Source organism: Sarcophilus harrisii, chromosome 3 (assembly GCF_902635505.1).
Source record: "Sarcophilus harrisii chromosome 3, mSarHar1.11, whole genome shotgun sequence".
Lineage (NCBI taxonomy): Eukaryota > Metazoa > Chordata > Mammalia > Dasyuromorphia > Dasyuridae > Sarcophilus > Sarcophilus harrisii.
Window position 1 is genome coordinate 361,440,218 of NC_045428.1, and position 121,896 is coordinate 361,562,113.

At 36.2% G+C, this 121,896-nt stretch overlaps 2 protein-coding genes across 10 annotated transcripts in view; both read left to right on the forward strand.

The window, feature by feature from the left end:
* Nucleotides 1-26,669, forward strand: part of GRIK4 (glutamate ionotropic receptor kainate type subunit 4) — a 670,650-nt gene extending 643,981 nt beyond the window's left edge. For 2 of the 3 annotated variants that reach the window (XM_031960162.1, XM_031960161.1), the window contains exons 19-21: nucleotides 9,027-9,155; nucleotides 23,894-24,012; nucleotides 25,852-26,669. In XM_031960162.1, the coding sequence (XP_031816022.1) occupies nucleotides 9,027-9,155; nucleotides 23,894-24,012; nucleotides 25,852-26,208 (605 nt within the window). In that variant the 3' untranslated portion in view covers nucleotides 26,209-26,669. Of the gene's footprint in view, nucleotides 1-1,150; nucleotides 1,437-9,026; nucleotides 9,156-23,893; nucleotides 24,013-25,851 lie in introns of those variants that run through there. The other variant, XM_031960163.1, reaches the window with a different exon arrangement.
* Nucleotides 26,670-65,848: 39,179 nt separating this feature from the next.
* Nucleotides 65,849-121,612, forward strand: TBCEL (tubulin folding cofactor E like). 7 transcript variants are annotated; one of them, XM_031960167.1, is made up of 10 exons: nucleotides 65,849-65,921; nucleotides 69,503-69,552; nucleotides 88,231-88,323; nucleotides 88,546-88,695; nucleotides 94,222-94,361; nucleotides 99,667-99,848; nucleotides 101,062-101,318; nucleotides 105,322-105,448; nucleotides 106,921-107,037; nucleotides 117,814-121,612. In XM_031960167.1, exons 4-10 carry the CDS (start codon nucleotides 88,563-88,565, stop codon nucleotides 118,130-118,132), a joined length of 1,275 nt encoding a protein of 424 aa, XP_031816027.1. In that variant the 5' UTR covers nucleotides 65,849-65,921; nucleotides 69,503-69,552; nucleotides 88,231-88,323; nucleotides 88,546-88,562; the 3' UTR covers nucleotides 118,133-121,612. The 7 variants fall into 7 exon arrangements, with proteins under 7 accessions (XP_031816027.1, XP_031816026.1, XP_031816029.1 ...); XM_031960164.1 differs by lacking the exon at nucleotides 69,503-69,552 and adding an exon at nucleotides 87,242-87,297 and having other exon boundaries at nucleotides 65,872-65,921; XM_031960166.1 differs by lacking the exon at nucleotides 69,503-69,552.
* Nucleotides 121,613-121,896: the final 284 nt, after the last annotated feature.

Below are 121,896 nucleotides of genomic sequence, written 5' to 3' on the forward strand. Positions count from 1 at the left end.
TGATGAGATCACAAAGAAAATATTGAAAGAGAAAAAGATAGTTTCAACACAGTTCTGGGTTAGAACTACACAGGGCATCAAAGGGTCGGGATTGGGCAGGGGCCTGGATTTGATGTGGATGACTCAGGGGGCTGGGTAGCTGCTGTGGTCTGTACCCTGGCCATTTCCCTCTTATCCCTGGATGTGTGTGCTCTGCTAGTTTCCTTATCCCATAGGAGAGGGAGCAAAGGAGGGAGAATAGAATGTGTATCCCTTGGGCTGTGAGTGTGCCTCTGAAACTGTAATAAGCTGTGCTAGGGTCTGAATCCAGATCATACCTTTGGAGAAGTTATTAATAGTAACCTATATATTGGATTCAGCTTGGAGCTTTCTATATGATTCTACCAACTGAGACCACTATTCTTTCCCTAGGATGTATGGGGTATGATAAAGTCATAGATGAATATTCCACTCCCTGTTATTAAGAAGCTAATTATGGACTTGATACATTCTCTCTTTATATTCTCCTCCTGCTGTTTGCCTTTTGGCCAATTCTCTGCTTATTACCACCTCCACTAACTGTGGTTATGAGGAGAACAAAGAGGTAAAACCTCAAAAGAATTAATTTTGCCATTTGTTAATATCCCTGATGAAAGATTTAGTAGACAGAGAGAAGGACACTTATAAGTAAGATAGTTTTCAAATTATCTGTGGATTTCATTAATCCTTGTTCTCCCTTGCAACTCATGTAATTGAGAATGGGCTGTACAGTTCCAATCGACTGAAATGGCATGGGTTCAGCCAATTTGGCCAGGGTGAGCTCTAACATTTATCCATGGGGATTGGGGCAGAACTGAGCCGGTAGGTGGTAGGAATGACTGTGTGGAAGTGTCATCAAGATGTGGAGGCCCGGATTTCTGTGCTGCTGCCAAATACTAAGCTTGGAGCTTAGAAAGATAATGGAGGTATGGGGTAAGGTCTATGTTGGGGGAACTTGAGCCAAGGAAAGTCTATATAAGCCAGAGAAGAAATTACATGGAAGCCAAGACTGCTCATTGAAGCTGGAAAGTTGAACAGGTAGAGGAGAAGTAATAGGAAGAAGAGACATAAGTGTGGTAGATGAACTGGGATGGAGTTGTAGAAACAAAGAGGATGTTGTGGTTATTCTCAGGTAAGATCAGAAGGTGAGCCTTCCCTCTCTGCCCTGGACAATGGCATCAATCAGAAAAAACTTCTTCATGATCCTAGAATTTCCTCCAAATTGGCCTGGAATGATAAAGCAACATCATCACAATGAAGGGGAGATTCTAATAGGGACAGAGTTAATATGACCTTCCCAGAGAACTCAAGACTCCAGCTCTCATATTGATCTCCAAGAGTGGTGTGATGACCGCGTATTTTAAAATCAGCCGGAGTCAGGAATTCAGGTTAGGGGAAAATCGTCAGTCTTTATTCTTAGCAGAGATGAGAAAGGTTGGAGGTAGAAGGGAATCAGCAATAGCAATGTGTGCAGCTGAGTCAAGAAGCTAGCCAGACCAGAAGCCGTGAGACCAGCAGCCACCAGAACAGAACCCAGCCAGCAGTCTCACTTCCTGCCCCTGTGCCTCCACCCACCAAAATCATCATTTCTTATACAACACATCAGGACTTGCACAGAGAGTGGACTGGGCCATCCTTTCTCCAAGCATATATATTAATAGAGTATGGTCCAATTATTATTTAGCCTTACGTGCTTGGGACCTCAGTGCATCAACTCAAGCCTTAGCCCATTACAGAGTGGGATCAAAGAACCAATAATGAAACACTATCCATTAATTCCAATACTAATATACAAACTCTCAGCTCTGAGATGGTAATGCTTTCTGACTTCCTGAATATCATCCAGCTATGTTCCTTCTGTGATGCTCACCTTCTAAGTTTGACCCAACTTGTTAGTCTTACCCACAGAGGTAAACAGGGAAATAAACTTAGGCCCTTACTAGGTGTGCTAATTAAGAGCAGCAGAGAACAAGCAAGAATAAAGATGTGAATGCTAGAAACAAGGATTTGGCACAGTTGTGCCTTAACTTTATTAATGTTACACACCTTATAATAATATATATAATTAGTAGTTAGCCATAATTATGTGTACCTGACCAGAGCTCAAAAAACTTTAGACCTCTCTGAATATTTATCATTTCAGGCATGTTTCTAATTTTGTCAAATTAGGCAACTTCTTCAAAGATTAAAGGGAACAAGAAAATGAACAAACACAATAATAAAATAGGATGTACCTGTCAATGTTTGTGGCACATTAGTTCTCTGAACTGTATATTCTAGTCAGTTCATTTGTACCTATATTTCAATTTCATTGAACTATGTTTAAAAAGATAGATCATATGAAAACATTTTATTGGCTGCCATATTATTTTAATATGACTGACTGAACCACAAATTTAATTTGAAATGCATACTTTATGACATATTCAGTTAAATTTAACTGAATCCTGCAAAAAGTGCTATCAAACCAACTGGCAAAAATCTTGATTTTTTTTTTATAACTAACCAAATAGGGAAGATATGCATGATCATTCAACTCGTTTTGATATAGTTGACTTAGGATGCAATGACCTTCCTTCAGATCTCATCTCAGGGTCTTAGTAGTTCTCTGACCATGGGTAAACTCTTGGAGATTGGGTCTTCTTACATTTGTACTTTCAGGGCTTCTTCCAAAGGAGTGGTTAACACTTCCATTACATAAAAGTATAATATCTGTAAAATAGTGATGAAAATATTTGTATTATCTATCCATGTCATGGAGTTTTTGTGAGGAAAATGCTTTCCAATCCTTTAAAATCCTAAGTAAATAAGATTTGTTGTCATTCATTCAAATCAATAAGCATTGGTTAAGTAGCTCCTATGTACAAGCTGCCTTATAATGCACTGGGAATACAAACCAAATGAAATGGTCTTATCCTCAGAGAGCTTCCATTCTACTGGGGGGATGCAACATATGCACAAATAAATAAACACATGACATTTTAAGAAGGGAGAGAACACTCATATCTGAAGGAGTTGAACAAAAGCTTCACAGAGCTGGTGGCAGCAATCATCACATAATATTTGCTAGACAACTATTCATTCAGTCCTTGACCTTCATTCTTTCACTACATATGTAATGTACCATTGGTTCTTTATAAAGTCAATTAAATGTCCTTACACTCTGAAAATTTACATACCTTATATATTGACATAGTTGAGCTTATGGCAGAACATCATTATCAATATCTCCATGAGTTCCCACTCCAAGGCATCTGACCATGGCAAGAAAAATGAACAGATTAATTGTACTTTCTACCTTTAGATAACTTCTTTGTTCCAGGGCTAGGGACTTTGTCCCATGATGGTGAATTGAACTTCCCAGGGTTTCATTTGACCTTATTTTTCTGATGAAACCTCAATACCAGAACCAAATGTAATTGACATACTCTATTAAAAATCAAATTGTGCTAAACAACAGTTTTATTAGCTAGTTATCAAGAGAGGGAGAAAACAAGTTGGAATATGTGGGAGGTAGGCTCAAGCTGAACTCAATTGAACACTGTGAAGGTTGGGGGATGATGCTGAGTGAGTGAGTTCTTGATGCTGACAGATATGAGAAAATTTCTTTTATCATGCTCCAGGTTCTGCTCTCATCAGTCCATTGCTAGTTCATATAAGTAACTAGAAGAAAAGGAAGGAAGGAAGGAAGAGAGGGAGGGACAGAGGGAGGGAGGGAGGGAGGGGAGAGAGGGAAGGAAAGGAAGAAAAGGAAGGATAGGAAAGAAGAGATAGAGCAAACAACTGCTAAGTAGTGTGAAAGAATTTTCTTATTTCTGAATGAACGGCATGAAGTCTGACCATCAACTATTTAGAACAAAAGTCAAAATTAACACCAAATTAGAAGAAAAGATAAAGATGAGAAGAAAAATTGTAATCTCTATAATCTGTTCAAGTAAGCAATTAACAGCAAATGTGGAGTGGGGATAGGAGGGGAGAGAGGAAGAGAGAGAGACAGACAGACAGAGAGACAGACAGACAGACAGAGACAGACAGAGACAAGAGAGAGAGACAGAGAGAGACAGAGAGAGAGAGAGAGAGAGGCAGAGAGAGAGAGAGAGAGAGAGAGAGAGAGAGAGAGAGAGAGAGATATTCTGATTATTGTCATTTCCTACAAAAGTTTAACAGAGATAAGCAGTCACCACAATACAACACAGAAGCCCAGAGAATCCCAAACTACTTTAGTCAGCAATCTCTTTTTCAGGAAGAATAATATGACAGCCTAAACAACTGTTTGGAATGTAAACTGATTATAAAATATTATCGAGGAAAATGATAGAAGATTACTAATAGTGTTATTTCACAAAAAAGTCAAGAGCAGTAAAGGAGAAAAGTAATCTGTTGAAAGTTTGGCATGAAAACCAGCTAAGATCATTCCAAGAGCATTTGTAGATTACCTGTAAAGAGAGTAAGAGAGAGATGAAAAATGAACCACATCTGCCAGCATTTTTATATAATACTATGCTCATAATCAGTGAAAGCAGAGATGTCTAATGCACTATATAAAGAAATGGCCCTAACAAAAATGAAGACAGGAAGAGCAATAGAGCCAGAACCATTATAGATAGAAGAAAGTCTGGCAAGGATACATTTTTAAAGCACTAAGAGATTGATACTTAAGATTCAATTCAATCAAGTTTCCTGCTTGTTTGTTTTTACTAAATGCCTCCTTTACTAAAGGAAAGGAAAAGAGGGAAGAAAGGAGGGAGGGAGGAAAGGAAGGAAGGAAGGAAGGAAGGAAGGAAGGAAGGAAGGAAGGAAGGAAGGAAGGAAGGAAGGAAGGAAGGAAGGAATTTACAATCTACTGAGAGAAAGAAATAGGTACACAGATAAATAAAAGTATTTGGAATTGTTGAGTAGACAGAACTGGAGAAATCGGAAAAGGCTTTGAGTAGGAATTACTCAATTACTCAAAAGTGAGGAAGGAGAATATTCCAAATATGGTGTATAAAGATACAGAGGTAAGAGATCATATATAGTGGGAAATGAGTACTTCATTTTGGTTGGGATATAGATTTTATAATTTGAGGCAGCTAGGTGGAGTCAGACCTAGAATAAAGAAGATCTGAATTTAAATCCAGCCTCAGACTTACCCTGGACAAGTCCTTTAATTCTGTTTGCCTCAGTTTCTTTATCTATAAAATGAGCTGGTGAAGAAAATGGCAAAGCATTCCAGTATCTTTGCCAAGAGTCACAAAGAGTTGGTCACAGCTGAAATTACTGAACAATAAGATTTTGTGAATAATAATATAAAATCAGTATAAAAAATTACATTAGATACATACTGTGAATGTCTTTAAATGCCAAACCGAGGAGTCTGTATTTTATCTTAGAAGTAATAGGGAGCCACTGAAGCTTCTTTAGCAGAGTTGCTACCCTGCTATATATAAGATCAGAGCACTGTTTTATGAGCATCAGTATGACATTTGAGATTTATCTGAAAGCAGAGAAGATGCTAGATAACGAGGAAAAGCAAGCGCTGTTTTTACAACCCAAAAAGAGATCCAGAAGACATCAATAATTACCAATCTCCACACTTACTTTCTCATCTCTATAAAAAAATTTTATGAGGAGTTACACATGTATCAAGGACATCCTTGGTGAAAATATAAGACAGGCTTTCACAAATTATTTCTATAGCAGACCACATATTCACGGACACAATTAACTGCTGTACTTATTATTTGTTGATTAGAGCAAAACATAGCCTTAAAGTTTCCCTTCCAACAAAGTGTCTCTCATGCGAATGTTAAATTTGCATAAGGTTCCTTAATAGACACCCACACAAATAACTTTGTTCTGTGGTTCTCTGAATTCCAATAGAAAGCAATGGAGAAAACCAAGAGCCATGAACTCACCAGTAGTGGTCCTCCTCTGGAAGAAATCCTGCAGAGACCAAATAGAAAGAGGACCCTATAAATAGCAAAGTCCTATTCTTACTCTAACATGGGGGTGATATTTTGCTGATTTCATCAAACCTCAAAATATTACAAGGTCTCTTCAATAAGATCTATGACTTTAAAAGAGATAAACTTAATGGTTCATACAATAGGGGTGGAGTAAGAGGGGAATCGGTGAGCTAAGTGCCTTTTATCCAGATTATGATATGAATTGATATATTTTTTAAATTTCCAATAGGGAGAGCATTTCTGAAGTGTTCTATGGGAGGATAAGCTAAATGTTGAGACTGCTTTCTAAGTTATTTTAGTACATCCTTCAGTGCTCTTACTCCCCACCCTCACCATCCAGTCCCCATGTTGAGTTGTTTTTCAATTGGCCAATTCTTTGTGACCCCATTTGGAGTTTCTTTGACAAAGATACTAGAGTGGTTCTCCATTTCTTTCTATAGCTCATTTTTAAAATGAGGAACTAAGGAAAATAAGGTCAAATGACTTGTCCAGGATCACACAGCCAGTCTGAGAGCAGACTTGAATTCAGAAAGATGAATGTTCCTGACTCAGACCAATATTTTATCCATTGCATCACCTAACTGACTCATTTCATTTTTTTAAAATTTCCATTTAGTTTGTCCATAGGAGCGTATACCTTGGACAGGTATTACTGATGGTTTCATAATTGTATAGGAAGAAAAGAAAGACTGGATTGCATTTCGAAAATTGTCAGGTCATAAATCATTGCTTAAAAAAACCCCACCACTATTTCAGAAATTGGGCAGGGGGAACAAGAGGGAGGCCTGTATTTTTCATCTGCACAGAAAACTCCTGGTATGGATATTTCCTTTATCAAATAACTCTACCACCTACTCACTTAATCTCCCTGTGCCCATTTTTCCTCATCTGTATATCAAGGAGGGCTAACTAGATGGCTCTAAGGCTATATTATTATGATCTGTAATATATGATTAAAGAGTTGCCTAAAAACAGGGAAGTGTTAAATCACATGCTTAGAATGTGTCAGACTCAGTACTTGAATTCAAATCCATACCTTCCTAATTCCCAAGGCCAGCCCTTTATCCATCCGGGCATATTGCCTCACCAGTGAGGCATGGCTATGAGTCACACAGTGGTGTCCAAAGAATCAAATGAGAATAGAACAAGACATGGTGAATGGGCCTATGTAAAGAAGCTGTAACCGTTGGGAAATACTCACAAAAAGTATGAGTTTAAAAGGTAGTAAGATGATCAAGTAGTAAGTATCAAGGAAAGAGAAAAAGTGAACAGCCTAAAAGCCTTCCCTGGTATGTAGATGTTAAAAGATCTGAATACGACCTCCGACTCATAGGGTAGTTTCTCTTTAAAGGATTTCAAAGGATGGAGACATGAACTCTTAGTTGAATTGTAATCTATACCACTGGAAAAAGAGATGACAAATTGATACAAGAAGAAGAAGAGGAAGAGGAAGAAAAGGAGGGAGAAGAAGAGAAGGAGAAAGAGGAGAAGGGAAAAAAAGACAGGAGAAGAGATGGAGGAAGAAGAAAAGGAAGAAGAAGGAGGAGAAAAGGAAGAAGAGAAGAAGAGGAAGAGGAAGAAAGAAGGAAGGAAGGAGGGAAGGAAGAGTAAGAAGAGAAAGAGAAAGAAGGAGAAGGAGAAAAGGAAGAAGAACAAAAGAAAGAAGAACAAAAACAACTATGGTCACTGTGACTCAGCTCCTTCCACCTCTCAGACTTATTATTGACTACTTCAGCTAAGACACTACAAACTGCTTCAAATATTTCATAGACTGTAAGATAAAAGACTTATTCCATATAGTGTCATTTAGCAGAATTATGAATGATAACTGAAAAACACAGGGCGATAGATTTTAGCTTGATTTAAGAAAGAAGCTGGAGAAGCCATCCAGAAATAGATAAGCTACTTTGTGAAACAATTGTCTAGCTGCTACCAGAAGAACTGAGAGGTTAGATGAATACCCATTAAAGGTATTTTAAAAGAGATCCTACATTCTGCAGCCCAAATAGATTCTAAAGCCTCTTTCAGCTTTAAGATTCAATAATTTTATTTGAAAAGAGAATTTGGAAAGCAAAACAACAGACTAGAAATGTGAGGTTATTACAGTGGTCCAGGGAAGAGGTAATGAGAATCTGTACTAACTTAGTGGCAGTGTGAGTAAAGAATAGGGAACAAATGTTAGAGATACAAAGGTAGAAATAAGATTTTTAGCACTTGATTAGGCATGTAGAGGAAAGGAAAGTGAAGAACCAAAAATGACTCCAAAATTGGAAACCTGAGTGACTGGAAAAATAGGGGTGCCTTCCACAGTAAAAGGAAAGCTTGAAAAGAATGGTGAGCTTGAAGGGAAAATAATTCAGTGAGAAGTAAGTTTTTGGTGGAATGAGTTTTGGTGGATGAGGGTAGGTGGTATTGTATTGGAAACAAATCTCTTAGTTGGTTATTGTAGGGAGAAAGGGATCTAATCTATCTTCTTACTCTCTGATGGATAGGTTACACATCCACCCTCAAGAGGCCTGGACCCCTATTTTGGAACACAGGGAAATAATCTGATCTAAAATCTATGAATAATAAACAGAATTAAGATAAATAAAATGAATTACTCTAGCTTTACAATAGAATTATAAAATACTTTGCAAATATGAAGTATTCTGTGGATTTATGGTAAAATGAAGAGTAAATGAACTATAAGAACACAATTCCTGTCATTCCAAGAAGATTAAGACAGATTTCTTGGAGTGAAAGGATAAAAGAATTATAGATTTAGAGCTGGAAGTTACCCTAGAGGCCATCAACCCTGTCCCTATTTTACAGATAAGGAAAGTGAGGCTGAGAAAAGATTAAACAACTTGTCCAGATGCTTTCTGCCTCTGAGGAGTGTGCCAATGAACTGCCTCTGGGACAAAGGAGGGAACTTGGATTTTGAGACACTATTATTCCTGATATTTTTTCTCATCACTCATCCTCAATCTCAAAGAAGAGTTCTGAAAGGGAAAGAGAAAAGAGTTAAATCATAATGAACACTCACACTTTGTGTCCTCCTATTCCTATGTTTTGTAGGGTCTATATTCCGTGACGAGTTTGACCTAGCCATTCTTCAACTTCAAGAGAACAACCGCCTGGAAATTTTGAAGAGAAAATGGTGGGAAGGGGGGAAGTGCCCCAAAGAGGAAGATCACAGAGCCAAAGGTAAGGATGTTTAGGACTCCTCTTAAGGAACTGTTTGATTTTTGTCTTTATATTCTTAGCATGTTGCCTGGCACATAGTGGACCCACAGCAAATTGTTTAGTTAGCTGATTTTCTTCTTTTTTGTTGTAGTCCTAATGGGGGTGCCCAGAGATCAGTATCTCTGATATGAGGGTTTGCCAAGCCCCGTTCGAGCTTGCTCATCCATCTTTGGCTTTCACCTGTCAACCAACTCTCATCTGGGCGGCCATACCTTGGTGAAATTGCCCTGGCAGTTGGGCTAAACCAGATTGAGGGTAATTGAGGGCCTCAAAACTAGTGGTGAGTTAGGGGATGTCTATCCCAAGCTTGTGAAGAAGGCCTCTGTGGGGTGCTTAGAAGTTGGTTAAACGCCAAAGACAACAAGATCATCCACTGAATCTTGGGCCACCACCAGCCTTCTTAACTTTTGTCCTGTCACTGGACTATGACAACTCTGGAAGAGAGAATAAGACTGATGACTCTCCAAATCTACCTCACACCCAGTTTACACTCAGAGAAGACATCACTCCATGATGTCATTGGTCCTCTTTGAATTAAAGGAGTTTCTGATGCTACTTGTTTTTTCACATTACAATTCCAGATTATGACACTTGGAATAAACTGGGAAATGAAACATTTTCCTTCCTTAAACTAAAGAGGGAGACTCACATTTTGATCAAGTTCCAACTAAAGAGTCTACCTGAGGGCAAGAACAATAATAGCAATCCATATTTCTATAACTCTTTAAAATTTGCAAAGCTCTTTCTTCACAATAGTAATATATTGCTACCTCCATTTTACAGATGCAGGTATTATTTTGTTGTTGCTCAGTCTGACCCTTTATGACCGCAGTTAAGGTTTTCTTGACAAATATAGTAAATTGGTATGCCATTCCTTTCTCTAGATTATTTTACAAATGAGGAAACTGAGGTAAGCAGGGTTAAGTGATTTACCAGGGATCACAGTACTAAGAAGTGTCTAAGGCTGTATTTGAACTAGGTCTTCCTGACTTCAAGCTCAATGCTCTATCCACTGAGCCACTAGCTGCCTCCCAGAAATATTATTACTCCCATTTTATAGATGAGGAAGCCAAACACTCACAATGATCACAGAAGTAAGTGAGAGCTTGGAGGTAAGGTTCTTTCCACTATACCCCAGTCCTCCTCAAAAAAAGAAAAGGCTGCCCCCAAAATAGCAGATATCAGAATGAATTTTAACAGATTCTCTGTAGTAGTTGTGATGGACAGTACCAAAATGTTCCAGTCCACAACAGATCTTTTTTAAACCATGACATTCCCTCACTCTAGGAGTACACATTAGTAGTAACATAATTGCTATAACTGTTCTTTGAATCATGGTCAACACAATTTGCTACTCACCAAGTCACACTGAGAAAAAAGACAAGTTACAGGTGTGTGCTGCTGTCAGTTCCTATAAACTTGTGAAAACTGGTTGTTAAATGTTAAGAGTGAACATTTATACCTCAGAAATTGACAGGTGCCATGAATCAGGGTTTGACTTTTCATTTTGTTAATTGTCCAGACTTAAGAAAGTAATGAAGTAAATGTTAGTGATCCAAAGTAATCTTAAAATTTGTCATGCATTTCAATAAATATTAAATATTTACCAGCACATCCTGATAAGTGATCACTATTTCTAAGTTTTTGAATATAGTTGAACAATAACTCAATGGAATTAGAACACAGCTTCTGTCAAAGAACCTACCATGCACTTAGGGAGAATGACATATATAATAAAAATTGAGTATAATATGTATGAAAGGGAAATCTAAAGTGGTAGAAGAAATTGAAGGAAGTCACCAATCAATATCTAAGTGGGGGTGATCAGAGAAGACTTCGTAGAAGAGGTAGTAGTAGGGGATGGAAGGGAAGGATTTTGACAAGTAGAAATAAGGGAAAAGTCTTTTCTACATATGACAGAGAGTAGAAGCAATGATACAGATAGATACAATAATGCAGCAAAATGACAGCAAAGGTGTGATGAGTGGTCCACCTTGACTCAAAGGAGAGTATTATTGCATAAGAAAATTATTATTTAGAAAGGTAGGTAGTTGTTCACCTGTAGGTGGGAGGCTGTGGAGAGCAGCCCTGGGTACTTTTATGGAAAATTCAGTGGGGATATGAAGAGACACTCTCTGCCCACCCCCGACTATAGCAGAAGACAATATATGCCGACTCTTTTCCTGAGAGAACACAAGAATGTCAATAGCATCCTTCACATTATCACTTTAACACTTTGGAGAGTCAATCTCAGAAGTAGGCCAGAAATCTTAGAGTCAGTGGTGATTTTGTCAGCTTTCCCTGGGAGAATTATTCTCAGTTATTTATTCTGACTCAGAAACAGAGAGTAAAGTAACACAAACTCCAATCCTGCTTGGGTTGCTGGTATGTGCACATTTAATAAATCTTAAGCCTTTATCATTCTTTCACTAGTCAGGATAGTACAGGTTTTCTTGGGAGTTTTCCCCATATTTTACACCACTTCCCCTCACTGTTTATTTAGGGTGCTCCCCTTATTTGGAAACAAATGACAAGATTTTAAATTTTTTCTGGGGGACCATTAATTCCCAAAGGACATTTATACTCAAAGTTAAGGATTTTTTTATTACTAATCTTTTGTGTATTTTTTTTTGGTTTTGTGTTGAAATTGTTTTGTCATTGGTGTCAGATCCTGTGATAGAATAAAAGAATTTTATTGCTTTTCACCATACCCCAGAGTGCTATACTGATAATGAGACAAATAAACAAGAAACCATAATATTTTATAACAGAATGAAAGGCAGCCAACACACATTTGGTCAATTGTATCACTTTACTCAGCCTGGGTTCCCAGACCCAACTTCTCTAAAACTTAATAGAGCTGCTTATAGAGCTTCCTGAAGTACTAAGAGTTTATGTGATTTTCCTAGGTTTACTCAGTCAATCAAGTTACAGGCAGGACTTGAACCCATATATTTCTAACTCCAGGCCCTCAAACCTTTCTACATAACTGTACTGCATCTCTCATACCCTTGTTACCTAACATTAACTCAACATCACATAAATCCGAAGCATTTTAGTGGAATTCTGGATCTATGTGATATAATGCACATATCCTTTTGAAAAAGGTAAATCCTCCACAACATAGCATTTACACTCTTTCTGTTATTTTTTTGCTTGCATTTTTGTTTTTCTTCTCAGGTTATTTTTACCTTCTTTCTAAATCTAATTTTTCTTGTATAGCAAGACAACTGTATAAATATGTGTGTGTGTATTTTATTTAACATATACTTTAACATATTTAAAATGTATGGTACTAACGGACTACCTGCCATCTACAGGAGGAAAGGAGGGGAAAAGTTGGAACAGAAATTTTTGCAAGGGTCAATGTTGAAAAATTACCCATGCATATGTTTTGTCAATAAAAAGCCATAATTTTTAAAAAAGAAAAAGGTAAATCCTAAACTAGAAAACTTTCCCCCATCTCCAAATACCAAAAAAAAAAAAAAGGTTTTCTGAAAAAAATCTGACAAGATCTTTTGAAACATTTTCTCAAGGGATACTAAAGAATTCCAGCCTGGCCATTTAATTTAACAAGCTTTTATTAAATGTATATGCCAGGTTCTGTGGAAAGTATTGAATAGGACTTCTTAAAAGGCAATGTAGCACAATGGAAAGAGCACTGAGCTAGGAACCAGGAGCCAAAAAACTGGGTTCTGGCCTGACTCTGCCACTAACTAGCTTTGTGATCCTGAGCAGATGAAAACCTTCTTGGACCTCAGGTTCATCTTCATAGATAAAATGAAGGATTGGACAGGGTGACCTTTGATGAGTAGTTCTAGCTCTAAGATTCTGGTCCTATGAACAAACCAAAAAAGGTGACTTTTCTGGTGGATGATTTTTCTTTTTGAAAATCATTTCATTCATAATTCTCTTTTGAAAACAAATGAATGAAATTATCTTGGATCATATGATGAAGTTGTTATTTTTATCATTCATGTCTATAAAGTAAAATGGAGCTTGTCAGACCCAAGGAAGATTAAACAGGGTTAACCTTCTTGGTGCAGAGCCATAAGTATTTACTGAGCAGCTGCTCTGTGCCCATTCTAGTGCTAGGTACTGCAGGGGAGAAAAGAGAAGCACAAGTTTGCCATCTGTTTTTATGGACAAGACCAACATATGTGAAGAATTTAGCAAATAATTCAAAACAACATGCAATTAAGTGTTGGATGGTAAGAATCTAGTGTAAGTGCTCTGGAAATTCAGAGAATGCACAGATCAGTGAGTATCAACAGAGATGAAATTTTGTCCTAGGGTGCCAAAATGTATAAGATGTCAAGAGCACAATCCTGGGGAATAGTTTCTCAGACTAGAAGCTGAATTCAAAATGAACCATTCCACCCCATCTTCCTTTCCTCAATTGTCAAAATTCTGAGCTATGAGACTTTGGGTCACTAGAGTTGACAAAGCTTTGTGAAGGAGAGGAGCTTGAGTAGGACTAACAATGAGTAATCTTGGGATAAGTAGAGTAGTAGAATATTCCATCTTGAGTGAGCAGTCTAGGCAAAAGTACCAAGAGAAATTAATGTGAGAAAAGAAGGTAAAGAAGAAGGAGCACAGGAGAGGACAGCATTGAATGGTTAACACTAAATGGTGTATTACATGAACTCACCCCACCAAAAATAAAAATTTCAAAAATGTGAATTGAAAGAAGTTCTAATTTAAGCAAGACTAGAATAACAAAAAATAAATTTTTTTTGTCTTTGAATTTTAGACCTACTGATATTTATGCTAATTCTATTCGGAGATAATAATGAGATTTGGAAATGGAGAAGGGAATGGAGAGAAAGAGAAGGCAATAAGCATTTAGATAGCATCTATAATGTTCTAGGGATAATTCTAAGATCTTTTTACAAATGTAATCTCTTCTGATCCTCACAACAACCCTAGAAGACTTTCAGTCTTCTGGCTTCCTTCAAATCCTAACACTCCATCTTTTATAGGAGATTCCCTTAATTCTAGAACCTTATCTCTATAGATTATTTTCGATTTATCTTGTTTATAACTTATTTATATATGATTTTTTGCATGTTGTCCCCCATTAGACTGTGAGCTCCTTGAAGACCAGGAATTTTTCTTTGCAGCCCAAACGCTAAATTAGCACAGTATCTAATACATGGTAGGTGATTAATAAATGTTTATTGAATAAGGACAAGTAAAGGACAATAGAATTTAGGGCTAGAATTTCTCCTCCAGTCACTCACATACAATGGATTTGGTAATGGTGGAAATAGAAAAGATGAGTCTGATAGACAAGAAGTTAAAGATTTAGAATCAACATAACTTAGCAACTGATTGGATGCATATGAGGGGACAGTTTGGAACCACAGTCATTGGAAGATTTGAGGGAGAAATAACAAAGTCAGAAGAAAGGTAGTCTTTGGAGGAAAGATAAGTTCAATTTTAAGTATATTGACTTTGAGACCTAGCAGCACTTTTAAGTGGACATGTCCTGAAGGTAATTTGGACTGATCTGGATCTAAATTAAGAAGTCAAAGTTGGAGTATGTAAAGTTGTGTAAGTCATCCATAAAAAGGAGACAGCTAAATACATAATGATGGGTAAAATCTCAGAGAAAGTGTAGATCTACAGCTGCAAATACAGTCACCATATTTATCTCTGTTAAGCAAAAGTGAGTAACACTCCCAGTAATAACCTGCCTGTTGTCATAATCACCTTAGCTTGCACCTAGAAATCTTCACTTTTAACACATTTGTTTTTGTACTCTAAAAAGTTTGTTGCAATATTGCAGGAGCTAATATAAGGACAGAGAAATCACAGAAAAGGAGGAAGAGGAAAAGCAATGATCCTTGGGACATAATTTTTGGAATAGATATTCTGGTATCCTGGCAGCAAAGTATTCTCAAAACAGCAGAAACAGCTGGGAAACCTTTTGTTCGGGGGCCATGTTTTGTCACAACAGGAAAGGGGCTGGATTATTTGTGAGAGACCTGAAATTTAGACACAGGCACTTAGCAGAAAACTGGGAGTCAATGAAAGTTTTTGAACAAGGGAAAAGCATATTAAAAAGCCATTTTTTAGGAAAATTAATCTGGCAGCAGTATGTAGGGCACATTAGAAGATGAAATGTTAGAAGCAAAGAAATCAGCATGTAAAGTCTCTGGGCAACAGTAATGGAGGAGGGAAGAAAAGGCTTCGTTTTACTTTTTGCTTTTGGAACTCATATTCACTGGCATATAGGAAGGGGCTGGCAGGTTATAAGGGAGAGTAAATAGCAGAAGCTCTCCTGTCTGCATCGCAAACATTTCAAGAGACATTTGGATTTTATCAACTAGCCATTATTAACTTGTTTCTATCAAGCCATCCTTTGGAACAAGAGAGCTGCATTAATAAGCCATAAAGCCTGAGAAGCGAGTGCAAAGCTGTCTGGGCAATGCTATGTAAAACATCATAAAAGCCAGGGCATTAGGCTGTCATCCCACTGCCCGAGGAGCCAGTGCCAGTTTTCATGCAATGGTTCCATCTTCACAATAGCTTAAGCCCATGCAAACATTACTCAGAGAGGTTAAAAGGCTCCTTGGCTGGGCAAACTCCATGTGACCTCTCCAAACCAAGAAAAGGTAGCCAGACTGGAACGGCTGCCATCTTCAGTCTCTCTGGCAAATGAGCTGCCCAGACTTAATTCAACCATTCATCCCTCCCATCCTTCCTTTCCCAGCCTGTCCATCGCAGCAGAATAGCCAGGCAAGCCAACCCTGGAAGGTCTCTGCCTGGAGAGTGAGGGAGGGCTAGCTTTGGGCTGTTTCTGTTTTATTTTGTTTTTTAATCTTTTAATGTCTCAGAATTAACTCATTAACTCTCACAGTAGTTGTCTCAGTTTGCCTTCCAGTGCTAGCTTTTGCTTGATCTTTATTTTTACAACTTAAATCTGTTGACTTTCACATTTCCTGATGCCGTAAGGGGAAACTGGAATAGGAAGGAAGGGATGGAAGGAGACCTCCTTCCTGCAGTCTCTGAAACCCACAGCCAGCACGAGCATATTACCATCATCCAGGATGTACCAGTCAATACATAATCCCTAATGCTATCTTCCTTCTTAGTTTCTATCCAATTAGAAGTGTTAGAAATTGTGAAGACGATGATACGGTCCCATTTTTAATCTAATCCAATTTCACACCCTCAATTCTGTACAGCTTACTTATGATGAGTTATTTATTATTTTTGTTTTAATTTAATACCTTTTATTTACATATATATACATGGGTAACTTTACAGCATTAACAATTGCCAAACCTCTTGTTCCAATTTTCTCTTACCCACCCCTCCTAAATGGCAGGATGACCAGTAGATCTTAAATGATATTAAAATATAACTTAGATACATAATAAGTATACATGACCAAAACATTATTTTGCTGTACAAAAAGAATCAGACTCTGAATTATTTGTACAGCTTAATCTAAAATAAACTGGAATGGAGGGGGGAATATATAAATAGAAGGGGGGGGCGGCCGGCCACAGGGAGCATGGGTCTGCTTGAAGATGCTTCCCTCCCTGCCTGCCCCCTTCCAAATGGTGTAGGAAGTGGCGAGGAACGTGCGAAGCGGCATTCTGAGGCTCCTAGGTGTTTGTTATTGCTCTGACATTTTCAAAGAAGCAAAGAACACTTTGCCACTTCAGACGGCTGCCTGGCACCTTCTTTCTGGGTGTCTGTCTTTTGGAGAGGAACGAGAGAAAGCTTTATCCAGCATTCTCTAACACTCCAGTGTCCCATGTCACTGGCTGGCTGAGCTGTCAGTCAACATTAGAACACTTAGGCCAACATGACAACTAATTACAATTGTTACTAACTGACTGGGCTAATGCTGATTGACAGGTCAGCCATTATATTCTCCTCCTCCCCCAATAATTATTTCTGGAACTGCATAAGTTTGGAATTCTTAAAAATAATCCTAAAATGGAGATTCTAGCTTGGTGGGAGGGGGGGAAAGAGTGAGACTTGCAAACCTTTTGGCCAAGCTTTGTTTAGATAAAAAGCAGTAGTCTTAGTGCTTTTCTGTAGTCCTCCTTTTCTTTCTCTCTTCCGGTAGCCCAGTGACCTTCTCCTTCAAAAACAGTCAAGAAATGAAATGACAAATCTTATAGAAGACTAGGAGATTACAAAAGAGAACAGGCTTCAGTCCAAGCTGTTGCTTTTTTTTCCTTGCCTTTTCCTTCAAAAACATTTGTCTTATTTTTTTCCTCAACTCCTATAAAAAGAAATGTCACCAGTCATTCAGTGGCAGATCCCAATATCTTCCTGATCCAAGAGGACTCCATTACAGAAGACTTCAGAACACAATCACTAGACAAAAAGGTTGTTGGTGAATTCCTAGGGGATTAAATTCCTTTATCTTGATAAACATAAGCATGGGATCAGCTTCAAAGGAGCATAAATATACCAGCAAGCTGTTAAATGCAGTCTCTTTTCAAGGAGAGGAAGGAGGTAGCACCTTTTCACTCACCAAGAATCCTTAGAAACCAAAACGTTGACTGTCTGAGGAAAGTTTCAATCATCCCTGTGAGATGTCTGGGGAAGAGAGTGTAATGTGTAAAGAGAGAAAAGAAATCCTAGAACTCTAACACACTCACTCACACACACACTCTCTCTCTCTCTCTCTCTCTCTCTCTCTCTCTCTCTCTCTCTCTCTTCCTTTGTGTGTGTCTGTCTTGTTTTTCTCTCTGTGTCTCTATGCCTCTGTATTTCTCTCTCTGTGTGTATGTCTATCAGCTTTCTGTCTCTCTTCTCTGTCCTTCTTTCTCTCCCTCTTTCTTTCCTCTGTCTCTCTGTGTCTGTCACTGTCTCTCTCTCTTTCTTTTTGTCTCTCCCTCCCCCCTCCCTTCTTCTCCTTTCCCTCCCCCCCCCTTTCTCTCCTCTTCTCTTTTTCTACCTCCCCAAGTCCAGACTACTTTCCCTGGATCTGCAATTTCACCATTCAGATACAGACCTGGAAACATGAATAGGGAATTTAAATAGTACCTTGTAGGGATGTTTGGAGAGGAAGCCTGTCTCCTAATAACATCTGATTTACTGCTGAGTGACAAAGAAACTCCAGAGACACTGCCAAGAACAAGACAGAGAACAGAGGAGAGTAGTAGCCTAGTAAGTTTAAAACAAAAGAGGTCAGCAATTTATAAAGACCGTGGCACAACTTTGAATCTAGAAGTTGGCTAAGATTAAGTCAATAAATCATTGATTCAAACACTTTGATAGAATGTTCCAAAGAAGAGGAAAAAAAGATTTTATAGGTGACTAGGCTGACTAATAGCTATAAATAAGCACCTCATCCATAATTGGCCTGGGTGGTAGTATTACTTCTAATCAATTCAATCAACAGGGAGCCTATATAAGTCAAAGGATCATGTCATTTCTCAAGGAGTAGACAATGCGGACACATGCTCCTGGTCTTGAATTTCATCACAGTCACTTCTCTCCATTCTTCTACCTAGAATCAGTATCAAAATCACAAAAATATAAGTCTAGATTGGCCCCTCATTTAAATCAGATCTTTCTCACTTGAGTGAGGAATATGAAAGAGCAGTGACCCCTAGGTGGGATTCAAAGGGAGCAACATGTAGTAATTTGCCCTCAGAGCCCTTCCTGAAGAGGCAGGACAGAATTCTAAAGCCCAGCTAAGCTGTATTCCTAGAACCACAGACTAGTAGGTGGGAGGCAACAAATCAGAAAATTGGTGAGCTTGGATTCAGAGGAATGAAAGCCTTTTGCAAATAATGGTGAGTTCCCATATTTCTTGGAGTTTTCAACAGCCCAACTTTGAACCCACAAGTCTGAAACTAGGCTGATATTCTGCAAATCTCGGCAAAGCTCAAATGTTTCTCTCTGTCTCTATCTCGCTATTATCTCTGTCTCTCTCTGTCTCTCTGTCCCTTTCTCTCTCTCTCTCTCTCTCTCTGTCCCTTTCTCTCTGTTTCTGTCTCTGTCTCTCTGTCCCTTTCTCTCTGTCTCTTTCTGTCTCTCTCTCTCTCTCTGTCTCTGTATGTCTCTCTCTGTCTCTCTGTCTCTCTGTCTCTCTCTCTCTCTCTCTCTCTCTCTCTGATCTCTCTCCTTATGGCTCAGTGTCATTCCTTGCCATGAGGAATTTGCAGCACATCACAAGAAGTGTTGAGTTTGAACACATGGGCAAGGACAAGTAATCCAACCCTGAGTTCAATACAATATAGGATACACCTAAGGAAACTCTGGCAGTATTTTCTGAAACACACTCTTTGACAATCACTGTCATATTTATGAATCAATCTATAAACAAGCTCTTATGAAGTGCTTACTATGTGCCACGCATATTTATGGCAGGTAATTTTAAATGCGGGGTGTGTATATGTGTGTGTCTTTTGTGCATTCCTTTGCCCATCTAATAGAGCCTGGTGCAGCTAAGTGGCACCTTGTATAAAATACTGGGGAGAGAATCAAGAAATGCTAAGTTTGAACACAGCCTCAGATATTTCCAAGCTGTGTGACTGAGCAAGTCATTTAACCTCTATCTACCTCAGTTACCACAACTATAAAATGGGAGTAATAATAGTACCTCCCTCAAAAGGTGACGAAAATCATATAAATAGGAAAAGTAAACAAAATAAAACAAAAAAAGATTATCTTAAGTATGATATTTGCAAACTACTTAACACAGTCCCTGGCACATAGTAGCTGCTTAATAACTTCTTAGAACAATGTTTTTAATTACATAAAATAAAATACAGACGATTGCAAAGGAAACCAATTATGTTGAAATATGGCGTATATAAACTATAACCACATTTCAATATAGTTGGTTTCCTTTGCAATCTTCTGTACTTTGTACAAATCAACATTTTTTAATTTTATAATATTTAGATGTAGATATACAGTCATTCCTCAACTTCCACAGGGGTAGCATTCCTAGAAGACTTTGCACAAGTCAAAAACATGAATATTGATACATTGAACCTATCATCAAAAATTATAATCTTTCATTAGAGATTGTTGAAAACACCCTTTCCTGCCTACAAATCAAGTTCATGGATTCTAGGCTAAGAACTTATATATGAGGATCAAGTACCTACTCTGAGTCAAATTCTGTTTTAGGTGCTAGAGAAACAAATATTTCATAAAAGAAAAACACATGAAGTAATCCCCTCTCAAAAGGAGTTAATATTTTCTAATGAGAGGAACAAGAAGACTTAAGGCAGCATAAACACAAAATGAATAAATACAGATATAAGCAAGTATTAAAATACAAAGTGGTTTGGAAGGGAGAGCACTAGCAATGGGGTATCAGGAAAGATTTCATTTAAAAAAAAATAAAACATTCTAACAGAGGGAAGAAACAACATGTACATACTCATAACAAAAGAAATACTGAGTAGATGTAAGGTAGCCTTAGCAAGAAAGGCTTTAGGATCTGGGGGGAGGGGCTGGGAAGAAAGGAGGTGACTAAAAACCATCTAGGACAGAAGGTAACATCTGAGCCGTCCAAAGGAAGCTAGGGCAGAACTAGAGAGTTCGTTTTAACTAAAGAATACTGATAATACTTTTCATGTATGCTAGTGAGCTTGAAAAGACTGGTGCATTATCAAAAAAAAAGTTTTGTAGGGTTTCCCCCCCTAACCTTTTATGTGAATATGAATACTGTCCTTGATTCCCTAGTGACTCCTTACAAAGCAGCTGTTGATTCCATCCCCACTGGCTTCTCTGCCTTCCAAGGTGTAATTCACTTTTGCCTAAGGACAGAGGTTACCTTTCTGACTCTGGTCCCATTGTGCCTCTGGAACTGAGAGAGTGCCTTATTATACTATGAAGTGAGCGCAGTATAAATGCAAAGAAATAATTATTAGAAAATTAGGAATGAAGGAGGAAAAGAACAGAGCCTAAACAAAAGAAAAATGTTTCCAAGGGGCTTGTGGGTCAATGGCTAGGTGGAAATTCAGATGTAATCAAAGGCAAATCTGTTTTAGAACTGACATCTATTTCTTGGCCTCCACTTACAAGAACAAAGAATAGCATTCATCAGCATTTGGGAGCTATTAATTTGTACTTGTGAACAATGGGTCTTTCCCAATCAGGAGAGGGAGGATTTCTTTCCAATTGAGCTAATGCTGAGCATCATTGCTGGTGTTCAACGGATCAGAGTACCAGCTTCCAATTTAAAAGCCCTCTCCACCCAGGGTGGCTCCTCTGGCTGAGAGCATAGAGAATATCCTCCTTAGTATCCTTTTGGTTTAGGCTTTTTGATACAGTGAAGTGTCATCAGGAGCTCACCTGTCTTTATCAGGAGGGTCCATTAATGACTGTGCTGTGGAGGGCATTTGATTCATCAGAATATGACAACAGCTCATAGTGTTAAATAGAAATGCTCCCTCTTCTAGAACTCACTTCCCACATCCCGCACCATATGTTTCAGAGTTTTTGCTCTGCCAGCAGTCTATTCTTGTTTTAGTTTTCCACTGAATCCCCACAGAGAGAAATTGCAGACTAGCCAGGGACTCTTAGATAGGATTGCTGTTGAACCTCAAGCATACTGAAATCAACACTTAGGATTACTCTCAGATGTGTGAAGTAGGGAAAGTCTATGGGACTCTTCAGTAATTTATGATTTCTAATTCATTTATATCTAAAACATCAGCTCCTCCAGGAAGCTTTCCAGGATTTAATGAATTAATTTTAACTTACTAAAATAAGCCACTAATACCCTCTTACTCAATACCATCCTCCCTGCTACCATAACTTTGTAAAGTTAATCCATACCCCATCCCAAGCTGGTCTGTCACTCAATATAGCTATTTCTTGCTACTGACTTGTCTCATGACCATGTTGTTATTGTTCATTTCAGTTATGTCTGATTCTTCGTGACTCTATTTGGGGTTTTCTTGGCAAATAAGCTGTAGTGGTTTGATATTTCTCCATTAGTTTGGAATATCCAAACCAGAGCTTTTTCCTATTAGCATAGATAGCTGAAAATTGACTTTATTCTCCATAGCTCAATACTTAGTCCCAATTGATGCTTCCATGATATGAACAGATGAACCCTCCCTACTCTGTACTTTATCTTCCCAAGCTCCAGAAAGCCCTTTTGTGCTGGACAGTCTCTGTTCTTCTCCATGGGAAGACACTTTCAAGCGAGTTGACCCCTCACTTTGTCCTCCAAGCTTTGCTGAAGTCTGGATCTAGATTTGCAGGGAGACTTCAGCAGTAGTCCTGTGCAAGCAAGTTGGTAGTTTGGATATGATATTAATGCCTCTGTAGGTCTATTTATAATAATAGCCATGGGAGACATATACAAGACATCTGTGAAGGGGTACAAACTCTGTTTCATGGCTTTAAAGCTCAGAGAGGTAGTTATCAAGTTTTTTCTTTGTACTTCCTCAACTTTCAGAACAACATTTTGTCACAAAAGCTTGTGTGGGCTTCATTTTCCTTAATTTCAATCAAATACATTATTTAATAGCAATTTGACAAAGCATTATTAATTCCAGCCACTAACCATGTGACCATGTATGTCTGAAATGACCATAATTTGGCCATAACCCTTTGTACACTGTTATGACCACAATCATGCTTATAATCTTTTGTTCTTAGCTATCATTATGACCATGACTCTTCGTAAGTTGTCTCATTGAAAACTTGTGTTCTAATTTTTGGCAGACCTATTGATCTTTATAATTCTTCCCAAGATTGGCCTCTATGCATGATCCCAAAACAGCTAAATGGGTCATCCCTCTAAATCAGTCAAGAAAGTTGTATGATCATACAAACAGCTAAGTGAATTTTTTCCATGTCCATCTAGACATTTTCCTGGGAAACACATGGATGTTGATGGATTGATGATGTCACTGGTTTGAATTCTCCATGTAGGGACGGTGATTATAATACCTTGCCCTTCTCCTTCAGTGACTGTTGGATTAAACCTTCATACCTCCAATGTATTACAAGCCTTCAAGTATAAATAGAGATTCAGATCAAAATGTAGATAATGGAAGGAATAGCTCATTTAAGCCAAGTACTTTAATGCATGCAAATGTTGGGAACAAGAAGTTTTGATGAGATGGACTAAATATACTCAGTGATTCAGCATCATAGACACAAAGACTCATACTTCACCTGAAGCACCATAGTCACAGGAAAACTCTGGCCACCCCTTCTCTACTCACCACTACTTCTTGCTAAGTCTTCACCAGGTTGCTTTGTCTTTGTCTTTCACCACTATTGGGACATATTGTAGTCAAGTAAATTCAACAAGCATTTATTAAATGCATACTGTGTAGCAGGCTGTGATCTTAACCCTAGATTTGATGTTGAAGGACTGGATTTTTGATCACACACTTCCATTTACTCTCTATGTAACAATGGCCAAGTCAATTAGCTTATTTCATTTGTAAAACAGAGCACTTGGACTACATGGCTTTTAAAGTTCCTCTCATTTCTAAATATAAGCCCTGTGGATTCTAGCTGACTGTTCAGCAGGCCAATCTGATGGTTCTGGTTTTTAACTATACTACTTCTATAAATATTAAAGTATTAACTTTGGAATAAGAGTATCATTGTGATATTGCATCTTTTGGAGAAGAGATAAGACTAAATATATTTCCATGATTTAAATTCTGAAGTTTAAATAGCAAGGAAGAGTCTTAAGTCTCTGTGATGGTATGTCTTCTTGCCCTTTCCTACAGGCCTGGGAATGGAGAATATTGGTGGAATCTTTGTGGTTCTTATCTGTGGCTTAATTGTGGCCATTTTTATGGCTATGTTGGAGTTTTTATGGACTCTCCGACACTCAGAAGCAACTGAGGTAAGGCACCTTGGAAATTACTATGTGTACAGTATTTATAGGTGGAATTCATTTCAACTGTCCATGAATCATTTAAGAAGAAACATGGTTATAATGGAAAGTGGGAGGGATTTGGAGTTCAGAGCACAATTCCCAGCCCTTACATTTAATAGTTTCGTGACCTTGGGCAATGCATTCAATTTCTCTGGGCCCCAGTTTTCTCATCTTAAAATCCAAATCAGTAATCAGGGACTATCTTGTGGGAGCTGACACCAGTTCCATCCTGCATCTCAGGAAGTCCTAGATGTTTGTGTATGATTCAGAAAGCTGATAAAAATCACTATCTGAAAGCAGGAAAACCTTTGAGTTTTGAGTATATCTTTGCTTTAAACTTGAAGAGATTTGGATAAATACCAATTCGTGTAGGAATAAGTACTAGAGGAAATTAGTTTTGACTCCATATGTATAATGAGTATTATGTTTCTTGCCTTTTCAATGGGTAGCAGGGAGAGAAGGAAGGAGAGAATTTGGAACTAAAAATAAAAATAAAATTTTAAAGGAATAAGTACTAGATGTCATTTGTCACCTATAGTTTTGAATCAGCAAAACTAAAAAAAACATTCTCATGCAAAACTGAAGAGAGGGGTAGGAAGCAACGAAAAGATTCCTGGATTTGGAGCCAAAAAGCATAGGTTCAAATTTTGGTTCTGCTATAATGTCAACCATGTGATTTTGGACAAGTCATTTAGCCTCAATTTTCTCCTTTGAAAAATGAGTGAGCTGAAGTTAGATGAGCTCTCCTGTCCCCGGCTGCCACCATCACCACCCCATATTTGGAATTTTACTCTTCCACACTACTTCTTGAAACTCTTACCTCTCTCTTCAAGGCTCACTTGTCCAAGAGTCCTTTTCTGATTCCCCCCTTGTTAGAAGCCACCCAGACTACTTTGTAATTATTCTGCATATAGGGTGCCCCAACGTCTTAATGCAGGCTTCAGCTATTGAAGCTACATTAATTTAACCCTGCACTAGGCTAAACGTTCATGCTCTTCATTAAGACTTTTTGGGATATATCCTGTGTTACTTGTTTGGGAGCGTATGCGCTTCCCCAGACATTGTGCCGAACTAAACATTCATTGATTAACTCTCTCATTTATCCATGGAGAATAAGAAACAAGAAGAAACGTTTTGCCTCTTTGTACCTGGTGACAATGTTTCTATTTCACTTTGAATTAATAAGTAACACCTTATGTGGGTGTAGCATATTTAGATTTTTAGTGCAGCTCCACATCTCTACCTTTTCCATAATTCTGTCAGCTAAGAAGGGAGAGGGCTGGCTCTGTGGTTTCTTTGGCATGGGGAACTCCCCAGAGGGAAATTCCCTCCACGGGCGCTGCAACTGCTAATTGGTAAAAGCTGCAGGAGACCAGAAAAGCTAAGAATTTGGGGGCGAGTTAGCAGCTGGGGAGCAGAGCGCCGACTTTTCCGAATTGCCCTACAGGGCACCCCAGCGGGAAGGGCGCGCGTTACTGTCTGCCTTCGGGAAGCGCCAGACTACCAGGGCACCTGGGGCTCCCGGCTCGCGGAAGGGAGGGCCTGCCGTGTTCCTCGGCTCCCTCGGCTTCTCAGTCACAGTCCCCAGAGAGGGTGGCTCGGGCCCGAGGGGTTCTTCTCGGGGGTGAGGCCCGACGCTGCCGGGCGGCGCTGGGGGGGCCGCCCGCGGGACGGGAAGCCGGGCACAGGCCCGGGGGCACTAGCGGGGGAGGACGCCTCCCCCCAGAGCCGGACAAAGAGCCTCTCCGGCGGGGAGGCCCCGCTCTCACCAGCGCCTTCGGCCGCTTTTCTCTCTGTGTGCTGTAGGTGTCAGTGTGCCAGGAGATGGTGACCGAGCTGCGCAGCATCATCCTGTGTCAGGACAGCTTCCACCCGCGCCGGAGGCGCGCCGCCCCGAGCCGCCCGCGGGCCCCGGTCCCCGAGGAGCGGCGGCCCAGGGGCACGGCCACGCTCAGCAACGGCAAGCTGTGCGGGGCGGGGGAGCCGGACCCCCTGGCCCAGAGACTGGCGCAGGAGGCCGCCCTGGTGGCCCGAGGGTGCACCCACATCCGGGTCTGCCCGGAGTGCCGGCGGTTCCAGGGCCTGAGAGCGCGGCCGTCGCCGGCCCGCAGCGAGGAGAGCCTGGAGTGGGAGAAGGCCACCAACAGCAGTGAGCCGGAGTAAAGCGGCCTCCGAGCGCTCGCCACCGCTGGGACAGGGAGGGGGCAGGGGCAGATCGGGGGCCGCCGCGCGGGGCCCAGTGTGGGGGCTTCTCGCCGTCAAAACCACCACGATTTCTGAAGGAGACGCAGAGATCCCAGGACCTGATACCCGGCCTGAGGCGGGGCCCACACACACACCTGGGTCCCTCAAAGGACTTTGCAACTGACAAGCAAAGGGGACGGACGCTCTCCCTCCCAGACTCAAAGGGCCTGACTTTTCTCCCAAGGGCCTTTTCTCCTTTAAGGCAAAAAGACGCTGTATGTCGCGGGCTGCGGAGGCCCGCCCGGACCCGTCCAGCTTAGAGGACAGAATTCTGGGGTGAATTGCCTGGCCTAGAAAAGGGCGATTGTACCCTGGGTCCGGTTCTCACAGAGAGAATTAAAACTCACCAGGGAAGTTTTTCTTTTCTGGAATTCGAGTTATTTTGTTTGGTTGAGTCTTTCTTTCAAATTCTAGTTCTGTTTATTTTTCTGGGTTTTGGTGGGAGAGGGTGGGGTTAGGGAAAGGAAGAGTCAATAACCTTTTTTTTCTTGTACTTTAGGGCCTGGAGTCTCCCAATGAATCAGACTTCAGTTGCTGCTCTTCTTCCTATGCAGTGATTGGGGGAATAGGAAATGGGTCCAGGGAAAGAAACAGGTGGAGATTCTCAAATCAAAGCCCATGCAAGGAGTTTCTGGGTTTTTTTTTTTTTTTTTTTTTTTTTTTTTTTAAGAAAACAAACAAAACACAGATGCCAAAAACTAATCGTCACATAAAGTCAACTCAGAGAGGCCTTGAAACGCCTGGAATTTCAGGGGTTATGTGTCTTTTCTTTTTCTTCTTCCTTTTTAATTTCATTTTTTTTTTTTTTTTTTTGGCTTTGGTTTAGTCATTTGTGAGTATAATGCTCCGAAGTGGGAGAAAGGTACACTGAAAAATAATCCTTGGAAGTATCCCTAGGATACTTCTCTTATGAAAGTGACCTTCTTCTGTGAGCAGAGGGGAATGGGCAGAACTTCCCCATCCCACAGTTTTCACTTTGAAAAGTTGGTAAGGGATGTTCTCTGAGGAGCAAGGTAGAAGTCATCTCAGTGGAACGGGGTGTACTTTTTGACAATTGCATCATTTTAACCAACTTGATAGCTACCTGTGGAACCAAGTTCACTGGGCCATCTTGGTTTGGAAACTTTCTTGCTACTAAACATGAAGATGTGTGTGTCTTTGTGTGTGTGTGTGTGTGTGTGTGTGTGTGTGTGTTAAATGGGCAGATCCGAAGCAGTAAATAGGGGAATTTGGGGGGCTCTAGAGAGAAGTGGAATCTCATTCACAAAGTTCTGGGAGCTGAGAATTCTAGAGGCCTAATTTCATCTCTGATAGAAAGAAGGCCCTCTTATTGTGGTTTTGGGCAAGATATATAACCTTCGCCAGCCACAAAATGGGGGATGTGGGGGTGAGGAAAATAAAGATTCCTTCCACCTTGTCAAGTGGATTAACTAGTTATTGCTGTACTTGAGAGGTGCTAAAATGCTAAGCTGATAGAAGAAAGCAATCCTTCCAATCAGCTGTTTAAACTTTGCTTGGCTTTTATGAGATTTTCATATAGAGAGTTTTCATTTTCTGATGGAAAACAAATTCTATGCAATTTCTGATTGTAAACTTAGAAAATTCAGAGGGGGAAAGAAATAGATTACCACCACCACCACCAACACTACTACCACCACCACTACCACCACCACCACCTTGAATCAAAGATATGTCTTGTCCTCAGATTGTTTGTCTTGAATGTACTAAAATAAAGACATCCTTGGAAGAAGACAAGTTTATTTTCATGCTTTGGCTGTTTTGGAAGATTCGTGCCCTATTTATGCTAGGGCAATCCCAGGGGCCTAGTGAACCCCCTTTGCATTTCTATAAAGGATGCCCATTTTGTCCTCAGCCAATCTGGCCCCTCTCCTCTACCTAAAGCCGCCTTTTTCTTTTCTTTCTTTTAATGTTCTTTCAACCATTGATGACAATAAACTGTGCAGGAAATAAACTGTGCAGGACACTTTATTATTTTATTGTTATCATTATTAATAATCTTGCCTCACATCTAGCAAAGAAAATTTGGCTTTTGAGGAAAGGGCACCTGATGGCAAACTAACTGCAGACCCCCTCAGTGCCATGCTAACTTGTGAACTAGGGCTCTGTCCCTCATTTGTGACAATGTGGTCAGGACTGTAAGATCACATCTGGGGTAGGGGGGGTTGTTTTTCTAAAAAAAACAAATACAAGCTTGTTTTTATGAGCTGGAAATATTGATGAAAAGAAAACTTTTTTTAAAAAAACAAATTAGAAAATAGGCGTTCCCATGAAGCATTTACACAATCTGTTTCTGCCCTGTGTGGAATAAAGATGAAACTAATAATACTGTGTGGTTCCCTATAGCTGCTGAGACCACCACAGTTCTTCACCCCAGTTGATCAGTGAAATCGCAACCAGCTGTTTTCTCCCTTGGTTTGTCTTAGCTTTTTATCTGTTCGTTGTCAAGCTTCCTTTTCCATAATTGTATTTTCTATCTGATTCTGTATATTAAGGAGTTTTTCCTTGTCTGTTTCTTTCTTTGATTGGAATATTTACAATAAAACAGAAATAAACCCTGAAATGTTAGTGGATGGATAGATGAAAACTGATTTGGTTTGGAAAGCATGGTGTGATGTGGCTAATCCAAACTCCCTGGAAACAAATAAACACATAAATAAGTCCTCTGTCTTCCCCTTGGACCAGCCCTGCCTCCCCCCCTTTTCTTTCTCAGCCTTTCTACCCCTTTCTGGCCCTTTGTTCAAATCCCAGAAATGTCTGGGTGGCTCCTTTCATTTGGTAGCCTCTAGAGTCTGAGCCAATCCCCCCAAATGGATACACATGTTAATGAAGTGCAGGATTCCGAGGGCTTTGTCTTCCTAAAGGCACTTTTCACAGAATAGTCATCTATTGATTCTCAGGGAAACTCTAGTCAGATATCACCCCAGATTCCACTGGGAGCTTGAAGATTACATCAATTAAAATATAATACTTTGCTTTATTTCTTTTAATTGCTTTGCAGGGCTCCGCCAGTCACAAGATCTCTGCTTCAGAACCCAGGTGGGGTGTAAGTTGAGCGCATAGATTGCTGAAAATCTTTTGGCTTTCTCTAATCCAATGCTCATAAGAGAATATTCATCCTGGGAACTTGCCAACCAGCCCTCTTATTGGTTAGGTGAGACTGAAATATCATGATAACTAAGCCACCTGGGGCTGCTATGTGAAAGTTTATTAGTTTTGGGTTCCAAGGAGTTTAATTTTCATTTGGAATCCAGGGGGGTATTTCCCTGCAGTATAGAAGTAAAATACTGGGAGGGGAAAAAAAAGGCTTGGGACCTTGCAAAAATGGCTGGTTAGTGGCTAGAATGAGCCCCAGAGAATCACTTGTGACTTTCTGGCCAATAGGGATGGATACAGCAAGGTAAAATAACCTGGAAATGATAAGAGAGATTTGATTCCCTGACTGGTTAATTCTCCTGGGATAATAACAAAGGGGTCTGTTTGAAAATTTCAGAGAAGGAACTCTTTCACAGTCCTTGCTTAAAGCAAGACCCTCCTAAGGGGCCTCAAATAGAAAAACTAAACCTGAACTGCTTTGGTTCCCTTGTGCCATGAATGATTTCTATGCTTTTATATGTAGGGTAGACTTTCTCACCATGCTGAAGAATCTACCTCCCCACCCCTTTCCCCAAAGGAGAGTGCCCACAAGGAAATTCAGGCACTGCCCAGCCATAGTAGACTACTCACATGCCTCACGGGTGGACTGCATGATTTTAAATCAGTATTCAGGACAGTCTTCCAATGGAAACAATTGACAATGAGTGTGGCTTCCAGCAAAGAAAGACAGAAATACACAAATATCCTTCAATTTCAAGAACCAAAGACATCAATAATTCCACTGAATTTTGAGGGCCAAACAGGTGATCCATCCATTACTGACCACATTATTTTTATCTTTTTTTCTTATCAAATTTTATTGATCTAGCAACTCTTGAGGCAGAACAATTAATAAAAAAGAGATATTTAATATTAACACTAAGATAGCTGAACTAGCACAAATGTCAAGAAAGTTGACTGGGAAGAGAGTTAAAAGGTAATCTACAAAAATGGTTCAGATGTTCATTCTTGAGTATTTCTAAGATGAGTCATATCAAAAATTAAGGAAGAAAGATGAACAAATTTTTAAAAATGCTGAAATCTCCATAGGACAAAAATTTATACTGTGTACATTTCTGATTATTTAATTCAAATTCCTATACTTATTGTAGTAGAACAGTATCTTGAGATCATACCATGTTGACAAGAATTCCAACCATGGAGAACAAAGCTCAGAATTCAAAATGGAGAGGAGTCATCCTTATATCACATAATCAACAAAAGAAATTTATTTCTTTTTCAAATTCCCTTGTACCCGTTCTTCCTACTTTCTCCCCTTTCTTTTTGATTTTGCTAAAAACGAGAAAATAACTCATTTCAATGCATGTGGAAGAAGTATATATTAAACACCTAGGTTTGTTCTAAGTGGTAGGTGAGACTTTTTGAAAAAGTAGAAAACAAAGTTGGCAACCCCCTACTTACACTCCAGAAATAATTAAGGAAGAGTGTAAGTGAATGCATAATAAAATGTTCAATTGTGTGGCCAAGGGTTTGAACTCTATGGGACCTGAGGAAAGGAGATCATTGTTAGCTGAAGTAGCCTGGAAAAGCCAAAAGGGGGAGACAGGAATAGGAGGTTTCTAGGACTTTAGTTTTATATTTCTGGGAAACAAGACTTGCTTCTTCTCTCTTTTGACTTAAAATCTGGCTAATTCATGCTGGTGAACTCTTCAGAGCTTCTAAGATAAAATAATTTTTTTCACTGCCTTTTTGGCATCCTTTCAAGAGGTTCTGATTTGTGTTAACTGCATATTCCAGACCACTGCCAATAGTGCTCAGAGATTGTCCATACACATCATCATTCATAATCTCCTTTAACTAAAATTAGGTGACTTTGTTGTCACAGACAGCAAAGAGAGCACCATAGCCTGGAAATGGCAATCAGTCTGAGTCTGAAATGGATCTGAATGGTTAGGGAACAGACAAAAGGAACCAGCATTTTGAACATGTCAGGATGTGAAAAAGGGCAAGAGGCACCGAACTGAATTTATGATACCAACGTGAAAAGTGAATTCAGAACAAAGCCTTCCTGTTTCTTATACCTGGATGGATCAGGAAATATTTTCCAGTATGAGGACAATAAACTCGTATAGTTACATGTGAAGTCAAAGAGTCCCTGATGAGAGAACTGCCATAAAGATTTCTTTTACATTCTGGGCAACTTCATAACAGAAGAAGGTCATAAAAGTTCTATTTCTATACAGCCCCATCCATGCATACACATACACACTCTCACACACCAGTATTTTACATTATTAGATGCTTGGCTAAATCTGGGGCCAAAAAAAAATATCACCTCTACTTTAATAGCAACTTTCCCAAAAGACCTTGAATGTCCTCAAAGTTCAAATGTGTGACACAATGTAAATAAAACTATTAACTGCCTACCACATGCCAGGTACCATGCTAGGCATATATATATGTGTGTATATGCATAGGAATCATTTCTACTAAGGGTTGTCGTTTGGCTTTTGTAATTTATTTTTTACTTTTTTGATGTTATTATTAGTATATGCACATATATATAATATATATGTTTGTGTGTATGTGTATGTAAAAAGAAGCAGCTTAGCTTAGTCTAGTGGATAAGGTGATAGACCTAGTGTAAGGAAAACCTGGATCCAGATTTTTCCTCTGATACTTCTTGTATGAATCTGGACAAATCATTTTAGTCTTCATGTACTTATCTAGAACCTATTAAGTCATAAATGATTTGTGATATGAATTAGAGGGAATTTCTATGCTAGGAGAATCTAACACTAAGAATATCATAGATCCACAAATACACTATAAACATATGTATGTATATGTATATATGTGTTTTATACATAGACATATTATGTGCATATCTGTGTATATATATTGATGTTCAGAGTCACCATTTTCTGTCTCTCTCTTCAGCCTTTCTTTGTGCTCCAGGATAAGGAGGCCAGATTTTGTCTTCCAGATTTCAGAAGCTTAGTTCTCACCAAAAAGACTTTGATATAATTTATTTTTAAGCCAAATGTATATATGTGAAAGGAAAGGTAGACATTTTTTTAATGCCAATCCCAATTGAATATTAAAGTGATTAAGCTGACTGCCTAAAATCTATCCTCTTTGACAACCTGCAAAAAATATTCTTCCAGTGTTAACAAGCACTAAACCAAATAGAAAGATGATTGCTTTGTAGGCCAAAGCCAATGAGGATGAGTTAGATGGGGTAGAATTTCAATTTTATTCAGTGTTGCTAATAGCTATTTAAAATTTAGACAGAAGATAATTTTTTGGAAGATCAGACAATGAGTCCTGAAATTAAAATAATTATGTGACTCTTTTACAAATAAAACACAGAATATACAAATGAGACTTTATTCTTCCAGCATTTACATCACTGTTTCAATTTTTGTTTCAAATAAGAGCTGATTAAACCAGACCATTGTTTCCTATGAAGCAAATGCTGAGCTATAACTAAGGTGGGGCCACAGAGTTTTGTTCCAAAACACAGAAATTTAGAGAGTATTTCAGTCCTTCAAAAGTATGAAACTCTCTCAGCTTAGCAATTATTTAGCAGAAAGAATTAAAGTAGAAAAATCACTACATAGACTCTCTCTCCAGATTGTACTCCAGATAAATGGCTCCTTCACTATTTATACTTGGTGTCACTTGCCCCAGGTGCAAAACTTACAAGTTACCCTTTGGGCAAATGCAATTGATTTCAAGTGTACTCAAAATAAAAATTCTTTGGGTATGATGGGAACATATTAACGCATCCCTGGTTTAGGATGGTTTTACATTAGCCACCTGATTTGCCAAGTAATGATCCATGTCAGTCAAAGTTGTAATATTGTTTATTTTACTAACCAGAAAGGAATAGGGGGAAATATATTTGAACTGATGAAATACTGAGTCTTATTCATAAGACTAAAAGTGTTGTTTTCTTTCCCAGGAGTGTAGAGATCTTTAATCTTAACCAAAAAGAAATAGACTTCTCAATCCCTATACCAGCTATGGATACATTGACCAGCTTTCTTTCCACACTGTTCTTAAAAGGCTTTCTCTGATCCAAAACAAAGTTATAAAATCTTTGTACTTGACATATGCCTCCAAATTAACATTCAGATAGAATTTTTTTCAGTGTAACCTTTGTTAATCTTTATTTCCAAGATCTGTACTTACAAGAGAGAGAAACACAGACAAAAACACAGAGACAATGACAAAGGAATAGACAGAGACAAAGAAAGAAAGGGAGAAAGAAAAAAGAAAATTATTATTCCTTAGTGATTTTTTTGCAGGGACAAATAATATTCATTTTTGTGTATTTAATAATACCTTTTTAATTATTAAAATTTTTTGGTTTCAATTAACAAAAATCCATTTTTTCTACCTATCCATAGAAAGAAAGGAAAGGAAGGAAGGAAGGAAGGAAGGAAGGAAGGAAGGAAGGAAGGAAGGAAGGAAGGAAGGAAGGAAGGAAGGAAGGAAGGAAAGAGAAGAAAATCCTTGTAACAAATCAACATAGTAAAAAAAAAATATTCCCTTGGCCATATCCAAAAACAAAACAAAACAAAACAAAACAACAAAAAAACCATTTTATTCTGTATCCTGCTTCCATCACCTCTTATCAACAGAAAGGTAACATGCTACTTTATCCCTGGTCCTCCCAGAGTCATGATAGGTCATTGCATTGATCAGAATTCTCAAGTCTTTCAAAGTTTCTTATCTTTACAATGCTGTTGTTATTGTGTAAATTGCTCTTCTGCTCATTTCACTCTACATCAGTTCATAGAAAACAATTGTTGCTTTTTCAGAAGCAAAATAGCTCTGTAGCTATAGCATTCAAAGTGATTGTTATAGAAGGCGGTCCTATGCCGAAAAGAGGAGAATATTGGTTTTTTCCTAAACTCTAGTTTTTTGTTTTGTTTTGTTTTTTGAAAGGTGTTTGGGCTTGGTGACCACTGATCCTGTTGTCAGTGTTCCCTCTCCAGGGGATTCTTTGGAGAGCTCTCAAGAGCGTAGGCCCATTTGATTTTCATCAACCATGAGTCCTGCTTTTGTTCCTTCTAAAAGCTCAATAAGAGAAAAGTCACTTTGGTCCAAGTACTCAGATTAAGCCAAAGATTCTTTTAGCAACCCTCCCTCTTGAATGCTTAGCAATCATCAGGGATGTTGAGCCTATATCCCTAGAGATGGAATTTCAGCAGATCCAAGTGTTCTATGATTAGATTCCTCTTAATAGCAAAGGGAGTTTACAATTCTAATACGATGCATCTCATTGACCCAGAGCAGTTCTTTATTTATTTGTAAGCCTTTGACTGATCTGGGATTTTTGTTCCAGAAAAAAAAAAAAGACATGTTCTGTGATCAGAGATACTAAAAATCAGAAGAAAGCCAAAATAAGTTCTTCATAGAGCCATATGAATACAACATAGAAATTTATGGCTGGCAGGGCTCTTATGGGAATATAGCCAAAGCTGTGGCAAGGGGAACACTTGCCTTGGGCACACCAAGTTGAGAGGTACAAAAATCATAAAAATTAGCTCCTACTACCAAATTTACTGGGCTGTTGGGACAGAAATGCATAATTTTATACTCTTTCCTCTGGTGCAAAATTAGTTAATTATATTGTTGCCTTGAGAAATCAATGGATTTCATCATACTTAATTCAAGAACAATAAGCATTTATTAAGATCCTATTATTTGTAAAGGGAAAACCAGGTGGCACCCTAAATAGAGCATGGCTCTGGAATCAGGAAAACTCATTTTGATGTGTTCAAACCTGGTCTCAGACACTTAATAGTTATGGGACCTTATTTGCCTCAATTTCTCTTCTGCAAAATAAGCTGGAGAAGAGAGAATGGAAGAACCACTCCAGTATCTTTGCCAAGCAAACCCCAAATGGGATCACAAAAGAGTTGGACACAACTGGAAAACAACTAAACAATAACAAAATTATATACAATATTCTCTTTAAGGAATCAAGGATACAAAGACAAAACTTTAAAAACTGCTCCTGCCTTTTAAACCTTTTATTTTACTGGGAGATACAACACGGATGCAAATAAATTTCAGAAGGGAGAGTCCTCACCATAGTGGGGCTTAGAAAAGGCTTCCCATAGGAAGTAGTACTTGAATTGAGGTTTGAAGGCAGCTGAGGTTCTAAGAAGAGACTTGAAAAACAGTAATTTATAATAAGTCTGAAGAGGTTAAACTGGATTTCATCTTCCGTCTTTGTACCTTTGCACATGTCTCAGATATTCTCCTTTCTGTTTGAACTGCACATTTCATCTCTTAGAATTCCAAACTCCCTCCAAAGCTTAGCTCAAATGCCACCTCTGAGACAAGACTTTTTTGGTTCCCTCTGCTCTGACCCCTAGTTTACTATCTGCTAGTTTACCTTCATAATTTTTCTGCACTAACCTTACATATTTTTGCATTTATTTAGATGTATTCTGCTGTTTCCTCCCTTAAACTACAAGTTTCTTGAAGGCAGGAATTATTTCATTTGTTTTTTTCTCTGTATTACCAGGATCCAACACATTGTAAGCACTTAATAAATTCTCATTGTTTACTTGGTTGAAGAATAGACTGAGGAGATCACAGATCCATTTGAGAATATTTAATATATTTGAAACTATTCAACATATGTTGAGACATATTAAGTGTATAAGTCAGTATGTAATTATTAGCTCAGCAAGTGGTTCTGGGATGGTTGGTTGAGTAAAATGATATATGATAGAGACACATGCCCAGGAAATATAGGCAGAGATTGGTAGATGTAGAAGAAATTAAGTTTTTTTCTTCTCCTTTTTTAACTAACCCCTTCCCTAGAGCAATAAGTTTTCTATCTCAAGCCATTCCCACTGTCCTAATTGGCACTAGAGTGACCTCTTTGTAAGCTCTCTCAGTTGCCTAGCAATATTTTTAGCAAGCTAAAGAAATCCAAGGTCTCTTCATCACAAGCAGCATCACTACTCATTGAAAAATGGGACTTGCTATTATTTCTTCTCTAAATTGGGAGTAAGAAAAGGATTCAAAGGTCTTTCTCCAATAATAAACCTGCCCAAAAAGGGCTTTGAAACTATGTGCATTGACATTTATTTCTTTTCAGTTGAAGTTTACTAACAAATGTTTGTTGCATCTGATTGAATTGAACTGTGGAAGTAGAGAAATGGTGGTCTCTCCTGCTTGGTTATCTAATTAGGCAACCCTGTGATAGCCATTACCCACAGAACTTGTGTGCAGGCATTTTAGGGAGAAGTAACTTAGAACAGGCTCTGGCAGACAGCTGGTGAGAATACACTAGGGACCTGGGGCCTTCTCAGCTAGCTACATTCAATTTATGATTCAGAATTAATCAATGCTAGTATAACTATGATATAGATATAAAAAAGACTGGATTTGAAGGATTTCAACATAATCATATTGGAGAATCACTCCAAATATAAAGCAATGCTTGATAGTAAGTACCTGGCATTTGGCAACAAAAAGCTAAGGCTAGGCAGTTTGTTTCAGAGAGTACCTACCCTGTAACAGCTCTTTTAATTCCAGATGAAATGAAAATTCCATTCTTAGCAGTTATTAAGGTTCCAGTTTTATTTCTCATTATTAAACCATGAATTTGGCCAAAACATGTAAATGGAGCAAAATGAAGAGATTTATAAGCAAATTAGAATCCCAGCACAAAACTGAAGCTTAATCTTCAAAGATTAAGAAAGACAAAATAACTATCCAATTGAAGACACAACTCCCCCAAGCCAGGAACAAGTGTGCTTAAAGATTTGACACTTGGGATCCCGGTTGCATTATCTTTTCATATTTTTCCCAAAGAAACTGCAATTTTCAGCAGAATTTCTAGATGATGAATTCATGTTTGAAGATATCCAAATGGTTCAAGAAACATTGAAATAAGACTTAAATGGGATTTTATACTCAATGTGGAGCTAAGAGAAGAATGTCAAATTGACAGCTCTGAGCAGGAGGACTTTCAAGTTTTCCCAGGAAGAAGAAGCATGAAAACATGAATCATTTCTATTTACCATGCCCAGAATGCAGGCCCCAGAGAAATGGCTGGCCAGGAGATAGAGAACTCGTGTTTTTGATCTTCACATTTCCACTATGACTTTTTATGCCTGAATACCTAAGGAGACTAGTGATGGTAAAGCTAATGGCATGGAGGAGGTAGGAGGAAGAGAGTGAGGTACAAGGTACAAGGAAGGTTTGGGTAAATGTTTAGCAAATAAAAAATACAATTAAATAAAACATGACATGAAGTGTTTTTTTATTTAATTTGCAATATTAAAATTTTTCTCCACCACTTTCTTAAGTCTAAACAATCAACAAAACAATAAATCAAACCCCTATTTGTAGCATTTGCTGATTTCTGAAGTGCAAATGTTCACATTGTATTTAACAATTGGGCTTTCAGAAGCCTATTGATCTGGTTCCAGGAACCCCTGGAGGTGCTTACTAACATCAAATCATAAGAGATACTCCCCACCTTACTCCCTGCCCTGAATCCTGTATCAGTAGACTACATCTATCTAGTAAAATAGTACAATTACACAAGCAAAATTAACTTGGAATTATGGAATATTAGAATTTCAAGGTATTTAAGAAATAATCTAATCAAATAGCCCAACCAAAGGAAGACTCCCACATTGAGAGTTTGGAAGGATTATAGATGCAGATGTGAAAGGCATCAGAGACCATGTAATCCAACTCTCTTATTCTACAGATGTGAAATCTGATACATGGGAAGATTGACCAATTTGATTTTCTCGCCCCAAAATAAGGGTTGGAGGTGGGTCCAGGTCCTCTGACTCCAGAATCAGTACTCTTTCCAGGGGATTAAATGGAACAATGAAGATGACCAGAATCTAAAAACTATGCCATAAAGAATCAGATGAAGGACTCCAAAAGGATTGAACAAAAGAAGACTCTAGAGGTATGTGATCATTTTCTTCAAATATTTGAGAGGACCTCAGGTGGACCCAAAGGAGAGAACAAAGACCAATGGACTTCTGAATCAATATAAAATCAATGTAAATCAATGTAAAAAGAAATTGAACAATAGAAGAAGTCCATATTGGAAACGGTTTTCTAATGAAGCAGTAAGTTCTCATCACTGGAGGTTTTCAATCCAAGGAATAATAATCACTTGTAAGAGACATTATAGAAAGATTTCATGATTCAGGTAGAGATTAGGCTAAGTGATCTTTAGGTTCCTTCCAATAATAGGAATCTTTCATTGTGATAGCATTGCCATATGGAAATCTAACCTTTGCCTGAACTCTTAGATCAATGATGCAGCCTGTTCAGTTATGACACCTTTAATTGTTAGAAGGTTTTTTCTTAGATGCAACCAAAACCTTCCTCTCTATTATATCCTAGCAACTCTGAGGTGAAAATTTCCATATACAGACTCCTCAGCCACAAACTACTAAGTACATTTTAATTTTAGACCAAAAAATATAGCAATAACTAGCATTTATATGGGCATTTTAAGGCTTGTAAAATGCTTTATAAATATTATCTCATCTTATCCTCACAGCAACCTTGGGAGATAAGTGCTATCTCAAATGCTTCCTCATTTTACCTACCATAAAACTGACTGAGTTTCTACTGGGCTCATATCTCAAAGCAATCTCAAGGAAGGGAAAGGGATCCACATGTGCAAAAATGTTTGTGGCAGCCCTGGTAGTGGCCAGAAAGTGCAGTGGATGCCCATCAATTGGAGAATGGCTGAATAAATTATGGTATATGAATGTTATGGAACATTATTGTTCTGGAAGAAATGATCAGGAGAATGATTTCAGAAAGGCCTGGAGAGACTTACATGAACTGATGCTAAGTGAAATGAGTAGAACCAGGGGATCAGTGTACATGGCAACAGCAAGATTACATAACGATCATTTCTGATGGATGTGTCCTTTCCAACCATGAGATGATTCAGACCAGTTCCAATGTGATCTTGTGACAAAAAGAGCCATCTACATCCAGAGAGAGGACTGTGAGAACTGAGTGTGGATCACCACATAGCATTTTCACTCTTTTTGATGTTGTTCACCTGAATTTTGGTTTCTTACTCATTTTCTTTTCTTGTTGGTCTGATTTTTCTTGTGCAACAAGATAAATGTGTAAATAGATTTACACATATTGGATTTAACATATATTTTAACACGTATTACATCTGTTAGATTGCCTGCCATCTAGGGGAAGGGTGGGGGGAAAGAAGGGGAAATCTGAAACAAAAGGCTATGCAAGGGTCATTGTTGAAAAATTATCTATACATATGTTTTGAATATAAAAAGCTTTAATAAAAAAAAAACCTGTGACTGAGAAGAGGTTCAATAACTTGCCTAGGGTCACACAGTTAGCTAGTAAATATCCAAGTTGGGAGCTGAGTTTATCTTCCTGACTCCAAGTCCAGCAGTTCTTTACATTCATTTTATGTTGGCCTGGTTTGATTTTATTGGAATTTGGACCTAAGCTCAATTGATGTAACTAGAGTAGCTTTAAGAAGGGTTAATTTCCCCAAAATATCTGCCCCACTTGCTTGATAACATTCCAGAAATGCTATCATGAGCATCACTTTCTTGTATTAATATTATTAAGGACAGCTAATACATTATCAGAGAACAATGGCTTCTAGGAAAGGCACAAGGACAGAATCTCATCATGTGGTACTCTTTCTGGCCAACGTGCTTCCTAAGTCTTCTCTGTCATACAAGATTTTTGTCCTTGCTGTTCCACAAATCATCCTCAGTGATCTTTCTCTCCTGCTTTTAATATAATATAGGCTGACTCATTGTAGCCTCTCATTTTCAATACATGATTGGTCTACCTTCATTATCCATTTCTTCATTGATTTTTATACCATATATCACATAAAAAGTATTATTGGTAACATAAGGTGGCCCACTTTCTCTCAACCATTCGACATCCATTCATTGACTCCTGGGTTACTGTTCTTTCCAGTTCTTTCTACTTCAAAGTGTCCATGATTGACAGGCATAGAGTAGTATCACTGGGAGAATATTGGTTTTAAAAGAAACAGTACATCAGCAAGCAATTTGGAATCATTTAAAGAATGGTGTAATTTCCCAAATGAGATCCATCCTGATCTCCTCCCACTTAATTCTGGGCCCAAATTATTACACATCTGCAGAGCCCATCCAAGATATATGTTTTGTGTGTTTGTTTTTGTCTGTACGGGTATGTAATAATTCAATCTACTGGTCATCGAGCTGAATATCATAGCATGATCTGCTTTTCATCTGTTTCCCTAATGTGGATAATAATAGCTAGCATTTAAATAGCTTTTTTTTTTTCAGACACAGAGTTCTTTCCATGCATCATCCTCTTTGATTCCTCATAACATCCTTCTTCAATAGTCGGGTATGCATTATTATTTCCCATTCTGAAAACTGAGTCTGAGAAGGGTAAATTCACTTGCCTGATATCACACTAGTTAGTAGCAGGCCCTAGGCTTAACCCTAAGCTTTCTAAGTTTATTTCAGTTCCATTAGTTCTTGCTGCCTCCCTGGAAGTTTTGCCCATATGGAATACTCTGTGTTACAAGCCCAAAGTAGTTTCTATGATGAAAGGTTCAAGAGCATCAAAAAGTAGATTAACTTTGGCAGCTTTGGAGAAAGTAGACCACCAAAAGGAAGAGGGAAATAATTTACTTAATATTTGGCCACTTTGGAGAAGGTAGACCACCAAAAGGAAAAGGGAAATAATTTGTTTAATATTTGGCCATTCACCCTTTAGTCACAACCTACATTGGAAAACTGCAGGCTACATCACTTGAATTTTCTCCTCTATCTGAGGGTAGTTGGACTTTGTAGGGAGAATCAAGTAGGGGATGAAAGAACAAACTATGACTCTTTTTTTTCTCCATACCCAGAGAAAGGAATAAGAAACAATCTCTTGAACTCATGTGGGTGAATACAGTTCAATTGCTACTTATTTGGCTATGTACTGTTAGGCAAGTCACTTTGGGTCTGGCTTTTTGTGATCATTGCCCTTTCTAAATTTTCAGTAGCCGTCCTTCTATTAAGCTGTTCTAGATATTTTGTAGGATTCAAAATCATGGTCACTATATATAGTTTGCAATTTTCTCATCTGTGAAATGTTAGACTTGATCATTTATTTTAATATCACATTAACTTTTTAAATACTAACTTAGGCTGAAGTTGTAGAGAAATGACATCCATAGAAATAATAACCACATTGTGCTTTGCCTTATTTGGACAGCTTCTTAGGATTCTATGACTTATGTTTTAAGGTGCCATATTTTAGAAAGGATATTGAAAATTTGTAGAATATTGAGAGGAAAGGTAAGGAGGATGGTGAGGGTTCTTGAAATCATGACCTATGTGCTTCTGTACTAGACCTGTTATTTATTATCAGAATTACTCAACCATTTTATCTTTCTATCCAGGAAATATATATTACATGTCAGTGACAATATTGTCTCTATATCTGTATTTATTGGTCTTCACTCAAATAACTCTCCACGATATTTTTATTCCTTCCCCAACCGCACATATTCTCCCATGAATATAGAGTATTAATATAAAATGCTACTCTACTTTTTATTTTTTCTATGTTATGTATTTTTAAGCCTATTTTATCTATGTTATATATTCTTGAATAATGTAAACCTTTCCAGAACTATATTCCAGTCACAGATCTCATCCCACCACATCTCAGTGATACCTAAGGTCCAATTTACTTCTTTGCATTAAGATCTCTAGTCTGTCTTGCATACATTTTTTGTGCATTTACAGTCATGAATTTTTTTTATCTGGGATCATGAATTTTATTACTAGATACTTTCTATGAAACTTATGTATATCTCTGTTGTTATCCTTTCTTATGTTGTAGCTCATCTCTGTGATATCTTCCTTGGAGAGTATACATAAGTTTCATTTTTCTTCCCCTTTTATTTTAAATTTAAATTCTTATTAGTTCTGTTTTGATCAATGATCCAAAAATCCAAATCCTGTATTCAAAGTCAGCTCAGATACATCCTAGGAGTGTGATCCTAAGCAAGTCTGCTTTGGCACATAGTAGGTCCTTAATAAATTCTTCTTCCTTCCCACCTCAAGTTTCTCCTGGAAACAAAAGCCTATGTTTTTAATACCAATATTCTGCCATTGTTACTGTATATCACACATGAAAGACAACTGTCTATGAAAACCAGAAAATTAATATAATGCAAAGAACAATGGAGAGTTGCAAAGTATATGTGAGTAGACTGTTAATATTATTGTAATACTCAATGAAGAACTTTGAAAAAGAACTGAAGTAAAAGATATCGTCAGGAAATGCATGATTAAAAGAGACAATGGACTGGCCACATGCAAAGGTGACAGATGACAGTTGAACATCTCTCATGTTCCATTTGGTATCTCAGAAATATCTAGAGAAAGCAAGAATAGCCTCCAGAAATTTGAATGGACTTCTATGGGAAACTAAGGACAGGGGCAAGAGTCACAGAGGAAAGGCTCAACTGGCATTCTTGGAGGAAATATTCCAGCTGATGACCACACAAATCTATTGAATATCCCTCTGATTCTCCCCCTTCTGACATTCAGGAGTGCTACCTAAAAAGATGTAAAATCAGCATTTACTGTATGTGTGACTGAATAAGTCTGGTAACTTCAATGGGGCTCAGTTTCCTCACCTATAAAATAAGGGAGCTGGACTAGATGATTTCCAAAATAATATGATTCTTTCTGTATTAGGAAGCATGGTAGATAAAGCTCTGGACCTGGAGTCAGCAAGATCTTAGTTTAAATCCTGTTTTAGACACTTGGCAGCTGGGAAAGTCACTTAATTGATTCAGTTAAGTTTTCTTATTTGTCAAAGGAAAGAAACAAGCATTTACTAAGTGCCTACTTTGTGCCAAGTACTATGCTAAAAGCTTTACAAATACTTCATTTGATCTTCACAACAACCTTGGGAGGTAGGTACTCTTATTATTCTCATTTTATAGTTAGAGAAATTGAAGAAAATATAATTGAAAATATTTTCCCAGGTCACACAACTGAGATTCTGTTTGAAATCTCAGGTCTTCCTTAACTGTAAGCACAGTGCTCTAGCCACTAAGCTTACCTAGGTGCTGCTTTAAAAAATAGAAATAATAACAGTTGTTACTCTTTAGATTTGTTGTATAGCTAAAGTGAGGTAATATTTATAAAATACTTTGCATACCTGAAGCCTCATATCAGTGCTACTTCTTATTATCCTTATGCGGTAGAACAGTAAGCTCATTACATTCCAGAAAAATCATCCTATTACAATCTTCAAGATAAATTTTTTTTAATATACTATAAAGCTGAATTATGGTTTTAAAGCTATCTTTAAAATGAAAGGTTAATTATATCTATAGCTTTTAATGGAGAAAAAAGGTTTTGTTTTTTGTTTTTTTTCCTATTCAATGAATGTATCACTATTTTCAAACTAGGTTTCCTTGTAAACAATTGCTAATGGCACCAGATAAAAGATGGCACAGTTTGTGTTCTTTTTGCATTTCCTCAAAGGGTTGCTGAAGGGGTTTGGTGAATAACAATATATGAAAAGTTAGTTGTCCAAATGTATGGACTTGATAGACACCAGTGTAACATTTTTATCTTACTGAAACAGATGCAAGCAGAGAAACCAAATGAAAAAAATTATTTTCAAAGTCCTTATCATGGATATATAAACACAGTAATAAGTTATTCAAAGGAATACTGATAAGTGGTTTTTAATGAGAATATATGAGTAAACATAAATCTGTCCTGGACTTTTAAGGCACTGAAAGATAGTCCTGTTGCTACCAAAGAAGGAAAAGAAAAAGGAATGTGGGTTTTGTTGTCTTCTTTGTTTTAAACTGTACCAGAGTATTAAATTGCCTGAAAAAAATATAGAGGGCTATTTTTATATGGATGCCAGTGTGACCCATTTGTTTTCATCTATGTAGATGCCATGCAAATTATTCTAGAATCTGAAAGAGGCTAGGAAAGAATTTAAACAAAATATTAAAATAATCTTTCTTCAGGCTAATGCTATTCACTGCTAGCAAATGCATCAGCCATATAAGGTTGGTCCTGCTGATGGAGAAAGAAGTTGACAATTTTTTAAAAATATGCTACCTGTTTTCAAACATTCCTCATTGATGAAGGATCCAGGGGCAAAATATAACTTTTTAATTTCGGATGACAATCAGCTGATCTATTATAACTATATTAGTTCACATTTATATAGCACTTTTTAATACATAGAGAGGCAGTATAATATAATGAATAGAGAGCTGGACTTCAATTCATCAGAAATTAGGTTCAAATTTTACCTCACTAGCTATTTTAATATTGTAGAAATTATTTAATGTCTGAGTTTGCCAATCTATAAAATATGTATATATATATGCATATACATATATAAATGTGTATATGTGTGTATGTGTATCTATAGTAGCTAACTTGCAGGATTGATGTAAAGATCAAATGAGATAATGTTTATAAAACATTCTGCATACTTTAAAGGGTTACATAAATGTACCTATCTCTGGACTTTGCCACCATGCTTTGGCACCTTCTCCCTCTGCCCTGGAGGCCCCCTTTTCCCATTAATAAGTTGTTATCAGTACCTCCAAGTTAAGAAAGGGTGCAAATGAACCATCCTTTATTGTTTGGACTTATACCAAAATACCACATGGAAGTATCTCTCCCTCCTCTCTTCTCTTCCCTTCCCCCCTTTAAATATAAGCTCCTTGAGGGAAGAAACTGTATTTCTTTTTGCTTTTGTATTTTCAGCACTTAACACAGTGCCTAAGGCACAGTAATAAGAGGTTTGCACTTGGCTGGACTTAATGTACATCATCCCATTTGAACGTCATAACAATAATGTAAAGTAGATAATACAAACGTTATCTAATAGAGATCAAATTGAAGCACATAGTGGCACGAATGACAATAGGCCCTAAAGGTGTCCTGTGAAGTATATGTGGACCTCAACTGAGCTCCTCAGGGCATTTTCTGTAACACAAAGAGCTCAGAACTGATGGACTTCCAACTGAGGTGATGAACCGATCCTCCAACCCATGGAGGAGTGCCAAAGAGGATTGACCACTGAATCAAGGAAACAATCCCTTCAGTAGGCCTTAAAAGTAGTGAATCCATTTTCTGGTGCTTTTTTCCCTTCTTGTCTGTTGAGTATGTGGAGACTTGAGAATCTCTCTCCCTTAATTTCCTTTAGAAATTTGTTTGGACAATGCAGAGTCAAGGTGAAGGTATAATTTCTGTTCAGCAGTCCTAGGATAAGTTTAATGTAAAAGCCCTTGGGTGAGTGTGATAATAATTATATACTACTTTTAAAAATTTTAAGTCTTCATAAACTGTACTTATGAGTCTTTTGTATTTTGTGAGGGATAGCAAATCCCAATTCAAAAAATACTGAGATATCTCAAAGTGAAGAATAGAAGTTTTATTAGGATCTCCCACAGACAGTCCCCTCAATGGAGTCCCAGAGGGAGGAGAGTCGGTCTCACAAAGGCTGTGTGATATAATTTAAGTGGTCAGTGAGAGAGAAAAAAATCACAGAAATTATTTGCCCACCCACTCCTGTTAATCCTCCTAAAATCATTGGCAAATTTGAATTTTATTCCTTTGTCTCTGGAATATAGGTGGGCTTTTGTGGCATGAGGGTCTTGGTTATGCAAGACTTGTTTCAAGAGAAAGAAAGAGTCTTCCTCTGCTTCTAAGGTTACTAATCAATTAAAATACTTTAGGGAGACTTGGTTTTACCTCAGGCTTTTCTCAATCAACAAATAGAGATTAGCCAGTTTATTGACCTCTCAAATATCTCCAGGCCATTAAATAGTTAGTCAGATTCTTCTCTAAACTGTTATCTCTTAAATGAAAGTCTTTGTTCTTCTTCCCAGAGCCTACTAATTAAACTCTTGGTTCTGAGTCTTATTATTTTGAGAAATCCTCAGTTTCCCTTTCACCCATAGTTAAAGTGTTATCAACAGTTACAATGCTTACTCAAACCAATATAGTTGACAATATTGTTCCAAGCTTAGCTGATCTAAGTACTTAAACTATTTTAAGTTCTTCATCATGATGTTTATACAAAGAATTTCATTTCCCAAACCCATCAATTTACTTCATACATTAAAATGTTAATAGCAAGTTCAGTCTATTTTAGTGATTTTATGAGAAACCACATAATCCCTCACAGACCCTTAGTGCTAATTTTGGATTATCAAATGATTACTCTGCGAAGTCCTCAGTTTCCCATTTCACTTAATTTTAAGTACTTCTTTTGTGTGAAAGAAATAAATAGCTGTTCTACAGCTGATTTAAATTGTACTGAGAATTGAGTATCTTTTTGACCTCCTTTAGGGAAAAACTTTACATGAGCCAGAACTAAGATTTAAAATGATTTCCTTTGGACCTTCAGAGCAAAGAAGTAAAGAGCTAGACACAACAAGATTTTTAATGATAATGATAATAACTTTTTATTTATATTTTCTTTATTTATTCTATATTTATATTGTATTTTAATGATAATAACTAGCATTCATATGGTACTTTAACCTTCATTAAAGCACTTACAAATATTATTTTATCTTCGCAACAATCCTGGAAGGTAGATGGTGTTATTATCCCCATTTTACAGATGAAGAAACTGAGGGGGAAGAAATTAAGTGACTTGCCAGGATCACACAGCTACCTTAGTAGTCTGAGGCCAGATTTTTGAATTTGGTTTTCTCCTAATGCTAGATTCAATGACCTTTTTATTGCATACCTAGCTGCCTCATTAAAAGCAGAAATTCCCTTATTCTTAACCCACTCTGTGAGTTGAGCCCAGAGCTAAAGCGTTTTAGTAGGAAAATGAACCCCTCTCCCCAAACACTTGACAAGAAGAGAGTGCCAGACAGTTATTACTCTCCTTATAAGAGTATGTTGTTCTTCCTGGTTCAGTGAGCAATTCTCTGATGTTCTGTCATGTCATGGAGTGAGGAGATATGTGCGAGGATTTCTTCAACATTCCAAAATACAAGTCCTTTAGTGTCACCGTAAGTGGCTACAAAAGCTTGATTCCATGAATGCTTCATAGCCTGGCTCCTGCAGGCCCATCCCTACCTATACTAAAGAGGCTCCAATCAACCCCTGCTACATAGTATTATTACCATTATACAGATGAGGAAATTAAAGCCTGAGAGGTATGTCACTAATCCAAGATGACACAGCTAGACAATGGTAATCCTGGTCTTCTGACTCCTATTTCTGGGTTTTTTTTATTCTTTTTATTGCAGCAGACTGACTTAATTTAATCCTTTAAAGATGTATTTTGTTGTTGTTGCATAAACAATATTACCAATGGATGCTAGTTGGGAATAGAATTTTTGTGGACTAGCCAAGCCTGAAATCTCTTTTTTCTTTTGCTCTAACACTTTCGTGAATACACATTTAAATGCTGCTCTTAAGAAGGCAATTAAATTGTTAACTCCCATCTAGACTCTAAATAATGTTGTTCAAAACACATCGTTTATAATATACTGTTGTGCCTCGGGAGCTAAAGCATTAAGGTGCTGCTTGAGACATGCTGAGGAAACTCTGGAAAATAACTTGCTAAAAGGAAAACAGTTCAGGAAAGCAATTTGATGTTCTATTTTCCTAGTGGGATGTTATCAGGTATGGGGGGAGGAAGGACTTCATTTATGTGTAAGCAAAAATCTAGTGCTGAAGCCAGAAAAAAGACAAGAGCAGCAGCAGCAAGAGACATTAAGCAATTTCACCAAACCATTCATTTATATGGTCAGAGTCAGAGGAGTTATCCTTTTGCAATCACTATCATCTTTATGCATGAAAAATTACTGATGCACTCATGGCTTTTTGTCTTCTCTGCCTTTCTGATGTTTCTGCTAAGAAAAGTAAGTTAAGCTTTGAAGAAGGGTCAAGTCAAAGGTATATTCAGTTCCAGCCAAACTGCTTGCATTACTCCATCAGCCCAATCAACTCTCTTTCCTTTTCGGGAAAGCTCTGAAGGCATCACAACTACTCCCTAAAGGTATTTTTCTCAAGAATACTGGTAATTGAGGATTCTGGGAAGATGGTGGAGTAGATCAGGACACTTTAGGCTCTCCAAATTTCCTCCACAAAAATAAAGATAGAACATTGCCTCAAAGTAGCGAAAATAAACACAAGTTAAAGCAATTGTCTTTCTAACCCAATCTGAGAAGACCCTAGGAAAGACAAGACCTCCAGGGGTGTAGGTTTGACCTGAGTGAAGAGCAAACACCTCCAGGCTGATTCTACAGAATCAACAAACAAGGGGCTGCTATGGGGAGAAGTAGCCTCAGCCTCAGCAATTTTTATCCCATAGACTGTGTGGGGCACTGATGGTTGAGTAGGAGAAGACTGAAAGCCAAATCAACTGAAATAAAGAATCAAAAACTTAAGGAAGAAAACAATTCCTTAAAAACTAGAATTGGGCAAGGGGAAGCTTATGATTTTCTAAGACATCAAGAAATTATAAAACAGAATCAAAAGAATAAAAAAAGAGAGAGAAATTGAAACATCTCATGAGAAAAACAACCAATCTGGAAAATGTAGCATGGAGAAATAATGTAAGAATAGTCAGACTACATGAAAATTATGATTAAAAAAGAATCTTGATATAACATTACAAGAAATTATCAAGAAAAATTGCTGTGAAGTTCCAGAAAAAGGCAAGATAAAAATAGAAAAATACACCAGTTACCATCTGAAAGAGATTCCAGGAAAACAATTTATAGAAATCTCATAACCAAGTTTCAAAGCTACCAGATTAAGGAGAAAATATTGGAAGCAATAAGAAAAACAAAAACAATTTAAATATCATGGAGCATGCTCCACCAAACAATTTAAATATCATAAGGATTACACAAGATCTAACAGTTACTCGTTTTGGTCATGTATACTTATTGTGTATCTAATTTATATTTTAATATATTTAACATCTACTGGTCATCCTGCCATCTAGGGGAGGGGGTGGGGGGGTAAGAGGTGAAAAATTGGAACAAGAGGTTTGGCAATTGTTAATGCTGTAAAGTTACCCATGCATATATCCTGTAAATAAAAGGCTATTAAAAAAAAAAAAAAAAAGATTTAAGGCAAAAAAAAAAAAAAAGATCTAACAGTTACTTAGGCTGAAGGACTATAGGTTTTGAAATATCATTCCATAGAGCAAAAGAACTAGAGTTATGACTAAGGATAATTTACCTAGCAAAGTTAAATATAATCCTGAATGGAAAAAAGAGGATATTTAACAAACTCAAAGACTTTCAAGTTTCAAGGTAAATATTAAAGACTAGTTAAAAGGGACTCAATAAGGTCAGATTGTTTACTTCATATAACAGTACTTTATGTCAACATTTTTTGGGTAGTTTGAAAGAAAGAAGTGAGATGAGCTAAGTATGATTCAAAAAACTTAAAACTGTTTAAGGAGAAATTAAAAGGAGCAATTATTTCATACAAATGATGAGCTGGTTGATTTAGAAAAACATGGAAAGACGGAAATATGAAGAAAGATGCTATCAACTTTCAAAGAAACAGGTGATAGGAAATAAGCATAGTACAGTCTTAAAATATGTTTATGACTGCATATCCTTACATATATGTATGTTTATAGCTATGTATATATATATATATATATATATATATATATACACACACACACACACACACACACACACACACACACATTTATATCAGTGCTTAATTGTAGCCTTCTTTAGAATGATAGGGGGAGAAAGAGTGGAAAACAAAGTAAAAAGTACACAGAAAAGAACAAAAGAAAACCAACAAGGAAGCAAAGAAAAGTTGCTCATCTGTGAAAACAATGTGTAATATTTATTATATAGGTTTTCTTGAAATGGACATTTCTTGTTTTATATTTAATTCTCTCTTTGGTCTACTGTGCACATGGCAACTTTTTTTTTTCCTTTCCTCATTTTGTATTTATGTTTAAAATAAAAACTTTTAGAAAAAAAATTAATGTTAGTATTAAATTCTGTTATCTCTGCAAGGGGCTTCCTTGTTTATACCTGCTATCAACCAACATCCTTTCTTGTTGGAATCAGTGAAGTATTATAGAAATGGATGTGAAGTCCTGGGGTGGAGGTGGATGGAAATGGTGGGGAAGGAAGAAAGAGCAGGAGATAAGTACACTGCAGGAAACTTTTTTTAAAAAATTGAGTTTCAAGGCAGCTAGTTGGTGTAGTAAATAGAGCACCAGCCCTGTAGTCAGGAACACCTGAGTTTAAATTTGGCCTTAGACAATTAACACTTCCTGGCTTTGTGATTCTGGGCAAGTCACTTAACCCCAATTGCCTCAGAAAAAAATTGTGAGAGTTTCTTTTTTAAAAAATATCTTATTTTTTCCTCAATTACATATAAAAATAATTTTAACATTAATTTTTTTATTTTGTGTTCCAAATTCTCTTCTTCCTTCTTTCCTTCCTTCCTTCCTTCCTTCCTTCCTTCCTTCCTTCCTTCCTACCTGCCTTTCCTTTCCCCTTCCTTGAGATGGTAAGCAATTTGTTGTCAGCTATATATAGGCAATCATGCAAAACATATTTCTATATTAGTCATGTTGTCAAAAAAGACAAATAAAAACTATAAAGAGAAAAATAGCATGCTTTGATCTGCATTCAGACTTTATCAATTCTTTCTTTGGAGGTAGATAGCATTTTTCATTATGAGTCCTTTGAAATTGTCTTAGATTATTGTATTTCTGAGAACAGCTAAGTCATTCATAGTTGAACATCTTAGAATATTACTGTTATTGTATACAATGTTTTTCTGGTTCTATTCATTTCACTTTGCATCAATCAGTTCATGTTGTCTTTTTGATTTACAGAACTCATAGTATTGCCGGATCAAAGGGCATGCACAGTTTTATAACCCTTTGGGCATAGAAAAAAATTTAAAGGACCTATTAGAGGAAGTCCTTATGAACCCAGACCTTCCCAAATATACTGAATGAATTTGTTTTGTTAAATAGTATAATTGACAAAATCAAGGAAAAAATCTGGCCCAGGGGGACTGACCTGTGAAGTGGCTGCTTAGTAATTTTGCATAGCAGACATTTATACAATAGTCACTATACAGGTAAGTACCCATGATGTCAAGTCACCCGTTTCCAGGAATGAGACCGTTTTCAGGAATGAGAGGGCCATTATTCCTTTTTCCCTCCTTTTTTCTTAGAATTAGTTAGGTGATAAGGTATGGTCCTAATCCATAAATCCCAAGATATCTTGTGAGATTTCAGCAATCAAAATTTACATTCTTTGGGGAAGAGCACTTATAGATAAAGACATGATACTGAATGTGGACAGAGAGAAAGGAAAGGAAAGAGGAGAGAAGGAAGGAAGAAAGAAAGAAATAAAGGAAGGAAAGAATATAAAGAAAGAAGGAAAGAAAGAGAAGTAAGGAAAGAAGGAAGGGAAAGAAGGAAGGGAAAGAGGAAGGAAGGAAGGAAGGAAGGAAGGAAGGAAGGAAGGAAGGAAGGAAGGAAGGAAGGAAGGAAGGAAGGAAGGAAGGAGGAAGGAAGGAAGGAAGGAAGGAAGGAAGGAAGGAAGGAAGGGAGGGAGGGAAGGAGGGAGGGTGGCAGGAAAGAAGGGTGGAGAAGGGAGGGAGGGTGGGATAGAGAGTGAGAGGGTGGAAGAGTGTGAGGGAAGGAGGGGGAGAGGAAGAAAAGGGGAGAAAGAGAAAGAGGAAAGGAGGGGGGAAAGGGATGGAAGGAGGAAAGGAAATTTATTTTAGAAGTTATACATTCAAATATACAAATTTATTCTTTTTAACAGATAAGAAGCACAATCACCCTTTTCCCTGTACTACCTCAGTCTCTAGGTAGAGAAAAGAGATTAGATTCATAGTTTAGTTCAATTCTCTTAGGGCACAATCCTAATTTCAAATCCAAAACCTCCCTTTAGGTTCAAATGCCATGTACCTATCTTCTTGGAGTTTCTATGCCAGACAGACTGACTATACCCCCCCAGTACCTGTAATCTTGGCTCCAAGGTCACCATGGCTCACACTCCTAGAACTGGGGGTGGGGAGAGGGATTACCTCTGGTACCTGAAAATGAGGACAAACAACGCAACCTGGAAACAAACATTCCCAGGTCCATTTCTTGGATTTGGGGATAAAAAAGAGGGAACAAGGGAGAGTCTTTCCCTTCTAACTTGTTTAGCTCATGATATCCATGCTGGGCTGGATTTAGCAAAGAATAATAGTACAAAATTGTAGAAAGAGAAAAGCCAGTTCTGTTGCATCATTTTTAAAGACAAAAACAGTAAAACAAGGAAGCTATCCTCACCCACATGGGAGGGATTATGGTAGCTTCTATGGTAAACAAAGAGAGCAAGATCAAAAGATATGGTAACTTATTACCATGTATATATATTTAGGTATATACACACACACACACACACACACACATATATATATATATATGCATTTGTATACAAACGTGTATTATATATATACACACAGACACAGATCTAGGTATAATATTTTATCTTTCCTCATTTTTTACCTCATTAAGGTATATTTTCACAAGAGGGATCATTGAATCAAAGGATATGAACAATTATGTTACTTTTTTCATGAAGGTAATTTACTTTTCCTATTCTTTCCTTATTCATTGCTTCACCAAATCCTTTTCTAATCCTTTCCTCATTTATGATTTGTAGAAATTTGTTTCATTTTAAAGCTCATATGTATATAACCCTTGAGTCCTTTGGGAATTAATTTTCCTAGCCCACAACAGTGATCATTTTAATCTGCTTCCCCTTCACTTTGACGACAAACAAAAGCTTAGCAAATAAAAGATGAATTGTTAACTTTTTTATCTTTCAAGGTACTTCACAGACTATCTCCAAACTTCTTTTCCAGGCTACCTTGTTATTGCTACCCCTCATGTAATCTATATATCTGGAACAGACTACCTCCTCTATACCCCTATCTTCCATACCCCATCTCTAATCTCTATCAGTTGGACTCTCCCTTCCTTCAATGCTCAACTCATAGGTCTTTTTCTGTGAAGGCTTCCTTGACTCTGTTCTCTCAGCTTAAGAGAAATATCTCACAGGATTTTCTTAAGAGCTATCTCTTCTTTCCATTTAGCTCTTCCTCCTTTAGAGCAGTTATCAATTGCTATTTTGTTGTCCTGTCACTATTTGTTGTTATAAGCTTCTTGAGAGCAGGGCCCACACCATAGCTATTTTTCTCTTCAGCCCAGTCAATTATCTTGAAGAGATGAGATGCCATTAAATGACTGCTTAATAACATCATTTATTCTTAGAACACCTTTCTCTAGAACTTTCTCAACATGCTTTGTTAACATTCTCTAAACCTAACCCATGTTCACAGCACTCTCCTGGAGAAGGGATAAGAATTACTAATACCACATAATAAAGCCAAGCATTTAGGCTTTATACAGCTTTATATAACCATTTTTTAAACTTCATTTCCCTCAAGTGGTTCTTATACTTAATCCATTCATTAGCTATGTCATATGCAAGGGAATACAGAACAGTTTACATTTGATTGTGTAAAGATATATTCTAGAACCTGGTTATACTCTCCAGTTCCTTGGAAACTCTTGCTATTTACCATTAACTAGTTTCACTGTTTTTTTTTCAAAAAGGCAACTTGTGCTGTCTGGTTGCAAACCTAAGATGAGCCTATTAACTGAAGAATGTGTTTATTAAGTGTGTCATAGTGGATAGAGGGCTTTGGGAGTCAAGAAGACCTGGATTTAAGTCTTCTCTGTGACATAAACAAGATATGCAACTGTAGGTTCATTTAAATTTTTTTGTTCCTCAGCCAATGCTCTAAAATTAGAGATTACAGATAAATTGCTATTATGGCTTGATATTGGGAGTTTCCAATACCAAGAACTTCCTACATTGAAAAAATTACAAACGTGGACCTTTCCTTCATTCTCAGTCAATAATGTTAAGAATGTTATAAAGGATCAAAATGTTAGTGCCAAAGATATTTGATATCTTCTTGTAGATTAAGAAACTTGAGGCTCTAGGAGGTGTTGAGCTGAAGGTTCTCAAGGTCATATCCCTAATTAGTAATAGTCAGAACTGGAGCTAGAATTGAGCTCTTAACTACTCTCAGTGTCCATTTATCTTTATGTAAAATGTTTCTTCATAAACTTAAAATCTAAATCATAAGATGAATCAGATTTGTTGCTTTTTTATGTATTTAAACAGTTTTTGGAAAACATGCATATGCCAAACTTAATGTTTTTTAATTGAGGCAAAATATGAAGTATTGCTCAAGAATATTCCTCCCACCCCAAACTGTCAATTTGGTGGAGTCATTAGAGGAATATTTTCACGTTGTCCACCTGCGACCAGTACTTAACAAGAAATAGTGGTAATAGGCAGACATGAGAAATAGTTTATAACAATGTCAAAAGAAAAGAATGCATGGTTGAAACTCTTTTAAGTTATCAATATCTTTTATTTTTACATTATCTACATTTCCTAATAAATTCTTTCCCTTCCCCCAAAGGACCATTAAAACAAAATTAAGAGGAAGGGAAATCATTTCATCAAAATTAACACATCAGGTCCAACATTACTTTCAGTGTTTCATGCTCAGAAATTTCCATCTCTGTTAATTAGGAAGGCATATTCTCTTCTTCGCAGACAAATTTAATCATAATTTTACAGTATTCATTTCGGTTATTTTCTCAATGTTATCTTTTCATTTATATTGTTATAATCACTGTGTATTTAGTTTTCCTGCTTCTGATTACTTGATAAGAATTCTATATTCTTTCTTTGCTTTTCTGTATTGATCATATTTACTATGTCTTATAGAACAGGAATATTATCTTGCATTAATATCCTAAATTAGTTTAAAACATTTTCCCCAATCAAGGGATATTTCATTTTTTTACCCAGTCCTCTACTTCAAGTGGAGCTGCTATAAATATTTTCATCTATATGGGACTTTTTTTTATAAATGACCTCCTTGGGATAAAAGAGAATGTATTTTTCCTCAGTTTACCCTTGTCAAAACATACAATATAAAAGTAAAACTACAACTCTTTAATAAGTTTCCTTATACAATAGTTATTTGTTTCTGTATTATATGGTAGCAATGAAGGGGGGTAGAGAGGTGCCATATGCATTCAGTTCTAAACTAATAATCAATATTTTAAAATATTTTTTATTTTTAAAATTTTATTTTACCTAAAAAAAAAAAAGAAAAATAGAAAAGGAATACAAAAGAGAACATTGCCATGTGCCCAACAGAACATCATATATAACAAATTACCAGTACCTCCACAGCTGTGGAGGCTCTTGGAGAATAAATCATATTCATGAATGTCCATCTTTTTTTTTACTTTGTTTTTCTTTTGTTCTCTGCTGTGTACCTTTTTTACATTTTTTTCTCCTTTTATTCTCTCCCAACACCAGGCAGGCTATAGTTAAGGATATAGTAAGTATAGTAAGAAGCGTATAGAATTATACATATGTAGACATATACATACACACATACATCCTGCCAAACCCCCCCACATACGCACACACATTTCCTATCTTTGCTCAGTCTGCTTTAATTCTGCTCCTAATTTGCTTTGCTATTGCTTAACTTTCCTCCATGCATACATCTATCTTTCCCATGTCTTCTCTCATCTTTTGCTTCTCCATCCACCCATCTCTCCCTTCTTTGTAGATTGTAGAGAGTGCTATACCCTTCAAGGTGTATATGTAGTATTTCCTATTTAACCCATTCCTGATATAAGTAGGTTTTCAGAACTACAAGCTTTTCTCCCCCATTTAATGCTTCTGTGTCTATTCTTCATCTTGCACCTCATTTGTATAACATAATTACTATTTTTACCATAACTCTGTCCCACTTTTTCTTTTTAGATCCTCTATTGTTGATGTCAATCTTAAACATGTAGTTTACATTTTTCCATGTAAAAAAATCATAAACAATTTATTCATGTTGAATTCCTTGAAACTGATCTTTGATATTGGCTTTTATTTAAATTTTCTACTAAGTTCAAATTTAATTGATATAAGGTCCTAAAAATCTTCAAGTTTGTTGAATGTCTATTTTTTCCTTATTCAGTATATTTTACTGGATATAATATTTTTTGGCCACAAGCTTACTTCTTTTGATTATTGATAGATATGATTCCAGGACCTGCAGTCTTTTATTCTGGGTTCTGCTAAGTCCTAATTGTAGCTCTTAACATATGTGAATTTTTTTTCTTGTTTCTTGAAAACATTTCTCTTTGATCTGGGGAGAAAATAAATATTTCTAACATTTGCTATTGTTAAAAAGTATAAACTTAATATCAACAAACTCAAATAATTCAGTTATACTAAGGATACAAAATGATTGTACTTAAAATATAACATTTTATTTGTGGCAAATAAAAATAAAGGTACAAATTAGCAAAGGAATAATATTGTCCTATTTGTGTCCTATTTCTAACCATCTTTTTCTCTGCTTTCCTATGTATTTTTCAAATTGTGATTGCTATTATTATTTATACAGCAATAGTTCACTTATATATTGTTCTTTTAGTTTTTTAATTCTGTATTATTGACATTCAGGGGAGCCACCTGACAGTGGCTGCTGAAGATCCAACCCAGACCTGCAGAATGGATCTCCTCATGTGAGAGGATGATACAAGGTGACTGAGAGGCAGTTGCTGTTCTCTGACTGAGAGGCCATTGCATTGTCTGACCTCTCTCCTCTTCCCTCTGCCTCCAATTTATTTCATTCCCAGTCTACAACACCTGTGTCAGCAAAGGCTGCCCTGCAACTTTTTCAGATGTTATGATCCACAGCTGTGGAGGCTCTTGGAGAATTGACCTGTCCCTTAATACTGTATCACTTCATGTGTCATCCCTTATTACTTTATATCTTTCACATTTGTCTGTTCTTACAGAACAGTAAAATTCATTGCATTCATATGTCACAATTCTTTTAGTCATTATTCAGTTTTTGGTCATGTAGGCTGTTTTCAATTTTTTACTACTGGAAATAATCACCGCATATCAAAGATAAAAGGAAATCCAAGAAGTCAGCAAGTTTAATTGGTACTGTACTGCAATAAATCCAACAAGTGATTATCCAACTTTTCTTGAAGACCCTCCAGTGATAGTGAACCCATTCATTATCTCAAAAGTCAGCCAATTCTACTTAGGCTCTCTTTAAAGTAGCTGGTATTTCTGACCCTATTTTACTTGTGTAGGTGGCTGATAGTCCTGTGAGTTTTTACAGGAGGATAAAGAGGTAGGCTAATATATAATGGAATTATAATAATGGAAAGTGAGACTGCTATCTTTTCTAGACATGGAAAGGACAGAGAAGACATACTATCCTGAGTATGTCCTAGAGCAGAAAGTGATACTTTGTTATATGTTATAGGTATATGTTATAGCATACACATTTGGCTTTTATTCTTTCTTTTTTGCTCCCTTTCAGATTCAACCTTTCTAATCACCATGTAGGTGTCTGTGAGCAAGTGGCAATAAGACTGCCTAGCTTCTATGAAGTAGACTAGAGGAATTGGGACTGTCACTGTGGTAATCATTACTTTGCCACTCCCTGAAACTCTTATTTACTGCTGACTGCGACTTCTGGAGACCAGACCGTCTGGTCCTAACCATAAATAGAAGGTTATGATCCTGTAGCAGAAAGAGTCAGGAATCTTGACATGAGAAAATTCCCAAATTCTAATTTCACTACCTCTAGTCCAGATGTGTGACCTGAGAAGACTGATTTCAATGTCGTTTTTCCAATTCCTCCATCACATTTTATGATGGGATCACACACATACACATACACACATGCAAGTGTGTGCGTGCTCTCTCTCTCTCTGTGTCTCTCTCTTTCTCTCTCTGTCTCTGTCTCTCTCTCTCTCTCTCTCACACACACACACACACACACACACACACACACATACACACACCTTTTTGTTTTACTCCTTTCCATAACCTGTGGGTATATGTGGTTTGGGAATATTTTCTTGACATCCCTGAAGATCAGGAAAGACAAGTAAAAGAAAGACTTATGAGATACTAGAAAGCAAAAGACCCCATTCAGAAGGGTATGATTCATGTTTTTTCCTTTTTCTCTATCAATCATAGCATGTTAAATATCAGGGGATAATAGTAAATAGAATCAGTCAGGTAAGAAATTGGGGGGATAATTCTGGCATCTGTGGGCTATGCATCCTCTGGTGACCAGGAGAGATTCTTAATCTTACATGCACACTTAACTAGAAAGACTGGAAATACCTTTGGCCTGGTGGCTTGAATAGAATGCCACCTGGTGGGCAACACAGATATTATAGTCCCTCAATGGATAACTAATACAGTGACTTGCTGCTTTCTCTATGCTTAGGGAAAGGAATATACAAGCTGATTTGGACTATGTACCACAATCATCACAGATATTACATTAGGGAGTTTCTCCTTAAATCAAGCCTTAACATACTTTTTGGCAATTCCTACCCTTTACTCTTATATACCCCTTGAGATTAAAATAACAAACTGAATTCCTGTTTCACATAATAGTTTTTTTAAATAGTTATGGCATCCTTCTTAAATATATCCAACAAATTCCAGAAGTTGCTTTTGTTTCTTCATTTTCAAAAACTACCAATGCAATGACATCATGGGATGATATCACAACTTGATAGTAAATTGAATTCAAGTGAGGCAGAATTGTACAAAATTGTCAGTCTCTCCCTCTTCTAGGGTCATGTAAGTCCAGTGGGAAGACAAAAGTTAAGGCGACTGGCAATGGCCTGGGATACAGTGGCATCTTCAATGTCTGACCAAGCTTTAAGTGTTCCACAGCATCTGCTCCCATCCCCTTTGTGGCTATTGGAAGAAATTATTCTCATCTGCTTATTGCAAGTAGATTCCCCCCTAACTCATCAATGAGTTTGAGGCCTATTGATTACTTTCAACCTGGTTTTGCTCATCTGTCAAGACAGTTTTACTAGGATATAGCCGCCACAGATGCTACAACTTCTTGGAGTCATAAGAGTTGGGTACCACCAGATGGACATTAAATGTGGATAAGCAGTCCTGAAAAGGGCTCTCAGCAGACCTCATAATAGAGGTGTTAGCTTTCCCTGAACATCCCATATGCCTCTAGCAATTATATGCTATAATTTACAGGTAATTATCATCAATCTTTGCAGACACTTTACAATTTACCACTGTTCTTTCTAAACTATGATATGGCCTGACCAGGACAGAGTACAAGAGCATCAGCATCAGCATCAGCATCACTCCTCTAATCATGGTCAGTAGGTATTTTTTAATTTCTTAATGAATTAAGGCTTTTATTAGTTTTCATGTGACATTCTGAGTTTGTGGTATGCTTTTACATAAAAACTTCTACGTATCCATGCTTCTCCATACTAATTCTTTGAACCCAATGTAAAACAATACATACATCCCCCCAAGTTTCAAGAGGCAACATGGTCTAGTATATAAAAAGCAAGCTTCAAATTGGAAAATCCGATTTCACATCTCACCTCTGATATATATGGGCATTTATGACTAGAAGGTAAATCACTTAAACAACTCTATAGATTCTAAATTGGAGAAAAAATGGCACCTGCATAAGCAAAGTGGTTTACTTTACTCAGGAGTTTTTTACACAAATGAAATCATAGTACAATCCCTCTACTCTATCCAAAGGTAGTTACAGATATGAAACAGTGAATGGAATGTTGGACTTATTGCTATGTTGGTTATCTTGATATGTTGGATTTTATTCAATTGCTTTTCCTATTTTTAAATTTTTTGTTATGAGTGTTGGCTCTCTTGGGGAGAAGGTATAGAGTAGGAAATGTAAGTGATATTTTAAAAAAAAGATATAAAAATCAAAACATAACCTTTACCAGATTCACCCCTACATTACATCTCCTTAAGCTCTTTTGGATGCCCATTCATCTCCTCCAACATATTAGCCTCCCTCTTAGGTTTGTGTCATGTTTAAATATATAACCATTCAATCTATGCCTTTATCCAAATTATCAACAAAATATTAAACAGAATAAGGTTAAGTACAGATCTATGGGATTCACCCATTGGAAATTTCCTTCCAAGATGACATAAAATTATTATTGACAACGTTTTTTAGTCTAGCCAGTTCTAAATCTATCTAATTAAACTAATATCTACCTATTAGGAAATTTGTTTTTTATGGATGGGTCTATTTTTCCTGATAGTAACTTCATTAAGGAATGGTCTTAGTAGTACGATCACTGGATCAAAGTGTATGATCAGATTTAACACATATCAGTCTCTTAATTTCAAAGGGCATTCACATCTATTATCTCATTTTAATCAATTAAAACTATGCAAGAGTAGATGTTCAATAACTTATTGAATGAGTGAACTGAACCTTCACAAACCACTATTTTGCAATTGAGAAGACTTAGGCAGACAGAAGTTAAGTGATTTGCCTAAGAGTACATAGGAAGTAAATAGTAGAAACCAGACAAATTTAGACTTGATATAAGGAAAACTTCTTGAAAATTAAATTTAAAATTCAATTGGTTCCTCCTCAATGGAAGTTTTCAAGTAAAGGCTTAATTGATCACTTGTTGGGTGTCATATAGAAGTGATGACCCGTATACAGGTGTAAACTGAACTAGATATCCCTTCTGACATTGAAATTACCTTAATTACTGATTCAATTCCTTTTACTCTATTACATGAAGCTAGTGATCTACCCTCCATAGAAAGCCTATATCTTGAATTGGATCTTATGATGGGGATAAAGTGAATAGAATAATCCAATTAGTCAATTAGTGCAGTTTGTCAAACAAGGCAGTTTTTGTTGTTGTTGTTGTTGTTGTTGTTGTTTTGTTTTGTTTTGTTTTGTTTTTAGTAATTTTCTGAATGCTTTAAACAGAATATAGAAGAGGCCTTGTCAAGTGGTGTACACAGCATGCATGCACAAAAGCACACCAAGCAAGAAAGAAACAATTCAAGACTGTTTGGGGCATTGCTTTTATAGAGTAAACCTAATTATTTTACTAGAGTAGAGAGACCAAATTATAATCTAGCAAATAAGATGAGAGTATGTAGTAAGAAGTCTTGAAATTTTAGTAGTTGAGTAATTTGAATTATTTATTATTAAAAAATACATTGGTAGTAGATTTATTTTTGGATTTAATTCTAAAAAGTTCAGAATCCTTTTTACTAATGATTTGAGAGAGAAAACACAAGAGATAATTTTGAGACTTTTAAAAATGTTTCATCTTTACCTTAATTACTTGAGACTATTCTATCTACCATGATTCTATTCCAGAAACATGGCCTACTACACGCTAAAGTATTAAATCGAAAACAAAAGACAGACATGCAAACTGAATGAGCATTTCATTGGAAAACACTAAAAATCATAAAATAAAATAAAATTCTATTTGTAATAACTGCAGTACATAACTATGAAATTGTTACACAAATTTAAAATTAAATATAAATGTAATTTTTCATTTCTATGCTAAAAAATGATAGAATATTAAGTACAGATATCCCTTCCACATTGCAACTTTCATCACTTTGGTTTCAATATATCATAAATATAATAAGATATTAAATGGAATTGTGGGGAGAGTTTTGAGGAAACTGCAGACAACACAGAAAAAGTTTAGAAGTTCAGAAATGCATACTATATGTGCATATGTAGTACTGTATGATAGAAATATATTTTATCTTTTAATAGCATAAATACACCCAAATTTCACAATAAGGTCTGTATCACTCCATAAAGAAAAAGAAAAATTTCAGACTTCTCTGATACAAAGGTTTGGCTAAAAAATTTTAGGTGAATTTTCCAGATTTTGGTGGGCATTGAGCCTCCATACCCTACCTCCCACGTGTTAAGAATAACTGTATATACAAAGTTCTAACCAGATAGAGTACATAGTCCCCTTTTATGTCATGTGGTATCAAAGTTATTTTGTGACATATTTAAAACAAAATAGCAGAACATTCAAAACCTTTCTTGACATTAAGCAAAGTGGATATTGTATCACATGCTAAAATGCTACTTAGAAGTCATAAGTTTATAGACAAGGGATCTATGATTCAAAATATAATCATTTCTTGTTCATTAAACAAAAATTTACTTAATGCCTACTTTGTTAGAAGGCAGCTTGCTGTTGTGCGAAGGCATAAGCATATTTGGATTAGAGTTTTAACTATTCTTTGCTAACTGAATAATACTGAGAAATAACAATTTTTGAGTCTCAGTTTACTCATCTGTAAAATGGAGATAACACTTGCATAATATTTCACAGTACTTTGGTGATACTCGAATAAAATAATGTTTATAAAGCATTATATAAGTGTGAGCAATATTCCTGTTTTCAGAGCATTATTCTAGCTGTTATGAAAGATAAATCTTACAGGTGCTTACAGAAGAGACAAAACACGTGTACAAACAACTTCAAAAGACAAGGTTTAAAGTAGTCAATCAGTGTTTGGAAACCCATCACTTCTGACTGAGTGCTCAGGAAAAGTTTCTTAAAAGGGATGGTATTGGGGTTCAACAACAAGATACACACATGCACAATTATGTGCTTAAATTCCATACAAATATATTACAGTCTTACTTATATTTTACTATCTGTTGACAAATGCCCTTCCTGGCTTAAACTTTCCCCTACTTCATCTTCAAAGTACATGTGTATATGACTTCTTAATGACTGGAGGAAAAGAAACAGTTTAATTGAGAACAATATTCACTAGTACAAAAACCTCATAACAAAGAATGGCCAGCCATTGGCCAAAATACAGCTATAATCAGCCTTGATATTATGACACCACTATATAATAATAGCTAATATTTCTTTGGCACTTAAATATTTATAAAGTATTTGACATAAATGGTCTTATTTTATTCTTCTAATAACCTAATAACCTCATGGGTATTATTTCTTTTTTTTTTTTATTTAATAGCCTTTTATTTACAGGATATATACATGGGTAACTTTACAGCATTAACAATTGCCAAATCTCTTGTTCCAATTTTTCACCTTTTACCCCTCCCCACACCCTCCCCTAGATGGCAGGATGACCAGTAGATATTAAATATATTAAAATATAAATTAGATACACAATAAGTATTGGGTATTATTTCTTAAAAGACATAGTCTCTAACTTATTCATAATCATCTAGAAAGTAAACACAAGAGCTGAGACTTAAACCTCAATCTCTACTAAATCCTGTCAATGTTACATTTATTAAGTAGAAATGGGGACAAAGAGACTTAGAGAATTTAGAATTTAGAAAGGAATTGAGAAATATTCTACTCTAAACTCTCATATACTGCAAAAATTCCTTCCCTAATGTTTTCTAGAAATCATTTGGCCTCTGCTTGAAATTGTTCACTAAACTAAACCTCAGTGCTTTTTGAAGAAGCCTCTTACATTGTTGGACATCTCTAATTGTTAGAAAGCTTTTTCCCCCTGAGGCAATTGGGGTTAAGTGACTGGCCCAGGGCCATACTGCTAGGAAGTGTTAAGTGTCTGAGATCTGATTTAAACTCAGACACTCCTGACTTCAGAGTGGTGTTTTATCCACTGTATCACCTAGCTACCCCTAGCATTTTTTTTTTTAATTAAACTGTCTCACTACCTCATACTGTCTTTTTTTTACTTCTCAGGAAAACTACATTTGCACCATTAGCCATCTATCTTGAGTGAGATCCCAATTAATGCTGACAACCTTGACATGATCTTGATCCTTATTCATCTTAATTCATCTCTTTCTTTTTGGTTACTGACTTTTTCTTTTTGGTAAGGAATTTAGAAATTATTTAGAAGGAATTGAAATCTGCTTTTTTGTGACTTCCACACAATGTGCATATTTCTGCCATCTGAGCAATTCAAAGTCAATCTTCTAATTCTAATACATATATGTATATTCCTGGACAAGTCTTTCTGGGCCTCAGTTTACTCATTTGTAAAATGAAAGGGTTGAACTTGAGTTAAAGAAGTACAATGATTAGAATGCTAAATCTAGAATAAGGAAGAGCTGAGATTATAATCTCCCTTGGACGCTCATTTAGCAATAGAATTCAGGACAATTTATTTAACCTTCATCTACTTGAGTTTCCTCACTTTTAAAACGTAGATAATAATAGAAACTTCTTCCCAGGATCGTTGTGAGAATAAAATAATATCTGAAATTAAAGCACAATATAATTGTTAGATATTAAGATCCCTTCCGGCGTCAAATCTATGATTTTGTGGCAGTCCTTCCATTTTTAAAGATAATCCTAATTATAACCTAATTGAGGGAGGGAGGCAAGGAGAGTAAATAAGACAGAAAAATAACCTAAATTCACTGACATATATTGACACATCCCAAAATATAAACCAGTGAGCGCATCACTAATTTAAAATAGAAAACTTAATAATTTGGGGGAATGTCGCACTATTTATGAACCATTACAGGATTCAGCAGGGGATTTTTTTTTTTATTTGTCAGAATCATTAGAGGTCATTTAATGCGATGCCTTCGATTCAATAAATATTTGTTAAAGGCCACGCACGGTGCTAAAGCACCGAGGATACAAAAAACAAAATGTAAAGGGGGAGCCAACACGTAAGTAAAAGGCAACAGCAAGAGAATATAAGAGGAAAAGCAACGGAATTAAGACGGGACGGGGGAAGGCATCCTGCACCAGGCGGAGTTTTTGGTCAGGACTTAGAAGGTCAGCAGCGCGGAGGCTCAGACTCGCGCAAAGATCGCAGCACACCTGGAAAAGGCAGCATTCAAACCCATCCTGGGCTCTGACCCCTGCATCGCGACTTTTGGTCCTTTCCAATTCTGCACGAACCTCATCTCCCCGGACTCCGCCCCCCCCCCCCCCCCCCCCCCACAGTAAGATAGGTCACGGTCCTGACCCCAGGACAGGATCAAGGTTCGGCTCGGAGGCAAAGGCGTGTAAAGCGTCCCCATCACCATGGCAACCGGAAGGCGATTTCATCCTTCCCCTCCACGTTTCTCTCCGTTCCTGTCTCTCTTTCCCTTTCTCTCCTCCACCTTCTTCTTCCCACCCCTTTCCTCACGCCCCCTTTCCTCACACCCCGCTCCCCGACCCCCTGACAGTCCTACTCTTCTCTCTTTCTCTTCCTCCGCCCCTCGCTCGCGCAGCGGACGTGACACGTGAGTTAGGGTCACGTGTTGTTGTCGGGCGGCGGAAGCTGCTTCCGGGTCAATGCAGGACACTGGGCTCCGGCGGCCCGAGTTGGGGACTAGGTGAAGCGGAGCCGCTGTGGGGCCCGGCAGGGACCGGGCAGGAGGCCGAGCCTTGGCCGGGAGGAGGGCGGAGGTGGGGGGGAGGAGGAGGAGGAGGAGGAGGAGGAGGAGCGGCAGGAGGAGGAGCGGCAGCAGGAGCTCCTCCGCCTCCCGGGCTAAGGGGTGAGTGGAGGCCGGCGGGCCTGCAGGCAGACCTGGGCCCGGGGCACCCCCCCTGTGGGCTGGGGGCGGGTGGGGGGAGGACCGTCGGGGAGAGAGGAAGCGCCTGCCCCGGGGGCTTGTGGGAGAGCGGGAATGGGGGGGCCTGCCCGAAGAGGAAACGTCGGGGTCTTGTGCCGGGACGGCTAGGATGGGGGACTGGAGGGAGGGAGGGGGAGGCGTCTGTGCCGGGGGCTTCTGCCCCCGCCCCCGGGACAGCTGAGAGTATTGGGAGGGGGCCACTTGTACTCTTATTGGGCTGGAGAGCCTCTCTCCGAAGACTCTTGGAATAAAAGGTCTTAAGGGTTATTACTTTGCTGTTTAAAAAAAAAAAAAAAAAAAAAAGTTGCTCTCGGGAATCGAAATAAACCATTTGGGGTCATTGTGAGCGCGCTTAGTGGCGAGGAGGACTTTGAGACTGTCTGTCTCTCAGGGAACCGTGCTCCCCTGCAAGCTCTCAGGGTTGCGCGGCTGGAGTCTGGAAGGGAGTGTCTCGTAGTAAACAGCGCTCAGTTGTGGGCAACTTGAATGGCTCCGGCTGAAGCGCAAGATTGGGAGCCCGAATCCCGCCTGCCAGATACGGTGGGAACCCGAGCAAGGCTCCTCACACCCTTTGGCCTCAGTTTCCTTATTTGTGAAAGAAGGGCCGGGCGCTTCACGGCTCTCTAACGTTAAACAGATGACCCTGTCTTCTCCAAGGAGCTGTCCTCGGGAACCATGTTGCGTGGGTTGTTTTTTATTCCTATAGGTAGATTTGTGTTGGAGGATGAGAATAAATAAGAACCTTAGGCTTTCAGGTACAGAAAAATGCCCCGGAATTAGGCCCCCAAGGAAACCGAGTGCCTTTTGTGCCGTTTTTAACTAAAAATCAAGACAGGGGTCCTCAAACTTTTTAAATAGGGGGTCAGTTCGCTGTCCCTCAGACTGTTTGAGGCCGGACTATAGTAAAACCAAACACTTTGTTTTGTGGGCCTTTAAATAAAGAAACTTCATCGCTCTGGGTGAGGGGGATAATTATCCTCAGGTGCCGCATCTGGCCCGCCGGCCGTAGTTTGAGGACCCCTGCAAGAGAGAAGTCTAGTTAATTCTGTACAACACTATTACAACTTAAAAACGAGATAAGTATGTTGTATTCTTAGCTAGATTTTAAAGCTCATATCCACTTTTCTGACTTAGCTGGTTGGCCACAATCTTCTTCCTCAAGAGTTAAATTGCATTTTGTTAGAAAGATAGTATGAAAATGAAAGAAAGAATCTTGAACTTGGTTCCAGGAGAGACCTAGGTTTGAATTCCATTCCACTATTTATCATTTGTGTGATTGTAGACAAGCAAATACTTTTGACTTCAGCTTCCTCATCTGTCAAATGAGGATGATAATACCCTGACTACCTACCTCACAGGGTTGTTGTGAGGCTCAAATGAAATAATATATGTAAAACACGTTGCGAATCTTCAAGGTCTATATATGTGTTATCTCTTGATATCATGTGATATTATATTCTGGTTGGTGTGTGATCTGCCCAATAGTATGGGTACTATCTCTGAACGTGATAGTACCCACATGAATGAAATCGTAGATCCACCGAATTTGGCTCCTTACTAGAGTGTAAGCTCCTTAAGGGCAGGGATCCTATTCTAGCTACCCTGGCACTGTACTTACATTTTAACCCCCAAGACCTGGCACAGTGCTGTAAACACAGAATAGGTATTTAATAAATGTTTGTTGTTGTTTTTAAATCAGTAATACCATACATTATATTTGATGTTTCTAAAGAATATACCTTGTAATGTGAGCGTGTAATATTTTAGTTGTTAACTTGGATCTTGTCTATTGTTGAAATTCTAGAGACTCGTGAAAAATCTGTGAATCAAATCTTTGGCATTTACTATTTTTGAAATTTTGAGAGACCTTGTTCCACATCATACATTTATCACTATTTCATAATTTAAACAAGGTTTTTGCAATGACCCATCCAATCTATCTGGATGATAGATTGATTTGTTTTTCTACTTTTTAGAACATCTCAAGAGAACTAGTCACCAAATTCATTCTTATTCCAGTAATTATCACATAGCATATTTATAATCTGGGGATTAGGGCAGTTGACATTAGGATATGTATTATTTGCTTGACTACTGAAATAGTAGCATTTTGAAGTCACTTAACGTACATTTTCTTTCTGAACATGGCATTACCTTGGTAATGCTGGTCCTTAGATGAAAGATAGTTTTCTCTAAGGTATTATTATAAAATAGAATCATAATAAAAAGTTAATGAGCATTGACAAGCAAAACAACTTCATTCATGTTGCAATGTTTAAAGAACTTTTAAAAGGAAATAATATAGCATATATGGGTTAATTAGCCCAGGAAATTGTACAGTCAAGTGACATTGCTAGATTTCAAAAGTGAAGTCTATTTATGGCTAATAATAATAGTGCTTGTTTGCGTCAAGCTGTAATCTCTTTGGGGTATTTGACTTAATAGTCAACAACAATTGGAAAAAATTTCACAAAACAAAATATTTTCATAATGTCAAAAGTTTGGCTTGCAATTATAGCTTTTTTTTTTTTTTTTTAAAGTTCTGTAGCATGCTTCATTATAGGTTCTTTGGAATTATGGTTAGCCAGTGCTATGTTCAAAGTTCTTAAAATCTTTTAAAGTTATTAGATTTGTGGAGGTTTTTTTAAACAGTATTACTGTATAAAATTATTCTCCCAGTTTTGCTCACTGCATTCTGCATCAATATCATATAAGTGTTCACAGGATTCTCTGAATTTGTCTCTTTCATTATTTCTTTTATCACAATTTAACATTCATATACAATAATTTGTCCACCTCTTCTCCAATTAATGAGTGCCTTCCCCTCTTAATTTCCACTTCTTTGTGGGGAAAAAAAGGTGCTATTATAAATATTTTTATATATACAGATCCTTTTTTCTTGTTCTTTGATCTCTTTATAAGCTTAATAGTGGTATCACTGGATCAAGTAGTATGCACATTTATTATTGACTGTTTGGATGTAGTTTTCATTTACTTTTCAGAATGACTGACCAATTCATAGCTCCATAACCTGCCTTTATAAACATTCAACCAAAAATTAACTCAATTGGTAATTGAAAATTATGTCAAATTTAAGTTCACTGATTATAGACTTAAACAGAAATTTAAAGTTCAGTTAGTCCTAACAGCTTTTTTTGACAGATAAGGAAACTGAGGCTCATAGAGGGAAATAACTTGTTCAAATTGGCTCAGTCATTGGCAAAATTGAGATTTAAACTCAGGTCTTTGATCCCAAATTGAGCACTGGTTCCATCTGGGTTTGCTATTTGGCTCTTATATGGTATGTTTTTATTATTCAGGCAGGTGAATATTTTAAATTTTAGACTTTAAAGTGACACTTTCCCAATCCCTCCCCTCCATCTAGTGAAGTTAAAATTCCTTAATGAGCAATTAATCATTAATTAAGCACCCAGTATATACAAGGCATACACAGCATCTAGCCAAAATGTTCTCATCCTCTGTCCTACTCTACCTCTACACAGGCTGTCTAGCCCCCTAGGGATGATTCCATCTGTGGCCGACTCAGTGATTGGTGAGTGCCTATCTGGATTTTCCATATATATTATAATGATAGCTAACATTTACATAGTGCCTACTATGTGCCAGGAATAATGCTAAAATTTTTACAGTTGTCTCATTTGATCCTTGAAGGAACTCTCAAAGATAGCTTCTGTTGTTATCCCCATTTTACAGATGGGGAAACTGAGGCAAACAGATTAAGAGATTTGTGCAGATACTAGTGAGTATCTGAGGCTGGATTTGAACTCAGGACTTCCTGACTCTAAGCCCACTACTCTTATCAACTGTACCACCTAACTGTTCTTATATCAGAGCATGAGAGGGCCCAGCCATGCTGCTCTCACTCTCCATTTCAGGTTCACATTCCAGTTTGCTCCACCTTCAGACTGACTGCTTGGTACCCTCTTGTTCCTCCAGCTCCATCTTCCTGTTTCTTTTAAGTTTTCTCTTTCTGTTGAAATGTTGCTGTTTTGTTTTCTTGTTTTTGTATCTCTTGTGCTTAACATAGTACCTGACATGCAGTAAGGGCTTAATAAATATTTTATCAGAGGATATAAAGATGAAAATGAAATAGGAGTTTATAGGGTGCAGCACTCCCAAAACAAAGCAGTTTCAAGGGGGAGTGAATACTGACATCTAGAAGGATCAGTAAAGGTCTTCTTTAAGAAATGACACCTGTTCTGTTCTTTGAGGAAATTGTAGAAAGTAATGGTGAAGAGGGAGTATGTTTTCCACATTGAGGGAATGCAAACCTATGTAAAAAAAAAAAAAAAGAGAGAGAGAGAGAGAATGTGTATTTTTAATGTTAAGTTTAAAGGGTAAAAATAGCTTTTTGTTTTTTAAAGTTTTTTTCTTACCTCTCCTAAAAATGTTTAAAAAAAAAAAACATTTTTCACATACTTTTTTAAAGAATTTCTGAACTGTGGTAAAACTCTGGTTTTTCAAAAATCTTCAGAAAATAAAATATTCAAATAATTTAAAATTTTGAGTAACTCACTTTTTAAAGTCATCTAAATGAGGAAAGCCTTCCTCAAATTATCTCACACACAATAGATAATTGTTTCATTTTAAGATTCTTTAAACTTGCCTAAATTTCCACTTGTCAGGTATATTAACTAGAGAAGGACTTCTTGTTGAGCTATGAATTGAATTACATGATTTTAAAGTTCCTGCCAACTATGAAATGCCATGATTCTGTTTTGGTCTGGTCTAGAATGTCTAAGCCAGCAGTTCCCTTCAGTAATTCAGATTGTCAATCACTGCAATTTCTGATCTTTGAGGTTATATAAAGAACTGAGAAGTTAAGTAACTTATTCAGGGTCACATAGACAATATTAGGAGGAGCTTGAATTTAAAACTTCCTGAAGTTGAGGACAGCTATTTATTCTATTCAGGTTTCTTTGCAAATAGAATAATTTAACTTTTTCTTGATAACTGAAGGTCTCTTGCTAAAATAATGGTTTTAAGTGTACCTTTTTTCTTCTATGTGGCTTGAGTTATTAATACCAAGAAATTTTGAGATGAGATTGCTGCTCCATATGGTTTCTCCTGCTGTCAGTTCTAATATAAAACAAGGATGTAAAGGGGGAAAGGGCATATCTTATAGATTTCTAGTACCATGATCATGTAAGTGTATTATGAATAACAAGGGTGCTTAACTAAGAATTCAAATATAGCAGAACCTAGATTGGTTAGAGTTGTATTTGATGAGATGCGTGGCATGTCATTTTTATTGGTGAATGTCAAATTCAACTTATACATTAACATAATATAAAAAGTTACTTTATAATGAACTTTTACTGAATATGATTTCCAATTTATTGACAAGCTTTTAGGACAACTTTGCCAAATAGCATAATATACACAAATGGTGAGAAAGGACCATTATTTTAAATGGAATTGCTTACATAGTGCTATTTTTGCCATGACTTTAAAAAAACAGTGCCTCTTTTCTATCCTGGCATGCCCCCCATTGGGAGACTGATTTTCATTCTTTTTCCTTTAGATGACTTTGTTCTTAGAAACTGACTAGAAGATATTAGCCTAATGCTTATTCAGAGTCTAATTGGCCAAATCATGCAGAAGAAAAAGCTTTAAATGGATTGATTTCCTGACTTCTTTGAGATGTTACATTGAAATTTTTCTTTGCTAAAACTATTGTAGGTCAAAAAAGGTTGATTGTTCCAGTGGAATAAAGTGATCCTGAGGGAAGTCATGTTGTATTTTTGAATATTAGCTTTCTGCCATTATACCAGTTTTCAAGTGATAGTGTTCACATATATGTTTGCTTAGCTTTCTGTAGATGTCAATCATGCCAGTATTTGTTAAGTGCCTAATATGTGCCTTCCATACACTGGGCTGCACTCTAGGGAAACAGACAAACTGAAATAGGCACTGCCCTAAAGAACTTAAATTCCATGAGGATACTGCACATATACATGTAAGTGTATATAAAAAAAAAAAAATACAAGGTGATATAGGAAGAGGTACTAGTAGCTAATGGAATCAGTGGATCATGTAAGAGGAAGTGTTGAATTGAGCTTTGAAGGAAATTAGGAATTCTCACATAGAGAAGAGGAAGATAGTCATAGAGGACAACCCGGATAAAGAAATTGGAATAGGAGATAGAATGTGTGAGAGGAACAAGCACTATATTGAAGAGTATGTGAAGGGGATCAATATCTAATAAAACTGGAAAGGTATGCTGAAGTTATTCATTACCCAGTCAGCATTTATTAAGCATGTACTATGTGCTATGCTGAAGATAAAAAGTATAGCAAAAGACAGTTTCTTGCCCTCAAGTATTTCATAACTTATAGTACACAGCATGCAGACACCTATATGCAAACAAGATATCTACATGATAAATTAGAGATAATCAACAGAAAGGTTACTAGCATGAAGGAGAATCAGGAAATACTTTTTGTCAAATATAGTATTTTAGCTGGAACTTGAATGGAGTCAGAGAAGCAAGGAGAAGGATTGAGGTGGGGAGGGAGGGGACAAACAACCAGTGAAAATGCCCACAGTTGAGAAATAGAGTATCTTATTCATGAAAATGCAATGAGACCAATGTCACATCATTACACATTACATAGAGGGGAGTAGATATAATAAGACTGGAAAGGTAGGAAGGAGCCAGGTTATGAAAGATTTTAAAAGGCAATTGGTCTATTTTATATTTGATCTTAGAGGTGACAAGGAGTTAAAGAAAGGAATGGAAAGGATATACCTGTGTTTTAGGAAGTTCTGTGTGGCAACTAAATGTAGGATAGACGAGTTGAGACAGGGAGGCAAAACAGAAGGCTCGTACAGTAGCCTAGGTATGAGATGATGAGGGTCTGAACCAGAGTGGTTGCAGTATCATAGGAGAGAAGGGACTCGTGGGAGAGATGTTACAAAGGCAGAAGTGATAGGCCTGGAAACTGAAAAATAGATGAGATGACATCCAGGTTGGAAGTCGAGTATCTCAGAATGGCGGTATCCTTGACAGTAAGTTAAGAAGTGGGGATGTTTTTTGGGGAAAGTAATGAATTCAGTTTTCAACACAGCTTAATATTTCCGTGGCACTTCTAGATCAAGATGTCGAGTAAGCACTTGGAGAAAGGAGGTTAGGAGAGATATTAGGACTGGATAGATAGATTTAAGAAATACCAGTGTAGAGATAATTGAATCCATGGGAGCTGATGAAATCACCAAGAAGAGAAGAGGACTCAGAGCAGAATTTTTTAAAAATTATTTTTATTATAGCTTTTTATTGATAGAACATATGCATGGGTAATTTTTCAACATTGACCCTTGCAATCACTTCTGTTCCAGCTTTTCCTTTCCTTCCCTCTCCTCTCTCCCCTAGATGGTAGACAGTCTCATACATGTTAAACATGTTAAAATATATACAATGTATGTCTATATATTTATACAGTTCTCTTGTTGCACAAGAAAAATTGGATTTAGAAAGGTAAAAATAACGTGGGAAGAAAAGCAAAAATGCAAGCAGTCCACACTCATTTCCCAGTGTTCTTTCACTGGGTATAGCTGGTTCTGTTCATCACTGATCAATTGGAACTGAATTGAATCCTCTCATTACCGAAGAGATCCACTTCCATCAGAATTGATCCTCATATAGTATTGTTGTTGAAGTGTATAATAATCTCCTGGTTCTGCTCATTTCACTTATCATCAGTTCATGTAAGTCTCTCTAAGCCTCAGAGCAGAATCTTGAGGAACACTCATGATTAGCTGGTAGACTTGAATGAAAATCCCACAAAGATGACTGAGGAGTGAGTCAGATAGATAGAAGAACCTTAATAGGATAGTGCCACAGAAACCTAAAGAGAAAAGAATATTCAGAAGAATGTAAAAGGCTACATACACAGGTCAAGAAGGATGATTATGAGATCTTGGAAGCTAAAAAGATCAGTTAAATGATGATATAAGACTCCTAGCTATAAAAAGTACAGAAGAGAGTAAGAGGAAAGGGAATTGATGGTCTGAAAAATGATGTTCACTTGTAAGATTAGAGGGTAATATGGAACAATAGGTAGCACAAATGGATGGATCAATTGAGGGGTTTTTGAGAATGAGGGAGACACGAGTGTGTTTGTTGGCAGTAGAGAACTTTGTTATCCAGTCTTTTCAGTTGTGTATGATTCTTAGTGATCCCATTTGTGGTTTCCTTGGCAAAGATACTGGATTTTCTTCACTTGATTTTAGAAGTGAAAAAACTGAGGCAAACTTAAGTAATTTTCCCAGAGACATAAGGCCAGATTTGAACACAGGAAGATGAGTAGTCAATGAGAGATGAAAAATAAAAAGAGTGAGAATGAAAATTGAAGACAACTGAATGGAATGAGATCACTTGGGCATATAGAAGCCCTCCTTAACTAGGAGGGCTCTCTTCCCAATGAGACAAGTGATGGAAGAAATCATGGCAGAAGGCATCTGGGCAATGTGAGATGAATTAAGAAGAAATTTGGAAAGCCCTCTAATTCAGGTAAAATGGGAAGCAAGACTCAGCTAAGAGGATAAGTGAAAGAGGAATTAAGGAAGGTTTAAGGAGGGATGAAAGGGTTTAGACAAGCAAGTATGATGAATAATAAAGGATTACCTTGCTGTAGTGAGAGCCCAATTGAGATTATTTAACAGATCTGTATTGAATCCAGTCAGGGTGATGTTATTTCAGCTTTTTCATTGTGTGGAATGAGAGTAGGAACAAAGGCAGCAGATAGTAGGAGTAAGCCAATAATGACATTTGGCAGCACAAGATTTGGGATAACCTCAGGAAGTAAAGGACTAGAGAAAACAAGACAATCTAGAATTGAATTGGTTTGGAGATGGGCAAGGGAGGAAAGAGCAGCCAGTGCTGGGATGATGGCCTTGGAAAGAACTAAGGGGTGAGAGACTACAGATCATAGTAAAAGAAAAGCAGTTTTCAAGGTTGTAAGACAGATAGGGAGTGATGAAATGATAGCAGATAGTGATCATATGAGGAAATTTCAAGTTTTATGAACATACAAGTACTTTTGTGAGTGATAGCCAGGTAAAAGTATGAACAACTCTGTGCAACTGAGGTAGGGTGGAATAAGTCATTGGAAAAAATGGGAGGTTAGGTTGTCTGAAGGACTATCAAAATGTATATTGAAGTCTTCTAGTATGAAGGCAGGGATTGAGGAAGAAACACTGAGCCAGGCAGTGAATTTAAGGGGGAAAAAATGGCCTGGAGCTTGATCAACAACAGGTCCCAAAATTTTGATTGAGTCAGAGATATGGATTGAGAGAACCTCAGAAGAGAAGTGACTGAATGATGATGTTAGAGCATGAGCTTGAAAGTGACTCTTAGGTAACAAAAAATATTTCAACTCCCCCACCCGATTAGAGAATGAGTTGAAAGTGCAATGCTGCACAGAATGACAAGGGAGGCTGTGTAATCAGGAAGGATCCAGGTCTCAGTGAGAGCCAGGAGATAGAAGGAGTGGGAAAGGAAAAAATTTAAGATGAAAACAAGTTTGTTATCTACAGAACAGGCATTCCAGAGAATGCAGTGGGTAGTGTGGGTACCATTGGAATAGGACATGAAGGGAATGAGAGTAAGAAGGATTTTATTGAAAGGGATTGGGAATAAAGAAACAATAATGGGGGATGGAAAATGAAGTATGAATAATGACTGTGAACATTCAAAATTCCAGGAATGAGGAGACTATAACCCAATGGGAGTTAATTTTTGGCAAATGAGTTTTGGTGGATTATCAGTAAGTTTAGGAATTTGGCCACTGAGTAAAGTTTCTAAGACTGTTTATGCCTGTCAGGGAGGGGACTAGTGGATGGAGTCAGTGATATAATATTTCTCTCCTTTCCCTTCTGATGAGCCAGGCATTGCTGGAAAGAGTTTAATGAAACTTCATTTCTATCCATCCAGGAAGGAGATAGGTGGAAGGAGCAGGATGGAATGTCGTCTTTCCCTGTCCTTTACTATAAGAAAGATGCCAGGCAAAGGAACAAGCTGGTGAAATTATGTCTCTTCCCTGCAAGCAAAAAAGAGGCCATCCTAAAAAATGAGCATCCATCAGAACAAAGTCTCCCTTTATTCTTTGTAAGCAGGAAGGGTTGGTCTCCTACAAGGAAGAAGATGATGTCAGATCATGATGGAGCTTGTTTCTGATTCTAGAAAATTCAGAGTTATTGGAATTTATTGAGCTGAAAAGTAATATTAGATGTGTGTTTTGACATATCACTTTGGCAGTTGAGTGAAGGATGATTTGGAAATAAAGAGACTTGGGGGGGGAGAGAGAACAAAAAGGACACTCATAGTCCAGGCAAAAAATGATAAAAGCCCAGAACTAAAATATTGGCTTTATGAGACGAGAGAAGGGACAGATATAAGAAGTTTTGCAAGAACAGAATTCATCAGGCTTGGCAAGATGAGACATGGGAAAAGTCAGAATGAGGAAAGATAGTAGTAGCTTGGACAAAAATAGGGAAATTTGGAGTGCTTTTTGGGTTGTTTGTTTGTTTTGTTCACAGTCATTCTTTAATTTCCAACTCTTTGTGACTCCATTTGGGATTTTCTTGGCAAAGATACTGGAGTGGTGTGCCATTTCCATCTCCAACTCATTTTATAGACTTGTCCAGGGTCACGCAGCTAGTAAGTGTCTGAGACCACGTTTGGAGGAATAAGTTTTGGCTGGAATAAAATTTAGAGGAAACAGTATTTTAGGGCAATGTTGAGTTTGAGATACATGTGTGTTATCTAGTTTGAAATGTTCATTAGACAATAGGTGATGCAGGACCCAGAAGACGGGAGAGAGAGATTAGGATCATTCATGAAATTTGATAATGAGGTTTGACAATTGACAATGAGGTCAATTGATCTACAAGCATATATATCGCTTGATTTACGTATCTCAGTTTTGTGGCCACTTCATTGACATGTTTGGTGTTGAACAGATTTGGTTCAGATTTTCTATTGTTAGGCATTTCTCAATGTGGATGGAGGGAAGAAGCAAGACTTTTTACCCTTTAGACTTGAATATATTATATTGAATATTTGGACTCACATATTACATTCATGGAGGTTGGGGGACCAAATGACAACTAAAACATTTTCCAGCTTTTATGAAATCACTTCCTCTTACAAAAAATATGTCTTCCACATACACACTTTTCATTTAGTTATCTATACAGTTTTCTTAGATCTTATTTTATGCAAATAAATTTTCATTTTTATTACAATGATAACAAACTCCTGAAACAACAAAAGCAATGTATAAAACAATGTAAATAATCACTGCTGCAATCATCAAATTCTCATTTTTACAGTTGAAATAACTGACGCCTGGAGAGGTTAAGTGACTTTTCCAGGTTAAGTGTTAAAATTAGAATTTGAAGCCAGGTTTTCTGACTTCCATCCAGCACTCTTTCCCTTGGGCTATGCTGCTTATTGGTTCATTGATAAAAAGAAAGGTAAGAAGAAAGATCTGATATAAACATTTATAGAGCATTTTTTGTAGTAACAAAGAACTCGAAACAGAAAAGGAGAATGCACAAAGTATAGAACCTGTATACATTGAAAATAGTACTTTACTCTAAAAAAAAAAAAAAACTAAATACAGAGAAATTTGGGAATAATCATATAAGCTGATGCAAAATAAAATGAGTAGAAGATAGTATAGACAATAATATAACTGGAAAGAACAGCAAAATATTAAAAATTCTGAGAAATTATTATGTCCAAACTGGACTGTAAAAAAAAAGTATGAGAATGAGGCTGTCTTTCTTCTTTGAAGAGGTAGAAGACAATGGGAGTGAAACTTTATAAATAATGTTAAACTTTTCCATGTTTGATTTACCAAGTTTTTTTGTTTTAAGAGTTGTGGCACTCTTTGAGAGGAGGGAGATACATTCCAAAATATAGGGGCTGTAAAGGCAAACTGTTAACAGAAATTTATATTAAAAAAAAAAAAACATTAGCAGTAACTTTGGAAAGAACAGTTTCAACTGTGCTATAAGGTTAGCAGGCACATGACTTACAGCGTAACAGTTAAGAAGTTAATGGAGGAAAAAGAAGGCAAAGAGTATAGTCTCTTTTCTCTAAATGAATAGCTGAGAAAGACTAAGATTTAACTTTAACAAATAAAAAGAGTTTAAACTGATAGGATTATAAAGCTCTAATACTTAGCTCTTCCATGAAGTCTTTCCTGACAACTATTACTGAAATAGTTTTCTTGCTCCTCAAATTTTTCTAGTGAATTTTGATTTAATCTTTCCTTTGCCCCTATTATGTTCTCATTTGTATATATTTTATTTCCTTCCAGGAAAGTCTTTTTGCCTTTTTTATCTGTTCATTTGTCTTGCACACAGTAAGTTCTTAGTAAACGTGTGTATAATCATAGTTTTTTCTATCTTACAAAATGTATGTGTTATACAAATTTGTCTGTCTTAGACATAATAGCTTTATTTGACAGATTCAAGATTTCCTCTTGAGTAAGTTGTGAAATGAGAAGCAATGTGGTCCAGTGACAGACAGCAGAATTGGAGTTCAGAAAATCTGGTCTTCTCCCAGTATCCAAGAAACTCTTCAACGCTTAAATTGCAGAGCAGGCGCTGATGGATTTGGATAATGGGAGTTTCCTCCATGAGAATTGCCTGCTACAACAACAAAGTCTCAGATTGGGTTTCGGGTTCTCCATTTGCTTCTCCCCATATAAGAAAAGTTACAGGAATTTCAGAACTTACCTCTGAATGTTTCGTTATTTTGACAGGTCATACATTCATCAGAGAGCTACATTTTGTCTGGTTTCTTAGTGACTTTTCACTTAGAACTTCCTGTGAGGGTGTTGTAGCTCCTTGACGCCTCGTTTGGTGACATTAACCTTGCCCACCTATTCTTTAACCCCCCCACATCATTGAATCTATTTCTTATTTCTTCTAGTATTGAGTTCAGGGAAGCATCCTTGTGGAGAATAGCAGAAACTTATCTTTAAGCCACTAAGATTTCTCCAAAATGCTTAGTAGGGTAATTCAACCCTTACTGGTAAAAAAGGAAGTTCCTGACAATTCTTTTTGAAAACTTCAGCTATATATTCTTCCTTAATGATTATCTTCATTGTCATGATAAGAATAGCAAGAGCAGGGGCTTAGAAGTCAAGAAACCTGGATTGTTTCTCTTCTTGGCTCCACATTAATGACCTTTGATATGTTATTCAGTCTCTCTGAGTCTCATTTCCCCCCCCCCCATGTAAAAATGAGGTGATTAGAGTCCTTATCCCTTCTAGCTCAAATGTTCCATAATATTAGGTATTGTATAGGGCTATAAAGAAGCATAAGAAGCTTTCATTATTCATAAAAACTTGCAATTTAGTTGTAAAATGCAAAACAAACAAACAAACAAACAAACATGGGGAGGGAAATATACTGTAAAGCAGCAAGAGAAGAGATGATTAATTGCCAAATGAGTGTTTTGAACAAATATAAGATAGCAAAGGAGAGAGAACAAGAGTATTGAAGATTGGAATAGTTGGGAAGCTTTGATGTACAGAAATGGATCTTGAATTAGAAAAGGAAGGAATTGTGGAATTTGAATTGCTGAGGAGAATATGGGTGAAAATCTTCCTAGAGAAAAAAATATAATGCTATAGATAACAATACCACACTAATTAGCAGAGATCTAAAGACTGGGGGAAAAAAATTGGACTGAAGCAATTGTAACCCATTGGAAGTTTCTATTTACATCACTTATATTTATAGATAATCAAAGATGTCATTATTCTGACATTGTTCAAGGTGGACAGGAGTGGTTTATGTTTTTAGGAGCAAAATACTTTTTAAAAATTAATCTTTATGACTACTGTAGTTTTAAAATTCTGGAAATGTTTCTTGATTAACAAGAGTAGTTTTTAAACTGCTGGAGAGTGCTGCTGTATGTAGAATGATGGCTAGTTGTTTGTCTTTAATGAGGCTTCACTTTAACATGGCAGATTCTGGAGCTAGTCCTGAACAGAGATAATAGAGGTAATCTGTTCTCCAGAGAGCTGTGTAATGACCTTAAACTTGTATATTCTCAGCCGAGAGAAAACATACCTGCAAAATGTTTTGATGAAGTCTAATACATCAGGTGGGGACTGGAGTGGGGACTTCCATTTTTGGGACCAGCCATTAAAAAGCCTTTTTCCCTTTACTTCAGAGATCAGTGCCTCTGTTTGGAAAAGTCATTGCTAATTACATTGGTTTGTCTGCAGTTTTTCCTTGTCATATTAATAACTAATATGTCAACAATATGACTGTAATTCACATACTGCTCACTAACAACTAGCTGGAGACCTCAAACATTTCTTTTTTAATAAAGGTAGCAGAACTCAATAAGGCTAGTGATATAGAAGCTATATTTAGTTTTAGCCTGCTGTTTGTACCACAGTCACCTCAGTTTATGCCCTATAAAATGGGGACAAGTGTTAGCTTGTCTCAGAGGTTATTGTGGGAAATAATAAGAAAAATAATTAATCCATATAGGGATACTTTGCTTGAGCTATTGGTTCCAACAGTAAATAATTACTTTCTGAACTTAAAACAGAATAATTTTAAATATTTGGAGCTTTCCTCAAAAGGATTTATAGGAAGTATAGGATAGATATATATTTATTTGTGAAGAAGACATTCTGTCCAACTGCAGAGTAGAAAGAAGCCCCATTGGAAACTTAGAGAAAAGGGCAGTACATGTTTCTCCCTTTGTTTCTGAGATACATGGAAAATAGTTTTGTTTTGTTACATGACTTATATGTGGAAGCATTCATTTGGTTTAGTCCATTAATTAATAAAGAATTATCAAGTGAATGGATATTTTGGGTAGAGAGCCAAGACATGTGGTTTGAGAAAGGAGTGTTTATAAAACAAATTGAAGTGATAGATTTCCACACATTTTTCAAATTATGCTTTGACTCAAACTAAAACTACATTTTCATTTTTATTATTATTATCTAGCCTTCCTTTGAAATTTTTTTAACAGGTTCAGAAGTCTTGGTATATGATACATTTGAGTTAGCAGATTAAAGTGTTGTCATATTTTGTAACAAAATGACAGGCGTGGAGTCAACCAAATTGCCTGATGATAGGATTTTTGATTTTAATATTTTATCTTGTTGAAATGAGATCATTTTGAAGTTGCCTTTTTCTCACTAAAATTTAGTTTTTGATTATAAATGTGTAGCTTAAAAATGGCAAATTATTTAACATCTTCCTTTAGGTTACAGTAAGAATGAAGAATCTGTTTTAATATAGAAAACTTTGTGAATAGGTTTTGTTATTGTTATTTAAGAAAAATGGTAATTGTAAAATTATAAGAAATTAGAATAATTTTTTCTTACTAAGAGGAATGAACAGAACATCTATATTTCCATTTTATTTAACAGCATTATTCTTTGTATTCTCGTTTGGAAAGTTGACATGCTACACAGCTAGACTTGTATGTAGTGTATTTTGTAGCTCAGGGGTCTTTCAAAGTGAAAGTACTTTAAATAGGATGGTATATATTAGAGTGTAATATCTTGCTGGCTGGTATGCGATGATATTTTATCAGCACTACTCAGGTTCATCAGTTGAAATGCTTTTAGTAAAAAGTTAGTATATTGGATAAAGTTCTTTAAGGCAGCTATAAGCTGTTTTTTATAATTGTTTTATTTCTTCTATTTATCTTTCTCCAAAGGTGTCAGCCTTTCCATGTATACTATCTGAACAACATTCATGAGATTCAGAACTGAATTAGATTAACTCAATACATGGAATAATAATTGCTATACTCTAGTCAATTATTGTTCTTTCCAGCCCAGTTTTCTAATTGGCTGGAAACAAGGGGATTCACAGAGTGTGTGTTGTAGTGAGCAAAGTAGTAGAACAAAAAATTGGGGTTCAATTCCTAGTTCCATCCACCAAATCATTTATTTCTCTTAGCCTCTGTTCCATCTCCTATGAAATCCACTTCACAGAGTGGGGGTAGTGATGATGGTGATGTAAGAGAAGCAATTTTTATGAAGAGCTTTGATTTGGTGGCTTCAGTATATTAATACTCAGGTATTAATACTTCATTCAGAAATTTAAGATAAATTCTTTCATAAAACTTACCTGTGTTTTTAACTTTTCTTAAGGGAGTTAAAATACCTTATAAACCCAGACTAAATTTATGTTGAGCATCTGGATAATACAGTTTTCAAAAATAAATGAATAAACCTTACATTGCTGACTTCAAAGTCTGAGAGACTTTCATTGGGAAGATGCTGTCTTTTCAAAAAATGGAAAAGATGTCTGAAGAATTAGGAAGTCCACGAGGTGAAATTAGGTAAACCAAAAAAAGAAAAATTTGGAGACATCTTAACTAAATACTTCTTAAGCCATTAAGAATAAAAGATTCTTTAAATTCTTAAAGGGAAATAAAAGATGTCTAGAGAACTAGTGGAATTACTTGCAAGTCATGATAGAAAATGAACTCTCAGAGAGTTGAAATAAATTAATTGCTTTATGAACATTTCTAGTCCCAGATTCTCTTTTGAAGGTGACAGTTTAAAGGTAAGAAATATAATAGTGGTGATGGCACAGGGTTCACTAAAATTAGATGAAGAAAAATTGGTTTATTGGAAAAGAATGACATCTGACTAATTACTTTGAAAGTATTTTAAGGAAATATTGTGGAGCTGTTATTCAAATGTTTTAATTTCTCATTAAAAATAGATAGCTAAAACATTTAACGATCTGCCAAGTACTAGAAATGCAAATATAAACTAATATGATGGTCTTTGTCCTTAAAGAGTTTATATTCTAATGATGGAGGAAAACAGAAGAACAGTAAGGGTATATTAGTTAGGAGATAGCTGAGAGATGCCATAGATGCCGGAATCTCACCAGGGGACCTAGGAGCATAGTCCAAGATTAGAGTGAGAGGAGAGATGAAAATGCTAGCTAAAGGCATACCTTTTACTTCCTAATTGTATCTATGTATTTTGGGATTGACTTGGTATAAATACTTATGCAGGCCATGGGCAAAAATTACTAGATAAATTTAATTGTCATATAGTAGAAAATGTTTTGATGTAAGAAAATGGGTTTGAATCCTGGCTTGCTATTTGAAAGTTCTGTGGTTTGAGCAATTTAGTTCATCTTGGAAATGCAAGGGATTCTTAATCTGGGTGTCATTAACTTCTTTTTGTTAATATGTCAGTAACTGTAACTAATGTAACTATTTCCTTTGTAATCATGTGTTTTATTTTATATATTTAAAAACATTCTAGTAAAATATATTCTGAGAAGGGGTCCCTAGGCTCCACCAGACTTTCAAAGGCATCCATGACACAAAGTAGACTTCTACTCTAGACCAAATGAATAATGATATGTCATTCAAACCAGACAATTTACAGGGATGACATTAAGCTGGCATCTTAGAAAACTTGAATAATAGGCAAAGGAATTTGAATTTTATTCAGTATACAATGAAAATCCATTGAAGAAATTAGGAATTTGAAGTTTGAATAGGGAAATAACATGGATATTTTGTGGCAAATTCTCAGTTTCTAGAGATTGCTGATAGCCCTTGTTATAATATTGGATTTTTGACAATTTTTTGACAATTTAGATGTTGTTTATGTTAAGGGCAATCTTTATCTTTTGGAAGTAGTGACAAGAATTTGTATTTGATGTATCATACTTTGAAATGTCACTGTTTCTTTATGAAGTCAAAATTAATCTTGCAAATGGTCAATAGATGATTTCTTGTGATCATTGTTGATCTTCATATTAGTTGGGGAATCATCCTTTAGCTATAGGGTATTAATTATAAGTGATTTGTCATTGGGGGATAATTTATTTGAAAATGTGCTGTTTTGACATTATTCCTTTAACTGGCCAGTTTCCATATTCTATACAGGCAAGTATTACATTATTTGTATTATGCACTGAGAAACTTGAGGCAAAAAGAGATTGTGATTTTCACAGGGATCGCTCAATGATTTAGTAATGGAACCAAAAAAGAGTACCCAGGATGCCTGGCTCCATCAACCACTAGTTCAGAACAGCCTCTTAACAGATGCATTAGCACTCTGCCAACATTAGATATTGTCCATTGTAATTTGACACCTCTTATTTCCAGAAAGTCATCAGGTTTTTTTTTTTAAATCCTTTTAAAAGGCCTCACTATAGAGTCTCTTACTATCCTATATTTGCTCATTTTTCAGTATGTTTTAGGTCTAAGCCTTTTCTTCCCACCCCATCCCAGCTTACGAAGGTAAGCTACTACAACTGATTTTGAATAGATCTATATTACTGATCCATTCTACAATCGTAATTCAATTTAAAACTCCTGTAATGTGTATGCCATCTGCATTCCTGGAAAGCAATTCCAGTTCAAAACACTGGAAAACGACCAATAACAGCATCTGGAATTGCTTTTCAAACGGGGGGAAAGTGAAATGGGACATGAGAACAAAAGATAGTTTGGTAAAGTTGTTAGATTCCTTGGTTCCCAGGTCTGTCAGGAGTTTCAAAGTGAATTTTAGATTTAATCTCTGGGTCTCAGGCTTTGTCTGTTTCCACAATGAAGGTAAGAACATTGCCTCCAAATTGTAAGATTTCGCTAGTATTTTTAGCATATTACTAGATTTTGAAACTTCCCAGACCAGAGAGGCAAACGTAAACAGGATATGAATTGTCAGAGGCTATTTCAGCAGTTTTTCATCTTTAACTCTTTTACAGTTGTCCACTTATGTAGGGGTCATGCCAGCTTTCCCCTTAAAAACAACAGCTCTGCTGAACTGTTCATTATGACTTAATGGGGGGTCACTATCAAGAGTCAAAAATAAAGCTAGAGAGATAAAATGTGATGCCATTTGACCTGACTACTCCTCCAAGCCTATATAAAATCATGTATGGAATAGAGGACAGGAGTTATGCAGAAAATATAAATTATCTTAGGCTAAAGCAAGACAAATTTTTGCTTTTTTTAAGAGTATAGTGAAAAAAAGTATAGTGAACAGATGATGGTCTTATCTTTTTCTATTCACTTAAGAAAAATCCATTAAATGTTATTCTCTATAATTAAGCTTTCATTGAAAATGAGATAGATTGTCAGTCAACATGGTACTAAGATTTAAAGAATCGTAAAATCAGGGAATCATAGAGGTAGAAGAGATTTAAAGATTATTTGGTTCAACACTTCATTTTAGCTTTTCCCCCAATGCTGGTTTAAAGTTTCATGTTTAATTTTTTTATTCTTCCTTTTGACACAACTTAATTGGGAAATTTCTAAAAGTCATTAAGTTATCCAAGAGAATAAATCAGATATCTTATGTATAGTGTACTATACCAAAGTTGTGAACAGATATTAAAAAAAAAAATAAGACTGTGTTGTCCCATGCTTCCATTTTGATTTAATGAAAGAAATAGCTGTCAAGTGAGAAAAAGGTTTTATGTAAAGTAAAACAAAATGTAGGTGAATATTATGATAAGGAAGTAAATCAATCAACTGTGTATTGTGGGCTTAAATTATTAGATAAGATTAATTGTAGAAATGTTTTGGAGTGAGAACATGGATTTGAATCCTGGCTTGCTGTTTGAAAGCTCTGTGGCTTTGAACAATTCAGTTCATCTAAAATCATTCATTTAAAAACACAGCCTTTTCAAGGAGTTTGCACCCAACAAGTAAACACATAAAGGAGGTGAGAGGGAGTCTTTGGAGTTTACTAATTGGGGGAGAGCTGTCATGGTCAAGCCTGTACTTTGGGTAGATTGGTTTGATAGCTGAGGAAGAGAGTAAGGCAGGGAAATCAACCAGCAGGCTATTGTAATCTAAGAATGGGATGATAAGGGGCTATAGCAGGATAGTGGCAGGGATAGAAGGAAGAAGGAGACATAGCAGCAAGGACAAAAATGATAGGAAGTAGAAAACAGCTTTGATGTTTCATTATAGCATAGAGATGATTCTGGATTATTGATGGCTATGCCAGTCTGTTCTTGAGGAAAAGCCTAACCAAATTGAGAGTGGTTCACCACCAGGTTGGTCCCAAGATGATGAATTTTTTTTCAATCATAACAACTATTAAAATCTATATATGCTAAGACAAAAAGATGTTGTGACTTGTATCCATGGAAGAAATACTGACAAAATGACAGATATTAAAGGAATTATTTTTCCTGGTTTGTTTTGAAAGCCATCGTACCACCCATGCTATGTTCGCATCTTTTTTGTTTTTTTGTTGTTTTTTTCCCCACACATGCTATCTTCATTTCCTTTTTGGTTTTTTTTTTCCCTCTTCTATGGTTCTTCCCTTTTGCTCTGATTTTTCTCTCCCAACATGATTCATAAAGCAATGTGCATTAAAATAAATAATTGTTTTAAAAAAAGAAAAAGGTATCAAAACCTGGCCCCTTTATCTTTCTAGTCTTTTTACTTCCATGTAATGTTTAATCAAGTGACAGGATACTGCATCTCTTGAACTTTGGGGTAATTTCACTGGCTATTTTCCCCATGCCTGGCTTTTCAGGGTTCTGTCAAGTTTTAATAACTTAATGACTTAATGTAACTTAAAGTGTGTTTAAGTGTTAGACACTTAATAAATGTTGGCTTCAGAATATATAAAGCAGGCTAATTTGAATGTACAATTCATTAAAAAAAAAAAAAAAAAAAAGAGAGAGAGAGAGAGAGAGAGAGAGAGAGAGAGAGAGAGAAAGAAGTGTTGAAGAAGCCTGGAAAGATAAGCTGGGAGTTGGGGTGAAGGGAGGAATAGAGTTGTTATATTAGGAAATAATTGGCATAAAAAGCAAATAAAAGACATTAGTAAAAACAGTTTTGTTTTTAAGATCGACAAAAGCCAGATAGTGACAGATTCACTTATCTTTTTCTAAGTCTTCGTTTTCTTTCCCTATAAAGTAAGGAGAATGAGGCCTGCAGTGGGGATGTTGTAATGATCAAATAAGACAAAGGTTTGTTCAAAGCCTTGTTAATAGTAGTATAAGTACTAGAAAAGTGACCTCTCACCTGATGAGTATATGAGTGAGAAGTTATTAGTTGCTTATGTTTTGGATTAAACAGTGATATTATCAACTGCTCTAGCCAAGGTTTATTAATCAGCCAGTGTCAAATGGCCTGTGCAACATTATCTGCTTTAACATACACATAAGTGCTGAGGGTTTGCTGTAGTTTTTGATGACTAGACTGTTTTGCAATTATTTAGGGAAGGCCTTACCTAAGCTTGAAATGGAAAGGAATAGACCACTATTCAGTTCCACAGTAAGTCTAATTTCCCTTTGAAGTGTGTGTGTGTGTGTGTGTGTGTGTGTGTGTGTGTGTGTGTGTATGTGTTTAATGAATATGTTTGTTTTTAAAGTATCATGATTCTTTAATTTTCTTTCTTTTTCTTTTTTTGTTAATTAACTAATAGACGATCTTATAAATGGATGGAGGAACGGATAGCAAAAGAAAACATCTTACACATTGTTCTTGTCTTTTCTAGAGAATAGCAATTGTCTAAATTCAGATTTCAAATTTGGTATTTCTTTTAATTTCCTCCTCTCATACTAGTTGAAATTGAAACCTCATAGGACTGATCATTTTTGCTTCCACACTTCCCACATACAGTGACCTGACTTTTTGAATTTTTTCTTCATAATGTCTATACATTATCTCCAAATTAATCTTCCTAGAAAACTGTTTTGGGTTTGTTTGTTTTTTTCATGTTACTTGACTGCTCGAGAACTTTAGGTAGTTTCTCATTACCTTAACACAACAAAAGTTAAACAGAATGTCCTGGCAATGAAGGCCCTCTATAATCTGTGTATTCTTTTGTCTGTCTGCCACAACCTCACTGCTTTAGCTATAGTCCATTCACCAAGTCCCAAACACATTTTGCACTATTCTGCCAACTCATACTTTTGCTTACATTGTTCCCACTACCTAAAATGCCTTCTTTGTTGTTGAAATCCTACTCATCCTTCAAGGTTTAGGTTAGGTATTATTTATTGCATGAAACTGTTCTCCCCAGCTGGAAATGATCTCTTTATTCTTTCGATTTTTATGGTACTTACTATCTATACTAATGAAACACACTAATTGCCTGATATGATAATATAATCAATTGTTTTTATTTGATATTGATATTTATTTGGGTATAAAGCTTCCTTCCTTCCCTAAAATCCAATTCTAATGTTTCATTATGGCATATAGATGATCCTGGATTATCAACGACTATGCTAATCTGTTTTCCTGAGGACCAGCCTAGCTAAATCCAGAGTGGTTCACCACCATCTTGGCTCCAAGGTGATGAATTTTTTTTTTTCAGCCACAACAACTATTAACGATTATAAATAACAAGAAGTACTAAAAAAATCACAGATCCTAAAAGAATTGTTTTTCCCACTAATTAATAAGTTCTAGAAGTGTTAAGACACGGTCATATACTTGTGTCCACCACAGTTCTAATATACTATAGGTATTCAATAAATAGTTGGTAAATTAATTGATTTTTTCTATTACTTATAGAATTCTAGGAAGAGAAGATGGACCAACCAAGTGGAAGAAGTTTCATGCAAGTATTATGTGAAAAGTATAGTCCTGAGAATTTCCCCTATCGCCGTGGTCCTGGGATGGGAGTTCATGTTCCAGCCACACCTCAGGGTTCTCCAATGAAAGGTAATTAGAAAATAGAACCAAATAGCTGCTTTATTTTACAAATGTTTTCCTCTGTGCTTAGTCCCTGAAAAGAATAATCTTTTGGAATTGCTAGTAAGTTTTCTCTTTAATGTATTTTCACTCCCTTTTGGATCTGACAATAATATTTTCAAACTGACTATGAAATAAAGTGACTGCAAGTGTTTGAGAGATTATTGTTATACAAAAATTACTCTTTGAGCCAAATTTTTCTCTTCACCCTGCCTTCTTCCTTTAAATCAACCCATAAATATTTACTAACTGTTTACTAGGCAGAACAGTAGTGGAGATAAGAAGTATAAAACACAGTCTGTGTCCACAAGAGTCCCTTTCTAGACAGGGAGAGAAAACCATACCTATATAAAATATTTAGAATGTAAGATCTCCTTGTAAGGTTTTTGCTTCATTCTTTATACTTGGCTCCCCAATTCCTAGTATAGTGTTTAACATGTAATAAGCATGTAATAATTACTTTTTGATTGATTAATAATTGACAACATAAGTATATGTTGATTGCCCAGTGAGTTGTGTTGACCCTGAATGCTATAGGAATTCAGAAGAAGGATGGATGATTGAGCTGCTCAGAAAAGGCTTCACACTGACTGAAGGTGGGAGAGAATTCAAAAGAGTAGAAAAAGAAAAGGAAAAGTATGATGTGTGAAGAATGTCATGAGCAAAGAATGATGTCAAGTGAGAACACACAAAACATTTATCCCTTTCAGTAAGTATCAATAATGGACAATTTATTGTCCAATATAGAAAATATTTCTACCTCCCTGTTAATGAAGAACAGTATTGCTAATATTTTAAGTTACCACTTCCAAATGTTTAGTGGGTGTTTGGCTATACATATTTGGAAATATGGTTAATCTGCATTTCAACCAACCTAGCATTAAATAGGAAAAAACATTAACAACTCCAAAAAAGGAATTTATACAAATTGCATGTTATCTCCTGAAGATTCCCTCTCATATGACAGAGAAAGGTAGAATCTTCAATAAGTGAATCAAGTGAATACATTCCAGTTTTGATATTTTCTTTCTTATCATTATGAATATTGAAGAGAAGCAGAACCACAATGACAGACTGGTGGTACTCACTTGAGTTCTCCCTCAAATGACTTCAAATACCTTTAAATAATGACTCTAAACAAATTCTAGATTAATAGAACCAACAAAAATATGGAGTCAAATGATTTTCTCGCCCAAGCAACTTAGAAGGTTGTCAGGAAAAGTCTAGGATATGAGTGGAACATAGTCTAGCTCAAGCACAGACCCAGCCCCACCAAAGCAGGGGCAGGCCTTGGGGTAACTAAATCAAAGGCAGTAGTAGCAGTTTTTCAACCTCTTATCCCAAAGATAACTTAGAAGGTCATCAGGAAGGGTATCTTATACCTAGGTGAGAGTGAAGCACAGCCCAATGCAGACCACAGCACCATAGCCCTGGCCAACCAGGAACAGGCTTTGGAAGCTACTGAATAGGCAGCAGTGGTTGCTTCCAGAACGTTTAAGCCCACAGGTAGTGACAAAATCAAACAACTGATCAAAAGTAGATTACTTTTCTAGCACTGAGGCAGGACTCTATTGCTTTACTCATATTCAAATCCAGGTCACAGTCCTGGGTGGCACTCCTGAGCAAGAAAGATCACTGTCACCAAAACTGGTGACCATAATGGAGCTGGCACTCACAGACCAGAGCACAGGTCAGGAAAATAGTAAATACTTCTCCTTAGATCATGCTACCTTGGAAGAACTGAAAATTTATAGGTTCCTAGAAGTGTCTCTGAAAACAGCTGCACAAAGTATCTTCTGAAGCTTGGGACAGTGAACCTCTATCCTGGTAATAGTACTAAAGTAAAAAATACTTTAACAGATGTAAAAGTCAAGTAATTTGGAAAAATGAGCAAACAACAGAAAAAATTTTGATCCCAGAAAGTTACTGTGGTGACAAGGAAGATTAAAACACACTCAAAAGACAATAATAACAAATTCAAAGCTCTTATATCCAAAGCCTCCCCCCCAAAATATGAATTGCTCTCAGGCCATGTAAGAGCTCAAAAAGGATTTTGAAAATCAGGTAAGAGGTGGTGGGGGTGGGGAGGATAGGGAGAGAAATGAGAGCAATGCAAGAAAATAATGAAAAAAGACTCAACAGCTTAGTAAAGGAGACAAAAAAATTACTGAAGAAAATAACACCTTAAAAGAAGACTGGGCCAAATGGTAAAGGCAGTACAAAAAGCTAATGAGAAGAATGCTTTAAAGAAGCAGAATTGGCTAAATAGAGAGGCACAAAATTCACTGAAGAAACATGACTTCATAAAAAGTAGAATTGGCCAAGTGGAAAAGGTATAAAAAGGAAAAAGGTATAAAAATTCCACTGAAGAAAATAATTCCTTAAAAATTAGAATTAAGCAAATAAAAGCTAGTGAGTTTATGAGAAATCAAGAAATAAAACCAAAAGAACCAAAAAAAGAAGACAGTGTGAAATATCTCATTGGAAAAATAACTGACCTAGAAAATAGTTCCAGGAAGATCATGTAAAAATTATCGGACTACCTGAAAGCCATGATCAGAAAAAGAACCCATCATCTTTCAAGAAATTATCAAGAAAAACTGTTCTGGTATCTTAGAATCAGAGGATAAAATAGACATGGAAAGAGAATCCATCAATCATCTAAAAGAGATCCCCAAATGAAAACTCCCTGGAATATTGTATAGCCAAATTCCAGAGCTCCCAGGTCAAGAAGAAAATATTGCAAACAGCTAGAAAGAAACAATTCAAGTATTGTGACACCATAGTCAGAATAACCCAAGATTTAATAGCTCCTACATTAAAGGAGGATCAGCTACCCTGAAAAACTGAATATAATCCCTTGGGGGAAAGGTGGATATTCATGAAACACAGGACTTTCAAGCATTTTAAAGATTTGATTGAAAAGCTGAATAGAAAATTTGACTTTCAAATACAAGATTTAAGAGAAACATGGGAAAAAAAAGATAAACAAGAAAGGAAAATCATAAGAGACTTAAGTTTTATCTGTTTACATTCCTATGTGAAAGGATGATATTTGTAACTCATAAGAACATTTTAATTATTATGGAAGTTAGAAGGAATACGTATAGACAGTGTGCCCAGTTGTTAGTTGAATATGAAGGGTAAATATCTAAAGAAAAAAAGTGAGAGAGGAAAAAAGGAAAGAGGAAAAGCAGAATGGCATAAATTATCTCACATTAAAGAGACAAGAGAAAGCTTTTACATTGGTGTAAGAAAAGGGTGGAAGGTGGCAGTAAGTGAATCTTACTCTCTTCAGAATTGGCTCAAAGAGAGAATAACATACACATTTAATTGGATATAGAAATCTAGCATACCCTGCAGAAAAGTAGGATGGAATGGGAATAAAGGGGGGAAGGTGTTGTTAAAGGGAAAGGGATAGTCAGAAACATATAATTTTGAGGAGGGATGGTATAAGGAGAGAGAATAGAATAAACATGGGGATGGGAATAGAATGAAGTTAGCAATTATACCTATGGAAAAAATTTAAAGCAAGTTTCTCTGATAAAGGCCTCATTTCTCAAACATAGAGAATTGAGTCAAATTTATAAAAACCTGAGTGATTTCCCAATAAATAATAGTCAAAAAAATCAATAGTTTTCAGATGAAGTATCAAAACTATATATAGCTATATGAAAAAAATGCTCTATTGATTCGAGAAATGCAAATTAAAACAATTCTGAGGTACTGCCTCATAACTATTAGGTTACTTAAAAAAACTAACAAGGAAAATTTCATGGTGGAGGGGAAGCGTGGAAAAAAAACATTAATGCACTTTTGGTAGAATTGTAAACCTATTCAACCATTCTGTAAAGAAATTTGGAACTATTCCCAAATGCCTATAAAACCAGGCATGCTCTTATGACCTAGCAACACTAAGTCTGTATTCCAAAAGAGATTAAGGGGGAAAAAACGGAAAAAGATCTATGTGTACCAAAATATTTAGAGCAGTTCTTTTCTGGTGGCAAAGAATTAAAAATTGAGGGTTTACCCATTAATTGGTTGAGCAAATTGTGCTATTTGATGTTCTAATGTAAATACAATGGAAAGAAATGATAAGCAGGATGCTTTCAGAAAAACTTAAGATTTACAGAAGCTGATGCAAAGTAAAATTGTGTGCAAAGTAATAGCAATATTGTAAGATAAACAACTATAAAACTTAGCTATTCTTAGCAATATAGTGATCCAAGACAATTCTGAAGGACTTACAAAAAACATCCATGCCCAGACAAAGAACTGGTGACGTCTGATAAATAGATTGAAACACACTTTAAAAAAAAAAAAAAAAAAAACAAGAAAAAACAACTTTACTTTTCTTAAGGTTGCTGTTTTCTTTTTTTATGGTATATATTTTCTTTTACACTATGACTATTATGGAAATGTTCTGTATGACTACTTTTATATAATCTGTCCCAAATTACTTGCTTTCTCAATGAAGGGGACATGAGGAAGGAGGAAGGGAGAAAATTTTGAATTTAAAATTTTTAAAAACAAATGTTAAAAATTGTTTTTACATGTAACTAGGGGGAAAAAATTTTGATTTTCAGGGAAGAAAGAAAATAAGAGTACTAAATTGGCAACTATGTATAACCTCAAATCTCTGTATCCCACGTCTCTGGAGTACAATGCTACATCATACCCACCCTCCAAAAATGAGAGGAGGAGTTGATTTAAAATGGGTAATGAATGACTGATGAACTTTGCAAATATGCAAAAAGATATGCAAGAGTATAAATGGGTCCATTTAACTCAGATTGTCTTCCATTTTTGATTAAGAGAAGAAAGATGATTTAATGGATGGATTAAAGATGTAGGCATAAAAAATGACATGGAAAAATCTCCAGTGGCAGGAATTGGAGAAGATAAAAAAAGATGGGAGGGGGGAAAAGAGAAAAGTTGGGGAAAATATATGACTCTTTGTAATTGTTTGACCCTGAGCCAAGATACTTAACCACTGTTTGCCTTTGTTTCTTTAGTTATAAAATGGAGATAATAAATACATACCTTGATTAAAGAGGATAATATTTGTAAAGCACTTAGCACATTATCTGGCACATAATGAGAGATTAAGAAATACTTATTCCTTCTTCAAACTTCCCTACCCCAATAAGGAGACTATGGTAATCTGGATATTAATTGGCATATATTTGACTATTAATATGAACTAATCATGAGTTTTTTCTTTATTCTAGTATATTTGAAATTTAGGGTTTTTCCAGAGCATAAAGATCAAATAGCTTCTTAGATTGCTTCTGATCTTATACTGGTAATTTCCTTTTGTTCCTAGATCATTCTCTTGGAAACACAACACTTTTTTTATCCTTTTACTTCTTGAGCTTTCCAATACTGTGTTAATTTTATACAGTTTGATTTTTATTTCTTGAGAGCTCAGGAATGGGCATATGTAAACAGAAGTTAGGTTGACCTCAAAGATATTTTTCTTTCCTTATGATTCAGATCGACTCAACCTCCCAAGCGTACTGGTGTTGAACAGTTGTGGAATAACCTGTGCAGGAGACGAAAATGAAATTGCTGCCTTCTGTGCCCATGTGTCTGAATTAGATCTTTCTGACAATAAACTTGAAGACTGGCATGAGGTAAAGTTAAATATCTGCGCATTGGTGAAATGCAACTTGAACCATATTATCATTCTTTACAGTAATGTTTGTGATATTTCTTTTGGTGGCTTCAAAAAAGGTAAACGTGTCTGCTTTATTGAATTCTTCTGAATTCTATTTTCACTTGAGGTTTGTATTTATTTCTTTGTATCTATTAGGAAAAATAACCACAACAACTCAGACATGTTGAAACTTCATCTATCTGACAGTGGTGATACTTGAATATTTGTTGTTATTACAACCGTTTTCTTTTAGTGCATAATACTGAGTTTGCTAAGAGGTTGATAAAACTCCAAAAGTTGAAGCAATTCTAAAACATTAAAATTTCCCAAACTTTATCAGTTTGTACATCCTACATTCTGTGTCCACTGTTTCTTCAGTATTTATTATTGTAAATTGACATAACATTTGATGAATGTTCAAACTATGGTTCTTAAAAAGAATTATTCAGTTTATTCATTCATTTATTTTACTCAAGAAGTTAATTCTAAATCTTTTAAAATTTTTCATTGTATTTTTGATGTAGTTTCGGATGATTGATAAAAGCTAACAATATCTTTTCAACATGGTTTTAAGTTCAAAATAAATCACACTTCTCCTTTTGAAATTATAACTTCTGTCCTCACTTGACAAAGGCCACCTTTTTTAATAAGAACTCCATGTGTATTCCATTTTAAGGTAGACATTTAGTAAGTTATTAAAAATCACTTTTTTTTTCCTATCACTGAGCTTTTAATTTGTCATGTGACCTTGAACAATTCACTTAATCCCTCTTTGTTTCAGTCTTCTTTTTTGAGAATCAAGGGTTGAATCACTCACTGTCTAGAGAGCTTGATGGATTACTAGATCTCAAGTGTACCTTGAAGATCATATAAGCTTAATCCCCTCTTTTATAAATGAAGAAATTGAGGCATAAAAAAGGTTATTCAGGGTCATTCACTTTTCAAGTCAGCCATAGTAGGATATTCAAGGAAGTCTGTTACACTCTGCCTTATTTTTTTCTTCCTTTCACTCTCATTTTTACTAATATGTTGCAGTTTTACTTAGGTTCATGATCTCTGGTGTTATACATGTCATTTTATTAAAATCCCTACTTTATTGTAGTTCCACCCTAAACTTTTTTTTTTAAGATCTGTGTTACCTAGTTTGCATGTAATCTCTGATCTGCTGCCAGTTTGAGTGAGCTAAGGAATATCCTCTACTTGAGAAGCATGTTTCATTTTTTTATCCATGTGAATAACATTGTCTGTCAAGCAAATTATGTGCCTAATTCTACATCTAACCAAGGGTCTTTTTTCCTTTAATATTCATCCATACTACGTAACTTCAACAGTGAGCTTAACTGGTTTTTTGTACCTCTATAGTCTTCCTAAAAACTCTACTAGACAATTGTGTTCCTATATAGCTTAAAATCCCACCTGCTACAAAAAGTCTTTCCCAATTCCATTTCATGCTAAGTGCTTTCCTTCTTAACTATTTTGTGTAGATTTTTTTACATAGTTTGTTGGTATGTTGTCTTCTCCATTACAGTGTGAGCTTCTTGAGACTACTTTTGCCTTTCTTCTGTCCCTAGCACTTAGCATATTGATTGGAACATTGTTGGTGCTTCATAAATGTTTATTGACTAACAGGCTAAGCTTTATCTGAGTAGACAAGTTCCATCAGCTTTCTCCTTTAGGTCAATTTAATTGTTGTATACACATTTTGTTGTTCTTAATATTTTTTAATTCAGCAAGAAATTCCTAAGAATTTTTTTCTTTTGTTTTGTTTTTGTAGGCTTTTTTTTTTTTTTTTTTTTTTTTGCCATGTACTGGTGAAAGCTGTTGATAGTTAATAGGAATAGCTCTAGTGATGAAGACATCTCATATGGAAAATAGAACAAACAATCTACTGAAAACGATTTTTTGCCTAGCTCTGTGAGGAATTATATGAAATAATTTGCCTTTTTCTTCTACTGAAGCAATGTGGTCTGCACTGAGATTTTCTGAAGTCCATATCAAAATTGAAATTGAAGTTTCACTTATTGTGAATTTATGCTAAACCTTCTCCAAAGTTTGGCTTGTATAAAGCCTTAGAGCAACAGAAAATCAGTATGATGCTTAAGTATAAGTCTATTTAATAATATATCCTATATTTGTCCCAATAGTGTTCCTAGTTAGCATCTATTCTTTCTGTTAGGCAGTTTTTAAATATATATTTGTTTAGTGTTTCCCTTAAAGTAGCAGTTTTCTAGTTTGTCCTGGCTTCTTTTTTTTTTTTTTTTACTTCATTTATCCTCCTTAATCTCCTGTTATCATTTGCCTACACTTCTGATCTATAGTACATATACTAGTTTAGGCTGATGTGGAAGGGGGAATACACAGAGCCACAAAATGATGACATGTGTTGACTAGAATTAATATAACCCCTTGTCAGGCTGTTGGTGACCACAAGTTTACAATTTCAAATCATTGCAGTTCAGATTTTGCAAAGAGCCAAAATCTGTATTTTAGAGATCTGTAGCCAAAGGTAATTCAGTAATACATTTATTTTAGAAAGTATTCAGTATGACAAATATATATCTTAAAATAATTTGCCATTTTAATATGCTAAGTAAATAGGGTCCTGACTTCCGGTTAATAAATCTGGGGTAGATTTTAATGATCATCTTTCAAATTTAGTGTTCCTAACTGGTGGCTACTGATTGTCTTGAGGGTCAAGAGAATATGACCGGGAAAAGAATTGTGAAATCTTATAATGGTGGAAAGATTTCTCTCTTTTCTGACACCTGCTCTCCAAAACAAGAACAGCTCAAAGGCTAGGCACTACAGTTTTAAAAAAATGTCTATTCTTTAGTCTTCAACTGGAGGTTGTGGCCAAATAGATTTTTGCTTGACCTTTCCCAAGGTATCTCCTTTTTTTCTTTTTAACAAAACTTTTTTATGAAAGAAATTAAACCAGGCTATTTAGGTAAGAGCAATTAACCACTCAGTCTGGATAGTGAATAGCTTAGGTATAAGTTACAGATATTATCTCACAAATGTTTCTTCCCACTTTTCTTAAAACTTCAGTTTCTCTTTTTATTGAAACATGAGTGGGGAGGGTCCCTTATTAAATCATATAATCATTGAGGCCTTGAAAGATGTCCTGGCCACCATATGTGACCATATCTAAGTCATGGTAGGTAGAAAAGAGTTCTATTTTCAAGACCCTAAAGGAGGAGGCCGTGTAAAGTGCTAGATACTTCTTCCAGTATCTGAGAAGGAGTTGTGTCGGAGAATGGGAAGAGGTCCAGTCTTGGTACTATAAGGTCCAGGCCAAGTTTTTTTCAGTTACTTAGTCTGTAATCTTTGGGATGCCATTTACCTTTCTCAAAACCTCAGTTTCCTCAACTCTGATATGCTGTGATTCTCTGCCAAGCTATCAAGAAATTCTTACACTTTCAAGCCCAAATTAATAAGTATTCTCAGGGGAAAATAGTATGTCCTGAAATTTGTTATTTATTGACAATTTAATCAGAAAGTCCTTTTTGCTTCAGCTTATGTTGACAGTTTTCCAAAATACATTAGTACATAATATATAGTAAATAAAATGTAGTATTTTCCAAAATACATTGTATTGGTAAATTCAGTTTAATATGATTTTGATTGTGTTACAGTATTTCAGCAAATCATTCCTTCATTCTTATTATACTTCATCAATATTGTCTGATGGAAGAATACAACCAAATTTGTCTGCTCTTGGGATACTACCTGAAATATGCCTTTTAGAAAGCAAACTTCCTATGCAATCAAACTTCTTTATCATTAGTATTTCTTATAAGAATAAAATATAGGAAAATATTGTTAGGAATTATTAATTTGGTTTTAATTTATTAACATTTTACCATAGGTAATAATTATCATGGTCATTTTTAATTCCATTTTTTCTGTTATCCACAGCACAGAGAGAGAATACAACTGGTCACCACTTTTCTTTGAAAATTCCTCAAATGCTTGAAGACCATTATTACTCATTTGGTTAGAACTTGGGGCTAATAGAACTAAAAGTGTAGGTTTGATTTGTCTATGGACCAATTAGCTTTGCTGATTTTCATAACTATATATAGCTTTTTCACAGATGCAACCTGCATCACAATAGGAACAGTGGAATACAGATTGACAATACAGTTCTGCACTCTTAGATAAAACAACTGAAATTCACACATTCATCATTGATGGCTTGTTGGTTGTGTCACACTGAAATCTTCTTAGTTTTCTCCAATTTCAATAATCCTAATTTATTTGTGCTTTCTTAATGGAAATTCCCTGCCTCAATCACTTAAACACCTTGTTGCACTCCTTTAAATTATCCACAGTGCTTAAGCCAAGGAGCCCATAACTGAATATTCATTTTACTTCAGGTCTTAGTGGGAAGTGGACATGACCTAATTTCTCTTATCTTCTGTTATGTGTGTGTGTATGTATGTTTGTACGTGTTGCATTATATGTATGGCACATGTATCCTTTCTATATGTATGTTTATATTTGTGTGGGTGTGTGGGTGTGTGTGGATGGGTGTCTACACAGGTACATACCATGATTCCTAGAACTCTCCATCACAATTAGGCAGTGCCAGTACTTCTCATGCTTTCCCTTTCCTAAGCATCTTGTTCTGCAGTTGTCTTTATTGAAATGATTCCTTAACACTTCTCTGGTTTGCTTTGACCATTTAAATCCTACCCCTCCACCACCATCTTCAAGTTGCTAGCTAATTGCTAAATTGGTGATCATGCTTTTTATGTCATTGTCCAGTTATAGATAAATTTTTTGAGTTAGTGTTAGGGGCAGTTTCGGATGCCTCCTTTTTTTAATCTCTCCAGAAGATTCTGAGTTATAAATATTTCCTGCCTTACCTGCCAGCCAGTTGTGATCTCACAAAGTGGTTGTCAAAAAGACCTTTAATAAACTTTTAAATTTACATTTTGTTTTTAACTATACAGAGAGAATTCTATAAATATGTTTTTTACACTCTATCAGCTTATCTAAATTATAGTGTTACTCGAATATTAAGCAGGACAATAAAAAAATTTTTCTAAAGGCCAAATAAATAATTCTCCTTGATGAGTTGTATTATTCTGTAATAGGAAGAGAATAGGATTTAACAAAACTATATTTATACTATTAGGGGTCAGAATGAAATAAGACTCAGTGGAGCAAATAGCCCTTGCTTGATAATACACTCCTAGAAGCTGATTTAAGTATTTATGCTCTTTTAAAGGTTTGATTACAGTCTAATATGCTTCTCCTTTTTTTTTTCTCCCTAGGTCAGTAAAATTGTGTCAAATGTTCCTCACTTGGAGTTTCTAAATCTGAGTTCCAACCCTCTGAATTTGTCAGTTTTAGAGAGAACATGTGCCGGGTCCTTTTCTGGGGTTAGAAAACTCGTCCTCAACAACAGCAAAGCTTCTTGGGAAACAGTCCATATGCTACTGCAGGAATTACCAGAGTAAGCCAAGAGCCTGTGGCATACAGGAGTGGGGAGAGGAGTGGAGAGGGGGGGGGGGGGGGGGGGGGGCACCTGTAGTTGTCTTTGTTAGTGTTTATATAGCTTGTTGCTCTCTTAGTTTCCACAGTTTATCATTCCTGCAGTTTGAGTGGAGAATGAACTTAAAATAATGAACTTCTGAGATTGGTTGGTAGCGTTAAGATGATCCAGCAGTACTTTTCTTGGAAATTTGGGCATTTGGCAGTAATGTGAGGACATCAGAGCTGTTATCATTTTGGATGGAATTTACAAATAGTTTTAAGAGGAGTATTTCTCACTACTGATCACCAAACCCTACTACATTTTCATTACAGGGTTGGAGTTGGAAGGGGAGGACCAAGAAGGGTCCTTTAATATGTGTTAAGGTTTATCTGGTGTGATGAAAATCTTTTTGCTGTTTCTAATAAAGGTGATACTTTCAGTTATTCAAAAATGAACATATTAATGCTGTTCATCAAAACTTGGCTAGTTAGTAAATTGTGCATGAAAAATGTGTGTGTGTAGCTATTCAGACTCAGTCTTTTAAAAATGTTTTTGAAACTAATGTTTTAATTGTTTAAATACATCAAAATTGTCACGTTCTAGTAATATCTCTTCTCCTTTCCCTTTCATTACCCAATTTTATTTCTTATTCTCTTTTAAATTGATTTAATTTTCTCTAACCTTTACTGTTTTATTCCTTACAATCTTTATCTTTGCTTTTGCTCATGCTTTCTAGATAAGTCTCCCTCCTTGCCCTTCTCCTTCTAATTTCTATCCATTTCTTCAAGGCACGCTCATGGCTCACCTTCCTGAATTTGCCTTCAATTGTTGCTACTTTCACTGATCTTTGTCTAAACTGTTACTGCACTAACAGTTTGCGTTACACAATTTGCTTTTGAATTTTATGTTGACTGGTATCATTTGCACATGTTTCATGGGTTTTTAGGTTTGTCTTTTCAGATAGATTATAAGAGCTTTATGGTTACAGGGGCCATATACATCTGTATATAATGTGATGTATATAACATTTTTTATTTTGTATAACTCAACAAGGTTTCTTGCTTGGAGTAGTCTCAATCAATATTTGATTTAAATAAGTAAATGCAAAAGTATGTGTCCTATCTTATTTATATGTGGTTTATTAGATTTTTTAAAATGTGAAATGAGAATATCTTTGCTTCTTTCTATGCAGGTTGGAGGAGCTCTTCCTGTGCCTTAATGACTATGAAACAGTGTCTTGTTCTTCTATTTGCTGTCAATCTCTTAAGCTACTCCATATCACAGATAATAACCTTCAGGACTGGACTGAAATTCGAAAATTAGGAGTTATGTTTCCTTCACTGGATACCCTTATACTGGCCAACAATCACCTGAATGCCATTGAGGAGCCCGATGATTCCTTGGCAAGGTTGTTTCCCAATCTGCGTTCCATTAGCCTTCATAAGTCAGGTGGGGACTAAAGCTATAAAATTCTTCCGTTCTCCATGCAAAATGAACTGAGCTTGTGCATAAATGAAAAAGAAAAGTATATGTCATACTTATCTTTCCTTTGGTATTAATTTTCAGCTGTGATGATTTCATTCCTTGAGGACAAACTAATATATTTATATTTAATACATTCTTTTCTTTTCCAGAAGAGCTTTGTTATTATGCAAACATTGAGAGATATAGCAATATATAGAGATTAATTTATATTTAAAGGGATAATGCTATAAAACCTCTCCACCAAAGTCCTTCTCAGTGCCTTCTTCTAATGCCTAATTGTGGCACCCATGGGACCCTAGATTCCAGAAAACTCTTAATAGATCCTATCAGTACGGAAAAAGTTGAATACATGTCATTGTCTATGAACAAATCTAAGTTTGTTCTCACCATCAATCAGGCAGTCATGATGTGATGAATTTTTCAGCTGCAATTACTTTTACTTTTAAAAGACTATCTGTGAACTTTCAGGGGACTAGTTAACTGCATCAATAGCAATAGCAGGACTGCCATTGATAAAATCACAGATCACTAAAAACTATGAAAGTAAAAAAACAAATGGTTGAACTAAATAAGACCAAGATTATTTATAATATAAGGAGATATTACCTAGAAAATCTCATTTGGGCATTAGCTTTAGAAACCTGCTGCTGATTTTCCTTTCCCCCTTTTATCCTATTTTTTTTTTCTAGTATACATTACTATATAATTAGCTTCTTCTTAATTCTGCTCTTCAAAGATTTTTTAGCATATTTATTGAAACAGTCTTCATCAAAGTTTACATTCATTCCTCACTGTGGTATGGAAGTGCCCATGGATTCTCAATGGTTAGACCAATGGAATGTAAGATCTCGAAAATCTTAAGCTTGAAAGGCATTATTTCTCTGTTTGAGAATAGCTTGTATGCTTTCCGCATAAAAAACAGCCAGTCTAACTGACCAGACATGCTTGACATCAGGTTGGTTAACAAGATGAAGATCATATTGGTCCTAGAAACTCACAAAAAAAGTTATTTACTAAGTCATAGAAAGAGTTGCAATCCACATTAATGGGGGAGTACCACAAAAAATGTAATTTTAGGTCTTTCGTGTAAGTAAACAACTACAAAACTAAAAATAACATTCACATAGAACTGAAAGTTATGGACTTGGTTTACATGACAGAGTTATTGGAGAGGGAAGTAAATTTAAAAAGAAAGTTTTCATACTTCAGATACACATTTTTGAACTATTTTTTCCTTTTAAAGAATAGATTTCTGTTGATACCTTAATTTTACATTGCCTAGATTTCCTCTTGTATTTGTCCTCATCTCCTTTTTCAGAGTTATTTCTTAAAATCAGTAATTTTTTTAAAAGAGAAAAAGAAAAGGCTGCTAGGAGCACAAAGGATGGAGCAACTATGTTCTGATCCAGAACTGATTCTGGAATCAAATGTTTCTTTTCTTTTTTCTTCCTTCCTTCCTTCCTCCCTCCTTCCCTCTCTTCCTCTCTTCCTTTCTTCCTTCCTTCCTTCCTCCCTCCTTCCCTGCCTTCCTTCCTTCCTCCCTCCCTCCCTGCCTGCCTGCATGCTTTCCTTCCTTCCTCTGAGGTAATTGGGGTTAAGTGACTTGCCCAGGATCACCAAACTAGGAAATGTTAAGTGTCTGAAGCCACATTTGAATTCAGGTCCTCCTGACTATAGGGTTGGTGTTCTATCCATTGCTGGAATCAAATATAGCATTCAATATTTGACATTTATTAGCTATATAACCCTGGGAAAGTCACTTAACCCTGATTGTCTCCCACCCCCACCCCTAAAAAAAAAAAAAAAACAAAGAGAGGAGAAAAAAATATAGCAGAGATGATCAGTACATCAAAAAAGTCTGACTATGTGCCAAATTATGGGCTTAATTTACATGTCTATAGAGATTTTTACACCTTTACTCCCCAACACATACTCTTGAATTAAGTAATACTGGCCTCCTGACCATCCCATGACCAAGATACTCCATTTCTTGGTTCCAGGAATTTTTTTTCTGGCTGTTTACTATACCTGGATTGTTCTCCGTCACTTTAACTACTGACCTCTTTGGCTTCCTTTAAGTCCTAGCTAAAGTCCCACCTTTTATAGGAACCTTTCCATAACCCTTTCTTCTTTTTTATGCATTTATTTATTTATTTAAAATTCTAAATACAAAATAGACAAAAAAAGACCAAAAAAGAAAAAAAAATATTATGTTCCCAGCAGAACATGAGAGAATTCAAAATATATAACAATAAATTTCCATTTCAAGAAAGTACATATAAAAATAGAATACATTATATTATTCAACAGAGAATAGAGCACTGGCTGCACAATCAGGAGTACCAGAATTCAAATCCAAATTCTAGCACTTGACACTTAATTAACTATGTGACCCTAGGAAAGTCACTTAACTCTAATTACCTCCCCCTAAAAAAACAATCCAAACAAAGCAAAAAAAGAGAAAAAGAAAGAGAAAAAATATAGCAGAAATGATCAGTACATCAAAAAAGCTTGCCTGTGTGTCAAATTATGGGCTTAATTTATTTGACTATAGAGGTTTTTGAGTTGAGACACAAATTAAATATATATATATATATATATACACATGTGTATGTGTATACACACACACATATACACACACACATACACACACACACACTCTTAAGGAAGCTTATTGCTTTCCAAATATGCATCCCTTGAGCTAATGTGTTTTCTTCCTCCTTCTAGATACAAAGGCTATCCTGGAGCCCAGGAGGACAGTTATGATTGAGTTTATTTATGGAACAAATAACTTCCTTCCTTTAACCTTGCTGAAGGTTGACAGAAACAGGAAGGGACTGAAGTCTTTGTCACGTGGACCCTTGACTATATCTGTTATTACAGGAATATTTTCCTGGCTTGAGCCAAATATTGACCAGAATGGTATATTTGCTCCTAACAAAAGGCGGGATTTCATCTTGGGACTGAAAAGTCTATTCTTAATTTGCTGCAGTGTGCTTAGGGATTTCAATTTATAACTGTCAGATCATATATTTTGAAAATATCAAATGTCTTCTATCTTAAAAGGTCAAGTTTTCATGGTGTTTATTGAAACTCTTTGATTTTTATTTTAATTTGTGCTTATCCTCTCCCCACAATAGCAGCAATAAAATTCTAGCATAGGTACTGTGATATCTGGTGAATAAAGACTCAGATAATCCAAATTATTATCTTTCCAATAAATGAGAAAAATAATCAGTTTTGGTTATATTGATCTCCCCATATTTCAGAATCCATCACCTAGAGCTAAGTGAAAAATTGACTATAATTTAACATTTTTCAAAAATCGTATCCTCTCTCTGACTCTTATGTGGAAAGAGTTCATGATGCTTGCTTCAGAGTATAGTGGAGAAATACATTTCCTGCAAACTGCCAGCAGCCATCTAAGCAATGTCAATGAAGAATCATTGGATGATTGAACCTTGTAAAATGAAATTGCCCTCCTTAACCCCTGACAGCTTGTGGGTCAAAGTGTAACTGCTATTAGGAGACCATAAGGAGGCTAATATTGTTACTTACTGCATTCTGTTTCCTCAGGATAGTTCTTATTTCTGCAAAACTTTTAAGATTTGCAAATTACTTTCCCCACAGAACCCCAGTGAAGAAAGTAATACATATATGATCATCCTCAATTAGAGCAGGAAACAGAAACTATGAATTGTGACGTGAATTGCCTCTGGTCATATGTTTGTGAGCTAGGATTCGAATTCGGGTCTCATGACCCCCAAGTCCAAGACTTTCCATTATACTATGCTGGCTTTTCATCCTTGATTAAAGAAATATCAGGCTCCATAGCTAATGCAGAAGCCTGTTTCTATTAAAAATCTTAATTATTTTAATTAATTTAATCCACTTTTTACCTTTTTAATCTTATAAATTCATTGTGTGCTCTTTTATTTTTACTTAAAGAAAGCTTTTCTCAAAGCAGGTCTGCATTCCTGGGAAGACATTGACAAACTAAATTCATTCCCGAAACTTGAAGAAGTAAGATTGCTAGGGATACCTCTTCTTCAGCCATATACCACTGAAGAGCGCAGAAAATTGGTGATAGCCAGGTGTGTTTTTGTTCATTCTTTTCTCCTATCATATGAATGTGACAGTGGGCTTTTCTTAGAGGTATAACTACTGTTTGGACAGAGAGTGATGGGAAGAAACTCACTGTGAACATATTGCAACAGTACCTCCATTCAGTAGCCACTGTGGGAAAAGGCTCCTCCCAGAGCATTAGGATTCTGAATGACAGGAGAAATAGTTGGGAAGCACTAAAATTGTCAGGCTGATAAGAGCCACAGAACCAAAAGAAATTATTGTCTTATGTAGTGGAAGAGGTGGAGGGAAGATATAGATAGTGCAGTGAATAGAGCCATTGAATCTAGAATCAAGGAGATTTGAACTCAAATTCAGCCTCAAACACTTGCTGGCTATGTGATCTTGGGCAAGTCATCTCACCTTTTTTTTTGGCCTCAGTTTTTCAAATATAAAATAGGTTTAAAAACAACATCTACCTCCCAGAGATGTTATGAGAATTAAATAAGATAATAATTGTAAAGTGTTTAGCGTATTGTCTAATACTTAGTACTATTATCATCATTGTCATAATTATTATTTTACCTGTTAATAATTGGGATATTTGGAATGCTATTTCATGGCATACAGAAAAGTGAATTTATTGAGAATTTTTTGTTTAAATCAACTATATTTTCCATGCCAGTATAGATGGTCATTGTAATACCTATAAATAGCATTTTTTAAAAATTACAAATTGATTTAGAGAAACTCACCATTCCCAGCTTCTTCCCAAGCTTCCTGCTCTTTGTCTCTGACAGGTCCTAAAATAAGTCATCAACATGTATGTTTCTTTTTTTCCCCTCCTCTTTTTGTAGTATGTTTCTTTAGCTGAAGGTGAGACTTTGGAATAGTCATGGAGAAAACTTTGGTTTTGATTTCCTTAATACTATATAAAACACATAGTTAGTGGTTTTGGAAGGCTTTATGTCCATGTATGCCCTAAAAGGAACAGCCTCTCTAATAGAGAATGGATCTGAAGTAAAATAACCCAGGAGCCACTTTGCTGGTTTAAAATAGATTAACATGCATATAATATCTTATTAAAGGAATTAAAGAAAAAATATTCTCTGAATATTTTCAAAGGAAGCATTCTCTGCAAGCTATTTGATTTCTTTTGCAAGCATTATTATTTTCTAATGTCTTAACAACTCTCTAATTGGTAAGTATTTATTCCTCTTTATAACCATTTCCACTGAAGTTAAAACATGACTACAAAGGGATTCCTGTAACTAGAAAGTCAGCTTCATAATGCCTGACTTTTGCTTCTCTCTCTCTATCACATTGTTTGCCATTTCTTTACATCTTCATATCATTGTCATTCTTATTAGGGTGACTTAGGATTTATTCTACTTTGTAAGTGTTAAGTCTCAGTCCTAAACCCAGTGCACCTTTCATTTGTCAGGCTGAATTAATACTTTTCAGTTTTTTAAAGGATCTTTATTTTGGCTTAAACTTACAGATTGCCATCAGTTTCCAAACTTAATGGCAGTGTTGTTACTGATGGAGAACGAGAGGACTCTGAGCGATTTTTCATTCGTTATTATGTGGATGTCCCCCAAGAGGAAGTACCATTCAGGTAAAAATTATTGAACAGTTAACCAAGACTGTTTAGAGAGCAATTTGATTAAACGATACTTGAGTTTTTTCAACAAGTTAATGATTTAGACAACTTGCCTTTTTAGAGTATGTAGCTTGTTCAAAAGCCCAGTTATTCTTTTGTTACTGGCTTTCTCTGCATTTGTTGGTGTTGTCTCAAGGTCAGAGTTGAGAAGATTCAAAATATTTTGAAGGCTACCCCCACATTAGACATAAAGGAGACACAAGAGAGACACAGAATACGGAGATATGAGAGAAAATATGTGAGCATAGAATTTGGCCTACTTTTTTTGGTGTAGGACAGTATACTTGTTCATATTTACTTTGTTTGAGAAGAAGCATGATAGAGAAAAAGATGGGCTTGAAGTCAGGAATCCTGAGTTTGCAACCCAATTTTGATTTAACTAGCTTTGTGACCCCTGATAAATCACAAGTCTTTTGTCCATAAAACAGGGATAATAATTCTTCCCTACCTACCTCATCAAACTGTTTAGAGGATAGTACCTTGGTAAGTCTTGAGTGGTCACATACACATATTTATATCTGGCCACTTCTGTGATTCTCATTCCCAGATTCATACCATTGATTCTTTTTGATCCTCTTCAATAGGCCATTTTTTCTGCACATACTCCACAAATTAATCTATCATTTCATATTGTAGACTCTTTAGAAATATTCTGGTTTTCATCAAAATGAGAGAGGTGTATAAAATGCGAAGAGAACTGAAGAAGGAATATTGCAGATGACTTAAGGGGGTGGAAAATAGGTCTCTGAGGAATTGTTAGAATTGTTATTTTTGAGCTTTCAAAGAAGGCCAAGGGGAAATGATTTATAACAATTTTGGTTTTGAAAGAGTTGATATCAAGAAATTTGGGGATTTCTTTGAAATTCTTCTGATGCTTGAGAACCAGCCCAATTTTAAACAGTGTATAGTTTAAAAATAAACCTTTAAAAAGTTTATTTTGTTTTCGTTTATGAAGCTTGATGTGCAAGAAGCATAACTTTTCAAGGAAATAATTATCATTGCATTTTTTGGTGGGAGATAGCAAGATTCTGATTTTGAATGTACTAGATGATACAGGTGTCATTCAACAAGCATTTATTAAGCATCTCTTATGTGTCTGGCATTGTACTAAGCTTTGGATATACAAAGAAAAATAAGAAATAGTGTCTGTCTTCATATTTTAATGAGAGACAACAAGCAAACGCTATTTACCAAGAAGATAAATTGAAGATAAAAAAAAGGGAAGATGCTAGAATAAAGGCAATCAGGAGTGGCTTCCTGTAGAAGGTAGGATTTTTACTGGAATTTGAAGGATGCCAGAATTGAAGAGAGTATTGGGATGGGGGTCGGATGGGTATAGCTAGATAAAATGCTCAGAACTGAGAGATAGTGTCTTGTTGGAGGAATGGACAGGAGGAAGCCAGTATACTGGATCACAGGATACATGAGGACTGGCTCTATGTTAGTGAGATGATAAAAGAAAAGAAAATCATTCTCTGTTCCCACAAAAATGGGCTAACAGCGTAATATCTGTTACACAATAGACCTTTCATTATGGAGTATTTTAGCAGTATTGAAGCTAGTATAGTTTAACTTCAGTGGTAGTCGAATTGGCCTCTTCATTTTGGCATTAAAAGGAGTGATGAATAAAAGAATAGAAAATAAATGGCCCTAAGATGTACTGGTTAAGTATTAGGAAGAGGGATATGTGATACCATGGTATCATTACTTTCCTTGCTATCCATGGGTCTCTTTTACCAACTCCTTACTTATTTCCTCTCTAAAACACCAACATTATCAAATAGGAGAATCATAGAATAAATATCAAAGTGACGAAATTGTGTCTCGGTAAGTAAATGTATATGAAAGAATGACATTTGATAATACCCTTGGATTTGCTGATTTTAAGGCAACATTGTGGAAAGTGTTAAATTTGGAGAGATTAACCTTTGTTAATGTTCTCTCTAAAAAAAGGAATATAAGATCCCTGACAGTTCTGAGTTTATAGTTCTACCATCTTTTTCACTTAGTCATAGAATATTTTTTTTCATTTGAAGGAGAAAAAGCTGAACTAATTTTTCTGTGAACTCTTATTTCTGTTAAAAAATGCTGTTTGTGTCTCCCCTTTATTGTTTGGTTCACTGAGCTATTCATCTCTTTTCATTCTTCTGACTTTGTGTAAAATAAAAAGTGGTTCTTCCTAATTAAGACAGATTTTTAAATTGTAAAAAATAACAATCAGTGATATTATATAGCACTTTAAAATTTGCATATGAGGTAGGTATTAAAGGTAGTTATTTCCATTTTACAAGTAAAGAAATAGGCTCAGAGAGGGTAACTTAAGCATCAGACACAGTTTGAAACTCAAGTTTTCTTGACTCTTTTAAGTCTGGTAGTTTATTCATTGTTATCTTGAGGACATGTGCATCATTTTGAATCGTTTGAATATCCTTTTATGATAGAATAATTTCTTTATGACCAAGATAGATTATTTTGTTTCATCTATTTTCAAGTATAGAGTTACTTAACAACATATGAATTTACATGTAATCCAGAGATTTTCATATGCCATTTTCCTGCCCCAGAAAGACATGCGGGTTCTGATTACCTGCAACTTTTGAATTCATATGATGAACAGAATGAAATATTAAATGGGCTGAGGAGGGGAAATGAACCAGCAGGGAGTTTCTATAACTTCTTATGGGTGGCTAGTTAATTTTTTTTCTATTCTTTACTGGTAGGGAAAGTTCAAAGTTCAGCCTTTATAACATACTAACTCTGACAATAATGAGCTTTATATTCATAGTTTTAGTATAACTAAGCAATCTCCCATCTGTTTTGTGTTGTGTGTATTTACTGGGTAAGGCAACAGAGAGGATGAGAAATCTCTACCCCCTGTTTCTTGGCCTTTCAACACAGTGGAATCCACCTTCCCAATCAATAAGCTCTTTATTTGAATGCATTCACCTGTGCAGTGTTTCTTAGAGATGAGTATAGCCATTAAAGTCTTTTTTTTCCAGTCCAGAGAATTGTTAATGTTGTTTCAGAATATGTTCAGCCTGTGCTGCAGGTGGCTGGAAAAATGTTCCCTTTGGTCATATTTCATGAAGTTCCTGACTATATTTTCATTAGGAGAACTTTCAGGAAATGTTCACTTTAGACTCTAGATAAGAGTTAGAGGATGATAGTCTTAACCCTGACAGAACTGACATTCATTTTGGAAACAAAATTTGAAGTCTGTCAACACAATCTGATGAATCATAGATTTGTGGTTTGTGAGCCAACACAAAGGACATCTTTCTGGTTTATAAAGACTTCACTTCCCTAGCATTTCATAGAAGATGTGCAAGGGGTTTGCTCTTGCAGGATTGTGACAAATCCCATATGTTAAATGCTATTGTGATTTCTTTCAGACTACTCAGGATCTACCTGTAGTACATGGTGTTAAATTATTTGAGAGATATTTGAAATATGGGAACTCGTTTAGTTTTTTTTATCATTTTCTAATCTTTTTCTTCTATTTTTTTAAACATCTAATCTTAAGTAAAATCTAGTGGGTGTCATAATAAGATCCACCATCTATCAGTATGTTTTTTCAATTAATTACAGTAAATTGTTTTGGAACACTTCTTAAGACTTAGATACTTGCTCCCTCCAGAGGTATAGATCACAATTCACCTACAACTCCTATTCCTATGCAACTCTTGTCCATGTCATCCCATAAAGTCTCTGCTGAGGTCATTTCCTCTAGATCTCTTTTTTGGATTGTATATCACTTATTCCTTATTCTCATTGCTTGACTAGTCTACTTGAGTAAGCTCTTTAAAAAGAGGAATCTTTGGTGATGTAGGTAGAGAAGGTAACCCAGTTTATAACTAAGATTCAGGATTCATTTGTAAGCTTTTGGTAAATTTAGGAATATAAGTGAGAGTAAAACTTAGTCTTCTAAATCAGTTTTACTGAAAGAGATGCAAGGAGTCAAGCAGACCTCGGTTCAATCCTGACTTCTAAGATAAACTGGCCATGAACCTGGGCAAATTCCTTTAAATCTCAGATTCCATGTAGTTTTCTAATACTAGAAGTTGTAAAGTAATTTTCCTAACTACATTGGTTTAAAGGACGGTACTAAATTAGTCAGAGATTCAGACTAAATCAGAACTTTTAAAATTTAGAAACTGAAGCATCACAGAATTTTAAGTAAAACAAGTTGCAAGGTTTTTCCTTTTGATAATAGAGAATAGAACTTTTGGTCTCTAAGAATATGCAATTTCTTTTGAGGAAAAATTATTCTGTCATGTGTATGTCTGTATCATTTACATGTTTATACTTTTGGTCTCCCCTCCTCAGTTGTCCATACCTCAGCTCATATTACATTGCCTGTGACAACTCATTTTTTGTTTTATTTTGTGTTTTTCATCTTTCCCTATTTTTGATGAACTAGATTGAATACTTAATGGGTTTGCATAGCTCTCTTCTTTCATGCAATTAAAATATGCTTTCCTTTAGGGAAATAATGTACCATATATTGTATGGTTTATGGGCTAATAGGTTTATTGATTTAAGGAGCCTTTAAAAAAATTCTCATTTTGCATCTCAGTAGGAAGAAAATATAACTAAAAAAGATATGACACGGTTGACTGATAGGCAGAGAAGAAGAGAAGGGTATTATCAATAAGGGATGTAAATGCCAGGATAAGGTTGCTTTGAAGCCTTTTCTTTGCTACTATACCCCCCCTTGACCCTTTGGTTTCTTTGTGTCTAAGAAATCTTTAGATCCTACTTTGAAAAATCCTTGTGCCTGGTGTCAAAGTAGGTCGTGGTTTCTTGAACATGTTAATTTTAATTGCTGGTGGTAAAATTGCAAAATAAGATGAATATTTCTTCTCATAAAATTAGTGGTTTTCTAGACTTGATTGTATTTCTCTATTATTGTGTATTATTGTGAGAATAGGGCAGTGACCTTTCTTTGGCCCTCCTTCCTGATAAAGGCTCATTTTGTCTAGGATGCTAGAGAAATCCTAGTGCACTCTGCCCTTACCTCCTCCTCCTTACAGACAGAGGGCTTGCTGTTGTACAGGAGCATTCCTCCATTTGACATGAGTCTCCTGGGCTTCTCCACATGGCTAGGCTCCGTCATTCCTGGACAGGGGCAGTAACACAGCACTGCTCACATTAAGCTATGAGAAACAAAAGGAGCATTCTCCCCATTATACAGTGGAGAGCTTCTGAAATGTTAGCTCTTCTCTGAAGCTTAGGGTCTTTGTCATTTCAATTACCTTGTGCTTTGTTTTGACTTCTTGCCACTTTCCCAGCCTAGCAAAAAATGTGCTACCTCCCCTCTCTTGATCTGAGATGTATACATATGTCTGTATGTGCTAGTGAGGAAATATCCAAGAGTACCAACCCTCCAGAATCATGATCTTGGGGTAGCTATCTTTTGTGTCTGAACTTTTTAACTTGAAAATTTTGAAAGGCATTGCATTACTGCTCATCTGACTGATAGCACATACTCTGCTCTTTTTAATAGAAAGGGGAGAAAGAGTCAGGTATTTAGTCCCACAAGGGATATTTTATGGCCTTTTATCTAAAGAGCTAAGTATTCTTAATAACAATCTTGAAAAAAAAAGTTTTTTTTTCTCTTTTACTCCTTAAAAAGTCTTTATTAGTCCATAAGATGTTGTTTCTAAGCTCTTTGTCCAACTTGGGGTGTCAGTGGAATTTGATGATTCTAACTGAAGAGACATTAATGCTGTAAGATATATTCTCAATTTTTCTTAAAAGTATGGCTTTCTCAGAATGATTATTACTTAAATTTATTACAGATCCTGAGCTGTAGGTTTGTGCTGATTTATATGGCTTGTGGATAGGGATTGTTTTATTCTTTGTTCTTTTTGTCCCCAGTGGCAAACATAGTGTCTGGCACATAGTAGGTGCATAATAAATACTTGGTGATTGATTGGCTAACTTGTTTTTGGATTGATTAACTGTTAGTCTTTAAAGAATTCTTTTGAGCCCATTAAATAGTGAATCTTTTTATATGTACCTATGATTTTCCTAGTATAGTGAACCCCCAATGTGGAAACTCCCTCCATTGATGCAGCTTACTAACTTATCTATAGCTTCTAATTATACAGAAGTGCCTCAAATCCTGAGAAAATTAGTGGCTTGCTTGTGGTCACACAGTCAATATATGTAAGAGGCAGAATTTGAACCCATGTCTTTGTGACTTTTAGTTTGGTCCTTTGTCTATTACACAATGCAGTCTACCAGGTAAAGAATGTTTTTATAAATTTTACCAGTTAAAGAATCTGGAATACCAAAAGACTATGGTTTGCTCAAGAGCAATGGGAGTCTTTGCCCAAATTAAAGAAAGAAATGAAATTCATACATCCTGATTCCTAGTCTATGAATTTATACTTGGATTTCAAGCCATGACTTCAGTCTCAGATTATCATCTTCCTTGCCACATCTTCCATAGCATACCTGTTTCTTTCAATGGAATCACCATGTTTCTAATTATCCTTTAATGAAATTTGAATCATGTTTAGCTTTTGTAGTCAATCACCAAATCCTGTTGATTTTTCTTTATCTTTTGTATTTGTCCCTTTTTTTCCACTTCACCACCTTATTCCTGACTCTTAATCCCTTTAGTCCTTGATTATTCAGCATCTTGTCTAATTTGGTGGTTTTAGTCCTACTTCTCTTCTCCTAAACCCTCCAGGTCTTCACCCCAAACACATACACATTAATCCATCTTACTGCTACTAGCTTAAGTTTTTCTTAATACATCATGTCACTTATATATCAAAAAGTCTAATGATTCCCTGTTTCCTACTCCTTCAACCTCTTAAGTATCTTTGCCTGCTTTTGGAGCCTACATAATCTGGACCCCTCTGCCTATCTAGCCTTTTTCTCCAACATATACCTCCTTTTGTGTTAAGACTGCCGACGTTATTATCCTGCACGAACTAAGTCCATTTCAGTCTTTTGCTTTTGCTCATAATGCCCTACTCTCTCTTTTCTCCCTCCACCTTTCCAAAATATATTCATCCTCTAAAAGCCAGCTTCAGTTTTTTTTCATGAAGCCTTCTTACTCTGCCTGTCTTTATGTCAATATTCAATTAATCTACTGATATATATTTACTAGCTAGCTGCAGTATGCAAGGTAAGCATATAAACTAAGCATTGATGTAGGGGATACCAAAAAAAAAAGTTATTAGAATTCCTGTCCTCAAAGAGGATTCATTCTAGTTGGGGAAATAAAGCTATAGTCATATGAATAAATAACAAACAAGATAAGGAAAAAAATAAGTATCACAAAATAAGTATGTTATATAGAGACAGTAAGTTTTATAGTACTTCAAAAGGAGATTTTACTTTTGGCTTGTGTTGTCAAGAAAGGTTTCTCAGAGCACATAGATACCAGGGTCTTTGTGCAGCTAGACTTTGGATAGGTTGAAATAAGACCAAAGACATTGCAGTCATGGAGAATTGTATGAATAGAAGTGGGAAAGACCAAAGGAAGTCATGATTACTTGCCTTAAAAAGTTAAAAGATGATTTAAAATTGGCATTGTTCTGTGCTTATGGTGTTTTAAGAAGATTACTCAAAGAATATAGTACTTTCCAAGTTATTTGGCTTAAAGATTATTGATAAGAAAGAGGCAGCTAAAGTACAAGGGGAAGGGCCTATACTGAGTTCTTTAGGTTTCTTTTGCCTTCTTGGTAAAAAATAAAGAATTGGACTGAATGATGGAAGAAGTGGGTAAAGCTTTGGTTCTAGAGGACCTGGATTCAAATCCACCTCTGACAGTGTTTCCAATTATGTGACCTTAGATAAATCACGACCCCTTCTCTTCCTACCCCTCCCCCCAGATATATAATGAGAGAATTAGTCTTAGATGGCTTCAGAACTCTCTTACATCTCTAGCCTGTGATTATGCTCTTTTAATACTTTTAATACTTTATGACTAAGTTGAAATTTCTATGTGTGTCTGCCTTTTGCTTTAATGTTTCATTCAAGACTCATCTTCAGATGAAGATTAGTAACGTTTTCAAGTACTGTGTCAAAGCTTCATTCATTCAGTTATCCACATGCTAAAAAGGCCTAAGCATGGCCATTGGCAGAGAAGTAGTCAGAGCCCTGTTACATATGATCCAGATCTCTCTGGACTCTTAAGTACTGTTAAAGTAGGAGGTAGCTTAGATTGCTTTGTGATTCTCTTCCAACCCTGAAATTCTGTGAGTATTGGGAGTATGGAGTTGACAGCCAAGGAAAGAAAGATTTCTATAATGCTAACTGCTGTTCCTAATAATCATGGGATAAGGAAGATAAGAGGACAGGAGTTCTTCTTTTCAGCGCTTCTTCACTTTTCATGTCTTTTCTAGATAAGCTCTACCTTCAAATGTGCCATACTCATTTTCCCATATTTCATTTCTGTTGAAAACATCTTGCAGAATCTAAATAAACTTTTTCCTCCACTCAACTGTCTTCAATTAATTTATTTATTAAATTTGAAAGAAGTCTAACAGTTAGTCTGTCCCTGGGGAGTGTTCTTCACAAGGCTGCATCTAGCTTTTGGTTTTCTTTTACCAGTCTCTGTGCCTTTTTGATCATGCTAACTTCAGAAGTATGGATAACTTTTGTTTCCCACTCAATAAAATCACTTACTGCTAGAGTACCACAGTGAAAAGGGGCAGAAAACCTGAATTAAATAATTCTACCTGCTATTTACCAAAAAGGCTATTTTTAATAGTTCTTTCTCAGCATTATCTTCTTAACTCCACTTGTGATGTCCTCGATTTCAGAGATTAGGCATTGGAAGTACAGACAGATTGACTGAATTGCCCATGGTTAAATGATAAACTTAATGAGAGTAATAAAATTAGAATTCAGATGATGAAACTCTAAATATTACTTTAGAGGACAGAATCACGTTACCCTTTCTGAGATTTTGGAATTATTGATAAGATATTTGATTTTGAAGATAAATGAGTTCTATTTGAATTAAGCTTTAATTGAAAAGAAAATGCCTGAATTAAAAAACGAAGAGATTAATTCTAAAATTTTCTGTTTCTCTGAATATCCTAGAAGATTTTGATTTCGTTTGTGTAAAGGTTTGTCCTGTTAGAGAATCCAGTATGTAAAATTTTTAATTTGCAGAATAAATAAAATGAGTAATTGTCACATGTTTTTCTATTTAAGTTTCTTATAACAGTTGTTCATGAAATGTTCATGTAACACTTTATTAATATATTGAAAAATTATTGCTTAAATGTTTCTCAGGTTTTTAAAGACGTGTTTTTAAGACTTTTTTGTTAAAAGCAGAAGATAAGTATAGTATTGGAGGGATGGGCACCCTTCAAACAAGTTGCATGTGCCAAATTGTTGGTGGAATATTCCAGTTCTAAATAGGCCCTTTCCTGCATGTAATCAATGGCACTGTGTATAACTTTCAATGGTTAGTTTACCTCATTTCATACATTAGAGTATCAGTTGACCTCTCTTTATCTCATAACCATAGACTGTATCCTTAATTCTAGCAGGTGTCTTTTTTTTTTTTTAATAGCCGTTTATTTACAGGTTATATGTATAGGTAACTTTACAGCATTAACAATTGCCAAACCTCTTGTTCCAATTTTCCCCTCCTCACCTCACCCCCTCCCCCAGATGGCAGGATGACCAGTAGATGTTACATATATTAAAATATAAATTAGATACCCAATAAGTATACATGACCAAACTGTTATTTTGCTGTACAAAAAGAATCGGACTCTGAAATATTGTACAATTAGCCTGTGAAGGAAATCAAAAATGCAGGTGGGCAAAAATATAGGGATTGGGAATTCAATGTAATGGTTTTTAGTCATCTCTCAGAATTCTTTCTCTGGGCATAGCTGGTTCAGTTCATTACTGTCTAGCAGGCGTCTTGCAAATACCTTGTTCACCAGAGGGCCAGAGTACAAGAGCATAGCTGAAATAGCACAAATTCATACTTTCCACTAGTCAAGTCAACAAGTATTAAATACTTACAATGTATCTAGCACTCTTAAATTCTCTTAGAAAAATTACTTGAGCTACTTACTCCATTAATAGATACTTGACAACTTATTATTTTGTGTAATGAAGCAGTACTAAATTCTGTGTAATATTTAGGTTTACCATTGAGTCATTCCTCAGAAGCATGAGATCTTTGTGCATCTGCCATGCATGTGGATCCTTCCCTGGAAGCATTCAGAACAGCCTGAATAAGGAACTGGTACTCAATTAGAGAAGTTGTGACTCTTTAGTCTTTCATGTAACTTTAAACTCCACACAATTCATGAATTTATTTCCCCACTGATGCTCACACAACTCCCACTCTGCCATTTGGAAAGAGCACTGTACTAGAAGTTAAGAAACTTGGGTTCTTGTCCTTTCGTTGCTACTAATTGGCTGTGTGAATTTGTCCGAATCCTTCCATCTTTCTAGGCCTTGTTTTCCTCATCTGTAAATTGAGAGGGTTAAATCACATGGACTTCAGTGACTCTTCCAGCCCCACTACTGATTGTGTCATTTGAATAACCACAATGGTTAAGAAAAAATTTCCCCTGCATGCTTAGTATCCTGAAGGAGTCTTAGTGGAGACGAGCTCAAAATTAGATATTCCAAGTAAGAAAGGTGTTGAGTACAGCAATATTGCACACCAGCAGATCCAGAGAATTCCTTAGATCACATGGTATTAGTTTAAACTCTTGATGTCTTTTCTTCTAGGTATCATGAACTGATTACAAAATATGGGAAGCTGGAGCCCCTGGCTGAAGTGGACCTAAGACCCCAAAGCAGTGCAAGGGTAGAAGTCCATTTTAAAGATCAGGTGGAGGAAATGAGTATTCGTCTGGACCAAACAGTAGCAGAACTAAAGAAACAATTAAAAAGTCTAGTACAATTACCAACAAGCAACATGCTTCTCTACCACTTTGATCATGAAGCTCCCTTTGGCCCAGAGGAAATGAAATACAGCTCCCGAGCACTGCACTCTTTTGGCATTAGGGATGGAGACAAAATTTATGTGGAGTCCAAAACAAAATAGCCCTTGCTACCATTGAATAGACAGATCAACACACATGTGTGTGCATACACACACATATACACACATACACATATGGATTTATTTTCCTTTGAGAGGGAAAGGTTTGATTTTTATTTTGTTTTAAAGGTTGAATTGTGTGCATTTGCACATGTATGTGTGTGTGCACGTGTGTGGGTGTGGATGTGTGTATATGAGTGGATGTTCCTCCAGACAGGTAGGGGGATCATTTGGGATTTTCTTTCCTATACAGGTATCTTTGGCTCGAACAACATAATAGGCCCTGATATCTAGTCTATGTATCCTCATGGGATAAGTAAAGAAGAGATCACTGGATTCCTTTTGTGTTCCTTAGAAGCTATGTGACCACTATGTACCATCACCACCATGCCAGTATACTTGTGAAAATAGCACGAAGGATTCATTCTTCTCTCCCTTTCTACCCTGCACTAAGGTTAAATCAGGAAACCAGAAAGCATGGCAGAAATGGCCAGCAGCTAGGTCTCTGTTCCTTACTTCCCCCTACTCTTATTTTCCTTTCATTTTTTAATTTAGGTCAACTCATTGACTTAATTTAATTCTGATTCTATATAGATTTGCCATTTCTTGACAAGAGATTTCTCTGGTTTTTAAAATAAATGAAAGAATTTTAATGCTCATTGTCACCTGATTTGGACCTCAGGTATTCTATAAGATTAGAACAGAGTATTTAAAACTCTACTAGTAACACATGCTGCTGCCACTATAGGCATGCATGCAGTTTTTGAGGTAATCTTTATCTCATACTCTAATCTTCCCATTTCAGCCATTGAAAGCGCTTGTTCTGGCGCTTTGAATAGATGATGGGAAAAGTGATCCCATCTAATAACTTCACCAGGAGCAAGCCAAAGGGCAGGGCAGTTCGTTTGATTTACATTTCAGTAAGTTACTTTAATGAGAGTGACAGTAAATGGACACTTCTGCCTAATCTGGGTTTCTTTCTTTAGGTAGAAAAACTCTTTAAATTTGTCATAAAAGAGATTCTTGTCTGAATATTTTTTCTAAGCATAAAATGCTCTCTTTTTAAAAAGCACTTTTCCTTCAAAGCTTGGTTGTTTACCTACTTTGAAATCTTTTGTTTGTTCCCATTTTTCCTTGTTCCATCAGATATTTTCCCTGTAATGCGCCTCTTTCCCTGTCCATCCTATTGACAGGTTGAAGACTTTTGAAATAACTTAACTCTGGGATTAAAGGTGTTCACATGAAGTATTTTTCAAAGAATGCTATTGGGTATCTGATTGTACCTGAACTTTTAACCTGTGATAGATGATTCCACAGAATCTCACAAATAACTTTTGTTTCTATGAAGCTTTTGGATGAGTCTTAGAATGTCTTGTTTTTTGGATGTCGGGTTTATTTCTTCATCTTTTTGTTTTTTTCTATGCCATAAAGATGGAAGTTTCTTCTCTTAATGCACTTCAGATTCAGCATCTGTTAAGCTTTTGACTCAGATTTGCTGAACTTCTAGATTCCCTGAAACATTAAAGGTAGAAACCAAAGGGTTCAAGAAAGATGAATGAGACTCATTCTCCTTCTGTTGTTGCTGCTGCAGGCTTTATCTTCCCAAAATCATAGAGATGAAAATAGGTGATCCAAGCTATAGATAGAATAGAGTAATTATTTCACAATCGCCTTTTCCTGCAGTTCTTTAGAAATTGGGGGGGGGGGGGGGGGGGGAGAGAGCATGGCAGCCGTGGCATCATGATGATTAAAATACAGGGTGCTCTGTATGTGTGCATGTGTATGCACATATATGTGCATGTTCATGGAGGTGAGAGACAACAGAATTGAGAATGTTGTTTCTGTCATCCCGGGGAACAAATACATTTTCACCTTTGAGACTATAAGAGAATCCCTTAGTAGAAGGCAGAGCAAGCACTTAACACTTTAACTGTATGTGGAGTGGTCATATTTAATTAGATAATTACTATAAGTCAAAGTTTGATGGAAGTACATTTTTAATATTAAGTAGCAACCCATTTCTTTTATTATAAAATGTACCATTCATCAGCTACAAGTTTTTTTTTTCATTTTAGTGTGAAATTTTAGGTAAAGGAAAAAGGTCTGGTTTACTGAAGAGTAATCTTACTTGGGAGTGGTGCTGGCATTATAACCTAGGGTATTAATGGTGCTGTGTGATTATTAAGTATAATAACTTGAGCAACACAATTATAGGTCTTTTAGAGTTACAGAGCAGAAGCAAATGAAGGTAGACATACAAGTACTCGTACTTCCAGATTCACTTAGGTGGTGGCCATGTGGTATGTTGGTTTTGAAACAAGATTGATGATATGTTGAAAACGCTTACATAAAAATTATTTTTAACATAGTCCCCAAATGCAAAACTCTAGTAAAATATAGTACGCCTTTAGATGTAGAAATTAGGCATATTTCATTTGCTTACAACTCTATTGCATTACTTAGAAACCTGATTTCCAGGTTTGCTGGCAGAACATCCCAGACATTTAGGCAGAGTTCGCAAGACAGAGCTCATTTAGCCAGTAGGCAGAATTACACACTTCGCAAGTGCTGGGGTAGAATATACTTTTAAATTCCTTATTCTGAGAAAAAAAATTATTGAAAATTAATTTTTAAAAGTTTTTAAAAAGACAAAAATCACACCAAAAAAACTGAGAAACATTTATAAATGTGTATTCATGAGATTAGAGAGAAAGAAATTGAGTATTTGAATGTATTAAATTTTCCAGTTTACTGAAGGGATTCAGAATTGTATACTAGTTTCTGTACTTTCTGCATTCTCTTAACCAAGTGCTACTTCCAAGAATTTGTTGGTTGTTATTGCCACTTAATGCCACCATCTGCTACAAAGGCAATGGATGTTATGACCACCAATGTTTCTCAAAAGTTTGTGGTGGAAATTAAAACCAAAATGAAACAAACCTGTATGTAATGAAGTTGAATGGTATGACATGCTTTTTAATTTTATGTATTTACTTTAAAAAATTTTTTTCAAAGCTAACCAGATGTTACAACTGTGTTGCTAAAACAGCAGTGTTATGAGCATAGAACAGTTGTTTCACAAGCAGGAGGAGGGATCATCATCTTTCAGTGTACATTGACAAATCATTATAGTATGTAGAAGTTAATGTGCTTGCTACGTGGAAAGTTTTGGGATACAAGGCATTTGAAATGTGGATCTTGAGTACTAGATTGTGATGAGCAAAGCCATTTCTTCTTGTAAATTAGATTCTCTCCCCCTTTCCCTTTTTCATGTTGTATTGGAAATGCAAGCAAACTAGACTCTGAAAAATATCCAGAAGCTGTTCATGTTCTCAGATTGTGTTGTGAACACTCTGTTTTTCATGGGTGCTTCATCAGAATATGTCCATTGTTGTGATGGAGAGGGACTGGACTCTCTCAGGCTCTTGACGCTGCCAGCTGTCTCCTGCAGTTAATGGAAATATATATATATATTTTATTTTAGAATATAATTTAAACATGAAGGTCTATTCTTTGCACTTTTTATTAATATATATAGAGAGATAATCTTTAAAAAAAAATTAAAGATCCAAGTCCATTTTCTCTTTGTGTCATGATTCTTTTTGGGGTTCTGGAGTCAAAATTTTGAATTTGCTTCTTTTTACTGCCAGGAATCAATGGTGATTCAATTGCTAAGTTCTGTAGGGATTTATACCTAGCAACTGACACAATTGACTATTGCATCAAACTATCCCCTTTCATTCCCCATCCTTTCTCCCAAATACAAA

Excerpts from the sequence above, each read along its gene's own strand:
- TBCEL (XM_031960167.1), top strand. The coding sequence starts at position 88,563 with ATGGACCAACCAAGTGGAAGAAGTTTCATGCAAGTATTATGTGAAAAG. Across the intron at positions 99,849-101,061 it reads CTACTGCAGGAATTACCAGA|GTTGGAGGAGCTCTTCCTGT; the intron begins GTAAGCCAAGAG and ends CTTTCTATGCAG. Across the intron at positions 101,319-105,321 it reads CATTAGCCTTCATAAGTCAG|GTCTGCATTCCTGGGAAGAC; the intron begins GTGGGGACTAAA and ends TTCTCAAAGCAG.